The sequence below is a fragment of the Marmota monax genome, unplaced genomic scaffold, assembly GCF_021218885.2.
Source record: "Marmota monax isolate L192 unplaced genomic scaffold, Marmota_monax_Labrador192_F-V1.1 WCK01_AAM20220418_F8-fsc00008, whole genome shotgun sequence".
Taxonomy (NCBI): domain Eukaryota; kingdom Metazoa; phylum Chordata; class Mammalia; order Rodentia; family Sciuridae; genus Marmota; species Marmota monax.
Genome location: NW_026694432.1, coordinates 20,483,973 through 20,627,672, shown reverse-complemented (window position 1 = coordinate 20,627,672; position 143,700 = coordinate 20,483,973). Strand labels below are relative to the sequence as shown.

The following is a 143,700-nucleotide window of genomic DNA, read 5'->3' as shown; positions in this document are numbered from 1 at the left end:
GCATTCTCTGTCAAGGGAGGCCTTCTAACTTGTAGAATCTAAACCTGATATCTTTGGATTTCCTGTTCAATGTGAACAGGGATTGGTTCATTGCTGGATCTGTGAGTCTTAAGGATGTAAACTTCCTGTGTTTTCTAATTGCCAAACTGGAATGATAGTTGGACGAGAGAAGCTACTTTCCTTCCTCTGATCTATTGCCTCCTCTGTAGAACCTCTATTTAAATTTGGTTTTTGGTTTGTTAAGAGATGTTATTAAGTGGGTCTTATTTCAGTTCAGTGTAATTGATGATACCATAACAAAACAACAAATTCCCCAAAATGCAATATTTAATGAGATGGCATTACTGGGTTTTGTTTATTTGTTTTGAAATAGCATAAATTTAAGACCAAATTGTTTCAGGGAAAGCCCATCTTTAGTCATTTCACAAATCAATCCCCTCTCCTAATTTATCACTGAGTAAGAATTTATTGAACACCCTTTGTGATGGGAAATTGCAAATGCTGGAAATACAAAGGTAATAAGCTAAGGTCTTGCCCTGAAAGAGTTCACACACTGACCACTAGTGTTATTGTTATTTGGTGTGATAAAAACTACAAAGGAGGCACATAAATGTGTTAATACCATATGAAGAATGATTTGGGAAAGACCCCATTATATGTTTCAGGGATACAAAATGTTGGTAGCAAATTACTCTTAGATTTAGGATTCTTTGTTATTAGATATTTGCTGAAATATATTTGAATCCCTCCTGAATGCTGGGAGTTGTGCTTGACTAAGAATGAGATGTGGTCTTTGCTACAATGAAGGAGACAGACATTTAAGTAATATAGATTTTTTTTTGTGTGTGTCATTGGGGATTGAACTCAGGGGTGCTCTTCCACTGAACTATGTACCTAGCCTGTTGTGCCTCAAACTTGTGATCCTCCTGCCTCCCTCTCCTGAGTCACTGGGATTACAGGTGTGTGTCACTGTAATTGGCTAGATGTTTTTCTTTAATACTTATTTTTTTAGTTGTAGTTGTATACAATATCTTTTTATTTTGTTTTATTTATTTATTTTTATGTGGTGCTGAGGATCGAACCCAGGGCCTTGCACATACTAAGTGAGCACTCTACTGCTGAGCCCCAATCCCAGCACCCTGGCTAGATATTTTAAATGTTAAGAAAAGAATAAAGTATACTGAAAGACATCAGGGAATTTAAATGAAGGAAAGCCATTTAACATATTGTATTCTATAAAACAAATTCTTCCCAAAATTTTCCATCTTAAGATAATAATAAGCTTTTTATTATCTCACATAGCTTCTATGGATCAGTTCAGAAATGTCCAAGTAGTTTGGCTTTGAGACAACATCACTAAGTTATAGTGAAATGTCTGAAGCTGACTGAGGGAAAAGAACCAGTTCTAGGCTGACTCACTCTCAGGGATGGAGTAGGGGGCCTCGATTGTTCACCCTCTTCGTAGATTTGCCTGACACATGTTTTCAAGATGTAATAGCTAGTTTCCCCCAGCGGGTATGTGATCCAAGAAAGAACAAGGCAGAAACACTGATGTCTGTTATGATCAGTCTCAGATGTCATACACCTTTATTTCTACAACACCCTTTAAGTTACATAGCCTTATTTACTGAAGAAGGGGTAAGTGAGTACCAGGAGTGAAAATCATTGGGTGCCATCTTAGAAAATTATTCCATGAATCTTCAAAAGCAAGTTTGCTGCCAGGTGGTACATGCCTGTAATCCCCGCAGCTTAGAAAGCTGAGACAGGAGGATCCTGAGTTCAAAGCCAGCCTCAGCAACAGTGAGGCGCTAAGCAACTGAGACCCTGTCTCTAAATAAAAGACAAAATAGGGCTGGGGACGTGGCTCAGTGGCCGAGTGCCCTGAGTTCAATCCCTGGTACCCTTCCCCCTCAAAAAAAAAAAAAAAAGCAAGTTTGCTGAGGTCATGCCTTTTAGAAAAGCCCAACGTAGCCATGTTATAAACAGCATCTGATTGTGTTATAGGGGATGATCATATTTAATTGCATAGCAGTGGAGGATTTGCACAATCCTGTTTTCTGCTTAATCAGTATCTTACTCCTTCCTACCTTTCTTTTTTTCTTTTTCATTTTTTTAAATAATTTTTTTAGTTCTAGTTGGATACAATGCCTTTATTTATTTTTATGTGGTGCTGAGGATCGAACCCAGCGCCTCGCACGTGCTAGACGAGCACTCTAACCCCTGAGCCACAACCCCAGCCCCTCTTTTTCATTTTTTGAGACAGGGTCTTCCTGTATTAACAAAACTGGCCCAGAACTTAACAATTCTCCCACTTCAGCCTCCCGAGTCACTGGGATCACAGGCATATGCCACATCACCTGGTCACTTGCTATCTTTCTTTCCTGCTTACTTCCAGAAATGTTTATAGAATACCTATTAGGAGCTCAGATTTGTTTAGTTCAGAGACATGTAAGGACACCAACACCTATCCTCAAGGTGCTTATATTCTGGTGGAGGGAAACTTAACAGAAACAAATATGATAATGAAGACATGAATAATTAGACTAGAAAAGAAATATCTAAGTAGAACAAGAGTCAGCACACTGAGCCATAGGCAAAATTTAGCCTATGCCCTGTTCTTATAAATTATGTTCTATTGCAGCAGAGCCACTCCAGTGGTGTATGGCTGCTTGTGCACTACGTCAGCGGAGTTAAGTCTTTGGGACAGAGACCTTATGTAGCACTCTTATGTCTCTGGGTCTATAAAGCCTCCAGTATTTCCTATCTGGTTCTTCAGAACAGAAGATCTGCTGACCTCAAGTTTGGCAGAATTAGAGACTGCTTCCTAAAGAGGTGATATTGGAGATGAGATGTGGGGAGACAGAAGATCAGATCACCTGAGGTAGAAGCAACCTGAGAAGAGGTGTGAAGGGATGTGTCAGTAACATCCTGCAAAAGAAGCATTTATTGGAGCAGAAACTATGCCGGGTTAACCCCACTCAATCACTGCAGTTCAGGAACAAAAGCAGCAACACTAAGAGGAAACACAAGACTCCGTGTAGACACAGAGCTCATGGTCCACATCCCCATTCTCCCTCCTCCTCACACAAAGACCCAAAGCAAAACTTTAATTGGTGAGTTGTTGCCCTTTGTAAACTTTTAGTTAACTGAGTAGTGACCACAGCAGACTTTTGATAACAACTTTGATGGGGTGGCAGTTTTGAAGTAAGGAGAACCCCTCAAATCCAAAGTCTGTTTACCACAAGGAAGATGAGCTGTTTTATGTCTTCTGGGTAAAAAGGTAGTTGGGTACAGAAGGCCAACTATCAAAACACTACAAATCTGAAAATTTAGAAGAAGAAAAAATAAAAAGTATTAAAAAAATAAACAAACACTCAAAATTAAAATAGAAACAACAAAAAGAAGAATCAGGGAACTGTATAGAAGCATTTGGGGTAGTAGCTGAAGATATATACATGTAATTAATTAGAACATAGAACTAACCTAAGTCACAATCAGAAAATGAAAGGAAGAATATGAATTAATTGAGGCAAAGCCAAATTGGCATGTTTGTCACAATTAAAAAGGGAAGAAAAAACAAAAAATTAAAGACTTCAAAAAGCTGTGATAGCCGGGCGTGGTGGCACATGCCTGTAATCCTAGCTGCTTCAGAGGCTGAGACAGGAAGATGGAGAGTTCAAAGCCAGCCTCAGCAAAAGTGAGGCGCTAAGCAACTCAGTGAGACCCTTTTTCTAAATCAAATACAAAATAGGTCTGGGGATGTGGCTCAGTGGTTTAGTGCCCCTGAGTTTAATCCCTGGTACCCCCCAAAAAAACCCAAACCAAACCAAACCAACCAACCAACCAACAAACAAAAACTTCTGTAACCTGGGAGCGGTGGCACACACATGTAATCCCAGCAGCTCTGGCGGCTGAGGCAGGAGGATTGTGAGTTCAAAGTCAGCCCTAGCAATTTAATAAGATCCTGTCTTAAAATAAAAAATAAAAAAGGGCTGGGGATGTGATTCAGTAATTGAGCACCCCTGGATTAAATCGCCACTACCAGGAAAAAAAAAAAGCTGCTGTAGGAGTTGGGCATGGGGTGCATACTTGTAAACTCAGCAACTTGAAAGGTTGAGGCAAAAAGATCCCAAGTTTGAGGTCAGCCTGGGCAACTTAGCAAGACTCAAAATAAAAAGTAGAAGGGGCTGGGGATGTGGTTTGATGGTTAAGAGCCCCTGGGTTCAATCCCTGGTACAAAAAACCAAAAAAACAGAAAAAAAAAAAAACTGTTGTAAGTATTAATAAGAACTCAGGAAACTGCAGTTCTCACAGTCACTTATTCCTTAGGGGGATGTCTTCTCTGATCAAGTCATCTCATGCATCTTCCCAGAAGATCCTTGTCCCACTAAAGCCAAGTAGACCCATCTTCCTATCTTCCAATCACAGGTATTTGAGAAAACTACTAAGACTTTTTTTGTGTGTATGTGGTACTAGGGATGAAACCCAGGGATGCTCTGCCACTGAGCTATACCACCAGCCCTTTTTATTTTTATTTTAAGTCAGGTGCTCACTAAGTTGTCCAGGCTGTTCTCCAATTTGTGACCCTCCTGCCTCAGCCTCCTGAGTTACAGGAATTACAGGCATATACCACCATGCTGGTGTTCTGTTGTTGTTGTTGTTGGGGATGGGGAATCAAACTTACGGCCTTCCACAAGCTAGGCAAGCATTCTACCACAGGGCTACATCCCCAGTCCCCTAAGACTTCTGATTGAACTAATGTTTTTTTTTTTGTGTGTGTGTGTGTATGGAGGGAGACCAGGAATTGAACTCAGGAGCACTCAACCACTGAGCCATATCCCCAGCCCTATTTTATATTTTATTTAGAGACAGGGTCTCACTGAGTTGCTTAGCACCTTGCTTTTGCTGAGGCTGGCTTTGAACTCATGATCCTCCTAACTCAGCCTCCTGAGCTGCTGGGATTACAGGCGTGTGCCACCAGGCCTGGCTTGTATTTGTTCTTATTGAAGTCTCAACTCTATATTTCATCAAGTGGATATTTATTTGCCTTTATATTTTGAATGGAGCTGTTCATATACTTGCTGGTCTAATATTTGGTCATTTGGCTTTCATCAAGTGACTATAAAGCTCCTCTTATGGAACCTAACTAGGCTTTAAACTGCTTGGCCTTTGGGCCAGTTGACTATTGTAAGTCATTCCTACCTGCTTCCTCAGGGGGGAGATTCTAGCCCCTGAGAAAACCACTTCTACTTTATCTTCTAACAATAATTGCTGATTACAGATACAATTGGTTGACTACATTTATTACCAAAAGGTCCATGGTCAAGTTGGCCATAGTTGCTAGAAGACATGCTGAATAGCCTCTTATTATGGCTCAGCAATAGTATAATAAAGGTGCCATAAAGAAGAATGAAATTATGGCATTTGTCGACAAATGGATGGATCTGAAGATTATCATGCTAAGTGAAATAAGCCAATCCCTAAAAACCAAAGGCTGAATGAATGTTCTCTCTGATATGTGATGCTAACACACAATAAGGGGAGGGGATAGAAGTTCACTGGATTAGCCAAAGGGGGATAAAAGGAAGGGAGAAGGAATGGGAATAGGAAAGAATATAGAATGAATCAGATGTAACTTTCCTATGTTGATATATGAATACACAACCAGTGTAACTCCACATCATGCACACCACAAAAATGGGATCCTAATTAGAATAAGTTATACTTCATGTACGTATAATATGTCAAAATATATTATACTGGCTTGTATATCTAAAAAGAACAAGTAAAAAAAATATAGGGGCTGGAGTTGTAGCTCAGTGGTAGAGTACTTGCCTCTCAAGTGTGAGGCACTGGCTTCGAGCCTAGCACCATATAAAAATAAATAAAGGCATTGAGTCCATCCTATATATATATGGCAACCTGGCTTGATGACAAGAATGCAGACTTTGAGAGTAGCTCTGTCTGGGTATTAGAAGGAGGGAAATAGGGAGATGGGTACTCCCAGTCCTTCTATTCTTTTCATTTATCTAGGGGCAACTGGATCCTCTATTTCTCCTTCCTGTCAACATGCAAGCACCTATAAGTGCCTTGCCTACTCCCATCTGACTGCTGCTACTCCCTCTAACAAGGCAAAGCAACAATATGAAAGGAACTTCTTGCTTGAGTAGGTGGACATTCTCCAGAACTACTCCCTTCTAGATTGTTATATGAGATACAAACTTTTTTTTTTTTTTTTTACATTTGAAACAATAAAAAAGGGCTGGGGATGTAGCTCAGTTGGTAGAGTGCTGGCCTTGTAAGCACAAGGCCCTGGGTTCAATCCCCAGCTCCACTAAATAAATAAATAAACAAACAAACAAAAATCCAGATTTTGGATTTGAATCTCAGGTATTTGACTTAATGGTCTACTGACTGATTAAATTACTTAATGTCTATGAGTCTGAATTAGGGTTGTTATATACTTTGCGGTACTACTTTAAGTACAGGAAAGAAAATATGAACACCTAGCATACATTGGATACTTCTTTCTTTTCTTTTTCTTTTTTTTTTTTTTTAAGTACTGAGGATTGAACCCAGGAGAGCTCTACCACATCTACATCTCCAAACCCTTTTCATTTTATTTTGAGATAGGGTCTCACTAAGTTGCTCAGACTGGCCTTGAATTTAATGATCCTCCTGCCTCAGACCCTCAAGTATTGTATTTTATTTAGAGACAGGGTCTCGCTTAGTTGCTTCATGCTTCACTTTTTGCTGAGGCTGGCTTTGAAGTCCCGATCCTCCTACCTCAGCCTCTGGAGCCACTGGGATTATAGGCTTGTGCCATGGTGCTGGGTTTGAACCTCAATTTTAAATGGTGATTGTTATGACTTAGAAATTGAATACATTGGTTTTAGTTTAAAAACTCCAACTTGAAAGCCTTCTTTTCCTACAGAAAACAAAACAAAAACATTGCATTTGGAAGACTCCCTGCAATCTATAAGAAAATCTTTAAGTTTTACCAGGTTTCTAAGTTATTTAGATTTTTCTTTATGCCTTATTGGAAGGACTAGTGGTTTGAAATTTGGAATCAGGAGAAACTAAAAAGAATAGTTTAGAAATAAAGGAGAAATTTTGATGGAAACAATTACTTCTGACTGAATTGTGTTAGCAGAAAAGATAGAAAAACATCTTAGTTTTCTAGAGAAGGTAATTTATCCAAAAATCTAGGGCATCAGCAGTAGAATTGAAACTACTGGAGCAAGTGAAAGAGACCATTGAATTGCCTTTGAAAAGCTAATACTATTATTTCCTTCTAGGAAAGACCCTCAGATTCAAAATCTATTTGCTTTTACTTTACATACAATGCTACTACTTTGGTTATCTGACTTCCTCGGACACAGATTAGGAAGAGGACTGCTAAAACCAGACACCCAGGAAGTAGTGATTAATCTAATACTTAATAAAGGGAGGGGGAAAAGTTATTAGGATATAAAAGAACTCAAAACCTTACCAGCCTTGCATCCATGTTGTGTACAGCAAAAAAAATCTAGCATATATTAATATTTTTCAAAGATGCGTAAGTTTGTAATCTAGCTCTGAATGTAAGAGATTAAATTATTCTTGCTATACATTTCAAGAAGCCAAAGATCTATCTTATTTAAAGCAATATTTCATTAACGGCATATTTTTAAACTCTTGTACCTAAAGTGATTAATTTCAATTATTTAGAAAATAAATTCAGGCTTTTCACAATCTCCAAAGGTGTTAGACAAATGAAGCTTTACTAAATTGTAATAGCAAAGTCAAGAATAAATACACACCTGTTTACATTGACAGGTCTTCTAAATGTGTCTTTAGATCTGGTTTGTTGCTTTGACCCCCAAGCAAGAGATAATAAATAATGCATTCCTCTACAAAGTGACTAACAGTAAAAGTTTAACTAGCCTCTGTTGATATGCCCAGCCCTGTGGAAGACAAAAGGAGTAGAAAACAGGGAAGACCTGTCACACTTTGCTCTTGAGTTCCCAGGGATTAAGGAACAACCATGTAAATGTAAACTGTTCGTATTTCTAAATAACATAAAAATACACAAGTTAACAAAAATTCTATATAAAAAACATTTCATAGCAATGTTTAAGAATTCAGAGCTGGGTGTGCTGGTCTAGGCCTGTAATCCCAGTGACTTGGGAAGCTGAGGCAGGAGGATCACAAGTTCAAAGTCAGCCTCAGCAACTTAATGAGGCCTTAAACAATTTAGCAAGACCCTACCTCAAAATAAAACACAAAAGGGCTGGGGATGCAGCTCTGTGGTTAAGCACCCCTGAGATCAATCCCTGATACCCAAAACAAACAAATAAACAAAAAAGAATTCAGGTGGATTGCAGAGTTCAAGGCCAGCCTCAGCAATTTAGTGAGGCCATAAGCAAGTTAGCAAGACCCTGTCTCAAAATTAGAAATAAAAAGGACTGGGGATGATGTATTTAGCTCAATGGTAAAGCTCTCCTGAGTTCAATCCCCATTATTAAAAAAAAAAAAAAATGAAGGAAAAGAAAGAAAAAAAATAAATCAATGGATCAATGGTACCATGCATTAAATGCTATGTTTCTCAGGCTTCATAAGAATACTTCTGTGGCTCTCAGGAAGTTATTCAAAGGTTAAATAAGATAAAGGCAGAAGGCTACCATCCAGGATCATCTGAGTCTCTCTGATTTTCTTCCTTGGTGTTCAAGATAGGAAGGTCTTTCTTGCCTGTTTCACTCAGAAACAGCCATCAAGATACACTGAGGGAAATCAACCCAGCATCCCACAAGTCTATAAGAAATGCAATTTAGCAATATATTGCCTGCCCAGAAGCTAAATCCCATGGAAGCTAGAATCTTCTCTGCAGAGGACTGGCATGCAGTAGTAGTATTCAAACTTTACTTGAATGAATATGACAGAGGGACAGTGAGAGTTTAAGGCAGATAAGTACCTGGAGCCTTCATTTGGAAAGTCCCTCCCAGGAATAAGGAATAAAGGAGCTACTCAGGGAGTTCATGGTAGTGGATGATAATCCGTAATCTCTATGCCCCAAATTAATTGAGAAGTTCTCAAATCCCAGCATGAGCATTTAGGGACAGTGTATTTGTTATTATGCTAGTTTTTTTTGGGGGGGGGAGGGCACTCATAATTCAAATATGTTTCATAATAAAAATTTGGCTTTGAATAGCTTCCGAGACAAGGTCTCACTGAGTTGCTTAGCTCCTCGCCATTGCTGAGGCTGGCTTTGAACTTGGGATCCTCCTGGTGGGCCACAGCTCCCAGCAAGGAAGAACATCTTGATTTTGAATAACAGAAAAACTTTTTCTTATTTTGCTGTTCAGTATGGCAGAATATTTAGACAAACTGTGTGTGTGTGTGTGTGTGTGTGTGTGTTGTACTAGGGATTGAACAGAGGGGCATTTAACCACTGAGCCACATCTCCAGCCCTTTTTATATTTTATTTAGATTCATGGTCTTGCTATCTTGATGAGGCTGGCTTTGAATTCACGATCCTTGTGCCTCAGCCTCCCCAGTCTCTAGGATTACAGGGTGCACCACTGCGCCTGGCATGTGTGTATTTTAATAGAAGTAACTTAAGTGTACCTGGTGACCAAATACACTACTGCTGGGCTCCTGGAAGTGGCAAAAGAAGACAATCCAGGTGAATCGGAAATATGTTTAGGTTCCCTGTTCTGTGAAGAATAACAGGGAAATGAAAGTGAACTGAGGAGAGGAAGAGAAATGGGAGCTAAAGAAACAGCCCAGAGAATCAGAAAGAGAGATCATAAGATCCTGCTCCCCTCTACCACATGGGCATTCGCACTTGCTCCCTTTTCTGCCTCTTGGTTGTTTTGCAGGTACCAGAAGTGAATTCCCTCACAGTACTCCCTCGACCTCTCCTGGTCACACTGTGTCATGAGTCACAACCTTGATTGCTGTGAGAACAGCCAAGAGCAGGGCTCTCAGAGAGGAATAGAGTGCCGTATCCAGTGTCCACTACTTCAAGAAATGGGCATAAGGTGGCAGCACTAGTAGTGCCTGCAGGTGTCTTGGAAAGGAAGCTTGGCCAACGGCCAGCTACACTTGAGCTGCTAAGTCCCAGGGAGAAGATGGGAAAAGAGAACTCTACCAAAGATGTCCTTATAGGGTAATTAGTAATAGAAGGAGAAAGACTTCTCTTAGGTGAATGATGGCACTCAGGAGCCCCCTTGGGAAGAATAGGTGATGAGGTTACATTGCTCCTGACACCCAAACACCTATTGAGAGAATATTGCCATCTGTGACTGGTGAACAATATGGATAAACCTTGAAAACATTATGCTAAGGGAAAGCAGCCAAAAAAAAAAAAAAAAGAAAGAAAAAGAAAAAAAAAAGAACAGATATTGTGGTCTGGGGCTAGAGCTCAGTGGTACAGCACTTCCTAGCATGCTTGAGGCAGGCCTGGGTTCAATCCAAAGTACTATTAAAAAATAAAAGAAAGAATTAAACATTCAGTTATTTAGTTAAAAATCAATCAGAGAGGAAAGGTTATAAAGTGAGAGCATTCTTGCCATACCCTCCCTTCTTAGTTCTACAAATGTTCATGGCTTTAACAACGATGAGAGGCATCCTTCCCTGTTCCTGGAATCACCCTTCCCTAAGACAGTGTTTCTCAAATTTTAATTTGAATACAAATCACCTAAAGATCTTGTTAAAGTGCAAGGTGGGACCTGAGCTCCAGAAGTGCACTGAGAATAAAAAGAATACCAAGTTCTTTTTGTTTTGAGACAGGGTCTCACTAAGTTGCTTAGGTTCTGGTTAAGTTGCTGAGGCTGGTACCGATCTTGCAAACATCCTGCTCGGGCCTCCCAAGTTGCTAGGGAGCTTGTGCATTTCTAAGAAGCTCCAAGGAGATGCTTGTATTTCTAGGCTTGGATCATACTTTTTTTTTGTTGTAGGGGGTGGGGAGGATAACTGGGAATTGAACCCAGGGGCACTCTACCACTGAGCTACATCCCTACCCCTTTTATTTATTTATTTATTTATTTATTATTTATTTTTTAATTTTGAGGCAGGATCTCACTAAGTTGCTGAGGGTCTCACTGAATTTCTGAGGCTGGCCTTGAACTGGTGATTATCCTGCTTCACCCTATGAAGAAACTGGAATTATAAGGAATACCACTGTATCAGGAAGGATTTAGAATTTCTTAGAGAGTTGAGTTTAAATCCTGACTATCATTTAGCAGTGTATGACCTTGGAATACTTAATGTACCTGAGCCTTGGTTTCTTCGCTTATCGAATAGGGATGATAACACCTATTTTAGTGGATTTGTGCAACTTTTAGATACAATATGATATACCATAATGGTGACTTGTAAGATAGCTATTATTATTGTCATCAAATTTGTGTGAGTTGGGTGTGATAGTGCACTCCTGTAATCCCAGAAACTCAGGAAGCTGAGGTAGGAGGATCACAAGTTTGAGGCCAACCTGGGCAACTTAGTGAAGTCCTATCACAAAATAAAATAAAAATGTTTGGGATATGGCTTGGTGATAGAGACCTTCTGAGTTCAATATTCAGTACCAAAAAAACAAAAAACAAACAAACAAAAAAAACATTGTGTGAGATGGGGAATCTATCTTACTTTCCTTTTCATGTATACCTCTTTATTCTGTATTTTTTGCTAAATCTTCTGTAGCTTGAAATTTTGATGGTGTAGGAGATGTTTATTTGCCTAAGGTTTTTTGTTTGTTTGTGTTTTTGGTTTTTTTTTTGGACTGGGGTGTAGCTCAGTAGGATAAGGTTCATCTAACATGCACAGAGTCCTGGATTCAATCCCCAGCACTGGGGGAAAAAAAAGAAGAAAGATTTTTTTTTTCCCTCTATCAATTTAAAGTAGGCATTACTAGGCAGGCACTCTACCATTGAGCCACAACCCCAGCTCAGGGCCTGGGAGATACTTGGACTGCAACTCTAGGTGAGCACATCCATGCAACTTGCTCTCCCTGTTTAGAGCTCTAATAAAATCCATAGAGAATAAATAAAGATATAGATATATATGTATATTTTTGCGGGTACCAGGGATTGAACTCAGGGGTACTCAACCACTGAGCCACATCTCCAGCCCTATTTTACATTTTATTTAGAGACAGGGTCTCACTGAGTTGTTTAGCACCTCACTTTTGCTGAGGTTGATTTTGAACTCGAGATCCTCCTGCCTCAGCCTCAGCTGGGATTACAGGTGTGCACCACCATGCTCATCGAGAATGTAATTTTTGATACATAGATGTGTGCTTCCTTTTGTTTGGATTGGTTTTAATATTAAGGGATTCAAAATAAATCCCAGGATGTTCAATGAGAATTTTAGTCTCTCTGAAAACAACAACAACAACAAAAAACATTCCCGCCCCCCAAGAATCCCACTCATTCTAGACAGGTGCTGTACTACTGAGCCACATCCCCGGCCTGGTCTCTCTGATTTTTAAGTGTGAAGCTGAAGTAATTCAAAAAAAGTGATTTTAATTTTTGTTGTATATTCTTTCACACTGAGTTATTTCATTGTGTCTTAGGGCCTCTGGTGTTTTCTTTTTCCTATACAGGTATAGCAGACAAGTACCCTTAACGGCTGGCCCTTGGGGAAGTCTACAGAGTGAGGCAATTTGGAAAACCCTGTTTGGGAACTGAGCTGCTCCTCAATTGCTCCCCATAGAAGAGGAATTCCTCCTGCTGCTCTACAGCAAATGTGAGGACTGGGCTTCCTTTTTTTTTTTTTTTTTTCCTTTTGGTAAATATTTTAGATGTAGATAGACACAATACCTTTATTTTATTTAATTTATTTTTATATGGTGCTGAGGATCAAACCCAGTGCCTCAGACGTGCTAAGCATGTGCTCTACCACTGAGCCACAACTCAGCCCAAGCCATGGGAGATACCTGGACTGCAGCTCTAGGTAAGCATATCCATGCAACTTGCTCTCCCTGGAACACCTGGGTACTCTCTGAGTGTGACAGAGACAGAAGCAAGGGGCTGCCCGATTTGTTTGTTTTCTGTATTTATATTCTCAGTTTTCAAGCCAACTTTATTCTCTTTGGTTTTACTGATGTCTGGAAGAAAATGTGGCAAATACTAGTTGTCACAGACAAGTTTCTTCCTTTAAAAATATTTTTTTACACTTTTATAAATTTAACCTCTTGCCAACATCTTTCTATCACTGAGTACTCAACATTACCCATTGTAATGCTGTATGGAGAACAGCGTATGAAGGCTTAAGCAGTGTGGAGACTTCTCTATTTGTTTTTTAAATTATAGATGAATTGAATGCTGTTAACTGGTAAATGTTAAGAGTTTAAGGCAAATATCACTCCAATTTTTATAAATACTGAGATGGAAAATTGGCTTCAGAGATGCAATTAAAAAAACTTTTTTAAATAGAGAATTCTGTTGAATACATATTTTCAAAATTTAAAAAGAAAACCAGGGGTTCTACATATGTATTGCAGCTTCAAACATTTAGGATCTCCTGGGTCAACTGTTCTGCTTTGTGTTGCTGCTAGCTGAGGTGTTCAAAGAGGCTGAATGGGAGGAACCAACCGACTGAGAGGGACAGCCACCCATTCATGGAGTGAGGAAGTACTGGCTGCTGTCTGGGACTTCCCAGGTCACTAATTTTGAAACCAACCCAACACTAAACCCAATCTAAAGATCAAATTCTAGTCTTTCAATGGCAAGGGTAAAAAGGTTGGAAAATTATTTGTTTCTCCCTTTAGCACCAGAATTCTGTCAGAGGGTGACATTCGGATGGACTCCACGTCAGGCTTGCTCTTTGCTTTCTCATCTGTCCAATTAAGGACATTATTTGATTTGATGTGTCTTAGCCATTCATTTTGGTGGACAGTTGTTTTTCTTGTTACAAAGACCAAAGACCATTCTAAACTCAGAGTTAGCCAAAGAGGTAAAACAAATATCTCATAATTCCGCATAGTTGCGTTACGAGTCCTTGGTTCCAAGCCACGCAGGAATCTCTGGCATGAGCACTGTTACGTACAGGAGCCTGAGCTTTGAGAGCAGATGGTGTGGCATGAATTGTATATTATGGATAGTTTTGTGCCATTTAGTCTAAGTATAATCACCCAGTGTGAGAGCCTTTGTAACCCTGAGACAAAAAAGAGAGAGGAAGTCAGTAGTGGGAACCCCAGCTACTCAGGAGGCTGAGTGAGGCAGGAGGATCACAAGTTTGAGGCCAGCCTGGGCAAGTTAGTGACACTCTGCCTCAAAATTTAAAAAAATAAAGAGGACTGAATATGTAGCTCAGTGATAGAGCTCTTCTGATTTCAATCTCCAGTACTACAGAGCAAAACAAACAAAAAGAGGAGAAAGAAGGAAAAGAAGAAAGAATAGGAGAGGGTCCCATAATTCTATTCTCCTCCTGGATGGGGGAGACTAAACTATAAACTTGAGTATAAAAGCAGTAATAATACTAATAATAATACCTTCTGGGTGTGAGTATGTGTTCAGGGTGGTACTGGGGATTGAACCCCGGGATGCTCTACCACTGAGTACTTTTTATTTTTTTCTTTTGAGACAGGTTTTCACTAAGTTGCAGGCTGGCCTTGAACTTTCAATACTCAAGCCTCAGCATCCAGAGTTGCTAGGATTACAGGCATGTGCCAGTGAATAATAATCCCTTTGATAATTTTTCCAGTGATCTCAAGGTACTATCCTTGTACTCATCAAAATCTCTTTAAGGCCCTAAAGAATGGAAATTGCCATGTCTTCAGATTTTCCTGTTTTTTCTTTCTCTTTGTTCATCAGTTTTCTTGGAAAACAAGGTTTTTGTTTTGTTGTAGCCAGACTGAACCCAGAGGTGCTTAAATACAGAGCCACATCTGCAGCCCTTTTTATTTTTTATTTTAAGACAAGGTCTCACTAAGTTGTTTAGGGTCTTACTAAGTTGCTGAGTCTGGCTTTGAATTGGTGATCCTCCTTCCTCAGCTTTCTGAGTTGTTGGGACTACAGGTAAACACCACCACCCCTGGCCAGCAAAGCATCTCCATCAAGAGCTAGGTCCCCCACCCCCACGGGTGCTAGGGATCAGACCCAGGGCCTTGAGCATGGTGGGCGGGTATTCAAGTATTCTACCACTGTGCTATAACCCCAACCCTATAAGAAAATTTTGAATGAAAAGGGCCAATACTATTTTGGAAGTATGTTTTTCCTTTTAAGTATATATCTCCTTTGTAATAAACTTTTGAGGGGTCTGACATATCAAATCAAAAATGGAAATTCCTAGACTTATTTCAAACTATTACAGTAAAGAGATGGCCATTTGACTTGAAGAATCTACTCTGATGTTTCTGAACATACATAGTTTGTATGATTAGATTTTGCAGGTCTATTTGAAACGGTCATTCAGTTTATAAATGGATATAACCATTTGTAAACCTTAGAATGAAGGTCTAGACATTTGTCTCAAATGTTGAACAAGGCTCCTTGCTTTGAATAGTAAGAGGACAACCTTCCTTCAACTCTTGGTTTTTCCCTCCTCTTCAACCCCACTCACCTCCAAAGGCATCTTTATGGAGTTTTCAAGTCTTTACTCCATTCCTGTTAATTCCTTCTCCATGTTTTTGCTGTGTTTCATCTAGTTTTGGAAAATGGCAGTGTAGAATATGTTTGGTATAACCTTAACCCTGGCCAGCATCCATGATCCCTTTTAAAAAAAGTGTGTGTGTGTGTTTGTGTGCATATGCATCTGTGCATTTTCTTGGGTTAAGGTGTGGAAGTAAAAACCTTTAACAAAATAGAAAACAAATGTTTCCTTATTATCCAGTTTCTCTCTATATATATTTTAAAATATGTATTCTTCAGTTATTGATGGATCTTTATTTATTCATCTTTATTCATTTATTTATATGTGGTGCTGAGAATGGAACCCAGTGCCTCATACATGCCAGGCAAGTGCTCTACCACTGAGCCAAAACCCCAGCCCCCTCCCTATATTTTTAATTGTTTAGAAAATGGTTTTCCTGTTAAATTTTTCTCATATTTTGGCATCATACACCAAAACACGATGTCAGAGGTATGTTTGTATGCATGCACATGTACGTGGTAGAAGCAGGAAGGAAGCTCAGGCAGATAGCACAGTGTGTGCAGTGGTGAAGAACTTACTAAATTAATTAATCTTCAACTAGCAGATCACTGAGGATATGAATCACTCACAGGCAGTCAAAAGGTGATGTCAATGAATGGTGGCAGCTCAGCACAACCGCTCCTGTTGAGCACTGCACATCTTCCTAGCACTAATGCTGTTGCAGGGCTCTCCTGTGAATTTTATTGTGGAACTTCAGACTTTCAAGAAATAACAATTAAGTGCAATTCCCATAGTATTTGTAAGTATTCAAGGAGAAAAGGAAGAAACAAGGCACTCCTTCCCCATCCCAGTCATGGTAGCGAGGATTGAACCCAGAGGTGTTGTATCCCCATCTCCTTTTATTTTTTAAAATATTTTTTAGTTGTCAATGGACCTTTATTTTATTTATTGATATGTGGTACTGAGAATCATATCCAGTGCCTCACACATGTTAAGCAAGCACTCTGCCACTGAGCCACAACCCCAGCCCTCCTTTTATTTTTTTGAGAGAACATCTTGTCAAATTGCCCAGGCTGGACTTCGGCTTGCAATTCTCCTGCCTCAGCCTCCTGAAAAACTGGGATTATAGGTGTGTGCCATCTCGCTCAAAAGATTTCTGAACAATTTGGGTGGAAATTGGGTCAGGGCTACTCAAGAATTGCTAAAGATGAGTAAGATGCATAGGGTAAAGTCCTTTTTTTAATATTTATTTATTTTTTTAGTTGCACTTGGACACAATACCTTTATTTTATTTATTTATTTTTATGTGGTGCTGAGGATCCAACCCAGGGCCTTACACATGACCCAGGGTGCTGGCAGCTGCCAGCACCAGGGCCTTACACATGCGAGGTGAGCGCTCTACCGCTGAGCCACAACCCCAGCCCCTCTTTTATCATGAAAAAGGAGTTTTCAGGGTAAAAACTGCATGCCTTTAGTTATGCTTATAAAGTGGTTGTTGTGTAATCCTTCTATAATCAATGACAAATTATACTAAGAAAGGATTACTTTTTTTGGGGGGTGGGGGCGCTGGGGATTGAACTCAGGGGTGCTTTACCACTGAGCTACATCCCCAGGCCTTTTTATTTTGAGACAGAATCTGACTAAGTTGCTGAGACTGGCCATGAATGTGTGACCCTTCTATGGTTTGCCTCTTGAGTCACTAGGAATACAGATGTGTGCCACTGTGCCAGACACCTAAGCATGGATAACTAAAAATCCTGAATAGCCAATCAGGCTGCAATCTCCTTATCTCTAAGACTCCTTTTCTTTCTTTTTAAAAAAATATCTTTATTTATTTATTTATTTATTTTTTTGTGGTGCTGAGGATTGAACCCAGTGCCTCACACATGCGAGGCGGGTGCTCTACCAATGGGCTACAACCCCAGCACCCCCACCCCCAAGACTCTTTTTTAGAGAATATTTTCTTTTGGAAGGCCATATGGTACCTTGATTTCCCTACGATTCCATCTTGGAAATACTGTCTAATACTTCTTTAAGAACTAAAGTGTAGCCAGGTGCAGAGGAGGCTGAGGAGGAGGATCCCAAGTTCAAAGCCAGCTTCAGCAATTTAGCAACTTAATGACCCTGTCTCAAAGTTTAAAATATATATATATTGAAAAAAGGGCTAGGAGGCTGGGGTTGTAGTTCAGTGGTAGAGCACTTGCCTCGCATGTGTGAAGCACTGGGTTTGATCTCAGCACCACATAAAAATAAATAAATAAAATAAAGGTATTGTGTCCATCTACAACTAAAAATATTTTTTTTTACTTTTTTTGTGGTGCTGAGGATTGAACCCAGGACCTTGTGCATGTGAGATAAGTACTCTACCTACTGAGCTATATCCCCAGTCCCTAAAAATATTTTTTTTTAAAAAAAGGGCTGGGGATATGGTTTAGTACTTAAGCGCCCCTGGGTTCAATCCCTAGTACCAAAACAAAAAACATTAAGTGAAGGTATGGAATCAAAGAATCTCCCTTTTCTAGAACACTTTGGACTTCCTATTTTAACTGGACTAAAGGAGCAAACATATCAGCCATGCTCTCCAGTTTCTGCTAGACAGACCGTCCGTATTTTTAGGTAGTTGTGACTGACAGGAGGAAATACTTAAATGAGCTGTTGGACTTTGTTCTGAGGTCAAAAGGAATCATTAAAAATGTCTTGGTGTTTGGAACAAAAATAGTGCCTACTGTTATGGCATTGTGAACTCTTTTAAGAGAGTAGTTTGTGGATGGGCTCCGTTAGAAAACACATCATGATGAGAGTGTGTATGTGTGTTTGAATGCTCTTTCTTTTTTTCTCTTGCTTTTTTTTTTTTTTTAAAGAGAGAGAGAGAGAGAGAGAGAATTTTAATATTTATTTTTTAGTTATCGGAGGACACAACATCTTTGTTTGTATGTGGTGCTGAGGATCGAACCCGGGCCGCATGCATGCCAGGCGAGCACGCTACCTCTTGAGCCACATCCCCAGCCCCAAGTGCTCTTTCTTTTAAATACTTGTATTTTATTTACTTTTATGTGGTGCTGAGGATCGAGCCCAGTGACCCATACATGCTAGGCAAGTGCTCTACCACTGAGCCACAAACACAGCCCTTTGGTGCTCTTTTTAAATGGCCTGTTGGATAGGCTCAGTGAAATGTGTTGGGTTATTTCCTCCTTTGCCTTCTCTTCTTTCCCTCCCACAGCAAGACTGGAAGGGCAACAACACATTTCTACAGAGGCCTCCAGCAGTCTCTTTGCAGGGAAGGCCAATGAGAACCAACCTGCTGAGGGCTTCTGAATCCAGTTTCAATGTTGTTAAATTTCAGGGAAGAAAGTGAATAATGTGGAAAAGTGCCAAGCTTTGCTATTACTTTTCCTAGCAGTTTTCCCTTGGTGTCATTGGTAAGTTCTTCATTTCTAAGTGGAGAGCCACACCATTGCCCCTACTAGTGCTGTGATCAGTCTCATGACTGGCTTTTTTTTTTTTTTTTTTTTGGTTTGTTTATTTGGTTCACTTAATCTTTGGAAGAAGTCATTTTTTTGTGAGGATAGGTGGGTTAAAAACCTATTAAAGCTCATCAGAATGCTCTCCCTTTGGGGCCATTCACTTCCTGTCTTATGCCTAATAGGTTTCTTTGGATTTTCTTTGATTCTTATATAAAAAGCCTAGGACGATCATGCTGGAGCATTCTCTTGAGGTGGTTGTGATGCAGACATGTTTGCTTTTTAAACCACTGATCCTATGTCACAAAACTGCATGCCCACCTCTTTCCATTCTGTCTGTGACCACACTGTATTTCCTCCCCTTTCTAGCTTTCTTCTACAGAATTTGTGATGGAGCAAAAGACTCCATTCCAGATCCATTCCAGAATTGCTGTGAGAAAGTTCCCCACTCTCTTTCCTATCAGTAAAATGGCAGTGTAAGAAAGCTTTCTGCAAGGAAGGGCTGAGAGAAAGACCCACACAGAATATTTGATTTTCCTTTGAATTTCTTTTTCTATCCTCAAAATTTAAAAATTTTCCTTATTATCATTTTATATGTGTGAAATTTTCAGGGGTTGCTTTTAAAGGACAAAACAACCTACATTGGTTTAATATGGGAAGTCAAAGACAACAGGCCTTTTCTGTTCCTGGGCAATAGCCTTCTGTATTGATTGGTGACCTTACCTTTCCTGGGTAATATTGTTGGTGCTTAGCCCCCCAAATCTAAAAGCAGCTTAGTGTAATAAGTACCAAGTTCAAAATTGTTAAGTTTCTTCCTTCCTTCCTTCTTCTTTTTTTATTTTTTTGGTGATGGCATCTTGCTATGCTGCCCAGGCTGGCCTTGAACTTGCTATTCTCCTGCCTTAGGCTCTGGAGTAGTAGGGATTATAGACAGGCACCAACAAGTCTGGCTGCTTCTCATTTGATAGTCTATGAAATTGTGATCAAACTTCTTTGCAAGTAGGGTTTTCAGACACTATTTTGGTATAAATTAGTGAATATGCATATTCAATGAGACTCAGAAATGAGAAATCCAAATTCCCTATCTGTCCAGTGGTTTTATAGTAAAACTTCAGCCCCCCCTTTTTTTCTTTTTAAAAATATTAGTAGTAGTTTTACTGTCTTCTCAAAAAGAAAAAAAGGAAGAAAGCTCATTAATGAGATTGATGAATGAGAGGATGCACCTACAGTACTAGCATATGGGAGGATTGGAACATTCTTCCTTCTTTTCAAATTGCCTCTGAGTTAATGTTTTGTTTGAAACCTATCATAAATCAGACTAGTCTGGCCCTTTATTTATTTTATTTTTTATTTTAGTTTGTGTGGAGGTGGTGGTGAGGATAATTCTTAGCTTAATACTGATACACAATAAGCTGATTGACATACCTGAGGCTATTTTTAAAAATATTTTTTAGTTGTAGATGACAATACCTTTATATAATTTTTTATTTTATAGGTGCTGAGGATGGAACCCAGTGCCTCACACATGCTAGACAAGTGCTCTACCACTAAGCCACAATCCCAGCCATACATATGTATGTATGTATTCCCATCTCATTCAGAGATTAACATTTTTCAAAATGTGTTACTTATCATTATTCTGAAACGTACTTTCCCCCAAATTGTTTATTAAGATTTTCAGATGAATAGAAAAGGGATCTAGAAAAGCAGTTGTTAAGCTCTGACCAAGTTTGAGGCAACCGGTTCGCTCCTTTGGGATTCGAGGTCCTAGGCAGGCTCAGTTTTATCCGTGAAGAGCTGGAGACTCCATTCCATTTTCCTCCGCGTTAATCCAGTTCGTATTTTACCGCTCCCGCCTGGGAGCCGGGAACATAATGAATTGCCTTGACTCTAGCTTCAATCCACTTTCCTCGCTTAATATGCAGCCCAAAGTTTTGCAGCTCGCTGTCAGATGGTAGTGCTAGACTTTCACACTGATCCCAAAGCCTCCGCTGGGGCTGTTTCTTAACACGGAGTTACAAACTTTAAGAAACAGACAGCTCCAGACGGAAATCCACGCCAGGCTTTGAACTCTGCTTCTGGCTTCCGTCAACTGACACAGTTGCCCTTTTGCTCAAACTCGCAGCTCCAGTTCGCACTCCAGAGCGCTCGCCTGGGTGTCTGCTGCTTGCCCGCGGAGGGAATGTGTGGGGGCAAGCGCCCCGCGCTGCGCGGATTCTCCTCGCCTTACTTTGTACCCGGACCAAACCCTCACGGGGTTCCTGGGTTTAAAACGTCTCCTCCAAAAAGGAGTGGGGGAAAGAAGGAAGGAGCCCCGAGTAGGAGCGCTCGATCTTTTGTTTGTGGAGTTTTGTATTTCATACATTTAGGGGAAGCAAACTGCGAGAGAGGAAGGACTGTCCTCCCTGCAAACGTTTCCTTTTCCTAGCAAACCCTCCAGGCCCCGCTTCCACATTTTGCAGTTGACTGTGTGGGATTTTCATAGGTTGTTCCCTCATTCTCGGACCCAATCCATGTGCGCTGTGCAGCCGGATAAAATGAGAGCACATCCTCTGCCATTTTCAGTCGGTTTGTCCTGGCAGCCCTGCCCCCCTCCCTCGGCTGCCGCAGCCGCTGGGGTTCTGAGCCCAGAAACTCGGCCGGATCCGCGGGCCGGAGGTCCAGTCCGCGTTTGCCGAGTGCCGTCGGGTCGGGCACCGAGATAAGAACTCTCCAGTGAGGGAGCGCGAGCGAGACTTTAGTCCGGTTTCCATGTCAACGATTCAGTCCATATTTGCCATCAGGCTGTTGGTGGCAGAGGCGCTTTCGGGAGGGGAGCGCTGTCCTAGTCCTATAATCTGCGCCGGGATTCTTGAGCCGCCTGGGTGTGGGGTTAAAAGGCAGGGGCCGTGGGGGAGAACACTCCACCGAGGGGAGGACCCACGGCCCTGAGCCGGGGTCTCGCTGCTCGGGCCAGCCACGTGCCCGGCTCCCCCTCCCCCTTCCGCGTTTCCAGTGCCCCTAGGGAAAGCGGATGGGCCAGTTTCTAAGAAAGTTCCTCAGCCCAGCAGTCCCTAGATTAGTGGTGTGGGTATCTAAAGATAGGAGTGGAAGAGAACCCAAAAAAACGAGTTCTAGGGGGAAAAAATAAAGTAGGAAAGGAGAAATCCCACATCACTTATCCCGACCCAGGTGGGTAATTTTTGTGCACTTTACCTTATTGCTAGATTACAATGGTGATTGTTTTCAAAATAGCGTGCCCACGTGCAGGGAAAGGGATTTTGGCGCTTTCTGTATTTCACAGCCATTGAAGGACGGGGCTTTCTTTGGAGACAAATCCATTCTGGCTTCCAGATTTTCACTGGGTTCCAGGTTTCCCATTACACCCCAGCTCTGAGGAAAATGGCAGGGTAATTGCATGTAAAAAATTCCTCATTTGTGTGCAGGACTCAGGACTGTTTGCCAGCTCCAAGGCAGTTGATTAAATAGCCAAGCTCCATTTATGAGGCAGCCTGTAATTTGGTTTCTAGGACCTAATGCTCCAGGAGAGTTGTTGCCTCTGAGGATTGTTAGTGAAAAGAGGGCATTGGTACATGGTACATACCAGTCAATTGGATCTTCTTGGTAGGCTCCTTTGGTTCTTGGCTTGGGTGAGGTAGGCAGCAGAAGGTTGGGGGTTACCATTCTAGATGAACAGGAAGGTTTTGCCTTGTATTGTAGTTTGGTTATTGGTTTCTTGGGGGTAGAAAAGAATTCAGGATTTTGGAATTATTCAGTGGGACCAATGACACGTCAGAACTCCAGGGGCCTGCAGTATCTCTAAGTTCTAAGATAATGATTTAGTGGCCATAAAATCTCCATTTATAAAATCTGAGGAGGAAAGGGGCCCTGGTGCCTAGTGATGCTGCCCTGGGCCTTTCCCAGTGCACCCTTGGGCCTGGTAAGAAGTTAGAATCCCCTCTGGCTTCTCAAGCCTGTCATAGCATTCCAAGTCAGCCTGGGGACTAAAGGACTGCTGCTGGGATTTGGTGGTGTCTGCAGATCAGGAAAACACTGGGGTTTTCTATGAATGCCTTGATCTTTTCAGATAAACCTGGCCTTAGGGTCTCTTAGAATGTAATGTAAACTTTGAAGAATTTTTACACTGCAGGATAGAAAACAAATCTGAGTAGCCTCCGTTTCCTAAGTGACCTGTTTGTACCTTTTCTCTCTTCAAGGAGAAAATGGTTTCCATTCACTGCATCCCTCTTCTGCAGTAGTTTGTGTGGAACACTCTGGTTCTGACAGTCCCTGGAGACTCTTCTGTGGGCTGTTTAGTCCTAAAAGTCTTTGGAGACTGGGGCTATTGGTCATTATTGGCTAATTTCCCTTAAGAAGTAATAATGGAACTTGGGTTCTGCCAGAAGACTGTCCTAAGCCCCCAAAGTAGCTTTGGTGGTCACTATTTTAAGTCAGTGGTGAGTTGATCAGTTTTGATTTCAAACCCATTCTGACACTCTGATCCTATTGTTGGATTTGCACAACTTGAGACTTTTTCTTCTTCTTCTTTTTAGGCTAAATAAGAGGCAGCTTGGGGACTCCACTTCATTTTATAGCCGCTGTCCTCTGCCTGCTGACCTGGGCAGTCCCCTCCCCTTGTCTTTCAATTCTGTGAAATGGGGATAATCCTGGACCTCATGCCCCCAAGGCCTTGTCAGGACCCGCTAATGAGGGCAGGGCAGTGGAAAAACGGATAGTCTGAACAATGATCATCCTTCCTTTGGGCTTGCCAAAGCGGGTGAAAAGCAGGGCTCACTCAGCTGGGTCTTTAGGGCAGGTCTGTAAAAGGCTTTGAGGAAGAAAAGTGCTGTAGAGACCTGGTCCGCTGCAGGGGGCCAGGCCTGGGCTGAGGCGCCCCCCGGTCTCTGGCTCAGATCAATTTTGCAGGCGCGGGTAAAGTTCACGCTGCCCGCGCCCCTTGGTGCGGCCAGGAGAGAGTAACGCCAGGAGGGAGGCTGCGCAGGCTCCGGAGAGGCGCGAATTCCGGGCCGGGTTTTCTCCGAAGCCCTCGGCGGCGGCGCTGCCGAGCGAAAGCGGCTGAGGGCCTGCCGCCGCCTAGGCTCGTTCTCTCCCCTCCTCCTTTGTGAGGGGAAAGGAGCGAGTCCATTCCACTGCCTGCGCCCGCTCCGCGTTCCACTCCGGGTTTTCCAGGCGGCCGCGACGGCGCTGGGTAAAATGGCAGTGCTGAGCCTCGTGTCGGAGTGAGGGGGACTCGGAGGAGAGTGGGGCGCTCTAGCCGTTCAGTCCGGCCGCCCGCTAGCTCGCCCGCCCGCTGCTGCACAGCAGCCTCGGCCCAAGTCGCGGCCCGGGAGGGGAGGGAGGGCGCCCGGCCGGGCCCGCGCTCCGACTCTACCTCCCGGCGCCCCGGCTGCTGCCGCGCGCCCTCCAGCCCGCCCGTCCCGGGTCCCCCTCCCCCCGCTCCCTCCCCGCCCCCTCCCCCTCGCCTCCCTCCCTCCCTCCCTCCTCCTTTCTCCGGCAGCAGAAAGCGGAGAGTCACAGCGGGGCCAGGCCCTGGGGAGCGGAGCCTCCACCGCCCCCCTCATTCCCAGGCAAGGGCTTGGGGGGAATGAGCCGGGAGAGCCGGGTCCCGAGCCTACAGAGCCGGGAGCAGCTGAGCCGCCGGCGCCTCCTCCGCCGCCGCCTCCTCCTCCTCCGCCGCCGCCAGCCCGGAGCCTGAGCCGGCGGGGCGGGGGGGAGAGGAGCGAGCGCAGCGCAGCAGCGGAGCCCCGCGAGGCCCGCCCGGGCGGGTGGGGAGGGCAGCCCGGGGGACTCGGCCCCGGGGCGGGGTGGGAGGGGGGGAGAAGACGAAGACAGGGCCGGGTCTCTCCGCGGACGAGACAGCGGGGATCATGGCCGCGCAGGTCGCCCCCGCCGCCGCCAGCAGCCTGGGCAACCCGCCGCCGCCGCCCTCGGAGCTGAAGAAAGCCGAGCAGCAGCAGCGGGAGGAGGCGGGGGGCGAGGCGGCAGCGGCCGAGCGCGGGGAAATGAAGGCAGCCGCCGGGCAGGAAAGCGAGGGCCCCGCCGTGGGGCAGCCGCAGCCGCTGGGAAAGGAGCTGCAGGACGGGGCCGAGAGCAATGGGGGTGGCGGCGGCGGCGGAGCCGGCGGCGGCGGCGGGCCCGGCGCGGAGCCGGACCTGAAGAACTCGAACGGGAACGCGGGCCCTAGGCCCGCCCTGAACAATAACCTCACGGAGCCGCCCGGCGGCGGCGGCGGCGGCGGCAGCAGCGACGGGGTGGGGGCGCCTCCTCACTCAGCCGCGGCCGCCTTGCCGCCCCCAGCCTACGGCTTCGGGCAACCCTACGGCCGGAGCCCGTCTGCCGTCGCCGCGGCGGCGGCCGCCGTCTTCCACCAACAACATGGCGGACAACAAAGCCCTGGCCTGGCAGCGCTGCAGAGCGGCGGCGGCGGGGGCCTGGAGCCCTACGCGGGGCCCCAGCAGAACTCGCACGACCACGGCTTCCCCAACCACCAGTACAACTCCTACTACCCCAACCGCAGCGCCTACCCCCCGCCCCCCCAGGCCTACGCGCTGAGCTCCCCGAGAGGTGGCACTCCGGGCTCCGGCGCGGCGGCCGCCGGCTCCAAGCCGCCTCCCTCCTCCAGCGCCTCCGCCTCCTCGTCGTCTTCGTCCTTCGCTCAGCAGCGCTTCGGGGCCATGGGGGGAGGCGGCCCCTCAGCGGCCGGCGGGGGAACTCCCCAGCCCACCGCCACCCCCACTCTCAACCAACTGCTCACGTCGCCCAGCTCGGCCCGGGGCTACCAGGGCTACCCCGGGGGCGACTACGGCGGCGGGCCCCAGGATGGGGGCGCGGGCAAGGGCCCGGCGGACATGGCCTCGCAGTGCTGGGGGGCTGCTGCTGCTGCTGCGGTGGCGGCCGCCGCCTCGGGAGGGGCCCAACAAAGAAGCCACCACGCGCCCATGAGCCCCGGGAGCAGCGGCGGCGGGGGGCAGCCGCTCGCCCGGACCCCTCAGGTACACAGCTGAGTGGGGAGGGGGCTGGGGCGAGCGGGTCCGGGGGGTGGGTGGCGGCCATGGGGAGCAGGCCACAGTCGTGGGCTCCCCTCGGTCCTAGGCCCCCACTGCCGGGGAGCTGCCATTGTCTGGCTCTTCTCTCTTAAAATGGCTGCCTGTCTGCCTTCCTCTCCTTCCCTCCTTCAGCCTTTGTGTGGGGCTTTTCCAGAGGTGTCTACTGCGCTTCTCCCACTCCCCTGGTCCCTTCGAACTCCGGGGGGCCTTCAGGGGGGTGCAGGGCAGAGTGTGCCCGGAAGGGTCCAGCCAGGGTGAGGGGGTGCTGGGGGCTCAGGTTAGGGGAATAGGCAGCGGTAGGAGCCGGGGAGTTGAACGAACATTTCCTTGCTCACCTGCCGCTCCTCTCTGTCCCCCCTGCCTGCCTTGAGGCTGTTCCCCCGTGTGTGTATTCAAAGAGGGGCCCCTCGGGCTCAGGGGACCTCGAGGGAGGGCAGGGGCCTGTTTGGGGGCAGCTAGAGGCCGGCTGCGGTTCACCCAGGGCAGCCCGGTCCGTCTCCTGTCTTGGTCTCCGCTGGCCCAGTGGCCTGGGCTTCTCTCTGGAAGTGCTGGTAAACAGCTGAGTGATTGGAGTAGTAAGTGCAGATTGCTTTGGTTTGGGATTTGAATTATGGAGGTAAAATCCTTCTGTCAAAGCCAGGAGACAGTTGGTCTTAGGTTGACATCCTATCTGTGATCTGATTGGCTCCCCATCTCCTGCTCTTGGCCATTTATAATTGCCTCTGATGTAATGGTACAACAATCCTGATGAGCTCATAAACTTTTACACTCTGCTTTTCTGCCAGTGATAACCCAAACCATCGCTGCCACTATCTGCCTTTTATTCCAGAGCTGAAATTGGCTGTGACCTTGAGGAGGGAGGTTTAAGCAGCAATACTGTATCAGCAGGAGCAGAGCCCCAGACAGGCTGCCCTTGTTACATTGTGCCAGAAACAAAAGAGGAGGCAATGGCATTTTTCTTGTACCTTGGATTTATTTTGCTTGTTATGTTTTATGCAGCCTGAAATAGATTCTGTGTTGTCAGAACAGTAGCTGAGTTTTTCTCTACAATGGGTTTGCTGTTTGTTTTGGTTTTGTGACTTTCCTAATGGTATAAATGACTTCTTTGATGGCTCTGAAGATGCATTTGTCTTGAGTAATTTTGACGCTGTTCACTTAGAACTGGAATTATTTTACTGGGCTTTTTATTGAGTGGCAAATGTGTGTGTGTGTGTGGGGGGGGGCGTTTCTTGTTAATAATGATTTTTGTTTAGAACTGGAATCTCAGAGAATTTCACATTAGGTTAAAGTGTTGGGTTTTAAGCAAGGCTGGCCTCATTCTTTGTTTACATGTTGAATCTTGTTAACACTTTCTTTTGTTAATTGAACTTTAGGAGAGCAGCTCAGTTTGAAAAGTAGCCCGAGTCTTTCATGCTCTTGATGAATTTTTGCCCTTTTCCTCAAGGCTTGGTTTGGTAAAATTTATGGTTCATTAAAAAGACTAGTTTTTCTGTTTTGTCATCAGTGATTTTAGAGCTTTGATTAATTTTTTTCTTTGCATTTGTGTTTCAATTCTTTTCATCTTCCAAGGTATAAAGATGTGACCTACAGTGGCACTTAAGATTCACTTAGAAATTGCAACATTTAGGTACTTTTTAATACATCCTATTTTATTTGCATTTTGCTTTTCTTCTCTCTCCATCAGTGCTTGGTCAGGGAATATTGGGTAGTCATGTATCTTTTCAAAGAGGGAAAAACCTCCCTCATGCTCCAGTAGCCCAGCATTTGTTTTGGGGCCAAGAGGAGATTTTGTTTATATATAATTAATTAGCTGTATTCTCTCCCTATCCTAGAACTACTTTTCTACTCTTCTGTTGAGCTGGGAATTTTGAAAATAGATGTGTTAGGCTCTGGGCATAAAGCTTTGTGTCTTGAACTTCCCTGATGTTCTACATCTGGGTGAGAAATAAGAAAATGTTTGTTTTTCTACTACTTGGAGGATAGTTTTCTCTTAAAATGTACAATGTTCTCATTTCATTCTATAATCTACATGTTTCCCCCTACTAGAGGAAATAATTTGGGGTAAGTTAAAGTTCATTAAAAAGCAAAATTGTTTTGAATTCTCTTGGTTTGGGATTTTTTTTTTCTTTTTAAAATCAACTTTAGCTGTGTATTTTCTGTTTGTCAGTCATTAAATGAGTACTTTCTGTGTGCTTGGGTACTGTGCCCTTTTCTGTCCTGGATAAATGATAATAGATATGGACCTTGTTTAGAAGTCTGTCAATGCTGCTGGTGGTAATTTTCTGATTCTCTTTTAATATCATCTGACCCAGCACCCTACATAACAGATTCTTACTTAATTTCAGTTTAGTTACCTACTCCCCTGAGACCTAGGGAATGAGCTGATAACATTCACTTGTGGAAGAGAGTGCAGCTTCAGTTGGTGGGCTTCTTCAGCTGTGTGGCAGTAGTCTAGGTCAGGACTTTGTTCTGAGGTCTTTGCTGCTGGAGGTAAACTTCTTATCAAAACATGATGCCATACTCTTAAGTATTCTTAAATAACAGGATCTTTCTCCATTCTCTTTTCTCCCTAACTTGGTCTTATGGTAAGACTTCTTTTCCAACACAACGAGTAACATAGCTGAGGTGAAATGTTCTTATTTTACTGTGCCTTAATGAAATAAAGATTAGGTAAGAGTGTGTGTGTCTTATAGGAGCTAGCATAGTTTCAGCAGGCAGACTTTTCCTTTATTTCTTCATAAGTGGTATTGTGTCTCAAGGTGTCAAGTCCTGGTACTGATGAAATGGTTTTAGGTTACTTACGTACTTGAACTTGATGTAAGGCTTTTTACTTTTAGCAGTAACACCTTGCAAGTAGTTCCAGTTTATTTTGGTAAAAAAATGAAATATGATAAGTAGTTCAGATCAAGTTGGATATGATTATAGAAGTTTGGCTGTTAGTTTCTGCTGTGGAAATATCAAGAGATATTTCCAACTCCTGGGAAACAGAGGAATCCTGGATTTATTATGGGAATGCCTACTGGCAGAAATTCTGGGCTGGCTGAAATACAGGACTCTTGGAGCTCTCTCAAGTAGGAGGGACCAGGAAAACCACACTGAGATGGCACTTTAAATTGTGGGGGCCTCATGTTTCTCTACCAGTTTGTGAGACAACAGGGAGTGATGAGAGATGGGATGGTGGTGTGAGGAGAGAAAGTGGCCAGGTAGGCTTCTTGTGTATTGATTCCTGTGAGGACTTTTTTATATTCCTCCCTTTGTGTGGCACAAAGTAACCATGACAAGTGGCACGTGCTCTAACAAGAGGTCTCTCATTGCATTAAACATTCATATGTTGAATTGAGTTCTAAAAGGTGTGGTGTCCACTACGTTAGGCCATTCACGAAGAAGTTAATGAACTTTTTTAAAAAATGGGAATAGGCTAACAAAGTAATAGATTGTTCCCTTTGTTAGTCTTGTCCCCCAAAAGAGTATATTAATTGGCTTCAAATCTCAAAAATTCTAGAAGCAATTGAAGCATGTGAATATGGTTAAAATATGGTATTCAAAATAAATTGGCACCAAATAATTCTTTCCTGCCAGTAAGTTGTGATATGTGGGGCTCTGAAATGGAGTCTGGATACTCTTAATTTTTATCTGTGTTTTTCCTTGTTTAGATTGGTCGTTATCGTTACTGATACCCACTGAATTGTGTGCTGCTTGGTGGTTAAGGGTTAAAGAGTCCAGGTTTCAGAGGAGGAGGAGTGTGGGAGCATGGGTTCCATATGCAGCTCCAGATTAAGCTGTGTGAGATGGGGCAAGTCATTTGCCTTTTGTTTATTTTCTCCTCATCAGTAAGATGAAGTTTTACTGTGATGGTGCATATCTGTCTATGTTTACATAACCGGCTTATTGTAAGGGTGTTCTTACCTATCAGTAGGGGTCTTGAGACCATTTTTCGTCTCTTGGGTTTGAGGAACTCATTGTTATCTCCTGAGGATTCACAGGAAAAAGTTCTGTACAGTTGGGTGCTACAGTGGTCTGTGGACCTTTACAGGAAAAGACCTACCAGACTGTTTCCTTAAAACTATTTAATCTGTTTGTCATTGGTCATTTCACCTATCTGATTTTATTTATTTACCGTACTGGGGATTGAACACAGGGACACTCTATCACTGAGCTACATCCCAGCCCTTTTTAAAAATTTTTTTGAGACATGGTCTTGTTAAGTCATCCAGGTTGGCCTTGAACTTGTGATCCTCCTGCCTCAGCCTCATGAGTTGCTGTGATTACAGGCCTGTACTACTGCACATGATTGGCTGGTGGTTTTAAAACACTGAACAGCAACCGAAAAATTAGGCAGAGACCATTAAAGCAAAACTTAAAAACAGTTGCTTCACTGTCCCCAGAGGAGAATTTATATTTGGGGTGAATTTTTTGAGGGGTAAGGAGGTGTGGGGGGTGGTAGAGGTAGCATTTAGCTCTCAGACTCTAGTGTTTGGGCAGGTCTAGGTCTGGTTTGGGCAGTTGGTTGTAATCCAAGTGCCTGGACTTGTCCTGTAAGTTTTGCTGAGAGAAGACCAAAAGTTTCTGAGCCTGGAACAGGAAAAACTAAGTGTTTTCAGGGTCCATTCATAGGTATATTTGTCTTTTCTCATACCCGTGATTTAAAAAACTACATGGTATGGTTTGCATGTGGTCCTGGAAGTACTGTTCTTTCTTTTCTCTAGCACATCTGAATTTCCATTTTTTTCTCCTCATGGCTTAGTAGTTTAGAGGTGTAATTTAGGCTTATTAGAATTGTGCTAGAAGGAAGCTTCCCTTTATAAAGGAGGGGGGAAGGGAGAAGGAAAGGTGTTTGACAATTCTCTGCTTGACACAGCAGCTTCTTCCTCTCTAAAGGAACCAAATGTTTCAGAGCTTTGTGTAAATACTTGCTGAGCTGTCAATATGTACCCAGGAGGTTTCTGTAGTTAAGATGTAAAAGGCTCTATAGAATGTTTGACAGGAAAATTAATAAACAGTTTTCAAGCAAAGATAATACTAGTCACCTCATGTGGAAGAATAAAATAATATTGGCAAAAAAGACTTGGGGATAGAGAAGAGGGCAGTGCTGGGGGGCAGGGAGCATAGAGATAAGGAGAGGGGATCTAAAAGATATCTGAAGTAGAAAGATGTCTTGAAAGTGAAACCACTGTGACCCTGGCTGCATGTTAACTTGAAGGCACATTGTAATTGCTGGGTGGGGTGGTGCAAGCCTGTAATCCCAGTGATTCTCAAGGCTGAGGCAGGAGGTTCACAAGTTCAAAGCCAGCTGAAGCAACTTGGCCAGACTCCTAAGCAACTCGGTGAGACCCTGTCTCAATATGAAAAAAAAAAAAGGATGGGGATGTGACTTGGTGGTAAACACCCCTGGATTAAACCTCAGTACCCTGCCCCTGCTCTCCCCCAAATCAATTACAATTAAATAGTGAAAATAAACAGAAGTTTGGAAAAAGTTCCTGATTTTCCATCGTAAACTAAATATAAGCCAAAAGCTTGGTTTATTAGAGTTTAAGTTTTAAAACCTTGTTCCTTTAGGAAGGTGTTGTAGTTTGGTGAGATGTTTTTGGGGTTGGGTTTGCATTTTTGGAATATCAGAAAGGAGAAAAAAGATACTGCAACTTAAGTCTTTACTCTCTCCTCTGCAGACTGTAGTCCACTACCCAAATATAACTATTCATAGTTCTTAACTAGACTTCTCTGCATTACTTATACATGTTAACATTAATGCCCCCTGGCTTCTGAGTCAATACAAAGGCCCTATGTTGGGGACTTGCTAGATTCTTTTTGAAGAGTTATGTGGGTAGATTTAGTCTTTGAGTTTGAATTTCCATTTTAGGATTAAAATGTTTTGGGGCCCCTTCAGTGACACATTCTTTTTATGGAGAAAGAAGAATAATCTATGAATATTTTAGCTGTCTGCCTGTGGTACTCTGGTAGCTTTGTGAGATGACCAGTGAGCCTTCTCAGTTTCCTCTCTCTCTCTCTCTCTCTCTCTCTCTCTCTCTCTTGGTGGTGGTACTGGGAATTGAACCCAGGTCCTTATACATGTTAGACTGGGTGGTAGAGCACTTGCCTCTTTTTAAACTAAATCCACCTGGGCCTGGTGGGTGCACACTTGAAATCCCCATGACTTGGGAGGCTGAGGCAGAAGGATCACAAGGTTAAAGCTAGCCTCAGCAATTTAGGAAGATCCTTAGCAACTTGGTGAGATCTTGTCTTAAACAAAAAAGGTCTGGGGATGTGGCTTAGTGTTTAAAGCACCCCTGGTTCAATCTCTAATATAAATAAATAAATAGATATCCACTGACTTTGATACCACATTTCTTCACAAGAAGTGTCATTTTATTTATTTATTTATTTTTAAGCAGTGTTCTGGAAGTGCTTTTTTGGATTTAGCTACTTAGATAGTAGCAGGGGATAGAAACATAATTATGGCCCTGACCAAAATTTTTAGATTTAGCTATCTTGTAAGGACTATCAGCTTATTTTAAAACAAAATCCAAAAACTCAGGTCAACACATACATTGGTTGTCTAGTATTGCCAAGGCCTTTCTCAGTAAGATGATTGGTAAGGGTGTTAGAACTTCAGACTTATTGCTGAGAGCATTGTTTCAAGGTCAGGGAGCTCTGGAGATTCTAGTGGGGGTGGGAAATACTCCTATTTAATTCTGATTGGGTTCTAGAAAGGGGTTTAAAAGAAAGGAGATATCTGCTTTAGAGGAATTTGTTTTTCATGGAGAAGTGTGCTTATGTGCTCACACAAAACAAAGCAAGTTTTTATAAATGTATATAGACAAGCTGGGTGCTGTGGTGCACTCCTATAATCCCAGTGCCTCAGGAGGCTGAGGCAGGAAGATCCCAAGTTCAAGGCTAGTCTCAGAAAGTTAGTGAAATTCTGTCAAAAAAAATTAAAAGGGTTGGGGATGTAGCCTAGTGGTAAAGCACCCCTGGGTTCAATCCTTAGTACCTAAATAAATAAATGTCTATAGACCAAGCTAAATACATGGGCTGAAGAAATTCAGAGTAATCAGAATTGGGCAGAGTTAACCTGGGAGAGGTTTTCAAAAGTATTTGTGAACCTAAGCATTGAAGGAGGAGAAAATTACGATGTTAATTTTCCTTTTATCCCTAAAGCTACTCTAAGTCCAGTGAGCTTTACAAAATCCAGATTGCACAACCATCCTTATATCTGTAGTTGTCTCAATTGTCTGTTGACTTTGAGAATATAGACTCTAACCATGAAATTCTCTGAAAAAGTGGTTCTTGTGACCATTTAGGACCTTTGGTACAACTTGCTAAGTTCTTGGCCAGTGCTTGTTTGTAGTAATTGTGAGTTTGGAAGGTCCTGTCACCTTCAGAGTTCTGTGTTCTGGGCAGCTCTGCAGTGATGGTGTTTCAGCTTTTGTTGATGAGCCTGGACTTTTTTTTTCTCCTCAGAAACAATAGTCATGAAGTACCTATTGGGATTCTTATACTGCTGTTATTTCTAAAGAGCTTGGAGTTGTGCTCAAGCAGAGTTGCTTCGATTAGACCTTGTATTGAGGGTTGATGTGTTGGATAAGCCTGCAAATATGTGGTTTGCCCATCTGTTCATAGAAATGGCCTTTAATATTGTTTTTGATTAGGTTGGCTGTGGCCAAGAAGTTCATAAATGCTGCAAACACATGCTTATTCCTTATGGAGCCTGTGAAATGTGGTGGTTTTGGGTTCCCTTTACCTGCTGGTCTCTGTATAGTTGGGCCTGGCATTTGTCAAGGGCCAGTAGTGCATGCCTAACAACTGAGAGTTCATGGGGTATTCAGTTCCAGGCTATAACAGTACTTCCTCCTGGAAGAGAACAGTGAGTGACACTGCACCAGCGTGGAAGTATGGAGTCTTGAATACAACATTCTAGTGTAGAAATTTCTCTTTGAACTTCTTTTGACTTCCATTTTGGCATTTTGCAAAAGTGGGTCTTTAATAACTCAGAATTGGGCATGGATGCTGGTTCATCTGCCATGGACAGTAGATGTGTAGGGCCTCCAGATGAACTCTAGTTAATTGCAGATCTTTCAGGAATTCAAGTTAGAGTGAACATTGACTTAATGGCTTTGACTGGCTCTTCCCCGAAATTGCCTCTCCCCCCATTTAAGTAGAAGAAATTAGTTCTTCATTGAATGTGAAGAGACATCTGAGTGAATTTGTTTGTTTTTGTTACTTACTTGTGCGTAGCCAGAAGATTGTCTTGGGACAGGTTGAGTCTTTATTTCCCAGTGGCTTCTGCATTTTCTAAGGGTGGACTGGAATGGGAAGAAGCCTAATGCCAAGAACGCATTCCAGCATGCTGCAGAGAAGGAAATTTGATCTCTAAAATGTTGACTTAGTGTTGGTTATGGTACATATTAGAAATCACCCAGTAATCCAGGACAGATTTTTGTCGCCCTCCAGGAAGTTATATTGATATTAAATACTAAGGGCCTGGGTATAGGGCTGGGTGCTCTGCAGGCCCAGAGCACTGCTTGAATTGCCACCCATATGAAGAGGAAGTGTGCCATGTGCCTTTTTCTCTCGTTTGCATTTGAGCTTCTTTATGGCTTTGTTAATTCTGTGTTCCCAAGTCTGCAATGTTAGATATTAGACTTTCTCCTCCCTTGGCACTAGCACATTCATGATTTTCTGTGGCTCATCACCAGAAGCCAAGATTTTTGTATGCTTTTCACCCTTGTTAGCTTTCAGCTTGTTTGTTTATAGGCATCTCTATTAAAATTAACCCTCCCTTCCCCCTAAAATCTAGCTTCCAGTATGATGGCATTGGGGGAGCTTGGGGGTCAGTGTGATGTCTGTCATTTAAATAATCCATTTGCTGTGTGCTTGGTATTTTATTTTCCTTGAGCCCAGCTTGCTTGCTGTGCATGAGTGCATTTGGGCCCAGCTGTTTACTTTCAACTGATTCAAACCTTGTGTACTTTGACTTTAAGAAGACTGTAAATTCAGCCACGTGGTAGAGGATTAAAAGTGACATTCTGCTGGTTGCATCCTTTTGGAGGAAATAGTAATGTCTTTGGGTTCTTTTTTTTTTTTTTAAATGTTTTTACTAGTTGTTGATGGATATTTATTTATTTACATGCGGTGCTGTGAATCGAACCCAGTGAGTCACACATGCTATGCAAGTGCTCTACCACCGAGCCCCAATCCCAGCCCTTAAAAGCATGTTCTTAGTGATTTCCCCATTCTGGGATTGACATTAGAGTTTTCTGCTGTCCTCAGAGAACAAGTCACCAGGCCAGAAATGCTGGGAATTAGTTGTTGTTCATTATCATACCTTCTGAGGCAAATACAGGTGGCTTTCTCTCTTGCCCTTTCTGTTCTGTTCCTGAGGTGGTAGAATTCACAGGTTGGTGAATTAGTTCAGGAGTCTGAAACTCTTTATAATTCAGGTGTGGATATCTTGCCTTGTCCTTTTTAAACTTCTAACTTTTTACCTGTTTAGTAATTTGGGCTGCTAAAGAAAACTGTATTGTAAACAGTTTGGGGAACAATTATTTAGGTAGTTTGTGCACAATGTTGTCTTGAGATAAGATCCTCTCTTAGAAATAAGATCATGTTACGGGTAAGTATTCATGATAGCTGTCATGTATTGGAGTGCTTACTTGTGCTAACCACTGTTTGGTTCTGTTAGGAATTTCCTTATTTAATCTTCAAAACTCTAGAAGAGGTGGATTCTATTATTCCTCTTACTTCACATTTACAGAGAGTTTCAGATTCCTGAACTAATGCTGGATTAACCTGTGAATTTCACCATCTCAGAATAAGAAATGTGCTCTAGGGAAGAGTTGGGATATTTTTTATTTATTTTTGTGCTAGGTAAGTACTCTACCACAAAGCCACATCCCCAGGCCCTAGAGATTTAAAAAATATATATATTTAGTTGTAGATGGACATAAAACCTTTAATTTATTTATTTATTTATTTATTTATTTATTTATTTATGGTGCGAGGATCAAGCCCAGTGCCTCTCACATGCTAGGCAAGTTAGCTATAACCCCAACTCAGAGTTGGGATTTGAATCAAGGTTTGTCTGATTCTCCAGAGCTGTGACATTAATAAACAAAAACATATACACATAAATTTGTATATGTACACACATTTTGTAGTGCCAAGGATGGAATCTAGGGCTTTTTGTATGCTAGGCAAATACTCTTAACACTGAGCTATACCCGAAACTAAAATTTTGCTTCTCCAAAACAAATGATTCAAACACTAGGACTTATTGGGATGACATTTTCCCAATTGCCTGAAACTCTTAAAATGAGGTTAAAAACTGAAAAGGTTTGATTGTATTTTGTTATTTGTTTGTAGTACTGTGGATTGAACTCAGGGATGCCCTATCGCTAAGCCACATCTCCAACCCTTTTCATTTTTTATTTTGAGACGGATCTTGCTAAGTTGTTGAGGCTGGCCTCAAACTTGCAATCCTCCTGCCTAAGCCTCCCAATTAGCTGGGATTACAGAATGTGCACCACTGTACATTTTAGTTACAATTTGATATCATGCCTAGACCTTGGTTCTGTCTGCCTCTTACATTCAGGGTTTTGATTGTCTTGGTTTCTGATGATAGTCATGGCACTTGGTTTATAGCTGCCTTGTGATTCCAACAGTGAGAGCTGTCAACATTTAGTCCTCAGGTCTGCTTCTCAGGAGAGATCTTTGAAATTACAAATCAGGCTGTAAATAAAATTGGTCTAAGTGAATGACTTGCATTGTGGAAATGTTTGCAGAGTAATTTCACTTTCCAGAAACTTGGAGTATTCATTGGAAAGGAAGATATTATTGTCTTAATTTGCCACTTGGGGAAAGTGAACACATAAGGTTAAGTGTCATACGTAAAGTTTCATAAGAAAGTCAGCTCTAAAACCTAGTTTTAAATTTCCCTTAAGCTTTGTGACTTTAGGCAGGTCATTTAACTTACTGGAATCTATATTTTCTCAACTGTATGATGAGGAAAAATATCTACCTACAGGCTGTAGTAAGAATTAGATAATATATGTACAAGTGCCATTAGTTTGTCAAATAAAATTCTTACATGACTTCTGAGTGGTAGACTACTGCTTGAGAGAATTGAGTGGTAAAAGAAAATGTTGATCTTTACTGAATTAAAAATGATCTCATTGTTCCTAGCTTCATTTGAGTTGTATTAATGATAAAAACAAACAAACAAACAAAAACTTAGGACTGGGGTTTTAGCTCAGTGGTACAGTGCTCGACTAGCATGTCCAAGACCTTGGATTTGTAACCCCAGCATCATTTCTTCCCTCCCAAAGCCTCAAATTTTATTAAGACCATTTGTTTTAGTTTGAGAGATAATTAGCACAGTGGTTCCCAGATTACCTGGGTTGTATTAAAAAATGCGAATCTTCAGCCCAAACCTACTGAATCCAGAATTCTGGCAGTATTGTTTTAACAAGTCCTTCAGGCTGTTCTGATGCAGACTCATGTTTGAGAACTACTGGGTTTATTCATTTACTTGCTACTGGGCTGCAGGACATATCTGAATTACCTGAAGACTTCTTCTGGTTAACTATAGAGTGATGTCCACTTAAGGTGAAAGAAAATATAACTGGATGGAGAAAATGCTAAAAGTTCTTGGGGCTAGGGATTGTATTAGTCTGCTTGGGTGGCTACAACAAAATACCATAGACTGGGTAGCTTAAACAATAGTCATTTATTTCTCACAGTTCTTGAGGATAGAAGTTCAAGATTAAGGTGTTAGCAGATTTGCTTTTTGGTGAGAGCCCTCTTGACTTGTAGACAGTGGTCTTAGCATCTTCTCATTGTGTGCTCACATACCATCTCATTCTAGGAGAGGAAGCCCTCTGTGTCTTTGGTTCTTATAAGGGTGCTAATTGTGTTGGGAGCCCACAGTCATGACCTAATCTAAACCTAATGATATCCCAAAGGCTCCACTTCCAGATACCATTAGGTGTCTGGGTTGGGATTTCAACTTATGAATTTTAGGGATACACGTATGTTCAGATTGTAACAGGAGAGATTATTTTTGAGATGAATCTTTTACTATGCAATGATGGTAAATTTTAGTGAAAAAAATAGTTTATAGAATTTGGGGGTTCCCTGCCTCCCATTTTTCTTTCTCTTAGTTCTTTGATGAGATAGCATAAGAATAATCTGAATCTATGGTCCTTGGGTGTTTAATGAAATTGGAAAAGATTATATTTTAGACTGGTGGTCCTCAAGTGTGAGTGATTCAGTAAATTTTGCCTAAGAGGGTGATTCCCAAAAATGTCATCTAAAGACCGGTGTCGGAACGCTATTTGAATGGTATGATGTCCTTTCTGCCTGTGTTGGCCACCTCATCTGAGAACAGGGCCTTGGTGATCTGGTGATTTCTTAGTAACCTCTTTCCCTCATCCCCAACTCCCCAGTTGCCAGCCTGAGTTACTATGAATTCCTCTCCTTCTATTCCTTGTGAAATTCTAGTAAGTAAACCCTCTCAACAGAATCCTGACAAGTCACCCCATCTTTGAAGTAATGAGACCACTCTGAGGAATTGACATTAAAATCAAGGCTTGTCTTCTGTTGCATGACTTAATGAATAAGGGTTATGCTTGGCATAGAAATGGTCAGGTAATCATTAACAGTTGAAGACCAAAAGGCAAACCAGTGTTCTTGTTCACTTGGACTTCATGAAAATCTAATGTTTCTATATCCTTCCCATTAAAACCAAGTATCATGTTTTTCTCTCCTGCCTGAGAAATGTAGCGGTGATTACTGAAACCTGGCTGCAGTGAAGGCCATGGTTTTCAGGAGATAGAATGCAGACAGTTTTATCTGTGAATTGATGTTTGTGTATTCATATGTATACTTTAGTAGGAAGTCTTTTGTGTGTGCATGTTTTAACTCACATTATGATCCTTCTGCCTTTTAGCTTTATTTTCTCTTTTTTAAATTCCCTTTTTCATTCTCTCACTGGTATCTAACTCTTATAAGTAGTACGCAGAGTACACGGAAACGGTCAGTAAATTTACCACCCAGAGCTGGTAAAAGGCCTGGAGAAGCGATTTATACCACTTTTGGAACAATTTCATTTCTGAGAAGATTCCTACTATCTGCTTACCTCTGTTGGAAAGGCCTGGGTAACTGGAGGCTGAAAGTGCCTTCCTTTGTCCCACAAACAGGTTGGTTGGTTTGTTTATTTTTTGGTACTAAAAGTTGAACCCAGGAGCACTCAAGCACTGAGCCACCCCCCTCCCCAGTCTTTTAATTAATTATTTTTTTTGGTACCGGGGATTGAACTGGAGGTGCTTAATCACTGAGCCACATCAACAGTCCTTTTTTGAATTTTATTTAGAGACGGGGTCTTGCTAAGTTGTTTAAGGCCTTGCTAAGTTGCATAGGCTGTCTTTGATCCTCCTGTCTTAGCATCCCGGGCTGCTGGGATTATAGGCATGCACCACCATTCCTGCCCAAACAGAGGTTTTTAAATGGTCTCTCTCTACCTCTTCTCATTTTTCATTTTATTGCTTTTGGTCTGGAGACAGATTTTTAGTCCTCCTCAATCTGTTTTTGGGGTTCTATTGGCCCAGGACAGATTTGTAACATTCTTGTTTTTCTTTCCAGTTTGTGATTTGAATCCTCTGCTTTCCCAGATTAGCTTTGAACTGGCTTCTTTAAAACCCCAACTTAAAACCTCAAGTGACCAATACTGCTTTCATTATGGTATTTTGGGTTAAAGTAAAATGAGATTGAGATAGTTGGGCTCACTCACCAGACACATATACCAGTGGAAAATTCTGGTGCCTTGAATAAGAGAATCTCAAAAGAGTATATGAACCAAAGCAGAATGGGGGGGATGGGGGAGGGCAGAGGGTTAGATGTTGGCTACACTTCCATAGCTGAGTATACCAAGTATCCATCCCAATGTGATTATAGTAGTAAGAGTGCAAATAAAGAAGAGAGTCAATAAGCTGGTAACCTTGTCCCATGTATTTCTGGTTTAAATCACGAAGCCAGGTCTCCTATACACATTTGTCTGGACAATGGTATACAGGAGATTGTTAGCAACATATATTTACGGCTTTGAAAAGTGCTGGGGAATTTGCACACATCTATGGTTTTCCATTCAGTGAATTGCTGACCTTAAGTCCTAAAGATCTGGAGGCATGTTGATCTTAATAAGATTGGTTTATTAAGGTTGGGTCATTCCTTAACTTATATAATTGTGCCAGTTAAGAGTAGAATTGGGGGTCCTAGAGAAAGATATTTTGGGAAAGTGGTTCAAGGCCATGCTAGAAATTAATGAAAAAAGCGCATGGTATTATTGCTGCTACTTGGTGTCTTTATCAAAATACATCACTTGATTGGATTGATGTACAAACATGACTGCAAAGGAATCCCTGACTGCATGTAAATTAGGTCCCTTTATCACAGTGTTGTGTCACATACATTTTTTAGCATAGAAAGAAAAACTTCAGAAGGTAGAAGAATTATGTAGAGAACTTTAGTATCTTTTTGTATAATCTTGGAATAACCAGACCAAGTTTGGAGTTTTATAGATAAAATAAAAGTATGGGAGAAGGGGTTGGGGATTTAGCTCAGTGGCAGAGCACTTGCCTAGCATGCACAAGGCCTGAGTTTGAAAAGAGTAGGTGAGAAAGCAAATTCTCTTTTTAAAGAGAAAGCAAATGAGGTCTTACAGTTTTATGGCTAAGAGGCAGTTGTTGGCCTTTACTTATTTTGGAGCACTTACCTGCAAATCTGTTTGACATGGAAGAGGAAGGAATTTTAAGAGAAGCAAGTATGAATCAAAATAGTATTATCTGTGCTGAAAAACTGGAACATACACTCCTGAGTAAAGCTGTTTGTAAGGTAACACCTTTCCCCTCTACATATTCCTTAAATGTACTGTATCATTTAGTGATAGATGATGACAATTAACTTGGGTGTAAGGATACCAAAATACTGCCCCAAAATACTGTCCATCTACACTAAGGCCCTTTCCTTAGTAGATGAATCAGAGAATGGTTTGTGGTAGGAAGGTGCCTTATTTTGGTGTCACCCCTTACTACCTCCTATGGGTAATAAGGTTTGTACTTTAATTTTTGAGCATGTGCTGAGACATAGTGCACCCCAACCAGTCTTTTTTAGATACCATCAAGATATCTCAGACTTTGGTCATATTCCCCATTTCAGGATAAGAACTTTTTTTTTTCCCAGTAGAAAACAGGTTTTATTTTATAAACATTAATGTATTAAAATAATATATATAATATATATTATACATATATTATTTTTATTTGAATTGTATATATGAATTGGATGTTATAACTAGTTTTTTCTTTTTTTTATCGTGTTAGAGGTATTTTCACCGAACAAGGTTGACTGGTTACCCCAATATTATAGCAAATATAGTCCAAGAGAGCAATTAAAAAAAAATTCTTTATTCATTTGGGATATTTGTTCTCTGAAGAGTGGGTGGCAAAGATTTTCTCCCATTCTATAGGTTATCTCTTCATTCTACTAATTGTTTCCTTGGTTGTACAGAAGCCTTTAAATTTGATGCTATTTGATTTGTTGATTCTTTATCATATTTCCTGAGCTATAGGAATCCTATTCAGGAAATCTTTGCCTATGCCTATATGTTGAAGTGTTTCCCCAATTATTTCTTTGAATAGTTGCAAAGTTTGGATCTAACATTTTGGCCTTCAATCAATTTTGAGTGTATGTTTGTACAGGCTAAGAGATCTGGATCTAGTTTTCTTCTATGTATGGATATACAATGTTTCCAGGACCACTTGTTAAATAGACTTTCTATTCTCCGTTGTATATTTATGTTAGTTTTGTCAAGAGCATGATGTCTATAGCCATGTGGAATTACCTCTGTGTCTTCTACTCTGTTAGGATAAGAACTTTTTCAGTGTTCACCTAATTGTCTAATCTAGTTGCTGAAATGTTGTCTAAGGCATAAAATAGTTGCCAACATAAGAATCATATGGCATAATCTTTTTTGAATAACCTGTAAGCATCTACCATATGCTAGTTGCTTAAATTAATACAACAGGTGCTTATTGAGCTTCTGTAATGCTATCAGGCAGTGTGTTGTGAGCCTAAGAGTCATAATTCTTGCCACTGTGGATTACTTTCTAGTGGGGAAGAAATATGTAAGCAAATCACAAATAACTATATCATTATAATTATAATAAATGCCCTAGAGGAAAAGTATCACCTTTGGTAAATTGTCTTCTAACTTGTTTAAAATGAGTTTTTATGTTCATCTTGGCTAGTGGGTGGCTTTGCACTGTTAAGCTCACGGGGTGGGTACTGGTCAGTTCTGACTCCCTTTCCCTTGGCTGCTCCAGGGTCAAATGTTACAGGAAGTCACCCATCTGAGGTGTAAGGGGCTGGGTCACTGTTTCTCAGCAAGGCTTTTTGTGTGGAGCTGTATTGCAGGATGTTTGGCATTCTGCTCCCCAGGTAATAAATGCCAGAAGCATTATAGCATCACTGTGATAACCAAAAAAAAAAAAAAAAAGCACTTTAAAAAATACATTTATTTCCAAACACTTCTCAGTGGCTGGTATTGCCCCAGTTGAAAACTATTGGCTGTACTGTCAGAATTCTTGGAAGGAGTTATTGAACAAATTCCTCTGGGAGAACAGACTGAAAGTAGGTGGTGCTTGAGACTTGGACTGGCCAACCTTTTTGGTGTCTGACTTGAGTGTTCATGTTTTTTAAGTAGGTATTTTGAAACTGTGCTTTCAACCCCATTCTGCCTTTTCTCCTGTTGAGAGTGGAGTGGGAAGTAATGTCTGTTGTGTATTTTATGGACTGGCACTGTAACAAGCATTTTCACATAATGTATTTAAACTGTCTCCTTTTTTTTTTTTTTTTGCGGTGGGGGGTGGTTACCGGGGATTTAACTCAGGGGCACTTGACCACTGGGCCACATCCCCAGCCCTATTTTACATTTTATTTAGAGACAGGGTCTCATTCAGTTGCTTAGCACCTCTCCATTGCTGAGGCTGGCTTTGAACTGGCAATCCTCCTGCCTCAGCTTCCCTGGGATTACAGACATGTGCCACCATGCCTGGTTTCCTATCTTTGTTAAACACAATGTTTTCTGCCCCTTGCCCCCCACTGGGATCGAACACACCGACTCTACCACTTAGCTACATCCCAGTTCTTTTTTGGGGGGTGGGGGGATACTGGGGATTGAACCCCAGGCACTCAACCACTGAGCCACATTCTCAGCCTTATTTTGTATTTTATTTAGAGACAGGGTCTCACTGAGTTGCTTAGCACCTCACTGTTGATGAGTCTGGCTTTGAATTTGCGATCTTCCTGTCTCAGCCTCCCGAGCTGCTGGGATTACAGGCGTGAATTATCATGTTTGGCCCCAGTTCTCTTTTTAATTATTACTTTATTTGGAGACAGGGTCTTGCTAAGTTGCCCAGGCTGGTCTCCAACTTGCTATCCTCCTGCCTCAGCCTCCTCAGTTGCTGGGATTACAGGCCTCCTCCAGTGTACCTGGCTAAATGTAGATTTTTAATTCCTGTTTTACAGATGGTTCTAATGAAATGACTTGTTCAAAGTGGTGTCAAATCCTGTACTTTTCAAAAAGAGTCATCTTATTTGATTTCCTAGTTTCTAGTTGGCCACTTTGGGCTCTTGGTCTTGAGTGTATGGGATCAGATGTTAACTGTTTTGGTTTTTGCACTTTACTATCAGAAATCAGACTCATGTAGTATGGTAATTGCTAAAAGGTGCTGGAGGATACAGCAGTGAATTAAACACATGTAGAAGTATACCCCTTGGAGTTTATATTATAGTCCAGAACATGAACATTAAACAAAGTAAGGGAGCTGAGAGTGTAACTCAGTGGTACAGATTTTGCCTAGCATGTTCAAGGCCCCACTTAAAACACACACACACACACACACAAAAACAAAACCCACTTTGTGTGCTATGCTGTGTGTCAGGAGAAAATGTTAATCAGGACCAAGTATAGAGGTGTGCAGGGTTAAAATTTTTATTTGGGAGGGAAAAAAAAATAAGTTTTTCAGTTGGAGGAATCGGTGACTACAAAGTCTGATTCTGGAGACTGTCCAGCTGGATTCAGGCAGTTTCCCATGTCCTTCCCCGGTGCTGCCCGCCCCCCCCGCCATGGTTGTGGCTCAGCAGTAAAGTGCTCACCTAGCATGCAGGAGGCCCTGGGTTGGATCCTCAGCACCACACCAAATAAATAAATAAATAAGAACTATTGTGTCCAACTACAATTGAAAAAATAAGAAAAGTGTCCCCCCCTTGTTAACTCACTGCATTCAACACCCCACCCCCAATCTGTGGTTTTGCTTTCTGCAATTTCAGTTCCTACAGTCAACTGCTGTTTGGAAATATTAAAGGAATACTCTATATTTTTGAAAGACCATATATTAAATATATTTAATTTTTCTATTTTATTAGTTACTGTTGTTAATCCCTTACTGTGCTTAATATGTAAATTAAACTATCACAGGTGTGTATTATTGTATTTTTGTATAGGAAATAACATAGTATATATGGTGTTTGGTACCATCTGCACTTTTGGAGGAGGAGGGACTACTGTATTGTTATATTTATTCTCTTGATGAGCAAACTGAGGGACAGAGAAGTTGAAGGCAATGCAAGGCAGAGCTCTTAAACCATTGCCCCTGACTGGCAATGTAGGTCCCAAAGCATTTCCTCTCAGTAGGAACAGGGCTGAGAATTGCAAGATCCATAGAGTTTCATTTTCTCATTATCTTTCCTTTCCTACTTGAAAGTCTATTTTGTAAACTCTGTCTTTCTGGAATTTGTCTTGCAAAGTAAACCATATTGTGTGCTACGCTGTATGTCAGGAGAAAATGTTAATCAGGACCAAGTATAGAGGTAAGCAAGAGAATTAAAGTATATACTCTATATATGTACTCAAGGTGACCACATCAGGGACCAGGTATGGGAATTTGGGGAAGCTTGTCTTACTGAGAATGCTGCTTATTTGGAAATTTGGGAGTCTTAGGTGCATTCTTGATTTTTTTCTGTTAGCCAGTCACTGCTCTCTTCAGACCATTGCTTGGCAAAGGAATCAACATGTATCTGAATTACATATGCTCCCTTACTAGACAGGAGAATCTCCTGAGATTAAAAATCCAGATTCTTAGCCATCTTGGAGCTGTTGATTCAGAATCTGGAAAGTAGGATTGGATTGTGTAGTCTAAGAGGTTGGATTACAGGCTGGTTCACTGCACTGAATTGCACCTCACCAGTGAGGTCTTTTTTTGTTCCCCCCAGGAAACTGGTCTGAGAACTGAGATTGGAACCTTAAATGTTCTGCCTCTCAGTTTAGTATTCTTCCCACCATGTTGTACTGCTGCCTTACTCCTGAGAATTACAAAGAAGGGGATTTATCAGATGGCATTTTTGATTTCTGCTTAATCATTATCTTGGGGCTTTACTACTGTTTTTAGAGTCCTGAATTATAAGCAATATATACCCAAAGAGGAGTTTTTTCTAAACAAGTTGTTTGGTTTCCTTAGAGGCTTTTATAATTTGTTAGAAATAGGGAGGAACTGGTTACCTGAGTCTGGTCATTTAAAAAAAAAAAAAAGTGATCTTCATTATTTTAGGAAGAGCCTTCTTTTTGTAAAATGTGGCTAATGAAACTGTTATAGATGAAAAGAAGGATTCTACCATTTGTTGGGAAGTTCATTAGTTTCAAGCTCTAGCTGCTTTGTTTCAAGTGTTCTTTCTGATGCCAAATAAGAAATAAAGAAATACCAGCCACCTGGTTGTGGTTTTTCTGGCATGCCTCTTAGGTGGACAGCTGTGAGGTGGTTATTACAGTTGGCTCTCATAATCTGTTTGAGTTTTTGTTAGATGATTTGATGATTCTTCCCCTTTTAGTCTCCTTTTTCTAACCTTAGTGAGTTTTCTCTAATCTTCTAGTCAGGAAGGATAGAGCACAGGAGCCTAAATACTCACCAGTGAGGTCTTTTTTTGTCATTCTGTTTCACTTTTGCAGTAGTATGGGTTGGAAGGTCCTGAGGATGAGGTCAAACCCTTTTGGGGGTTTCCTCCGGTTGGTTCTTCAGGAGATATATTGGAAACGGGGAAATTTTTATTCTTAAGCTCGGAAACTTATGGAAGTTTCAACAGATTAAAAACAAGAAAACTCTTTTTGGGGTAGTAGTTGCAAACTAGTTGTTGGTTAGTTCTCTCACCAGAGACAGAAAAAGCTTGTTTAGAACTTGAATGAACCAGAACTAGAATGAAAGAACTGTTTTCCATTTTCTGAAGTAGAAAATTGGGGTGTGGTTCCCAGTTGATGTATGAGTGATGAGAATCTTAGGTCAAGTGTGTTTGATTTCCTAGGTCGGGTATTGATATATCTGATGAGATTATAATTCTGTTATCATTTTAGCTTCAAGAAATCTTTAATGATGTCTGGTGAGGCCAAATAAGAGGTTAGGGATCTCTTATTGTCCTGGGTCACAAACAGTCATGTTTCCCTACTGTTTAAAAATAAAACTAGATGAAGTTGGTCTCCTTATTATTAAGAGACAGGGTCTAGGAGTAGAACTAAAATGAGTAGGATTCTGAAGAGTTTCTCTTCAGTTGGGGTGTAGAGGTCTTTGACTAGTCTTCAAAGCCATGACTTGCTAGAAGAGGGGAAAAGGAAAGAAAGAAGAATGGATAGGATTAGGGGCTATTAGATACTGATGCCTGTGGCTGAGGAAGAGAGGGACAATGGGAATGCTTAATGCTGGTCAACTTATGTGTATGAGTGTACAGAGAGAGTTTTTTTGTGGAAGTCTACTTTTAAAAATCTTAGTCCTGAAATCTAAGTGAGCTCCTTGGAGCTGGCAGGAAAGTGAAAGCTTGTTGGTTGGGAGAGGCCTTAAGTTTTATACTTGTCCCTGCCTGCAGTGCCCCTTAACAGGAGAGGGTCCCTATGGGAACTGGATCAACAGCTGCCGCCTGTCCCTGGAATCACAGGAAGCGGAGGCTGGGTGCCTTTGTATAGGAGCTCCGCCGCCAGACAATAGTTTGTGCTGGCGGGGCCATGTGGCGAGCCACGTGACCTGGGGCTGTTTTCTGCTGGGGTCCTTACCCATCTGTTCTCTCGGCTCTTTCTGGGTTATCAGGCGCCAGTCCAAGTCCTCCCAGGCAGCCAGCTTCATGGCCAGAGATTACGAGCACTAACCTTCCTGGCAGGGGCGGTGTGGCTTCGAGTTTATGCAGATTAGCCATGTGTTTCTCACTTCAAGGCGTTCCACAGGAAAAGCCTTTTCCTGTGTTTGGCTCTCAGTGGGCGGTTCCCAGCTTACTGTACTGGGACTCGGCAAGCAGCAGGCATGCACGAGAGGGATCACAGTACACTGGCCCCCCTCTCCCATTCCACCTCCAGTGCTACGTCACCACAACACAACCACTCGCGCTCTCATACTGTTGGTGTCATTCATTCGGTGCCAAGATTGCTTTAAAAAATTCCCTTGGCCCCAGTTCAAACAGGAGTACAGCTGGGATGTGTTAGATTTTAGGCAGTCTGCCCTCAATTTGAGATGAGTTATAAATAGCAGTGCCGACTTCCTTAACTACCGCTCTCTGAGGTAAAATGCAGGTTAATTACTGTGGGAATCAATTAGGGGGTTCTTTCGGTTAAAGAGCCAGGGATGCATTTTTTTATTGTTATTATTAAAAGTCATACAATAAATCTGGCCAGGATTAAATTGAAAGTGCAAGAAGTAAGAAATAATATTTAACTGTCTAAAATCCAAGGTTATGGCTCTGGTTTATACTGGCCCCCAACTATTTGACATTTAGGGTGACAGAGCAAGTAAGTGGTGGTCAAGATTTCTCCTTTCTGATGGACACCTTTTTGGCAGTTCCTGGCTCCTTTCTCTTTACTCTTTATTTTTAGTCTTGGCCCTGTCAGGTACTGATTTGACCCTTAGAGTTGCTACTTTGGCCAAGTAACATTATGTTTGGATTGGGCCTAGGGTTTTTCTCTTGGACTTTTATATCAGAATTATAATTTTCTCTTCCCTGCTGCCACTACTACATGAAATGTTTCATTTTAGAGAATGATATATCTCACCTGTCTTCTGTTCTCTTCTCAGTCACCCATGGTCAGATGGAGAATTTTGCAAGTCTGTTTAATCTGAGTGTCCAGAAACTGGTTACTTTTGGCTCTATGACAGTTAGCCCAATTCTACTTTAATGTTCCAGTCTGTTAAATCTCAGCAGCTTCTGAGGGTCATTGTGGCTTTCCTTGGTACAATAAGGGATTACAATGGCTAGCTGGTCTGGAGGGGCTTGCAATTCTGTTTGCCTGGAGCAGGGGAACTCACTCTCTACAAGCTGTTTGTTTTGAATATATTCAGAAGGACAAGCCTGCTAGGCATTCTTGCCTTTGATGCCCTAAACTGCATCTTCTGATGCATTTCATTTGGCAGGCAGTTTATAACACGGCCAGTGATCTGGAAGAAGATAAATGGTAGATGGAGATGAGGAGTTTTCTTATGGCTCTTTTCCCCTTTTTTATTTTTATTTTTTTATGAATGCAGGAGGGTATATAGCAGGGGGCCTGACTTCCTCGATCAAGGGGCAGCATTTTCCTCTCAATTATGTGTCTCTGTGGCAGAGCCTTTGCTTTTGAAGTGTAATCACAGTAATCTACTCCTGTGGTTTCCCATTGAAAGGATTTCCTCTCTGTCTTTTCCCAGAGTGGAATCTCTGGCTCTTTGCAGCTATGATTTGGTGTTTCCCATCCCCTGCCTTGTGCCTGCAGACTGCTGATACTGACTTTTCTACCTTGCATGTAGTAGGGATTTTTCTGTTGTGAAATTGCTACTTTCTAATAAAACTGATTAGTGAAGATTTTAAGACCCTTTCTCTGTTATGAGAGATTGGGTGATGGCATTTCATCTATATACAAATCACATATCTTTCATAATGATTTTAAATGTTAGGTTAGGTCCCTTGCTCACCTCCCTTCTGATAAGAGTAAATATTTAACTTTGATGTGAGACCAGGGTAATCTCTTTGAACTGAATGAATATTTTAATTTGCTAAATAAGCTATATATACACTCTTGATTACAAGCGTTTGGTGAGGGGAATCTGATAAGCAGAAAAAGAAATATCTTAATTTTATTTTTAGAAAAAGAATTTCTGTGTCATTTTTTCTGGACTACAAAGATTTCCTAAAGTTGAGATGGGAGATTTCCTTGAGCCCTTTATAACCTTCATGTAAGTAGCTGTATTCCATTGGGTGCACAGGCCCCCTGATGTGAGACGGGGGGTGATGATTTGCCTTTAGCCTTTTGTTTTTAAGCAGTGTTTTGTTTTTTGTTTTTAAGATTTATTTTTTTTAGTTGTACACAATACCTTTATTTTGTTTGTTTATTTTTATGTGGTGCTGATGATCAAACCCAAGGCCTCGAATGTGCTAGGCAAATGCTCTACTGCTGAGCCACAATCCCAGCCCTAAGCAGTATGTTTGAGCATGCCTGTGCAGTTTTGAAATCCTCTCTGGTATAGGATGGTTATTCTCAAAATGTGATTGTTGTTCTTCCCTTTTTTTTTTTTTTTTTTAAGAGAGAGAGAGAATTTAATATTTATTTTTTAGTTATCAGCGAATACAACATCTTTGTTTGTATGTGGTGCTGAGGATCGAACCAGGGCCGCACGCATGCCAGGCGAGCGCGCTACTGCTTGAGCCACATCCCCAGCCCTGTTGTTCTTTCTTGACAATTTTAATCTCCCCTCTTCCATTCAGTCCAACCCAATTCAATTTTTTTCTGTGTAAAGTACTGTCTTAGGGTTGGACTTAGAATAAGCCTCTGGCCTTGTGTCTGAATAGTTTAATCTGAGCTTTCTCCTGCTGTCTTCTTGCACTCGAACAGTTCTTGAGCCCTAGATCTGTAATTGGATGTTTGGGGGAACTTAATACCTGAATTCTGGCTTCCCAGAACTTAAGTCTTAGCCAGGTGTGGCGGTTCATGCCTGTAGTCCCAGCTACTCTGGAGGCCAAGGCAGGAACTTTGAAACCAGCCTGGGGAACATAGGAAGACCCCCTCAAAAAAACAAAATAGTCTTAAGAAGTGAAGTAGTTAGCTCAACTAAATGTTAAATCTTGTGGTGCTGACTGAATTTACAATAGGATATTTAGATATGTAAGGGATCAAAGTGTGTTGAAAATGTGGGCAGTGGCTTCATGTTGAAAAGTTGAGTTTCTGCCACCAGAAGCCATTGTGTATAGGAGGGCAAGGCAAGGAATATTGTTATACAGCTGGGCAAATGAAAAAGTGTAGAACTGAACCACACTGTACAGCCAGGTGGAAGTACTATTTATCATTATTGATACCAAGCATTGAGCTGGGTGTGGTGGCATACGCCTGTAATCCTAGCAGCTCCAGAGGCTGAGACAGAAGGATAGTGAATTCAAAGCCAGCCTCAGCAACTTAGGTCCTAAGCAACTCATTGAGACCCTGTCTCTAAATAAAATACAAAACAGGGCTGGGGATGTGGATCAGTGATTCCGTGCCCCTGAGTTCAATCCCCCATACCAAAAAAAAAAAAAAAAAACAACACAAAAAACCAAGCACTGGGGCGGGGGTTATATAGCTCAGTGGTAGAGTGTTTGCCTAGCATGTGTGAGTCACTGGGTTCGATCCTCAGCACCACATAAAAATAAAATTAAAGTATTAATTAAAAAAAAAAACCCAAATACTGTATTGTTGTTTGGTATGTGCATTTTAGATGAAGAACTGATATGTTTGAGGTCAGATAGGATTTTAACTCAAATCTATCAAATTTTACTATATTCTGGTTTCTTTGTAGTACTGTTCAGGATGTTTTTAAAAATATATGTATTTTTAGTTGTCAGCGGACTTTATTTATTTGTATGCGATGCTGAGAACCGAACCCAGTGCCTCACACATGCTAGGCAAGCACTCTACCACTGAGCCGGAATCTTAACTCAAGTACTGCTCAGGATTTAATACGAAGTTTGGAGCTTTTATTGAGCAGGGAGTGATAAAAGTGATTTGGGAACATTGCCTTAGAACTGTACTGTCCAATATAGCCACTAGTCACATGGGGCTGCATGTGAATTTAAATTAATTAAAAGTAGATAGCCAGACACAGTGACCCATGCCTGTAATCCCAGTGGTTCAGGAGGCTGAGGGAGGGGTATGTGAGTTCAAAGCCAGCTTCAGCAAAATCGAGGCACCAAGCAACTCAGATCCTGGTTCTAAATAAAATATAAATAGGGCTGGGGATGTGGCCCAGTGATTGAGTGCCCCTGAGTTTAATCCCTGATACCAAAAAAGAAAAAAAAAAGGTAGATAAAATATTTCGGTTCATCAGTCATATTTTATATTCTAAATATTTAATAATTGCTACATGTCCATAAAATTCTATTAAACAGAGATTCACTAGATCCTTGGTTCTCAGCTAATAGTATACATCAGAATCATTCAGAGATCTTAAGGGGAGGTACAGGGAGGAGCCCTGGTCCTTCCAGTCCCACTAAATTGGAATCTCTAGGGAGAGGCCCAGGCATTTGTGAATCTTTACAGACTATTCTAATCTGCAGCCCCTGTTAATAGCTGCTGCTCTAGAAGCTCCATGGTAACCATGGTAATGACTGCCTCTCATGTTCAGAGAAGACCTAGACTGACAGAGATACCCATAGCAGGTTGGTCTCTGTTCAGCAAATGTCTCTTCATTTGGAGCCAGATAGAAACTACCTTCTGTGGGGCTGAGATGAAGACCTCGATATGATATGTGGCATGATGTGGCCAGGTAAACCCTTGAGCTCTTTACAAGAGAGAATGGTAATATTTTGGCTTCATTGCCAGGCGTATCGGGGAAGATCACATGCTATTTATTACTCAATAGCCCAATTGTTGCTAAATTTGAACTTCTTAAATAGTCCTGAGAGAATTCATATAGCTCCAGAATTATGGTTGGTAACATTATTGGAGCTTCTGAGCTTCTAATACTGATGCAGGACTTGAATAAAAGTTGTTAGGATTGCACAGCGCGGTGACACACACCTGTAATCCCAGTGACAATGGAGGCTGAGACAGGAAGATTGAAATTTTAAGGTCAGCTTCAACAATTTAGTCAGACCCTATTTCAAAATAAAAGAAAGCTTAGTGGCAACATGCCCCTGGATTAAGTCTCCAGTACCAGGGGCAGGGAAGGAGGGGAGTTGTTAGGATCATTAGAAACAGCCCTTTAATAACACTGACATGGAGTAGTGATTTGGGACACCGTTTCACTCTCTATAGTTTGGGAGAGGAGTGCTCCCATCATCACTATTACCTTTTTAGCTGAGATTTCAGCTCTAGTATAAGAGAAAACTCTGCTTCTGCTGTTTTCCTGTTGGTATTTAGAACAGCAGCTTTTGTGGATTATTGTCATACCATTTTTCTTCATGACAGCTCTTGTTTTGTGTTTCCTTTCAACCCAGCGGTTCTCTCTGATTGAGAGAACCCCCCCCCCCACACACACACACACAACCCATTTTATTTTTGAGATAGAGGCTTTCCAAGTTACCCAGGCTAGCCTCAGCTTGCAATCCTCCTTAGCCTTCTAAGCGGCTGGGATTACAGTTGTTTGCCACAATGCCTGCACTCTACTTCCTCTATTATAAAACATTTAGTAGGGTTTTCTTTTGTATTAGGGATTGAATTCAGGGGCACTTTACCCCTGAGTCACATCCCCAGTCCTTTTTATTTTTTATTTTGAGGCAGGGTCTTACTGAGTTGCCCAGGCCGGCCTCAAACTTGCGGTCCTCTTGCCTCAGCCTCTAATATTACAGGCATGCACCACCATGCCTTGCAGTTTAGTGTGGTCCCTGGACCAGGAGTGTCAGCCTCACCTCGGAATTTGTTATAAGTAGATAGCCTAGGTCCAACCCTGAAGCTACTGAACCAGAGACTCTGGGGATGGTGCCCAGTGTTTCTGTGGTTTAACAAACCTTCCAAGTGATTTTTGAGGCATGATAAACTTTGAGACCTACTGAATTTTATTTGAGAGTTAATGATACTTAGACCTAGAATATTAATATCTATCCTCCGCCCCCAATTTAAGATTCACTTTCAAGTTTCATATCAAGCCCAAACCTATCTTCCCACTGAGTGTATTTAAGGGGTAATAAATCCCTCCCTTCTATATCACAGTAGTTATAGGTAGGTATTTTTGGCAGAAGAAAGTATGAGAGCATTCTGTATTGTGCAGCTCCAATAGGATAAAGGCATGTCAAAAAGTCAATGAGTTGATTGAACCTGTTGTTCCCTAGAGAGCTGGAAAGAAAGCTGCTTATAGACAAATGCTTTTGATTTAAACTTTGAACTATTGTTGGTGCTGTGCTGTACCTCTCTATCTTGTTCTTTAAAGAGACAAAAATTCTATCATTATGTCCTCTAATTTGATTTTAGAGAAAATGAACTTTTCACTTCATATGCATAAGGCTCTAAATTAGAGTCACTGTTTCCTCAACAACTGTTACTTGGCCTCTTTGCTCATTTGAAGAAAGCATAATTTTTAAGTGCTTGGACCATAATGCAAATAGGCTGCAAATATGCAAAGGAAAAAAGTTTCCACTGTTGGAAGTATAGAAACATCTGGATGCAAAACAAAAACAAACCATCTGGATGCTTGTGTGTTTGAACTCCCAGCCATACTATGTTGATGCATTGGTTTTTATGTTGAACAAGGTCATAGTGCATAACAACAGCATCCTTTCTAATGGAAGGGCCTTAGTTCTGATTTCTGCACCACAGAATGCATATGTTAATTGCTCTATACCTGACCCATTCCTTGAATCTTCAGCCATACCAAACTTACAAAGTCGTTTTTAGCTTACAAGATGCTTTTCCAAACAATTTTGGTATTTTTATTTTACATATATGTGACTTACAAATGAAGTTTCTGAGGAGGGTTAAATGACCCACTCAAGAGTTACTGAGTCTATTCCATTACTTTTCATAGGAACTGGTTTTCTGTGTGGCATACAGACTTCAAAAGACCCATACATTTGAGTTGTATGTTCTTATTGGCCAGAGGCCATCAAAGCTTCAGGTTAATGAAATGCTCTTTATTTTGTAGCCATCCAGTCCAATGGATCAGATGGGCAAGATGAGACCTCAGCCATATGGCGGGACTAACCCATACTCGCAACAACAGGGACCTCCTTCAGGACCGCAGCAAGGACATGGGTACCCAGGGCAGCCATATGGGTCCCAGACTCCGCAGCGGTACCCGATGACCATGCAGGGCCGGGCGCAGAGTGCCATGGGCAGCCTCTCTTATGCACAGCAGGTAGATGGTGACTCTGATTACTTTGACTCTTGTTGCTATTCAGGATCTACTCTCTGAGCTGTAGAATAAAAATATATCCTTAGCTTTCAAGCCTCTTAATAGGGGCAAAGGCCAGCTGGTTCAGTTAATTATGTTGTGCTGTTAATAAGACCAAAGTTGTGGGCACCATCCCATGAGAGCTCCAGGGAAAACTTCTCCCTGGCCACAAGCTATATACCTCCTTTTTTTTTTTTTTTGTTTTTTTTTAAATAAGTTCTGGGGTTTGAATCCAGGGCCTTGTGCATGCTAAGCACACATTCTATCACTGAGCTGCACCGCAGCCCCTGTTTTTTTCTCATGACCTATTTGGCCTGCTTTTACTCACTGAGTGGTGATCGTTGAAGGAGGTGGGATAGAAGAAAGGCAATGACTGAGCACCTGTTTACTGCTGCTACAAAGAAAACCATTCATAATGTGTGCCCTGGGAATGGAAGAGGCCCTACATGTTTCTCAAGGCCTTCAGCGTATCAACTGTCTCGCTCAAAATGAACGCTTACCAGGGACTGGAAGTGGAAGGAAAAGGGTAGATTATATAATAAAGATACTAATACTATTACAAATGTTAAGATGTTAAGATTTCCTCTCATCTTTTGTCTGGCCTCCCATTTCATTATCTACCTCCTTCCCCTTCCCCTTCCCTTTGATGGAACCCAGGATCTTGTGCATGCTAGGCGATTGTTGTACCACTGAGTTACATCCCCAGCCCCATATCATTATCTTTTTGTTGTAATTTTTTTTTTGTATTGACGGAATTTTCTATAATTTATATACGAGTGATACTTCTACTGAAAATGGCAAGGGATAGAATATAAAACTTAAATTACTTCTAAGATGCTAAAAGAATATCCTTAAATATAGAAAATGATACATCGAAGGCTGGGAGTATAGTTCAGTAGTAGAGTACTAGTTTAGCATGCGCAAGGCCTAAATAAGAGATACTGTCATTTTCCCTCCCTTCCTCCCTCCTTCCCTCCCCCATTGAGATTATTGAGGGGAGATGGGGTGGAATTTGGGGGGAGTATGTGGCTACATACATAGATATATCCCTGGACCCTAAAATAGTGCCTGAGGTATAAGTAAGTACTAGTAGGCCCTCAAATTTTTTTTTTCAAATGAAGATTAATGAAATATAGAACTAAAGCAGCTTAATGAGCCAGGAGTGGTGGCGAATACCTGTAATTCCAGCAACTTGGGAGGCTGAGGCGGGAGAATCACAAGTTTGAGGCTAGCCTCAGCAACTTGTTGAGGTCCTAAGCAACTTAGTGAGACCCTGTCTCAAAAAATTAAAAAAAAAAAAAAAAAAAAAAAGGTGTGGGCTTGTTGCTCAGTAGTGGGTTAAATCCCCAGTACCAAAAAATAAAGTAGCTTAATGATTTGTACATTTCTGGATTACAGAACCCTAGGTTTTCAGTTGGCTGAACCAAGCTAGTATTGATTTTTCATTGTGACTGGTTTATAAATTCCCAATGTTTATAAAAACAACCTAGGCCATGATGAAAAGAGTAGGCTCATTGGTAAAAATATTGTTCTTAAACTCACATAAATTGCCCACAAATGAAATAGTATACATTTTCATTGGATGAATGTAGTCCACACCTAACCAAACCACCTAATAAGTTTGGTCATTCTTCCCAGCTCAGTTTAGACAGGGATGGTAAGAAAATATTGGGCCGCCTTAGTATGAGGCTTGACTTGCTTGCTTTTTATATCCTCAGGGCATAGCTTCTGATAGAGTACTTCATATTTCTTCATCTAGAAGACTCATTGCTAAAAGTATCTTTTCCTTTTCTACAGATTCCTCCTTATGGACAACAAGGCCCCAGTGGATATGGTCAACAGGGCCAGACTCCATATTACAACCAGCAAAGTCCTCACCCTCAGCAGCAGCAGCCACCCTACTCCCAGCAACCATCATCCCAGACCCCTCACGCTCAACCTTCATATCAGCAGCAGCCACAGTCTCAGCCACCACAGCTCCAGTCCTCTCAGCCTCCATATTCCCAGCAGCCATCTCAGCCTCCACATCAGCAATCCCCAACTCCGTACCCTTCCCAGCAGTCCACGACACAGCAGCATCCCCAGAGCCAACCCCCTTATTCGCAGCCGCAGGCACAGTCTCCCTACCAGCAGCAGCAACCTCAGCAGCCAGCATCCTCGACGCTCTCCCAGCAGGCTGCATATCCTCAGCCCCAGTCTCAGCAGTCCCAGCAAACTGCCTACTCCCAGCAGCGCTTCCCTCCACCACAGGTAAGATGCCCCTGCCTCTTGCCCTTCTCTGTGTGTGGCCACAGATAGGTTGGGGTCTGGTATCCTGAGAACTTTGTCATGCAAATTGGTTCTCTAATGTGTACTTAAAAACTGATTAAACTCTGGGTAAACATGCTAACTGGATTGATTGAACTAATAAAGGTATAACCTTCTTAACTACATAAAGACTTGTAGCTCTCCTTACTGATGAAGAAATAGGGCAATGGAAAATTGCATAGACAGATAAGAAATTAAAGATAATGAGGCTGATTTTTTTTTTTTTTTTTAACCAACATATCAGAATTTTACCCCCAAATGATTTTGGTCTTTTTTTCCAAAATAGTCTCTTTGAGAAGCTGTGTTATAATTCATTTCAGCTGCCATTTCATTCTTACTTTACTCAAAAGTATTTTGAACCCCTTCCTTTGAAATTTCCATCAGAGAGAGCTGCTGTCACATTCTTTAGAATACTCTCACTGGTGGCAGATCTTTTTCTTTGTTTTTGATGATACTGGGAATTGAACTTGGGAGCATTCTACTTCTGAGTCACATCCCCAGACCACCCTCCCCACCTTTTTTAATTGAGACAAGGTCTTGCTAAGTTGCTAAGGCTGGCTTCAAACTTGCAGTCCTCCTTACTCAGCCTCCTGTGTCACTGGGATTATAGGCTTGTGTTGTCATGGCTGGCTACAAATCTTATTTTTTGAGGGTAGACTAGATTTAAGGAAATAGCAAATACTGAGTTCAAGCTGTGTCTGGTGAACAAGATATAGATAATGAAGCCTAAAAATAGTTTTATAAAGCCAAAAGAGAAGGAATGACTGATGACAGCTTCATTAAAGATCTTGTGCATTGGTGGCATCATTGGAATAAATCTCTTACTCCAAGGCGGTTACTTTCAAGGAAGCAGTACTTATTTAATGCAGAGGTTGTGGCATGAGTTTTTGTTCATTTTAAAATTAACAGCTCTCATTGCTTAACAGGTATAACTTAGATTTAGCCAGACTTTATCATTTAACTCCAAGAAGCAGTTCCTATGGGTAGGAATAAATGGGTGACAGTTCCATCAGAAAGAGTTCACTGTTGACATAAAACTTAAGCACCAAGTCTTGGATTTTTTTTCTGCCTTTAAGTAACATTGTTTACAATTGTGCCTTATCTCCCACCCAGTTCCCCTGTGTTAAAGTCCCATCCGCCTTTCACCATGAAGTAAGCTTGCCTGGTTTATCAATACCAGGCCTTCACATCTTGTTGTTCTTCTTTTAGGAGCTTTCTCAAGATTCTTTTGGGTCTCAGGCATCCTCAGCCCCCTCAATGACCTCCAGTAAGGGAGGGCAAGAAGATATGAACCTGAGTCTTCAGTCAAGACCCTCCAGCTTGCCTGTGAGTATTTCTGCCACCTTAGAAAGAGGAAACCAATGAAAACCAGTTTCTGGTTGGATGTTTTGGTGATAAATGTCTAAACAAATGATAAGCCATTTTTTGAATTCAGGTTCAAAATTCTATAGACTGATTTTATAGAATGTCTGTCCTATCTGCTGCTCAGGGAATAGGTTTGCAATCTGTTTTTGTTTTTGGTTTTTTAAGATTTGGGGCTTTTAGAGATAAACATGAATGGTAGAGAAGATGGAGATGTTAGAAGCACTTTCTGCTCTCCATCAAAGTTGGAAAAAAAAAAATCTCCATTTTTTGATCTTACTGTTGAGCACACACTTTTTATGTTTTTGGCTTAGTATTGCCAAGATGGGATCCTGGGGTACATTCAAGCTTGCATTATCACATTGAGCATGGGTGAAATGAAAGTAGTTTATGATGGAGGTTTTATGTGAATGGGTGCTTTTTGCCTAGTACAGTGCTTGGTGCCCTGGTGTTTGATTATGGAATCAGGAGCTTAATTATGGAATAGATTGATCATATCCTGAGAAAGCAGTGTAGTTTGTTGATGGAGAGCTTGGGCTCTGAGCCAGAGTACTTAAGTCTGCATCTTGATTTACCACTAACTCTGTAGCGTGTAGCTTAGGGCAAGTCACCTTTCTGTGTCTTAGTTTTCACATCTGTAAAATGAACCTAAAGTACCCACTTTGTGGGGGTGCTAATTAACATTAAGTAGGCTAATAGAAGAGAGCTTTGTGTGGTAGACACTCATAAATGCCAGCCATTATAATCATCTCAGAGGGCACAGCAACTGCTTGATACCCAAAAGGCAGTTAGCACCAACTAAAATACATCGAGACTAGTTGTGGGAACATATTACCTCTGCCACTGCACAGGGACAAAAAAGTCTCATCCTCTGGAAGTTAATTGTAGGGCACAGAAATAAAGTGGGCTACTCCAAAATCTAGTAAGTGGGTAGATAGCACACCTTCCATTATAAGCTCAGCTTCAACTAAGCAATGACATTTAGCCACACAGGCCCAGATAAAAGTCTTTTGAAATTTTGATTTTACTTAGATTTACAACCTGACTCTAGACCTGACTTGGGAAAAGATGGTTTCTGTATCTTTAAGAAATAGATACAAGGAAGGAACTCTCTTCATAATGAAGCCTCCCATGGCTTCCCCTGAAGACCTTTGAGATACAACTTTAGTAGGGCAAGGTTTGCAGAGCTTCTCAGTACAAGCTTCCAAGGCCAGGATGGAGAGACATTGTCAGGATGGGACTTCTACTGATGACTTTCTCAACTGAGAAACTGGGGGAGGAAGTGTCTGAATAAAGTGATCACTCTTTGTTCCCTTCTCATTAGTGTCTGTTGCAATCCTTTTCTGCATCCTGAACTTCACTGGAATGTGCTTTTTAACCTGATTCAGTCAGAAATGTGTAACTACTCCCTCATCATCTGTGGTCTGTGGCTAAATCTGGGTGGTGTGCTATTGTGGCAAGATCCCAAATCAGTGGATTTCTTTCAGTGCTGTAAGTTGCTCCCCTTTAAAAAGCTGCTTCTTACTTCCAATGACCTTTTGATAAAAATGTATTTAGCATTATTTAGTTTTTTTTTTTTAAAGTATTATTTAGTTCTGAGAAAGTTCATATACAGACATGCTCTGTGTTTGTGTGTGCGCGCGCGTGCATGCGTGTGTGTGTGTGTACTGGGAATTGAACCTAGGGGCTCTTTAGCATTAAGCCACATTCCAAGCCCTCCCTCCCTCCCTCCCTCCCTCCCTCCCTCTCTCCCTCTCTCTCTCTCTCTCTCTCTCTCTCTTTATTTATGTTGTAGATGGACAATAATACCTTTGTTTTATGTATGTATGTATGTATGTATGTAAAGTGTTGAGTATCGAACCCAATGCCTCACACATGCTAGGCAAAGGGCTCCACTGCCAACTCAGCCCACTATTTTTTGAGACAGTGTCTTGCTAAGATACTGAGGCTCTTGCTAAGTTGCTGAGGCTGTCCTAGAACTTGGAATCCTGCCTTAGCTGCAGAGTCCCTGGGATTATAGGTGTGTATCACCAGGCCTCATGCTATGCATGTGTTCTAAGGGTTGGGAATTCAAGAGTTTCTGATTTGACCTCTGAATACTGAAGTGAAGATGTTGGCAGCCTTTTAAGCTCAGGGGAGGATTGTTCTTGGAAAGCCCCAAAAGAGGTAATATTACCAAGTTTAGGCTCTATGGTTGACCATGTGCAAAGTGAGCTGCCTGGGTTATTGGCATCTTTCTTGTTTGTTTCCGTGCTAAGGATCAAACCCAGTGCCTCACACATGATAGGCAACTGCTCTGCCATTGAGCTACAGCCCTAGTCCTGGCATCTTGTATTTTTAATTGCTTTTTATCCTTCTGCTACTTGGACCAGAAAACAAGAGGTGGTTATTCTTTGAAATTTTGGTTTGGTGGCAGATTTGTCTAGTCAGGCTAGGAAGCAATCACATCTGAAGAAATGAGAAGTCAGATTTCTCACAAGGCCCTTTTCTTTCTTAACCAGTTGTTTTAAAGGATTCCCAGGCTTGGCAGTACATTCCTTCACTAAGTAAGGCCTTAGGAGGCACCTCTTTGAATTTGGCTGCCATGCAGATGCTAGTCTGACTATATAACCCCTTTAGTTGCTGTGGTCCTTAATATTTTATCTTTGTAGTACTGGGGATTGAAAAAAGGGGTACACTCTACCACTGATCTATATCCCCAGCCCTTTGTAATTTTTATTTTGAGACAGAGTCTCACTAAGTTGCCCAGATTGGCTTTGAACTTGCAGTTCTGCCTTTGCCCCTTGAGTAGCTGGGATTGCAAGCGCACGTCTGGCTCATGTTTGTCACCACCCTTACTCTTTTCAGCATACTTGCTTGGCTCTAAAGGCATTAAAACCCATAAGTAACTGTGTCTGATTACCTAGGCAACTGTGTCTGATTACCTAGGCATCAGAAGCAAAGATTTCTCCCACCATTTTCTGGTTTAGTAGGTCTAGAATAGTCTGAAAATGTGCATTTCTATCAAGTACTTCCATTCCAATGGCAGAACCAGGGAAGGCACTGTGAGAATCTCTATACTTTGTCCTTTTTTTCCACTTTGCTTGCAGCTTTCTCTGTCAGGCCTCGTGTTTTCTCCACTTTCAGACCTTTGCATATACTCTTCTATTTGCCTCATACTTTCTCTTACCTTTCCCCCCACCTCTTCCTGTTCATCTCTCAATCTATATCTCTCTTTTTATTTATTTTTTTTGCACAAGAGATTGAACCCAGGGTTGCTTAACCACTGGTCACATTTCCAACCCTTTTTATTTCTTACTTTGAGACAAGGTCTTGCTAATTGCTGGGACTGGCCTTGAACTTGGTGATCCTCCTGCCTTAGCCTCCTGTAATCCTAGTGATTATAGATATGTGCCACTGTGCCCAGCCTCAGTCTATATCCTAAAGATAATTTCCTCTGAACATTCTTCTAATCAAACTTCAAGATTCAACGTAAGGGCTGGGGCTGGGGCTCAATGGTAGAGTACTTCCCTCGAATGGGTGAGGCATTGGGTCAGATCCTCAGCACCACATAAAAATAAATAAAGATATTGTGTCCATCTACAACTAAAGACAAAATTAAAAAAGATTCAGCTTAAGTAACTTTTATGTTGATTTCACTGAGTAAGTCTGTTTTAACTTTGAAAGCTCTGCAATATTTAAGAGAAGCAGGTATAAAGAACAATTCGATGTCTGAATATTTATCTTTAGAAACCAAATTACACTAACACATGTAGGCAAAAACTTATATACCCCTCTGGGATCACTTCTCTTTTCCTTTACCCAGGGAAGTACTATCCAACTTTTAAATTTTTTAAAATTTCATGTTGACAGAGCATTTTACTAAAACCCCTATTTACTTAAATGGCAAGCTTCTGGAGGGCAGACACTGTGTTGTTCTTGCTGTCCCCAACATCCATTACAGGACCAGTGGTTGTATACCATGGCTGCATGTTAGGATTACTTTAGGTAATTATCTTCAAAAATGAATGCCAGCCAGGCACAGTGGCGCACACCTATGATCCCAGTGATTCGGGAGGCTGAAGCAGGAAAATTGCAAGTTCGAAGCCAGCCTCAGGAATTTGGTGAGGCCTTACTTAGCAAGACCCTGTCTTAAAAAATAAAAAGAGTTGGGGGGCTGGGGTTGTGGCTCAGAGGTAGAGCGCTCGCCTAGCACATATGAGGCCCTGGGTTCGATCCTCAGCACCACATAAAAATAGAATAAAAATATTGTGTCCATCTACAACTAAAAAATAAATATTTAAAAAATAAAAAGAGTTGGGGTTGTAACTTGGTGGTAAAGTACCCCTGGGTTTAATCCTTAGTACCAAAACAAACAAAAACTAATGCCAGCTAGGTATGGTGGCCCATACTTGTAATCTCGGCTACTGAGGAGACTAAAGCAGGAGGATTCCAAGTTTGAGATAGCCTAAGCAACTTAGCAATACCCTGTCCTAAAATTAAAAGGGCTGAGGACATAGCTCGGTGGTAGAGTGCTTGCCTAGCATTTATAATGGGTCCAATCCCCAGTACTGCCCAAACAAGCTACAGCAGAAAGAAAAATGGCTAGGGTTCACAGAGTTCTGATTTGCTTTGATGTAGGGTGGGGCATAGTTAGAAGCTATCTCTGATTTGCAGCCCAGGTGTAGAGGTCCACTACTCCAGATTGTGTCTGGTTCTTTTTAGACTCTTAGCACCCATACTTTTTGTGATTGCCTATCTCAAATATATTTTAAGTTACTTATTTAAATGAAAGCTCAGTGTGGGCTAACGTGTTCTGTCTTACTCGTTGCCATCGCAGTGCCTGGCATATAGTAGGCTCCCACTCATTGGACAAGTGAATCTGAGCAGTGTCCATAACATTGCTTATCTGGCAAGAGTGTGTTTGACGGGGCTTGATCATGTAGTACCAGGTTGTTGTTTCCACTGCTAAGGCAAGATAGGCATCACAGATTCTTATGGGAAGACCCAAAGCCTATCTCAGAGGATAGATTATTTGTACTGACTGACAGTGGCCTTAGGAGATGAGTTTGGGGTTTGTCATCCATCTTATAAAATGTATACAACCTCACTTTATATTAAGAAGGTTTTTGTAAGGTATGAGTGACCAAATCTCTGGATTTTTCATTAAGATCTTTAATTTTCTTCATTTGGAAGCCATATCTTTGAGGAACTCATTCTGAAAATTGGTATCTGACTTTGGATTATAATCGTTTTTGAGAATTTAGATTTATATCTTTAAAAGCTCTTGTTTGTTTGTTCATTTGTTTGTTTACTTATGGTATCAGGGATTGAATCCAGGGGTGCTTAATCCAGTGGTAGAGTACTTCCCTCTACCACATCCACATCCCCAGCCCTTTTTTTGTGTATGTGCTGTGGATTGAACCCAGAGCCTTGTACATGTGAGGCAAGCACTCTACCAACAACTGACCTATATCCCCAGCCCCTTTTTTTATGTTTTATTAGAAATAGGGGCTAAGTGAGTTGCTTAGAGGCTCCCTGAGTTGCTGAGGCTGGGTTTGAACTCACAATCCTCCTGCCTCAGCCTCCCAAGTTTCTGGGATTATAGGCAGGAGCCACTGCACCCTGCTTAAAAATTTCTGTTTAAATAATTCGTCCAAGTGTATGTGGTTCCCTGGAATAATGCATGCCTAATGCATCCCTAATTTTCCTTACTGAGACAGTTTTCTAAGTTTTACATTTAGCTTTGTAAGTATACCTGAGATAACCCCCCACCTTTTTATTTTTTATGGTGCTGGGGATCAAATCCCGGGCCCTGCATGTGGTAGACAAGGGTTCCACCATTGAGCTACACCCTCTAATCATGCACTTGGGATTGACTGATAGAACATGGATACAGGATTTAAAACCCACATCTGAAGACTGCTTTTCAGATTTTAGCATGCATTAAGCATGACCTGGAAAGTATTTAAAACACAGATTACTGAGATCTGCCTGAGACATTCTGGTTTAGTAGACGTGAAGTAGACCCCAAGAATTTCCATTTCTCCAGTGGACTTATACTGCTAGTTCAAAAGATCCCAGTTGGAATAACACTAAGGTAGGAATCCTTGGAAAGGGAAGGAAAAAATTTATTAGCCTAGAAGGCACAGTACTAATCTAAATAATAGTGGTCACAGACACTATACTACTGTTTGACTCTAGGGAGATCGGGAAGGGCAGGCTTGTGAGTTGAAAATGATGGGGGAAAAAAGAGACTTGGAAGAAATGAGACTGCTTTCTAGCTGTAGCCTCAAAGCTGTTTGTTCCTGGGGTAAGACAGCCCTTGCACTGCCAATGCCACCCTGGAAGTACTCCTCAGCTTGTGGTGCTCATCACTGGATTCTAGTAGTGGGGCCACACACAGATACAAAATCATAGTCTACCTCAGAAATTGTTTTGAATCTGGTTTTCCCTGTCCTTCCCCACTGCTTGCTACCTCTCACCTGGTAGCTTATCATAGGCTCCTGGCTATTCTTTTTCTCTCCCTTTTTACTTTCAAGTCTGTGGTCAACATAATCATCCGGGGGGTGGGGGGTGGGGGGAAAACCATGACTGACCAAGTTTTCTGACTGCTTTGAAACCTCTGGATACCAGTTGTCTATAGGCTTAGGTTCAGACATGATAATATACAATTTCCTTTGTGATCTGGAAGATGAGAATATTAAAGAAAAAAAATGTAGGTAAGTTCCCCATCCCTGGAGTAAAACCTACCACTCTGGCAAATAGACATTAGAGACAGAGCCTGGACATGGTTGATTTCTTAAATCATTTGTACTCTTAGGTCTATAAGTATGAATATGACATGTATTCTATCTTCAAGGGTCCTTCTCTGTTTCATTAGTGTAGTGCTATCAAGAGTTTTGTGATGTCAGTGATCCATTCATATCTAAATAGTTGAGGAAAAACATCATGAATATGATCTAGATGGTTGTATTGAGTAGTTAGAAAGGAAAAATCCAGTTTGATCAGAGGAAAGGCAGGGATGGGGATGGGGTGCAGTGCAGATATTTGGGGGCTGGTCAGTGACAGAAGGAAAGCTAGATTACAGTGGTTCAGACCTTGGTGGACTAAGTAAGCTATTTAGAGCTGACATTACAGGCCTGTAGAGGATATTTTGCAAAAATGATCCATTGGCATATATTACGATTTGAAAAGGGGAGAGTATGAAAGCAAGGGAATAAGTTAAAGTGTTAAACTAATTCTAGCAAAAGATGTAGAATTCTAGCTGAGTGCAGTGGCACACAACTGTAATCTCAGCATCTTGGGAGGCTGAGACAGGAGAATGGCAGGTTTGAGGCCAGCCACAGCAAGTTAGCAAGGCCCTAAGCAACTTAGGGAGAACCTGTCTCAAAATAAAAGGACTGGGTATGTGGCTCAGTGGTAAAACACGTCTGGGTTCAATCCCCAGTTCCAAAGGGAAAAAAAAGTATGGAGTTCTGATTATCTCATTTGCATAGCCATTTAGTTCCACATGTAAGACATGTAGGAAAGAATCTGTAGAACTGAGAATAAGTGAATTCTACTGGGTGAATGGTTTAATGATTTTGATTGACTGGTTTAGGGTGGATAATAGAAAAAAAAAATCTCATTGACAGAAATAGATTAATAAGGAAAACTCATTTTTGAGCAGACTTTAATATTTATTTTTTAATTATAGGTGGACACAGTAATTTTTATTTTATTTTATGTGGTGCTGAGGATCAAACCCAGAGGGCCTCACGCATGCTAGGCGAGCACTCTACCTCTGAGCCACAACCCCAACGCAGAAGTTCCTATTTTTTGTTGTGAAACATGGTATAATTAGATGTCTAAAAATAAACTGCTTAGTTACTAGTAAGAAATGAAAGAGTTAAAACTTAGGGAATAGCTGAGTCTGGATAGAGTTGCAGGGTTGTCTGTGTGTGTGGTAGTTAATAGTTAAACCATGGACTGAAGTAGACCTCAGAGGCTGCAATTGGAGTATGGAGAGAGGAGCCAGATGGAGCCCTGCACAATGCCTGCAGTCACCAGGTGGAAGCAGCCAACAGAGTTAGAGAGATCGGCAGAAGACCAGGATTGTGTGATATTTCTGGAAGAAGGGGAAGAGGAAAATGGTTCATATCAATTTTATATTTCAAGTATTATATTTTGTGGCACAGCCTGTTAATTCCAGCTGCTGGGGAAGCTGAGGCAGGAGGATCACAAGTTTAAGACCAACCTTGGCTACTTAAAGCCTGTCTCATAATTTAAAAAATTAAATTATTAAGGGCTAGGGATGCATCTTGGTGATACAGTGCTTGCTAGCATGCACAAAGGCCCTGGGTTCTATCCCCAGTGTTCCCCCCCCGCCCCCCCCCCCCCAAAAAAAAATCAAGGAAAACAGACAGTGAATTTGTCATGAAGCATTTTTTATTGGGATCCTTTTTACATAGGGAAATGGCCTGGTTTCTAAGGGCAAAAGAAAAGGAAATATAAGTTTGGTTTAGAGACAGGGTTTTGTTGAGCAGCTTAGGGCCTCACCTCCTGAGCCACTGGGGTTACAGGCATGTGCCACCACACTTGGCTTATTTTTCTTATTTTGAGATAGGATCTCAGTAGGTTGCTTACAGCCTTCTAAGTTGTTAGGGATTTTCTTATTTTTCCTATAAATTTTTGGTTCTTTTCCCTTCGTTTTTAAGAGTCCCATATGTTAAGTTGTTGGGGCTGTCTTTAAACTCATGATCCTCCTGCCTCAGCCTCCTGAGCTGCTGGGATTATAGGCATGTGCCACTGCACCCAGCTTCCAAGCCATTCTTTAGCTATCACTTAAAGTAGTAACTATTAATACTCATGTTTTACTTCTATGATGGATTGCAGTGGTCTGGAAAGAGGAAGTGGGTGGGAGCTATGCTGTTCCTGTAAAATCTAATAGGAGTAAAGCCAGGAAAGGAGCTGTAGACACCAGTGATCCTGGAAGGACAGGAATTAAAATGTACTGAGCAACCACTCCTATTTTACTATGAGAAAACCAAGGCTCAAAATCAGGATTTGAATCTAGCTCTTATATATCAAGTGAAATATTTCCTCTTGGATGCCACCAAGTAAAGCCATGGACAATCTGATCTTCTGTACATTTTTAGACTAAAGCCTCAACTCTTTGCCATTTAACATTTACTAAACTTAACCTAAAGTAAGGAATGTGAATGGATTTCCATTTCACTTTTGTTTTCCCAGACCCCTTGGTGATGAAGACACAGGTGAGACGTGTATGAGAGGGGCATGGGTATTGGCTAAACCTGCAGAAAGGAGGGTTTGACCAGACCTGTAGGATCTTCTTGAAAGATTGTGAGGGAATTGCCTCAAACAGTGGAATGTTGAATAGAGTGGTTCTTTGGCTCTCCCATGTTGGATGGGACCAAGCCCTATTCTGTAGGCCATTCTTCTAGTTAGCCTATTGTGGTTAATTAAAATAATGCTTATTTTAATTAGATCACATTTTGAACAGCAAGGATCTATCTTGTCAGTTTTATAAGTGACAAATGTTATTTCAGTATAATTTTTGGTTTGCATTTGTATGATTATAAGTGAGGTAGAAAATGTACTTACAGGGGCTGGGGATGTGGCTCAAGCGGTAGCGCGCTCGCATGCATGCGGCCCGGGTTCGATCCTCAGCACCACATACAAAGATGTTGTGTCCGCCGAAAAACTAAAAAATAAATATTAAAAAATTCTCAAAAAAAAAAAAAAAAAAAGAAAATGTACTTACATATTTAGAAGCAATTATCTAATGTTTGGTGAATGGTCTGTTATGGATTTTCTTATTTTTCTATAAATTTTTGGTTCTTTTCCCTTTGTTTTTAAGAGTCCCGTATATTAAGAAAATATCAGTGAACTTTATGATATGTTTAAATGTTTTCTCCCAGCTTCCCAGTGGTCTTTTCATTTTGTTGGTGGTGCTTTCCCATGCTTTTTTACAATTGTTTTATGTCATCAGATTTATCATCTTTCCATTTATTATCTATGAATTTTATGTCATATTTAGAAAATCTTCTCCTTCATTAAAGTTAAAGAGAAATAAGTCTGTGTTTTCCTTTAATACTTGTGTGGTCTTGTCATTTTACATTTAAAACTCTGAACCATTTAAAATGTGTTCTTGGGTATGAACCCAGTTTTATCTTTTTCCAAATGACTACTTAGCTGTCAAAGAACTGTTTATTAAAACCTTGATTCCCCTCCCTGCCCCCAAATGTGATCTATCATCCAGCAGCACTAACATCACCTGGTATCTTGCTAGAAATGCAGATTCTCAGGCCCCACTCTACCTCTTTTGGCTCTAACTCTGTAAACACTATCTCTGAGTGATTTATTATAATGGTTTAGAAGCTAAGAGTAAGGGGCTGGGGATGTGGCTCAAGCAGTGGCGCGCTCGCCTGGCATGCGTGTGGCCCGGGTTCGATCCTCAGCACCACATACAAACAAAGATGTTGTGTCCGCCGAGAACTAAAAAATAAATATTAAAAAAAAAAATTCTCATATTCTCTCTCTCTCTCTCTCTCTCTCTTAAAAAAAAAAAAAGAAGCTAAGAGTAAGATTTTCAAAGGAAGTACCAAGATGGGAACTTTTTTTTTTTTTTTTTCATTGTTTGTTTGTTTGTTTGTTTTTCTTTGTTTGTGATACTGGGAACTGGACCCAGGGGCCCTGTAGCACCTACGTTCTCAGCCCCTTTTATTTATTTATTTATTTTGAAACAAGATCTCACTAATTTTCCCAGGCTTAGCCTCAAATTTGCAGGCTTTCTGCCTCAGCTTCCCAAGTCACTGGAAATACAGGCATATGCCATCGATCCTAGCTCGTCATCAGTTTTTTTGTGGGTACCTCTGGGACCCTGGCTTCCTGTGTCTACAGTCAGTCCAGAGTCCACAGTGAAGCCATCCACAGCTCCCAATGCACCTCTGCAGCCTCATCTCTGGCCACTCGGTTATACTTCAGCCTTTTCCTTTCTGCTATTGTCCTTTTGCTTAAGATATTTGTCTGTGTGTATCTGTTTTTAATGTCCTGTATACTTCTACTTTGGCTTCAAAACCCATCTGAAATATCTTTTCTGGGGCTCCGGCCTCATTTTCTTCCTATGGACCCAAATTATGCTGGTACCTCTGCTTGAGCACTCAAAATTGTATCTGACACCTGTGTTGAATGGCCTCTAGATTCTTGCCTCCTGACTGACTTTGAGGGGCAGCTTTTTGTTGTGTGGGTTCACTGGGGAGGAGTGACAAATCCTGTGAATGCTTAAAAAATTGGAACATTCAAAAGATTATAATCTTTTACTATTTCCATTCCCTTTTGTCCATTTCATGATAGGAGAGAGGGCCAATAGTTCTTGCCTAGGGATTTGATGGTGTGTTTTCTAAGAGATGACAGAAATGCCACTAGCAATTATGGTAACCAGAGAAGCTAAGTGTTCAGAGGTTGGTAACCTATTTTCTTTTCATCTGACCATGTGTCTGTACTTGTTCCCCTTGAATTGTAGCCCAGGTGCTCTCACAGTCTTGAAAAGGAAATCCCCACCCTCTCTGTCACATCTGCACAGAATGCTCAGAGCAGCGTGTACCCTGTGCATGTAGCTATCCTTCTTTAGAACCCTCGTTCTCCAGCAGGGCTGGCCAATCCGCTTCTCCATCTTAGTCACGCTGTTCCAGCCCTGATACTGCCTGGTGCCTGCTGGAGCCTCTGCTGCTTGCAGCAGATTATTGTATGCTTGTTCCTGGGCCCATTTCCTGTTTCTATTCTAGTCACTGGTGGCTCAGCTCTGCTTCCTGCTTGTGTGTCTCACACAGATTCCTCTTGCTGGAACCTTTTGTTTTATTTGCAACAACCACCGTTTGAAAAGCAGCTGAGCCTTACCTCTAATATGATGGTTCCTATACTCCATCATTCCTACAGAAGAGTGGGGGAAAATACCCCATCACACCAAACATACCACTTGAATTTGACCTTGTTTTTAATTTTGTCCCTAGACTGCTACAGGAAGCTGTAGACCAGAGATTGGTATAAGAAGTCAAGCCAAACATATCTTCACTCATTAGCCACACACTATTGTCAGTAGTGGGGCTCCCTAGTTTTTTGGCACCTGGAGTTGATGAGCATGTTTGCTACTGCTAAGGAAGACACGTAGTCTCCTATGTAGCCCAAGCCTCCCTGAAGTCCAGATGATACTTATTTTGTGTTGGGCAGGTAATGCCACCTTCAGCAGAATAACATTCTATAGAAGAACATGGGGATGGAAAAGAAAGCATATGCTGACTCAACCTTCCGTCCTGTATGAGAACTCAACTTCTGTGCCTCCTCCTGTTAGCTTAAAGTGGGAGGGAGAAAGTGCAGGGAACTTATAAAAAGGGAAGAAGTGAAGGAGGTTGTCCTGGAAAAATGTATTTAAAAGCCTAAAGTTTACTCTCCCCTTGCCCATTTCCCCAAGGAAAGCATTGCTTTGTGAACCAATCTGTTCTCTTTCCTTCCAGGAACCCAAATCTGATGTAGATTTGACCCACAGAGGTATTCCTACCTCTCTGAGCTATCAGATTGAGTGTTCTCAAGTCATACCCCTAAATCAGTGATCCTGGGGAAAGACCTTTCTTTAGGGGAAAAAAGAGAAGAGAGAGAGAGTTGTCATGGTGGCACATACCTATAATCCCAGAGATTCAGGAAGCTGAAGCAGGAGAGTTACAATTTTTTGAGACTAGCCTGGGCAACTTAGACGCTGGCTCAAAACAAAGTAGAAAGAACTGGGGATGTAGCTCAGTGCTTGCCCTGGGTTCGATCCTCAATGTGGAGAGAGATAGACTTTGCCTATTCTCTTTTCTTTAGAGAAAGTGAAGAAGGAGTTGTGGAGGGATGTATGATTGTGATTTCTGGTTGGGGTTGTGGCTCAGTGTTAGAGCACTTGCCTAACATGTATGAGGAACTGGCTTTGTTCCTCAGCACCACATAAAAAATAAATAAAATAAAGGTATTGTGTCCATTGACTATTTAAAAAAATATATATATATATAATTTTTTTTTTTTTTAATTGTGATTTCTGGGCTAAGTAAATAGTGCTATAGCTTCTGGGTTTAGGTATATTCTCCAGGAGAATACAAGAAGCATTTACTCTAGAAAGAAGAATTCTTCAAAAAGTAGGATTTCTGAAGTTAGTCAACATATGGGTAAACTCAGTTGCCTTAGTGACAATGGCTTACCTGTACCCATTTTCTCCTTCTCTTTTTCTCTCCTGTTGGTGGTGCTTTTATAACTTTCTGAGAGCCAATTAGGTGACACCAGAGATGAACATTCCCTGGTTTCTGTTGTCCTGCTTCAAAAAGACTAACCAGAATCAGGGTTGGGGCTGAGGCTCAGGGGCAGAGCACTTGCCTAACATGTATGGGGCACTGGGTTTGATCCTCAGCACCTCATAAAAATAAAATAAGACTAACCAGAATCAGAAAACCAGCCCCAGATGTGTGCTTACAAAGCTGTTTTTTGGTTCATCCTTGGAAGATTAGGGCTCCTAAACCAAGCTGGTAATCCATTCCAATCTACCAGAGGAGGAGGACAACTTAATATTGTGGAGCTATGTTAGCATAACTAGTAAATCAACTATAGGATTAATTCTGTTTCTAAGACTTTGGTGTTCTGCCTGAGAGCTATGTTGAATTTGGACGTGTTTTGGTGCCATTACTTTGGGAACTAATGCTTGGTCTCTTGAAACATCTACTTTTGTGGCCTGAAGCTGTTCTGACTTTCCCTCCTGGTATCAGCATGGAATTGGCTAGTATTATGACCTAATCACTGATTGCCTTGAAGTGGAGCCCTGCTCCAAGCCAGTAGCTTCCTTCCCATTTGACTTTCCCAAGGAAGCTGAGAAGCCTTGTTGACGATGGTAACTAGGGGTTGAAAACTCAAGCTTGAGAATCAACAAACCTGTCCCTTAAGGCCAGCCTTGATGTGGGAGAAATACTGAATATTGTTTACTGTGATGAGTGGAAGTAATTTCCTGACATTTGGGGGAAGGTAAGAGTAAAAACAAGTTTCAAATAAAAAGAATCAGTATTCAGGGGAAGCATTATCAAGAACATTTGGATTTCCCCCCCCAGTGTCTTCTACTTTTATTTCATACACACACACACACACACACACACACACACACACAACTTTTTATAACAGGTCTCCTATGTTCAAAGATTTTGTTTCATTTTGTTTTAAAGGCCTTTTGGGGGTTGGTAGCTATCTTTCTGGTTTCTAGTTCTGTCAGTTTCCCACTCTTCAGATCTATTTATTCTACCCAAATATTTGGATTTTAATCTAGACCAGTAAGTTGTGATAGGAAAGACGGTTGGCTAATATTAATTAATTAATTAATTAATTAATTTTGGTACCAGGGACTGTTAACCACTGAGCCACATCCCCATATTCACTCACTTATTTGCTTAGGGGCTGCTGAGTTGCTACGACTGGCTTTGAACTCGAGATCTTCTGCCCCAGTTCATGGAATTACAGGCATGCACTACCACACTCGTCTTTAAATTATGAATAACAGAGCCTAGAGACCATTAGCCACCTCGTTCTAAGTTATGTTCAGCACATAACTTGCCTTCCCCAATTACTCTTGCTTGCTTTCTGGTTTTTCCTTTTCCAAGTTTCAGGGATTGAATCCAGGTTCTCAAACATACTAGGCAAACACTCTACCACCGAGCTACACCCCCTTTTTATTGCTCATTTGCCCAGGTTGGCCTTGAACTTTCAATCTTCCTGCCCCAGCCTCCCAAGTAGCTGGGACTGTGGAACTACAGTTCTGAGGCAGCCAGGCTTGCCACAGAGAGCAGAGCCAGATGATGTGGAAGTCTAAGGCAATACCTGCTCCCTATTACACTTCTTATACCTAGAACTCTGCTGGCTTTTCTGTGTTCCTTTCCTTGCACTCCACCTTTTCCTGTCCTGCTTGTGCAAGTTCTAACATTACAGCTGATGATCTTTATCATGGCACAAGCTCTGTGTGGATGGCCTTCCTAACAGAGGATGCTTGACTTTAAGAAAGTAGGGGTTTCTTACTTCCTTGCTTTCTCTAGCTTTACAGTGTTCTTATTTCCTGCTGGGATTAGAACAACCCTATTCCATAAATACGCACTGCTCTAACTCAGGCCCAGCTCTGACCCAGTTTCATTTTTTTCCCCCTGATTTGAGTCTGTTAACTAGTGACCCTCAAAACACTCTGGACATTTTTGGGGTGTGTGTGTGTGTTGTTTTGGCTAATTTTGTTTTTGTGATGTTGGGGCTTGAATTCGAGGTTTAAGCACTCTGAGCAAGCCCTCTGCCTCTGGGCAACATCCCTAGCCCTAATGTATGTATATATTTTTTTAAATATATATTTTCTAGTTGTGTATGGACTCAATGCCTTTATTTGTTTTCATGTGGTGCTAGGATCAAACCCAGTGCCTCACACTTGAAAGGCAAGTACTCTGCCACTGAGCCACAACCCCAGCCCCACTAAGGTATATTTTTGACTTAAGGGATGGTTAGAGACAAGATATTCCCCTCTCACTAAAGTAAGAAGCCTTTGAGGCAGTGTGCTTGTATAGGAGAGATGGTCAGTTAGCATGGTATACAAGCCTCATGGAGACTGACAAACCAGAGAAGCAGGGTTTCAATCAATTAGTGCCCCATGGGAATTCCAGGAACTTCTAAATTTTTTTAGACGTTGAAAGCCTAGATTTTTTTAAACATAAAATCTCTCAATTTAGCTAGAAATGGTGACACACACTTATAATCACTGTGACTCCAAAGGCTGAGGTAGGAGGTTCGCAAGCTCAAGGCCAGCCTGGGCAAATTTATTGAGACCCTGTCTCAAAATAAAAACTAGCCAGGCATGATGGTGCATGCCTGTAATCCCAGCAGCTCGGGAAACTGAGGCAAGAGGATCACAAGTTCAAAGCCAGCCTCAGCAACTTGGTGAGGCCCTAAGCAATTTGGCGAGACTCTGTCTAAAAACATAAAAAAGGCTAAGGATATGGCTCGGTGAAGTGTCCTGGCTTTAATTCCTGGTAACCAAAACAAAACAAAAAGGCCTGGGGGTGTAGTTGTGTAGTTCAGTTGTAGAGCACCCCTGTGTTCAATCCCCAGTACCAACCCCAATATAAATAAATAAATAAGGTTATAAATAAAATCTCAGTTTTTTTATGGGTCTATATGGGGGGTGTTGGAGAGTAAATTAAAAGATTTCTCTGGGGCTTGCGGGGGGATCTGTCTCTACAGCTTCTTGTGGACTGCCCCGTGTAATTTTGGCTCATTCTGTTATGCATAACTCCCTTTGAGACAGTGCCTAGAATTTCTCCGAGGGTAGGGACAGCTGTGGGGAGCACCACCTCATCTCTATTGCCAGCTCTCATTGTTTAGTGTTTGTTTTATTGGTCGGGGAGCCGTGGGGGGATAGGGGAGATGTTGAGCAGAAGCATTCGATGTGATTAAACCTCCAACTGAGCAGATCTGTGGGAGTAGAATATCGACCCTTGGAAAAATCAATCGCTGCTGCAGTGGCCAAATTGCTGTTTGCAGGGCTCCCACCACAGGAATGTAAGCAGCCCAGCAGTCTTTCTTCTCCCCTTTCTTACCTCAGCAACGCCCTCAGCCTCCACCCCAAGAGTCAAACCTACCTCAAGAGATTTGCTAAGGTGGGTTTGAACAGCAGGTTCTTGTTTTCTGACATTTATATTGAAATTTCTTCAGTGACACAGAACCCTGCCTCCCAGTAGCCTTCTTTGGTACTGGGGATTGAACCCAGAGTCACTTAACTACTTAGTCACATCCTCAGTTCTTTTTTTTTTCCCAAATTTTGAGACAGGGTCTTGGATAAGTTGCTGAGGCTGACTTTGACTTTTGCCTCGGCCTCCCAAGTCCCTGGGATTACTGGTGTGTGCCATTGTACCTGACTGCACTGCTGTAGTTCCAGCAACAGCCTTACCCCACTTGCCAAGGCCCATTTGGGATGTACTTGATGGCAGTGCCTAGAGTCTCTCCTTCAGTGTGGAGGTCTAGAGCGTGGACACCAGGATAGGATGGGAATGGAGATGCAGGGAAAGAGAAATGAAAGAGATTGGATCTAAGGATGATGTTTTGAGATTATTCATTGAGCAACAGTTATCAAACATCTTGTCTTTTGTATGACTGGCATTTTTCTCTTCACTAATACCATGATCTTTCCGTAGTTCTGGAGGCTAGTAGGGAAAGGGGACAAATATAGCACAATTCCATTTGTTTTTTAACACCTATTCTAGGGCCAGGGGAGGTGGTACAGGCCTATAATCTCAGCAGCTCAGGAGGCTGAGGCAAGAGGATCACAAGTTCAAAGCCAGCCTCAGCAACTCAGTGAGACCCTGTTTCTAAATAAAATATGTGGTGACTCAGTGATGAAGTGCCCCTAGGTTCCATCCTAGTACCAACAAAACAAAACACCTTGTCTAGCAAAGCCTCAAAGGAACTCTGGGCTCTGCTGAGGGGTATGAGTTGGTGTGGTGAGCCAGAGAAGTTGTCCTGTAGCCTCTGCTTAAAGCACATGCTTTAACAGAATGAAAATAACCAATTTTCTGTGAGTGTGAAGGTTTCTGATTCCCCTGTTGCCCCCACAAAGCTTATCTATTTTTTTGAAACAAGGTTTTACTATGTTGTCCAGGCTGACCTCAAACTTCTTGTGTCAAGCCACCCTTCTGCCTCAGCCTCCTGACTAACTGGGACAAGAGGTGCATGCCACTAACTGCACCCAACTTAGTTCTTATCTTTGAAGTTCCCAAGACTAAAATATATATATATAAAATATGTATAGTTGTCACACCTATAGTGTATCATTAAGCCTTTGGCCCTCCCCTCCTGTTCTATCCCTTGGTGACTGGGAAATCAGCCAACCTGATATGTTCAGTTAAAGGAGAGCTCTGTTACCCTGTTGTTGGAGCATGTCTATGACCTGGGGACTGAAGCTTGCTTAGCTTTTGCCTCCAGAAAGGAGCCTTTACATTCCCCACCTTAGGGAATGGGGTCTAATTGTCTAATTGTCCAGCAGTTTGGAAGGGTTGCTGAGGAAGAAAGTATGAGAGTTTGAAATCACCTGAAGTAAGGCCAGGAATCTGTCTATTTATTTTGTGTGGATTGAACTAGAGCATGCTAAGTAAGTACTCTACAACTGAGCTAGCCAGAAGCCAGGAATATCTTGACTTCTATCTGAGCCACACCCTTATGCTTAACAATAGGAATAGAATACATTCAGTTCTTTTTTGTTTGTTTGTTTGTTTGTTTTGGTGCTGAGATTGAACCCAGGGGCATTTCCACTGAGCTTTATCTGCAGCCCTTTTTATTTGGGACTGGGGCTCCCTAAGTTGCCTTGGGCCTTGCTAAATTGCTGAAACTGTCCTCAACTTGTTATTCTCCACACATTTGGTTTGAATCTCCAATAGAGACCAGACTTCTACCTTCATAGAAACGAATTTCCTGGTTCTAAGCCATCTTCTCCCTTCCCCTTCTTACATTAAGTACCTTTTTGAAAACCTGGGGTGGGGGCAGGATGTGCAAGGCCCTGATTTGAATCCCATTACAGCAAAAGAATGAATGAAAGAAAACCCTTCACTGTACATTTAAGTTGAGAGGGTGATAAGTAAAATGGCTGATTTGAAATAAACCAGGAAAGTTCTAAGAGTGGCTAGGAAAAAGGAAAACAAATAGCATTGTTGACTTGTAAAGAGTTGGGTTCTCTGGTTTAGGAACGTCACCTAATCTCTGAGCCTGCTTGGTTAAAATGGGGGTAATACCCACATCAGAAGATAACTGTGCGAATTAAAGGTGAGTCAAACACTTACCTTATAGTTAAACATTTGATAGGCACATTCTTATCAATTCTGCTTCCTTGTAAAAGGGAAATGTAAAGGGACTTGCTTTTTTAACTTCTTTACAACATCATTTAAATTTGGAGATTTGGTCTCTCAGAGCTTTCTTTATGAATTCTGACACATATAGGGAATTTCCTCTTAGAGGTGGGCCCCCTAAAAGCATTCTAGAGACAAAAAGTATCTGACCCTTCTCTGCTATACATTCCCCACCAGGCAGCCAGAAGGTACCAGGAAGAATGAACCATTATCCTCAGAACAATAGCCCATTGTAGAAAAAGAGAAGAGGGAGTTTGGGGGGGGGGGTCTCATCCTATGTGGTGGTTTCTAGGATACAAACCCAAGTTTTTGGAAACATGGTGGGACCAGTAGCAGTTTCTGCTATTCCCAACAGTGGTGTCATTCAGGCAGGAGGTGGTGCTTGGTCCTAAATGAAAAGGATAGGTGCCAGCCTCTGTTATCTTTTCCCCTTTCTTACCATGTGCTTCACTCCTGACCTAAAAGTATACCATCAGGAGTATGAGGCAGCCTGTTCTGTGTTTTGGTTCATTCTTGGTGTTTCAGCCAACACCAGCTAGCCTGCTTTCTAGGTATAGTGGCAGTTAATCTTTTGGACCAAGACCACTCCTTGGACAGCAGTTCAGGAGATGTGTCACTCTGAGTCCTCCAGCATGGGGTGTGTCAGATTGCCCTTCCTTACATTTATAGCAAAGATAAAAAGAGAACCCACAGGGCTGTGGTTGTAGCTCGGTGGTAGAGTGCCTGCCTAGCAAGTGTGAGGCACTGGGTTTGATCCTCAGCGCCACATAAAATAAATAGACATAATACCTTTGTACTTTGTCTTAGCTTTAAAAAAAAAACTATAACTGAAAATTTTTTTAGAAGTGTTGGGGTTGTTGCTCCCTGGTCGAGCGGTTGCCTGGCATGCGTGAGGCACTGGGTTCGATCCTTAGCACCACATGAAAACAAAATAAAGGTATTGTGTCCACCTACAACTAAAAATAAAATATTAAAAAAAAACAAACCCAAAACTTAAAAGAAGTATTTGATACAGGTTGTCTCTTCTCCTCTTGATATATTGCTTAAGGAAGGTTTTAAGAAAAACCAGGCATCCCCAAAACTTGCCTGAGTAATTAATTGTCTTAGTCCATTTTCCTTGGAGTTTGTTGTAGCTATTGCCTTCTTTTTTTATATTCTGCTTTCTTCAAGGGCTATGTTTCCCAGTGTCTTCTGTGTTCTTGAGGATTTCTTCTCACTCTCCAGTATGGGAGCAACCACCTGCCATGTCTCTGGATCTGTGAGACTAAGCTGAGGGTAGCGGGTTCTGGCAAATTGCTAATATTGATTTGGTCATTTTAGGCTATGCTTTTGGAATTTTTTCATTTAAGGGTTGTTACTTAAGTGGCTATAGCTGAGTTGCAAAATTCCCACCATATATCCTTACCTACACACTTGTAGGATTTACCTGTTGTTTTTTTTGTTGTTGTTGTTTGTTTTTAAATGCCAGGTTGCTTAACCACTGAGCCACATCCCCAGCCCTTTTTATATTTTTATTTGGAGACAGGGTCTTGCTGAGTTGCTCAGGGCCTCAGCCTCCCAAACTGCTGGGATTATAGGTACATGCCACCGGTATACCTGATTTTCTTTTTCTTTTTTCTTTTTTTCTTTTTGGTACTAGAGGTTGAACTCAGTGATTGTGCTCAATCACTGAGTCATATCCCCAACCCTATTTTATATATTTTGTTTAGAGACAGGGACTCAATGAATTGCTTAGTGCCTCACTTTTGCTGAGGCTAGCTTTGAACTCGATCCTCCCGTCTCAGCCTCCCAAGCCTCTGGGATTATAGCCTGTGCCACTGTACTCAGTTTACCTGATGGTAATTTAGCTGCTGTCAATGAGCACAACTAGGCAAAAGTTCTTCATAACTAACTGGGTATAAGAACTCCATCCAGGAGTTCCTCAAGGATTCAGCCAAATTTATGGGGAAATTGGATATCAGCTTGCTGTGAGCCTATTCTTTCGATTTGCCTGACATTGTTTACTGTGCTCAGCAAAATGAACTGATGTCATCCCCATGTGGCTCTATTGGGATATCATTTAAGCCCCCCTTCCTCTAACCCTGATCTAGTATCTTCCTGTTTGAAAATATGCTTTACCAGGCAGCCGTTCATGTTAGAGCTTGTGATTCTTCCTGTGAGAGCAATAGCACACACCCTCCCCCACCCCCCAAATGAGGTATGGACTGTGATTTCAGGCACGGTTTTGTTGTGGTGTGAAGAGAAGGTGTTAGCTGTTGAGTTCTGTTTGTCAGCAGAGCCTGACAAACCCATGCTGGCATTCGCTGGGGCTGGGCAACCAATCACAGCTGGAACAGTTATCGTCATGGAGTCCCTATGGGCTTCCTCTATCAGGTCACATCCCAAAATAACATTGGGCAGTATTTCAAGTGAAGAAATGAAGGCTTTCGGGTCTGTAGCCAGCCTGGAGTGTGAGATTCTGTGTGAAATAGTTGGACCTGCTCCAGCGCTTTTGATCTGCATGGTAGATGAGCAGTAAAATGCATGAAACACGTTGGAAACACGTGAGGAAATTCTCCTGGCCCTCCTGCTTCCTTGGAACTGGCAGGGCACTGAGTGGGCTGATCCCCACCTCCTGTCTCTCAGCAGGATCATACTTGAAGAAGAGCAAACCCTGGAAAAGAGGGCTTTCCACTAAAGGGGTATTGCTACAGTTCTCTTGGTGATTTAGGTGAACCCTTTTCACAGAGAGCTAAGAACCTGGAGTCCTGAAATGCTAAAGGCAGCACCTGCCAGGGAGAATAGGGGCTTGGATTGATTAAGCTTGTTCTGTAAAAGTATGTTGTAGAAAATTGAACTTGTTAGGCACAGTGAGGTCTGACTCAACAACCAGACATCCGGCTTTTTGTGGAACAAAAGACCTGAAAAACTGGCTTTTTGTAGGGTAGAAAACAGAGGTGTGTCCTGTGCAATTAAAGGATATGGAGTTCAGAGCATATCTGTTCGTGTGGAAGAGAGAGGATGAGACATCTTTTGGAGTTTCTGCCTTTACCACTTCTCTCATGGTCCAACAAAAATATTTACTGGGATTAGCCCCTGGGACTGATAGGTTCTTATACTGCTTGTATGTTAAATCTCTTATTCCAGAGTATTGGTGCTGGTCGCTTGGCCCTGACCATATGGTACTAGTGCATTTGCACATGTCCCAGAGTGTTACAGACTAGATTTGTCCAGCCCTCTCCCTCTCTTTGTATCATGAGAAAACCAAAGTCCCAGCTTATTGCTAGCCAGCCCAAGGTTACAACTAAAATGTGTCATAGGTGGGCTTAGTCTCCTAACTTAAGGGTGTGGTGCTTTTTCCTTAGTTCATATAGTATCCGAGCAAATGGAGGGGGAGAGAGGGAAAACGAGTCCAGGCTTTGGGTCCAACAGACTTGGATTTGCACTGCCACTTACTTTTTGGATGATTTGGGTTACAACCCAATCTTTTGTCAAGTCTTCCTCATCTTCAAAATGGTGATGGTAGTAGTATCTATAAGCAAAAATTGTAGGAAATTAAGTAATTCCACAAAAGGCCTGGCACATAGTAGATGGTCCAGTAGTGTGTGCCTATGGATAATAGTTTGAGTTGCCTCTTCCTATAACAACATTCTATTCTTAAATTATTTCAAACCACAGTCCTCATGCTGACCATTTGTTATCTGATGAAAATATATGACAGTTTGAGAGATGGGCCCAAAACCAAATTGGAGAGAGAAGATTAATGTTGTTCTCTTCCTGAGTAGTGGTCTGTGCCCAGACAGCCCACTTGGGGCTATTGTTGGCAGTGGTTTATTTAGCATTTTTTTCTCCAAGGAGTTCAAGCACTTTACCAAAACTGATACCTTTCTTCAGAGGGCGTCTGTATGACAGTCACTTTCTTTGCCAGCCACAGGTCCTGGGACCCAGCCCCATGGGCTACAAAGGATTTTCTTTAGGCTCTTAGAATCCCTCAGCTTAATGAGGCATTCCTTGCAGATGTGGTGACCCTGGCTTTTTCACAAAAGTGCGACTAAAGCAATCTTCTTAGTCCTTGCCCTGACTGTGTAGCATGGCTGATGAGTTTTTGGTGTGGGTTTTTCTTTTTTTCTCTGTTTGCTTTGTTTTCTCAGTTCAAGGTCTCTGAGAACATATACCAAATTGCACAGGGGTTCATCCTCAGAGGATAGCAAAAAAGACAGTTAAGTGAGACTTTGACTTTATGTTTTACTTGTACACAGACAAAAATGTTCAGAACAAAACACTTAATTTTCAGAGCCAGGTTCTTGCTTGTCTTATGGATGGACTCTGAATTCCCATTCTGTTCCAAAATACACCAATTTCTTTTTCCTGTAAGCCTGTAGCTCTTTTTGCTACAAGCTGGCAACTTACTAAGGAACAGAGACTAGAAGAGAGTACATGAGAAAATCTAATGCTCCCTAAAAGAGGGCATTGGGCCATGGATTTTATTAGACATTAGGGTCTAACGAGTGCCTTTGAGGCCATTTCTGGCCTATACAACTGGCTTCTCTTATCTTCTTGCATTTATTCTCCTTGTCTCAGAAGCCAGGTGTCTCTCGTATAACTTAGCTCTCAAAATGAGGATGGAATGAACCATTTTCTCTTGGGATGAATTCAGAGATGTTTATCACTGCCCATGCTTTAGTCCTTTGAGAGGGAAGAGGTCTTTGGTGTTGCCTGGAGATTGGCCTCTTAAGTTCCCTTCTACACTGGAATTCTTTTTTGTTTGTTTGTTTGTTTGGGGTGGGGGGTGTTACTAGGGATTGAACCCAGCTCCTCAAGCATACTAGGAAAGTGCTCTACCACTAGTGACATCCCATCCCTTTTCTATTTGTCATTTTGAGACAGGAAATCACTAAATTGCTCAGTCTGACCTTGAATTGGACTCCTCCTACCTGAGCTTCCCGAGTAGCTGGTATTACAGGCCTGTACCACTGCACCCAGGTTAATCACATTTTTAAAGTATTCTATGGTACAGCAGGTCTACTGCTTATCAACAAAAATACTAGCATTTTCTGACTCCTTAGCTAACAATGAAAGCTGGACACAGAAGTGTACATCCAGTTACCTACCTTGCCTTCAGAGCAAGCTTTCTTTGCATAGAACTCAATCGAGATGTTCCCAGCCTAGCTAAGTAGTCAAATGATTTGTGGAAGGTCAGAATATCTTGAAAGCTTGAAGGAAAGCCTAAGAAAGGTCCTCTAAAATCCAGTGATAGGTCGATTCACTTCAAATGATATTTCCAAGACAAGCTCATTTGTGTAGGTAGGAATAGACTCAAATTAGGCCAACTTGGATCTCTTTCAGATGTGTCTCTTTAACTCTTTTCTTAAATGTACAGGGTTTTCATCCTTTTCTTCAGTGTACACTTTGTCCTACACCTTAGGTGGTGTTGCTTGGGAATGAACAGAGGGCAGGGGGTGTAGAGAAGTACATTCCTTGGCCGAATATTTTCATATTGAGCTTTTGATTGCTAATCTTGGATTCTTGACCCAGAATGAACTCTTTACTGATTAATGCAAGATAAGCAAACCCCTCAAATAAACACCAACTTCTTCATTGAAAAACTTAAGCTGGAAGAAAATCTGAGTTAGTTGACATTTTTTTCATCCCAGGTGTTAGGCATATAGTCCCAACCTTGGCAGTTAAGAAATTGTCTTTTGCGTGCAAATGTATCCCTTTCTCACCTCTTACCCCTTATGTTGCAAAGTATGGTGAGTTGAAGGGAGTTTCTTTGTAAATGGAGGTTAGTGCAATCTTGAGAGAGAGGGGATCTGTAAATGTTGCCCAGACTTGTTAAAATTCTCTCTCTTAGCTCCTTGTGCCATCCTGGCAGCGTTTTGTAGTTTCCCCATTGGAGGGGAGCTAACATCACACTGAAGTAGCTGCTTTCTTCTTTTATTTTTGGTACTAGATATTGAACTCAGGGGCACTTTACCACTATCCTTTTTTATTTTTTTATTTTGAGACAGGGTCTCACTAAGTTGCTGAGGCTGCCCTTGAACTTGCGATTCTCCTGCCTTACCCTCCCATTGTGTGCAGCACATAGCTGCTTTCTTTCCTTTTTCTGGGGGTGGGGAGCAGAGGGTTTACCAGGGATTAAACTGAGGGCACTCAACCACTGAGCCACATCCTCAGCCTTTTTTAAATTTTTTTATTTAGAGACTGCGTCTTGCTAAGTTGCTTAGGCCCTCGCTAATTTGCTGAAGCTGACTTTGAACTCTCAATCCTCTTGCCTCAGCCTCCCTAGCCACCAGGATTACAGGCATGTGCCACCATGCTCAGACTTGTTAAAATTCTTAGCTGCTTTCTTGTGACCATAGAAGTTAAGGACTCAGAATGAAGATGAAAGTACTAAGTCTCCACTAACTCTAGGGAAGGTGGAACAGGGGTCAACAAACTACCATTTGTGAGCCAGCTGGTTTTTAAAAAATGTTTTACTGTAACACAGCCACATCCATTTTTTAACATATTGTTCATGGCTACTTTTCCAATGCAGTGGCAGAATTGATTAGTTTTGACAGACAGTATGGCCCACAGAATCTAAAATATTTTGTACCTGGTTCTCAACAAAGTTTGCCGCATATAAGCTATAGTATCATAACTGAATAATGTATGTTTGCTCTTGGTTATTTAAGGAAAATTCTCAGCATGTAATAGAATTGTTAAAAGAGTGATCTGTGTTCTTATGTATGTTTCAGGATCTGTCTGGTTCAATAGATGATCTCCCCATGGGGACAGAAGGAGCTCTGAGTCCTGGAGTGAGCACATCAGGGATTTCCAGCAGCCAAGGAGAGCAGAGTAATCCAGCTCAGTCTCCTTTCTCTCCTCATACCTCCCCTCACCTACCTGGCATCCGAGGCCCCTCCCCGTCCCCTGTTGGCTCTCCTGCCAGTGTTGCTCAGTCTCGCTCAGGACCACTCTCGCCTGCTGCAGTGCCAGGTACCCTCAAGTACTGACCTTTGTGAAGAGGGAAAGGTGACTGGTCCCGGTGGTATTAGGGAGCCCTGGTTTATGTCTGCATAGTTTGGAGAAGGGAAGTGGAAACCCCTTGGCTGGATATCTCTGTATATATAATACTGGGAGGTGCTTGGCTGTCCAGGAGTTGTTTCCAGCTCTAATAAATTGACCCCCTAGCTAGAATTCTCAGGCTTAGCCATGATTTGCTTACTTCTTTCTTTTTCTGGAGCAGGCAACCAGATGCCACCTCGGCCACCCAGTGGCCAGTCAGACAGCATCATACATCCTTCCATGAACCAATCAAGCATTGCCCAAGATCGAGGTGAGAGTCTGGGACTTTGGTGTAGGGATGGAGGGCTAAAGCAGACATTTGAATACTATGCAGTAGCTTTTGGAGAACTATATGTCCATGAAGCTTAGGTTAAATCCATCAACAGATTTGAAGTTATCATCGGTTTGGCTATACTGATGGCTGTAGAGTTGCATTTCCCAGTAGTCTTTTTTTTTTAATTATAGGAGGATACAATGCGTTTATTTTTATTTATTTATTTTATGTGGTACTGAGGATCGAATCCAGTACCTCACCTGTGCTAGGCGAGTGCTCTTCCACTGAGCCACAACCCCAGTCCCATTATCTGTGTTTTTTGATACATTTTCCCTACACTGTCTAATTTGGTCAGCAGTTGCTGAAGACTCAGCATTAAGTCTTCACCCATTAAACCATTTGCCATTTTGTTTTTTGTCACTGTGTGTCTTTTCAAGCATCCATTTAGTTCGAACATTTGGCATGCCTTCTGTTAATGGTGTGCTACTTCGTAGAGACTCTGTGCAAATAGGTGCAAACGGAAATGTAGATGATAAAATCCCAGGATCAGAAGAGAGCATTTGTTCCCACTGTACTGAGCAAATAATTCTATGGACTCTACTCACAATTAGGTTATATGCAGAGGAACCCCCAGATGCCCCAGTACAGTTCCCCCCAGCCCGGCTCGGCCTTATCTCCGCGTCAGCCTTCTGGAGGACAGATGCACACAGGCATGGGTTCCTACCAGCAAAATTCCATGGGGAGCTATGGTCCCCAAGGGGGTCAGTATGGCCCACAAGGTGAGTATACTACCCAGTTAGGAGTAGGTAGAGATGAGAGGAGAAAAGAGTTTCTTCTCTGATATATAAGAGTAGAACTGTCCTTTGCCCTAAATCTACCCATCTTAATCAGAGTTCTTAGTAAGACAGAGTTCTCTCTTTACTTAACTCAAGTCTTTGAATTTCTCTGAGCCTGTTTTATCTATAAATTGTAGTTCAAAGTGTTTAGCCGAGAGCTGAGCACAGATACTTAAAGAGGGTAGCTATTGGTTAATATAGTGTGGGGTTTTTTGGGTTGTTTTTGATTTTTAGTGAATAAATCTTAGTTGATTTTTCCTTTACATCAGACCTAGGTAGATCTAAAGCTGAGTATCTCACACATAACATGGGATAGGAAGTCAGATGAGTGTGTAGAAAGGAAAGAACTTCTCCTGAGAGTTGAAGGGCCCCAGATAGTACGGTAGCAAAGTCATTTTTGCTTCCCCAATCCTCCTCCCCTCAGTACTAGGATTGAACCCAAGAGAGTTCTACCACTGAGCTATGCCCCAGCCCTTTTATTTTAAATTTTGAGGCACTGTCTGTCTTTAAGATGAAGAGATGAACTGGGAGTGTGGCTCAGAGGTAGAGCTCTTTCCTAGCATGTATAGGGGTCATGGCTTCAAACCTCAGCTTTGTGGATGAGCAAGGAGAGGGATGTGGAACAACTGAGGCCTGCCTTTACATGCATCTAGCTTTCCCTTTACTTTTTTTCCATGGGGGTTAAGGCTACCATGAAGTTGATCTCATTCCTGACCAAAATATTGAATGATTCTCATAGTTTATAATATAGAGTTTGGGAGTTGAGATTAGTGAGTTTCTGATGAGTCACTAACCAAGTCTTGTGTCTTCTCTCCCTTCCCTCCCAGGAGGCTACCCCAGGCAGCCAAACTACAATGCCTTGCCCAATGCCAACTATCCCAGTGCAGGCATGGCTGGAAGCATGAACCCCATGGGTGCTGGAGGTCAGATGCATGGGCAACCAGGCATCCCACCTTATGGCACACTTCCTCCAGGGAGAATGAGTCATGCCTCCATGGGCAACAGGCCTTATGGCCCAAATATGGCCAATATGCCACCTCAGGTTGGGTCAGGTATGTGTCCCCCACCAGGGGGCATGAACCGGAAAACTCAAGAATCTGCTGTCGCCATGCATGTTGCTGCCAACTCTATCCAAAACAGGTAAGGCCTGGGAAGTAAAGGGGGTGCAAGTGCAAGGAAATATGTTGCAAAGCCATTTGGGTCATTGAGATGCTCTGGGCCTAAAAAAGAATGTTGTATAATACATATTATAGATATGTATTTACATATATAATTTTCTTGAGCTTTTTAGAAAGCTGCTTATTTACAAAGTATTGATTATTAAGCATCATAGGTTGATATCAAGTTTCATATGACCAAGTATCCTATGTAAATAACTTACAAAAGCTGGGCAGGGTGGCACATACCTATAATCACAGCTACTCAGGAGACTGAGGTAGAGGGATTACAAGTTCAGAGCTATCCTGGGTACCTTAGTGAGACCTTTTCTCAAAATAAAAATGGGGGCAGGGACTGGGGGTGTGATTCAGTGGTAGAGTGCTTACCTGGCATGCATGAGACCTGAATTCAATCGCCATCACCACAAAATAAATAAGGAATGTAGCTGGGTATGGTGCTGCACACCTGTAATTCCAGTGACTTAGGAGGTTATATCATAAGTTCAAAGCCAGCCTCAGCAATTTAGCAAGGTCCTAAGCAACTGCGTGAGACCCTGTCTCAAGATAAATCATAAAAAGGGCCAGAATGGGGCTGGGGATGTGGCTCAAGCGGTAGCGTGCTCGCCTGGCATGCGTGCGGCCCGGGTTCGATCCTCAGCTACCACATACAAACAAAGATGTTGTGTCCGCCGAAAACTAAAAAATAAACATTGAAATTCTCTCTCTCTTAAAAAAAAAAAAAGGGCCAGAATGACTCAGTGGTTAAGCTACTCAGGAAGCTGAGGCAGGAGGATCATTTGAACCTATATTTTTTTTAAACCAACCTGGGCAACATAGCGGGAACCCATCTCGAAGAAAGATTGCAAGTCCACTTCCAAGTGCTATGCTGAGGAGTACTTCTGATTGGGGTTCGGTATGAGAACAAGTAGTGGAATTAAGCGTTTAATCTGGGCCTTTTGCCATAGAGAGGGCCCTGAAATAGAAATATAGCTTAACTTTGGAGGTGACTTAGAGGAAGGCAATTCTTTCAAGACACAGTAGAACACTACTATTCAAGGAGTGTACCACTTAAAATTGAGCTAGTTTTTTTTTTAAATATTTTTTTTTAGTTGTAGATGGACACAGTACCTTTATTTATTTTTTTAATTAATTAATTTATTTATTTGTGTGGTGCCTGAGGATCAAACCTAGTGCCTAGTGCTTTGTACCACTGAGCCACAACCCCAGCCCCAGAATTGAGCTAGTTTGTGTTATATAGAGTTCAGACCCTCTTAGAACACTCTTAGAACCTTTTGAAAGAGCTAGAAGATGAGGGTATCTAGATGTTTCCTGTTTCTGGTTTGAGGGAACCATAAACTTTTTGCTTTTCATTTTCTTTCTCAGGCCACCAGGCTATCCCAATATGAGTCAAGGGGGCATGATGGGAACTGGACCTCCCTATGGACAAGGAATTAATAGTATGGCTGGCATGATCAACCCTCAGGGACCACCATATCCCATGGGTGGAACCATGGCCAACAATTCAGCAGGTAAGTTCATTGGCTTTCTATAATACTGTGTATCCCTTGCGGTCATATACTATTGTCAGACCAGGATCCTTGCTCACCTCAAGGATTTGTTCAAGAATGATCTGCAAGTTACTGCTAAACCTGTTGACTTAGGGGCTGGGGATGTGGCTCAAGTGGTAGTGCGCTCGCCTGGCATGCGTGCGGCCCAGGTTCGATCCTCAGCACCACATACAAACAATGATGTTGTGTCTGCCGATAACTAAAAAATAAATATTAAAAAAAAAAAAAAAAGAACTTAAAAACCTGTTGACTTAAATTTTGTTCTCTTTTACAGGGATGGCAGCCAGCCCAGAGATGATGGGTCTTGGGGACGTCAAGTTAACTCCAGCTACCAAAATGAACAATAAGGCAGATGGGACACCCAAGACAGAATCTAAATCCAAGGTAATGATTTTGTCTTGACTCCTCTCAACTTTGGATCCTAACCTTTTCAGTGATAGGAAGAAGATAGTAACATGATTTTAACCTTTTATAATTCCATCAAGTCTGAAAATGCTTATCCTCCTCTTATCATAAAGGGTTTCAGAATAATAGTTCATTTGAATTAGGTTTGAGTTATCCTAAGGAATCCGAATGTAAACAACATATTCTCACAACTGCATGTCATGGAGAAAATGCTACACCCTACAGCATAGCATTCTCTGTGCCGTTTGGTGCTTCTGTGAAACTGCTTCCTGTATTCTAAGCACTGGTAGATGATGTGTGCTCTGGGTAACTAGTTGCCCTTCTCTTCCTGGACCTTACTCGTAGCAGAAAGAATGGTTGGTGCCTGTGTTATATAAAGGGGGAAATGGCAAGGGTATTGAGTCCTTGGGCTTCCATAGGTTGGTCCTGTGTATGCTCTCTGTTAGGCTATATGGCAACCCTGGTATCTTCTTATCCGTATAAATAGGGAAAATAAAAATCATGTCTGCAGTGTCCTGTGATTTTTCACCTCTGGCTTCCAGTCCTTTGGGCCACTATCTTGTCTTAGATAGGCAAAACTATTTTCAATCAGGTGGGAGATCCATCCTTTTTTGAGAGGAGGAAGAGATTGTTTTCATCTTAGTCTACCCCATTGTTTCAAAATCATGTTTTGAGTTTCTCAAGTAAAACAATATTAAGTATGTCCTGACTTCTGGGAAGTAGTGTGGGGATAGTAGTGACTTCAGTGTCAGGTTACAGTGTCAAGGGTTTGAAACTTCACTGCCAATTAAAAATTGTAAGATCCTAGGTGTTGCCTCCTGGGGTCTGGTTCTTTATCTTTAAAAATGGAGGGAAGTGCCAGATGTGGTGGTCATTTTATATAATCCCAGTGACTCAGGAGGCTGAGGCAGGAGGATTATAACTTAGTGAGACTCTGTATCCAAATTTTTTAAAAAGGAAAGAGCTGGGAGCTTGAGATGTGGCTTAGTGGTTAAGTACCTTAAGTACCTTTGGATTCAATCCCTGATACCACCCCCCTTCCAAAAATAAAAAGGAGAGAAGTTATAATACCAGATAAGTAAAGGCAGCTCTCAGTATGTACCATATAGTTAGTATTATAGCTTCTTTCTTTTATGGTAAGAAACTCTGGCTTCCTTTTGACCCTTCAATCTTGCTTCCTTTTGATCCTGCAATCTTATAAAGGCAGGACCTGGGTTAGTGACCACCTAAAGCAAGAAGCTTTACCCATTTCCCTTATAAAAGACTTCTCAGACCTTTAACACAGGCTTTGGATTTGACTCATTCTATGAATTTTGACCTGCTTCTTCCAGAAGTCCAGTTCTTCTACTACAACTAATGAGAAGATCACCAAGTTGTATGAGCTTGGTGGTGAGCCTGAGAGGAAGATGTGGGTGGACCGTTATCTGGCCTTCACAGAGGAGAAGGCCATGGGCATGACAAATCTGCCAGCTGTGGGTAGGAAACCGCTGGACCTCTATCGCCTCTATGTGTCTGTGAAGGAGATTGGTGGATTGACTCAGGTGAGTGCCTAAGAGTTGACTTCCCCTTGTTCCCCCAAGCCCCTATCAGGTTACTCATTGGCTTTCTATAATACTATGTATCCCTTGGGGACAGCACTCTCTTACTCTAGGTCATATACTATTGTCAGACCAGGAAGACAGGCTACCGGAGATAAGGCAAATGCAGTAGACTGAGACCTTCCTGGTAGTATGAGTTATTAGTCTGGGGCCGCACTAAAGTACAAAAATAAAGAAAGCTCTTAGATATTCTGATTCCATGGAGACAGTTTGGCATAGTAACAAGTATAGGGTTTGGAGAGATAGGCCTAGTTTTGAGTCCTGTCTTAACTCCTCAGAACAAATGTGACCATTTCAAGGTCTGTAAACCACTCTGAAGGGTATAATGTCAAACAAAAGTTAGAAATAATAAAGCTTTCAGCAAAGTTTTTGCCACATGAATTGATTGGCAAGATACTACAAGAGCAGCCAGAGAATTTGTTAACCCTCTCAATCCAGGAAACTTCCTAATGGAGATGTGATTTCAGGAGCTTCTTCATAGAAATAATTGATAAAGGGAAGAAGTAAAGTGAAGTGTTGGAAAATATGTTACTCTGTATGGGAGACTTAAGTGAATGGGTTTAATCCTTGCTGAAAACCTCTGAACAGATGCCACCCAGAGTCTAAGAGGCAAACAAGTGAGGCCACACTAACAGATAGCACACAGTGTTTGCAGACTGCTTCTCTGTGTGGTCTGTAGTCTCTAGACCAGAAACCTGCTCTTGGATCAGAGTTTGTGACTACGCTTAGAGGGAAGGTGTGGCAGGGAGGGACTTATTCCAAACCTTCTAAACCAGAAGAGGAAAACAGCTGTCACTAGCAGAAAAGAAAGTGATTGGAAAGAAGCCAACCAACAGTCAGTTATGAATTCCTTCACCCTTCAGGCTATATTTCCCTCCCCCACAAAGGAAAACAAAACAAAACAAGACACACGCATACTGCCCCATAGTGCCTACTGCCCCATAATTGTCATGGGAAGCAAAGCCACAGAAGGCTTTGAGGTGACCCTGGGTATATTCATGCTCATTTCTTTGATACTGAGTTCTCACAGTTAGGCTTCTCCTGCCTGTAGCGAAAGGGGGCATATTGGGTTAGGTTTGGCATACTTCTGATTGATGGGCATCTGAATTCATTGAACCTACAATGAACTATGGAGAGAATCCCTAAGCCTAGGCCTGTCTTCCAGTTTGCAAAAGGATGAAAACCTTTCAGTTGCTGTGATGTAACTGAATTTGAAAAACAATAAGAATTCACGGGAATGTTAGTTTGTGGAAGGCAAATTATAAGAGTCCTGCACTTTTCTAAAGATTAGCAGAGTTTATGTGGAGGGGAGGAGCTGTTCTAATAGATTGGGCCAGAGATGGCATGGATATGGGAGAAAATCTGAAGTATCACCCACCAACGCCATCAACTTTAAAGACAGCTTATGTGTTACAGCACCACTATGGGAAGTATTTCTTCACCTCCCTTTGTCCCTGTGTGTGCTTCCTTAAATTCTGTCATTTGGTATCATAGACACCAGATCAAAAGGCATCACAACAAATTAAATTTTCCTTATAAATCAGAACTGGAAAGCCAGTGTTCCCAACACTTTGGGTTCAGGCTTCCTAAGTGGTGGATACATGAAAAAGGAGACCTGCCTAACTAATGAAGAAAATCTTAATTGTGGGGAGCATTTGGTTCAGTGTGCCCTGAGACTGAAAAAAAGTAGAAAGAACTATAGGCTGGCCACTGAGAGGGTACAAAGAAGTCACACAAACACACAAAAGTCACAAAGGCCTTGAACATCTGGACAATCATGGCAGTGGCTGGTGGGGGAAAGGGGTTTATAGGGAGCAGCAGCATAAGAATGTTAAATTTGCAGGGACCCCACACTGAGAAAAAAAAAATCAGATGTGAAAACCCCCAGTTTGACAAAATGAGTTAAATAAGGTAGTCATTGACAAAAGGGTCTCCATTCTATAAAATGTTTTTCTTGTATATTTGAAATAGAATTTGGGGCTTGGGGATATAGGTAGTAGTGGAGCACTTGCCTAGCTTGTGCAAGGCCCTGGTTACAATTCTCAGCATCACCAATCAAGTAAGTAAGTAATTAGGTGGGTAGGGTAAATATGTAAGTAAATTAATTGATTTTAAAAGTAGGATTTGGATCTAAAGAAGCTTTGCACACTATTTTCACAGTACACTTGTATATAGCAAACATCAGACTTTCTGAGTTCTGTTGTAGTGGAGCTTGCTGAGGATAAAGTAAACACATGATTCCAGAAGAAAGGAATACCTTGCAGGAATCCATTTGGGTTTAGGGCATGTAGGCAGGATGACCAGATGGAAAGTGTACCCCAACTTTTCTAATTGGTTGTACAGGTCAACAAGAACAAAAAATGGCGGGAACTTGCAACCAACCTCAATGTGGGCACATCAAGCAGTGCTGCCAGCTCCTTGAAAAAGCAGTATATCCAGTGTCTCTATGCCTTTGAATGCAAGATTGAGCGGGGAGAAGATCCTCCCCCAGACATCTTTGCAGCTGCTGATTCCAAGAAGTCCCAGCCCAAGATTCAACCCCCCTCTCCTGGTAAGGATGGTCTGAGCAGCTCCACCGAGGCCCAGGACCTGTTGCCCTGGCTCAGTGGTACCTATGCCCTGGCTCAGTGGTACCTATCACCTGGCTCAGTGGTACCTACCTCCAGCGTAGCAGGGCAGGTACCAGGGATGTGTGCTATACTTTGCTCTGCCCTATCACAGGTCTTAACAGGTTGGCAGATTAAAGAGCGGACAACAGCAATTCCCTTGGGAGATATACTGCAACAGCCATTAAGTTTTAATTTTCATTGTTAACCTGGCATCTTGCCAAATGTTTGTAAACTAGTAAGTAGGAGGGACACGAGAAGAGTGGGGGAACTGACAAATAATAGTGAGGCTGGGCCATCTGGGAGCTTTGGCCCACTGATGTCAGTGCCTTAGAATGTAACTCAACTGAATTCCCCAGGGAGCTGAGATGGTAATGAATGGGAAGGAGGGGCCTGGGGAGGGATATGAATGGAATTTTCTGATGGGAGTGCCTCTGCCCACCCTCCTTTCTGAGAGGGGGCTGGGGCCTAACTAGCACAGGGCTAGGGCCCTAGAAGGTAGGTGTAAACATATGTGCCCTGGTGTTGACCTCTGAGGGTGTAATGAGCGCCTGAGATGACTCATCATCCAGGGAGGCCTCAGCAGTGGGATATCTGCTGCTGGGAATGGTAACTAATGGAAACATTAATTACTGGTAGTTATGTGCTCATCAACTTAGAGGAACATTTGAACCTGAGGATGACATTGTGCTTGGTGCTAAAAAATAGAAATCCCTTAGCTCCTCTTGCACCGCAGGTTGGGTGCAAGGTGGTCCCTCCCAACCCTGGATTTTGGGGACCCTGACTGGGACCCTCTTGTGCACCAGCATTAGTATTTTGTTTAATAGGTTCCCTTGGGGGGTGTAAAGAGAAGTAGTTGGGGAAGCTAGCAGTGACTCAAGAAATGATCAGCATGGTGATGTCATAGCCACATCACTGTAAATGTTAAAAGCAAGCAGTACAAAATCCATTCCCCTCTTTTATGAACTAGCCTTGCATATTATCTCCTGTGAGAGGGGTTATCCAGGCTTTAAAGGCCTTAGGGAAATCCTTTACAAAAAGAGACCCTTGAGCTAGGGGGCGTGACACACACCTATAATTTACCTAGCTACTCTAGAGACTCAGGCAGGAGGATTACAAGTTTTGAGGCCAGCCTGGGTTATTTAGCAAGACCATGTCTCAAAATACTTAAGGTGGGAATGTAGCTCAATGGTAGAGTGCTGGGTTCAATCCTAGCACTGGTAGAGTGAGGATACTGGGTTCAATCTCCAATACCACAAAAAAAAAAAAAAAAAAAAGAGACCGACTGACTGCTGGGGCATTTATGTGTTTCTATGAGAAACATTCCTGGCAAGCAAGCTTCTCAGCCTGAATCTCTGTTCACAGCGGGATCAGGGTCTATGCAGGGGCCACAGACTCCTCAGTCAACCAGCAGTTCCATGGCAGAAGGAGGAGACCTGAAGCCACCAACTCCAGCATCCACACCACACAGTCAGATCCCCCCCTTGCCAGGCATGAGGTAAGGCCAGGAGCAGGGGCAAGACATTTAGGGGGCCCCAGAAACATGGCAACTCCTGTACAGCCCAAGGCCAGCCTTTCCCTGACCAGCCAATAACTTCTGTATGTCTTGTTTTATGGAGGATTTGGCCTATTTGTGTTTTAATTGTTTTTGTTTTGTTTTTCTCACTTTGGAGTAGGAGCAATTCAGTCGGGATCCAGGATGCCTTTCCTGATGGAAGTGACCCCACATTCCAGAAACGGAATTCCATGACTCCAAACCCTGGGTATCAGCCCAGTATGAATACCTCTGACATGATGGGGCGCATGTCCTATGAGCCAAATAAGGATCCTTATGGCAGCATGAGGAAAGGTGACCAATTGCTGTTGACCATGTACTCATGAAGATAGGGCCAGGGAAATGGGATGTCTTGAGTGGCTGGGGGTTGTTGTCAAGCCATCCTCATTTCCTTACTTCATCTCCAGATATACCACCTAACCTAAATACCTCTGTCATTCCTACTTCCTTTCTTACCTCCTGGTCTTACCTTGTCACCTTTAAACAAGTATTTGCTTTTGCTGATTGGGTCCTCTTTAGGTCTGTTTTGAACCTGTCAGGAATAACAAAACAGACCCAACCTCTGAAGAGGGCCTGAGCAGGCAACATGTAAATTGCTAGGCCTGCTGACTTACCAGTTTGCTCACTGCCTGCCTTTCTCCTTTCAGCTCCAGGGAGTGATCCCTTCATGTCCTCAGGGCAGGGCCCCAATGGCGGTATGGGTGACCCCTACAGCCGAGCTGCAGGCCCTGGGCTCGGAAATGTGGCTATGGGACCACGGCAGCATTACCCCTATGGAGGTCCTTATGACAGAGTGAGGTAAGTACAGCCCCTGCTCTTGTCCCACCTCTTGGAACCCACAGCTCTAGTGAACTCAATTTGGTACTTCAATTTTGTTTAGGACGGAGCCTGGAATAGGGCCCGAGGGAAATATGGGCACTGGGGCCCCCCAGCCCAATCTCATGCCTTCTACCCCAGACTCGGGGATGTATTCTCCTAGCCGCTACCCCCCGCAGCAGCAGCAGCAGCAGCAGCAACGGTGAGTTAAACTTGGTCTCGGTGCCACTGCTGTTTAGGTTTTGCCATTCTCCATCCTAATCTTCTGTTTCTCTCCCTCCTGTAGACATGATTCCTATGGCAATCAGTTCTCCACCCAAGGCACCCCTTCCGGTAGCCCCTTTCCCAGCCAGCAGACCACAATGTATCAGCAGCAACAGCAGGTAAGGAGGGAGTGACTAGGATTGTACTGATCCCCACCCCCTTAAAGCAGTGAGTAACCTAATCAAGTCTGTGATAGTCTTAAGAAGCTTATTTTGGGTACTCTGGCATTCCTCTCACCCAGCTTGCCAATTCTATCAGAAGAGCCAAGTCCTTGGGCTCCTGTTCAGAGTCCAGTCCAGACTCCCTAGTTCTCCAAAAGGGCTAGAAACAGACCTTAATTTGAATTTTGAGGTCTTACATTTTTCTCCTTGGAGTAAGGGAGAGCCACAGAGGAATAGAAAATAAGGATTGTTCTCAGAAAAAAAATTGAAAAGATAATTTATAAAGGTGATTCCTTTGTTCTCTTAGTGTCTGTGTTCTCTCTTCCAGAGAAGTAGAAGAAGCAAGTGTCTGGTTGTAACCATCTTGGCATCTGTAGATTGGGGTCCATAAATGCAGATTATTTACTTCCTCTGTTCTTTTCTCTGTTTTAGAATTATAAGCGGCCAATGGATGGCACATACGGCCCTCCTGCCAAACGGCATGAAGGAGAGATGTACAGCGTGCCATACAGCACTGGGCAGGGGCAGCCTCAACAGCAGCAGTTGCCCCCCGCCCAGTCTCAGTCTGCCAGCCAGCAACAAGCTGCCCAGCCTTCCCCTCAGCAAGATGTGTACAACCAGTACGGCAATGCCTATCCTGCTACTGCCACTGCTGCTACTGAGCGCCGACCAGCAGGCGGCCCCCAGAACCAATTTCCATTCCAGTTTGGCCGAGACCGAGTCTCTGCACCCCCTGGCTCCAATGCCCAGCAGAACATGCCACCGCAAATGATGGGCGGCCCCATACAGGCATCAGCTGAAGTTGCTCAGCAAGGCACCATGTGGCAGGGGCGTAATGACATGACCTATAATTATGCCAACAGGCAGAGCACAGGCTCTGCCCCCCAGGGTCCTGCTTATCATGGTGTGAACCGAACAGATGAAATGCTGCACACGGATCAGAGGGCCAACCATGAAGGCCCTTGGCCTTCCCATGGCACACGCCAGCCTCCGTATGGTCCCTCTGCCCCTGTGCCCACCATGACAAGGCCCCCTCCATCTAACTACCAGCCCCCACCAAGCATGCAGAATCACATTCCTCAGGTATCCAGCCCCGCTCCCCTGCCCCGGCCAATGGAGAACCGTACCTCTCCTAGCAAGTCTCCATTCCTGCACTCTGGGATGAAAATGCAGAAGGCAGGCCCTCCAGTACCTGCCTCCCACATAGCACCTGCCCCTGTGCAACCCCCCATGATTCGGCGGGATATCACCTTCCCACCTGGCTCTGTTGAAGCTACACAGCCTGTGTTGAAGCAGAGAAGGCGGCTCACAATGAAAGACATTGGTAAGGAGACCTCCTTGATTGAGTTGTTTAATCTACCCCTTTTCATCCTGTTCATTGTTCCCTCTATCCTGATACACTGAATATGATTAAATCTGGTCCGGTATTGCCTGAAATAGAGCCCAAAAGCTTTGGAGAATGAGAAATAACTTGATTTCAGGTTTTCTTTTAAGGCACTGACATGCAGTGATGTCCTAGAGAGCTTAAAAGCCTTGAGGGGCAGGTGTGTGTCATCTCCCAGAGAGAGCTACATTTTTCAGAGTACCCTAACTGATGGAGCATTCCTTGTGCTACCTCCAGCCAACCTGGGCTTGGTGGTTGGACTACACAAAGGTTTATTTCAGGAACCCCGGAGGCATGGCGGGTAATGATGTCCCTCAAGTCTGGGCTTCTGGCAGAGAGCACGTGGGCATTAGACACCATTAACATCCTGCTATATGATGACAACAGCATTATGACCTTCAACCTCAGTCAGGTGAGTACAGATTCTGGGGTGGATTGCAAGGGCCTGGAATCTTCTTGACATAGATAATACTAAGTGACACTGGAAATGAAGCCATCCTCAACCAAAATGGTCTTCTTTGTTTCTCTGATAATTTCCATATCTGTACTTTGCTTCTTTTGGAACTGGGCATGAGCCCAGGACATTGAGGACAGTAGCAACTTGTGAAAGGTATCATGTTGATGCCATCATTTAGAGTTGACTTCAAAGGGAATTTTATTGGGGAGAAAGTTTTTGGTATTGGTAAGAATTACAGATTCTGTGCCACTCATTGGCATATGCCTATAAATCCCAGGGACTAAGGAAGGAGGCTGAGGCAGAAGGATCGATCACAAGTTCAAGGCCAGCCTCAGCAATTTAGCAAATGCCCTATCTCAAAATTTTATAAAAGGGCTAGGGATATGTAGCTTAGTGGTAAAGCATCCCTAAACACCCGCCTCCAAGAAAAACAACAACAACAACCATGTAAATGTGAAGAATTTTCATCATTTCATACAGCTAGTTTAGTTCCTGGAAAAGCCAGACCTCATGCCTAGATCTTTCTAATTCTAAAACTCCAGTTTTCCATTCTGCTATACCAGTGAGCTAAAAATTAATCTGATTGGAGATTAGTGTATTCTTCTCAAGGTACATGGCCAATATGGGATCTAAGTTGGAGTTTCTGTCTCTTTAGCACCATCTTGAACTAGTGTTTCGAGATCTGAAGCTTTGTCCTACTGGTGCTACAAGACTCGTGGAGGTTGAGTCTCCTATAATGTTGGGAAGCTTGGAAACGAGCAAGTGAACATCTTTCACACAGCCTTCCCTTCTCCTAGCTCATTTTGGAAGGAGTCATCCCACCACTATTAGACTTAGGTTCCACTTGGTGGTGGGATGTAGAGAGTGTTCCAGAGGGATAAAGGCAAATGACCAGGAGGTTTGAAACTGGCCTGTTGAAGAGAAAAGCAGATTGATTGAGAATGAGGAGGCTGAGAGTTGGGTGGCCCTGATGGGTGAGGGGTGGCATGACAGTAGAATGCAGTTTGACACATTATACATATACTTCTCATTCTTCTGGTTGTACGTGTTCCTGGGGCATATTTATGCAACATTTGGGCAGAAGGAAGAACTTTGCTCCGGGTATTTAAAAAAGAGAGAGAGCGATGAGTGATTTGCTTGCAGAAGCCTTTGGGAAAAGGAGTGACTGCCTCTCCAAGTGATGCAAGTATCTGACTAGAGGGAAAGGAGAGATTGGTTAGAGCTTGGGAGATTTCTTATGTCAGGAATTTTCTTAGGCCACTTTTCTCCCTTAATATATTTCTCTTTCTTGTCCAGCTCCCAGGGTTGCTGGAGCTCCTTGTGGAATATTTCCGACGATGCCTGATTGAGATCTTTGGCATTTTAAAGGAGTATGAGGTGGGTGACCCAGGACAGAGAACACTTCTGGATCCTGGGAGATTCAGCAAGGTGTCTAGTCCAGCCCCCATGGAGGGGGAAGAAGAAGAAGAACTTCTAGGTCCTAAACTAGAGGAAGAAGAAGAAGAGGAGACAGTTGAAAATGATGAGGAGATGGCCTTTTTAGGCAAGGACAAGCCAGCTCCAGAGAATTGTGAGGAGAAGCTAATCAGTAAGTTTGACAAGCTTCCAGTAAAGATCGTACAGAAGAATGACCCGTTTGTGGTGGACTGCTCAGATAAGCTTGGGCGTGTACAGGAGTTTGACAGTGGCCTGCTGCACTGGCGGATTGGTGGGGGGGACACCACTGAGCATATCCAGACCCACTTTGAGAGCAAGACAGAGCTGCTGCCTTCCCGGCCTCCTGTGCCCTGTCCTGCAGCCCCCCGGAAACATGTCATAACAGTAGAGGGTGTGCCAGGGACGACAGAACAAGAGGGACCCCCACCTGATGGCCCTCCAGAAAAACGGATCACAGCCACTATGGATGACATGTTGTCTACTCGATCTAGCACGTTGACAGAGGAGGGAGCTAAAAGTGCAGAAGCCACCAAGGAAAGCAGCAAATTTCCATTTGGCATTAACCCAGCACAGAGCCACCGGAACATCAAGATCCTAGAGGATGAACCCCACAGTAAGGATGAGACCCCACTGTGTACCCTTCTGGATTGGCAGGATTCCCTTGCCAAGCGCTGTGTCTGTGTATCCAATACCATCCGAAGCCTGTCATTTGTGCCAGGCAATGATTTTGAGATGTCTAAACACCCAGGGCTGCTGCTTATCCTGGGCAAGCTGATCCTGCTGCACCACAAGCACCCAGAACGAAAGCAGGCACCACTAACTTATGAGAAGGAGGAGGAACAGGACCAAGGGGTGAGCTGCAACAAAGTGGAGTGGTGGTGGGACTGCTTGGAGATGCTCCGGGAAAATACCTTGGTCACGCTCGCCAACATCTCGGGGCAATTGGACCTCTCCCCATACCCTGAGAGCATTTGCCTGCCTGTCCTGGACGGACTCCTACACTGGGCAGTTTGCCCTTCAGCTGAAGCCCAGGACCCTTTCTCCACCCTGGGCCCCAATGCCGTCCTCTCCCCCCAGAGACTGGTCTTGGAAACCCTCAGCAAACTCAGCATCCAGGACAACAATGTGGACCTGATTCTGGCCACACCCCCCTTCAGCCGCCTGGAGAAGTTGTATAGCACCATGGTGCGCTTCCTCAGTGACCGAAAGAACCCAGTGTGCCGGGAGATGGCCGTGGTACTGCTGGCCAACCTGGCGCAGGGGGACAGCCTGGCAGCCCGTGCCATTGCAGTGCAGAAGGGCAGCATCGGCAACCTCCTGGGCTTCCTCGAGGACAGCCTTGCTGCCACGCAATTCCAACAGAGCCAGGCCAGCCTCCTCCACATGCAGAACCCACCCTTTGAGCCAACTAGTGTGGACATGATGCGGCGGGCTGCTCGCGCGCTGCTTGCCCTGGCCAAGGTGGACGAGAACCACTCCGAGTTCACTCTGTATGAGTCACGGCTGTTGGACATCTCAGTGTCACCATTGATGAACTCATTGGTTTCACAAGTCATTTGTGATGTACTGTTTTTGATTGGCCAGTCATGACAGCCGTGGGACACCTCCCCCCCACCCCCCACCCCCGTGTGTGTGTGCGTGTGTGGAGAACTTAGAAACTGACTGTTGCCCTTTATTTATGCAAAACCACCTCAGAATCCAGTTTACCCTGTGCTGTCCAGCTTCTCCCTTGGGAAAAAAGTCTCTCCTGTTTTCTCTTTCCTCCCCCACACCCCACTCCTCACGCCCTTCTGTTCCTGTCCTTACCTTACTCCCCCTCAGGACCCCACCCTATTTGAAAAGACAAAGCTCTGCCTACATAGAAGACTTTTTTATTTTAACCAAAGTTACTGTTGTTTACAGTGAGTTTGGGGAAAAAAAAAAAAAAAAACTAAAAATGGCTTCCCCGGTCCTTGCATCAACGGGATGCCACATTTCATAACTGTTTTTAATGGTAAAAAAAAAAAAAGAAAGAAAGAAAAAAATACAAAAAAAAAAAACTCTGAAGGACAAAAAGGTGACTGCTGAACTGTGTGTGGTTTATTGTTGTACATTCACAATCTCGAAGGAGCCGAGAAGTTCGCAGTTGTGAGCAGACCCTGTTCACTGGAGAGGCCTGTGCAGTAGAGTGTAGACCCTTTCATGTACTGTACTGTACACCTGATACTGTAAACATACTGTAATAATAATGTCTCACATGGAAACGAGAGAAGACGCTGGGTCAGCAGCAAGCTGTAGTTTTTAAAAATGTTTTTAGTTAAACGTTGAGGAGAAAAAAAAAAAAGGCTTTTCCCCCAAAGTATCATGTGTGAACCTACAACACCCTGACCTCTTTCTCTCCTCCTTGATTGTATGAATAACCCTGAGATCACCTCTTAGAACTGGTTTTAACCTTTAGCTGCAGCGACTGCGCTGCCACGTGTGTATATATATGACGTTGTACATTGCACATACCCTTGGATCCCCACAGTTTGGTCCCTCTCCCAGCTACCCCTTTATAGTATGACGAGTTAACAAGTTGGTGACCTGCACAAAGCGAGACACAGCTATTTAATCTCTTGCCAGACATCGCCCCTCTTGGTGTGATGCTGTACAGGTCTCTGTAAAAAGTCCTTGCTGTCTCAGCAGCCAATCAACTTATAGTTTATTTTTTTCTGGGTTTTTGTTTTGTTTTCTTTCTAATCGAGGTGTGAAAAAGTTCTAGGTTCAGTTGAAATTCCTGATGAAGAAACACAATTGAGATTTTTTCAGTGATAAAATCTGCATATTTGTATTTCAACAATGTAGCTAAAACTTGATGTAAATTCCTCCTTTTTTTCCTTTTTTGGCTTAATGAATATCATTTATTCAGTATGAAATCTTTATACTATATGTTCCACGTGTTAAGAATAAATGTACATTAAATCTTGGTAAGACTTTTGTGAGGCTTTTTATTGTTTACATACTATTTAAAATCTTAATCTTTGTGTGTTGGAAGTACAAGTTAGTCCTGTGTTCACAAACCTCCCTTAGTGTGCTCTCTTCTGAAATGGTGATATCCTGGACCCTGTTGTTTTTTTTTCCCCACAGGCAACTCTGAGATGATTAGGCCTGCAGATATTTGGGCATGAAAAGTATGCTGGCCTCTTTGATTTAAATAACAAAGGAAAGAAATTTTAGGAAATAATTGGCAGAGAATCTATTTATTGGGGGTTTTTTCAGTTTGGGGTTTTTGGTACTGAGAATTTAACCCAGGGGCACTTTACCAATAAGTTATATCCCCATCCTTTCTGAGACAGGGTCACAGGGTCTCACTGTTTCTGAGGGTCTGGCTAAATTGCTGAGGCTGTCCTCGAACTTGATCCTCCTGCCTTGGCCTTCCTAGTCACTGAGATTAGAGGTGTGCACCACCACTCCTAGCTAATAACTATTACCTGAAGGTAGCCTCCATGTTTTTCCCCCCATATTTTCATAGTTTTAAATAGGTAGCCTCACTTGTATCTGCAGACTGACTCATTCCTCTGACTCCAGGCTAAAGTATTCAGCTGCTCTGGTATCTCTTGGAAATTTAATTTGAACATCTGCATGCTAAAATGCCATCCTCCCCCTAGTAGCCCAGTTTTTCCAGTAAATGGCAAGTCCAACAACTTTACATTGCTTGGCCAAAAAAAAAAAAAAAAGAATCCTCAACTCTTCATTTCCACATCTAGTCTGTTAGCACTAATTCAGAAAATAATCCTCAATCCAGTCACTACTACTATAGTTCAAGACACTGTCATATCTTTTCTGGATTAAAGTCAGAACAGACTCATTCAGTTGCTTCTCTAGTCCAGATTCTAGTAGCGGCATATAAGGCCCTCAGTTATCTAGCTGGCCACTACCTTTCCAACACTATCTTCTCTTCCCCATTAACAGGGCTGTTTCCACCTTGAGGTCTTTGTACTTTATGTTCCTTCTGTGAGGAGCACTGTTTTACCAGATAACTGCATGGTTCAAGTCTTCTTCCAGGTATTTGTTTAAATATTAGGAGACTAGGAGTACAGTTCAGCGTTAGATCATGTGCTTAGCACATGCAAGGTCCTGGGTCCAATCTCTAGTACTGTGCATCCTCCTGCTCCAGAGGGGGGAAAAAAAAAGTGTCATGAGGTTTTCCCTGTCCGTCTTATTTAAAATAGCAATCTCATATTAATAGCAGGGGGGTTGGTAGAGTATTTTCCTTGCATACATGAGGCCCAGGGTTCAATCCCCAGCACCAAAAAATGAAAAATTAATAGCAGTCTTTGCTTCCTTACCCTGTTTTCTTTTTCTGCCCTACTTTTCTTAACAGCACTTTTAACCATCTTATTGTGTGTTATACCCACCTGTTCCCTTCTCCCTTTCCCTAACCCAAACTGTAGGCAGGGGCTTTTTTTTTTTTTTTTTAAGTTTTAGGTGGATGGGCTGGGGATGTGGCTCAAGCTGTAGCGCGCTTGCCTGGCATGCGTGCAGCCCAGGTTCGATCCTCAGCAACACATACAAACAAAGATGTTGTGTCTGCCGAGAACTAAAAAATAAATATTTAAAATTCTCTCTCTCTCTCTTTAAAAAAAAAAAATTATAAAAAAAAAAGTTTTAGGTGGACACAATATATTTTATCTTTATGTGGTGCTGAGAATTGAACCCAGTGGCTCACGCATGCTAGGGGACCCCGATACTACTTGAGCCACATCCCCAGCCCAGGGGCATTTTTTTGTTCATTGCTACATCCTTGTTTTGAAGCACAACCTGGCCCACAGTATCTACTAGTTAGAAATCAGATGTCGGCTAGATGCAGTTGCTTCTATGAGGTTAATGTCACAACATACAGTTTTTCTAATCATCCCCTTCTTTAGGGAAGCAAGGGAGAAAAAGTTGAGGTTTCTCAGGAGAAATCAGGTCAGTATTCTGGCTCCCATTTTATAGTTGGAGGGGAAAGACTGAGGAAAGAGGCTTTTCTAAGTCACATACTAAGCAAGGTCCACTGGATCTAGGCCCATGTGCTTCCTGGTATACCATACACATCCTCTCTAGCTGGGAAAAACACCAGGAGTAACAACCTAGCTGTCTAACACTACATGCAAGTTTTTTGTTGTTTTTAAATATTTTTTTTAGTTGTAGATGGACACGATATTTTTATTTTAAAATTTATTTTTATATGGTGCTAAGGATCGAACCCCGTGTGCAAGGCAAGTACTCTACCACTGATCTACAGCCCTAGTCCCGCAAGGTTGGATTTTATTGTATTTTGCATAAGATAGAATTGTTCCAAGAATTTCAATCAAGTGTTCATCAAAATAAGTACAACTGGGGGTGGGGCTAGTGCTGTGGCTCAGTGGTAGAGCACTTGCCTAGCATGTGTGAGGTACTGGGTTTGATTCTCAGCACCACATAAAAGTAAATAAGATTGTACCAACTACAACTAAAAATTTTCTTTTAAAGTGCAGCTGTTAATATTTGGGTCAGGGACTGAAATGAATATTTCGTATCAAGAAGAGAAAAATATTTGTCAACCAAGATGCCTTCTTAGGACTCTTCTGGAAAAAAGTTAATGGGAACGTTTTTCATGTCTACATTTTGGTAAGCAATATTGCTAATGGCTATTTTTGCTCTGGGCCTCTTGCTCCATTTTCTAATCTGGAAAGTGCATTTCTGGGCTGGTGTGGAGCATTACCTAGGAGTTGGGTTTCCTGGGTTCCTTTCATCTGTTCTCCTGCAATGCAGGGGGAGCCTAGCCTGGTCTCCAGTTTCTGACTGGAGTTACCACAGGCCAAGAGAACTGCTAACCACTGAGCTGTGAGTAATTTGCTTTTGAGAAGTAAATAGAACCTTGCCAGTAGAAAACCCAGGGGTGTGGCCAGTAGTTCTTTTCCCAGGCTCCTCCCTCCCCACCCCCCAAATGACCTTAACCTTTTTTCATAGCTGGACAGCAGCCAAGTCCAGCCTAAACAATACTCTCAATCTCATTGGTTCTTTTGCCTTTGCAGACACTGCCACCCCCAAGTGGTTAAGGCCTTCCCACCAAGCCTCTCAGTGGAATCAGGGTTTTCTAACTACTGAAAGGCAAACAGGGAAGGGTGAAAAGTGTCCCCAGGGCTTTGAAGCATCAGTGTTTGGCTCCTATGATTAGAGGCAGGGCAGGTTCTTTGACCTAGGGGGGATGGGCATCTTCAAGTGATCCAGCAGAAATCAAAAAGGATGTTTTTGGTAAATGTTCAAGTCCCGATTTATGTCACCGCAGTTGTGAGGATGGATGTAAACGTCACCCAGCATCCTTTGAAACTGCCATTGAACACCCTTTTATCTACAGTGAAAAGAAATAGCATAAAGTTCTGGTAAAGCACCATTGCCAGGAATCAGGCTGGTGTGGTCACTTTTGCCCCACAAGGGCATGGCCTTAGAGCCAATATCCCAAATGAGGGTCGGTTACTCCAATTCCATTCAACAGGGACTGTAGCAAGTTTAGTGTTTGGAAACAGCAATTGGGAGTAGATAGATACATACACTGGGCTGTCCCTCTGCTTGGCCTGGGGCCAAGGTCTTCTCCAGATGTGGAGGCAGGAGCAAGGTAAGACTGGTACAGGATGAGTTGTCAGAATGCTCCTGGAAGGTGAGTGCTCCATGAGAACTATCTATATACCTTCAGTGGGAAAAATTACTCCTCATCATTTGCTTTTTTTTGGGGGGGGTATTTTTATTATTTATTTTTTTAGTGCTGGGGATTGAATATAGGGCCTCACATATGCTAGTCAAACACTCTACCACTGAACCACAACCTGAGTCCTTTTTAATTTTTTGAGACAGGGTCTTCCTAAATTGCCCAGGCTGGCCTCCAATTTATGATCCTCCTGCCTCAGCCACCTTCCTGAGAAGTTGGGATTACAGACATGTACCGCTACACCTGGCTATAACAGCATCTTTATTAAACACTTTATGCCAAGTACCATAAATCCTCTGAGGTAGATATTATCATCCCCAGCAGGGAAAGGACTGTGTCTGTTTTGCTTAGTATTACATCCTTATCCCATCACATGGTGTGTACTCCTATATTGTTGAATAAATCAAACAGGTAAGAGAAGAATTTGGCAGAGGCAGGAGATATTTAGACTTGGTGTGCCCTATATAGAATTCTTAGCATAGCCCATAAAGATGCTGAGCTGTGTGGAACAAAGAGAAGTAAAGAAATAAACCTAGGAAAGACTAACAGCACAGAGTGATAGGATTAATCTTGGAAAGCTCAAACCACCTGAGTTCAAGTCCCATCTTTACCATTCACTGAGTGAATTCAGGTCAGTCACTTCCCCTTTGGTGATCTTAGTTCCCTTGTCCATAAAATATAGATACCAGGTTTAACAAATTGACTCATGCACCAGAACTTAATTGGAGACACAGTCCTGAGCACTGGGAATACATTGGTGAATGAGACCTCTGCTTTTCTATTACATTCATCTAACATTCCAGAAGAGAGAAACAGATAATGAGAAACAAGAAAAATTGACAGACAGGATAGGCAGGTGGTGTTAGGGTGCTATGAAGAAAATGGTGATGAGATAATACAGGGTAGTGGTGGTGGCTGAATAGTCAGAGAAAAACCCCTCTGAGGAGCTGACATTTCCACTGATACCCAAATAAGGTGGACTGACCAAAAGATAGTATGGAGGTAGAATGTTTCAAGCAGAGGAAAAGAGCAGAGAGCCAGGCAAGTTCAAGGAACAGAAATGATGTAACCCTCTTGAATTCTAGGATTCTAGAAATGAGAGTGCATTGCTTGTATTGTTTGGGATAGAGATTTGTATTATGAAAATGTTTCTTGGTGGTATGGGATATTTGTTTCTTAATGGAAGTGGCTCGGGGATGGCTGTCTCACTTGCTTTCCACAGTTCTGGTAGCTCAGCTGTCTCCTGTGTTGATGCAGGCTCCATTTTAGCTGCATACTCTAAAAGCAGCCTGAAAAGAGCTGCCTCCTTCACCACTCTCATTCAACACACAGTCTTGGAGCCCCAGAACCCCCTCCCATTCCACCTAGCCGCCTTACAATCTGAAGAGCCAGGGAGCCAGGCTTTGAGAGCACAAGATTCAGCTTCCTTGTTTTCCTGTCGGAGCAGGAGCCAGAAAATAAAACAGGAAACAGAGCGGAAGAGGAGGGGGTTGGGCAGCAGAGAAGGTAGGGCAAGAGAAATTGCAGGAAAGTATAGGTAAAGGTCTGGACAAAGTTCTACCTCTAAAGGGTGACAGTTGAGCTTTTAGAAAACACTCTGACTTGTCACAAGAGAGCCCTTGCCTTTTTACAAATAGATTCTGGAGGAAAATTTTATGTGGACAGAGGGAACACTGAGAATGCATGTCTTTTTTCCCTTGTGAATTCACAGAGCAAGGGCAGTTCATTTCTCAGTTTTGTCCTTTCAAACAAGTGTGCTGCTTGGAGCCTCACTGGGCTTCTAGAGATTCAAGTCACAACCTTGGGCCTCAGTCACAAGAGTGCCCCGAGGCTTTGCCATTTTACTCACAAGCCTCTGGAGTGAGAACAAATGAGTGCCACTGAAAAACCTGGGGGAAGGGCCTTCTAAACTCCATTTTTCCCCTTCTTCACCACACAACCACTGAAATGTGCCCTGGACTTTATCCACCTTACGCACAACAAATATCAGGGGCAGTTTAGGTCTTAGGGCCTGAAATGAGTTGTAAAATAATCAAAAGATAGTCCTTGGTCTCCACAACACTGATGTGGGCCAGTTTTCTTTGCCTGAAGAGATAGCAACCATCTCTTTGTTCCCACCCACACCAGTGGCTGTTGTAGAAGATAAACCCCTCCCTCAGCCCGGCTGTGGCCAGAGGCTAACCCGGACCTTGGCTACGTTTGGAGGGCAGATAACCGAAACCACAGAAGGCTTTGGAAGCCCAAGAAACAAGAAATCCGCCAACGGAGAAGGATTTATTATCTGTTTCCTTTTAGGAGGGAGCAAAGTTGTTCTAACAGTTTCCGTTACAGGGGAACCAACTGGTCGCCCCTCCCTAACAGACGGTTTATTAGAGTTAGCTTCCTCCTTTTCTTTTTTGGCCCCACTTCCCAGTAGAGAAACGGAGTGAGGGAGGAGAAAGGAGTCCTGGGGGTGCTCTCTGCGGCTTCCTTTACCATGCTCATTGGCCACCTCAGGTGGGGCTTGGGTCTGAAACAGGACAGAGGTCGCTGGAAGGCAGGAGGGGAAAGTGAGGGGGATCCCCCACTTTCTTCACACCCAGGACGCAGGGTGCCGCTGCTAGCCACAGAAACCCCAAGAAGGCTTTTCTTTGCCTTTTCAGAGAATGTATATTTTGTGCCAGGTCCCGTGCTGAGTCGTCGTTGCCCGACACCAGGGAAAGCACGGCCCAGGCTTCTGCGAAGAGGTCGTGGGGCAGTCCCCAACTACTAGAGCCTCCCCCCACATGGGGAACTCAAGTGAGCGCTCACGGGGTGGAACAGGGACTAGAGCGCAGACGCTGACACTGCAGCCCCGGCACAATGACTGAAGTCGAGGTTTAGGGGGTGGGGAAGAGGCACAGTGCGAGAGAAAACTCCTCAGGTGTCACACCAAGGTGGGAAGGTGCTACGCCAAGCCGCGCCGGGCTTCGGTCCCCGCCCCGCTCGCCCGGAATCAACATGGCTGCCACGGAGGGAGGCGGAGCCACTCTGAGTCTGGGCAGGAGCGGGGCGGGGCCGCCGTCGGCGAAGCCAGCGCGCAGGCGCGGGCTGCGCAGGCCCCGGATGGAGGTGCTGTAGATCGTCCCGGAGGGGGAGGACCGGACGGGCGGGCGCGGAGGGTTGGGACGCCATCTCCGGAGCCTTGGAGTTCTGGGGGGAGGGAAGCTGTCAAACCGAGGCCGAGAGAAATGAGGCGGAGGCTGCAGAGAACCGTGGAGCCCCGCCTCTCTGCCATGGCGGCCTCCGGCGCCGCCTCTTCCTTTACGGCCTCCCGCCCTCGCCTGCTTCCGGCCCTGTAACCAGTCCCGACTCCGGCTCCCTCGGGAGTGTCCCCGGGGCCGAGGCTCGTTTGGGGTGAGGGTCGACGCCCCGACCCCAGTAGGGCCTGTGTCCAAAAGCAGCAGGCTCCGGACATGGCAAGGCTGGCAAAAGGCGGCTCCTGGCTCGGGACGGCCCGCGAGGCCTTAGGCCTTGAGGATCCTGGTTCTGAGCGACTTTACCCCACCGAGGATGTTAATTCGAGGGCCTCCAGTTAACAGGCTTCCTCAAATTCCCAGATAGGGCCCACCTACCGTAAGCGTACCAGCAAGAGCTCTTATCATTGGAGGAAGTACTGGACTAGGCTTTGGAGACCTGGGTTATGGTCCTGTGTGGGAAAGAGAGTGTACCCTTTGACTGGGGGTGAGGTTTAAAAAGCAGAGAACACGAGACTCTTTTTAAAGTCGTCTCGGTTGCGTCGCGTGGCCTCGGTGAGCCTCAGTTTCCACATCCATAAAATGGCGATGGTAATTATACGGGCCTTACAGTGTCTAATGAGATCTCTGAAGCCTGTTTATCTCACGGGAAAATAAAAGACTAAAACTATTTGATCCGTAAGTGCCCTGCCAGTCAAGAAAGTCAGTGATTTGGCAAGGGCCTTGTTTGTTGGAAAGTGAGATTGGGAAATAGCTGAGAGGGAGAATTGACTGGCTTTCTTTTGCTTGTTGTATCTGTGAACTAATTGTGGGCTACAAATTTCCTGTGGTCGCAGAGGCCAGAGCTTGACTCTGAAAAGAGGAAAGGAAGAATCAAGTCTGGTCAAGAGGCAGAGGTGGGTTAAGTGCTTTTTTGTTTGCAACTTCTCTTCTGCGTGTGGGTGGGAAGCCAAGGATGATAAAGTGAACTCGCCCTGGGATAGAGAGGAGCATCAGTGTGAGGTTGGGTTGTGCCTGTGATTTCTCTTGATTCATCGAGTGAGATGTTGAGGATATTGGGCAGATTCACAAAGTATCGCCGCTCTCTGAGGATTTCAGAAGCTTACCTTTAAAACTGAATTTTCCTGAGAAAACCGATAGAGTTAGGGGCCCCTCCCTTCCTCCTGGCATGTTGATGGAGTAAGCAGCAAGCGCCCCCTTGTGCCAAGAAAAGAGTACTGTTGCTTTCGGCCAACTTGACTCCCTTTCTGGAGAAATTTTATTTTCCTCTGGCTTCTGTGACTTTGTCATATTACTCTTAACGTGAAAGGAGAAATACCTGGAGCAGTGATTTTATATCTCGAGTTAGCGAACTAGTGATACTGTGCCCTGTCCCTACTACTGCTCGTTCAGAATACGGGCTTGTATCCTGCTTGTATACTAGTTCCTGGGAATACAGTTGTGCTATGAAGCCCTGTCCTCACAAACAGCCTAAACAAGCAGTGTCAGAGGGCAGTGAAGCATGGCACGTCTAGTTGGAATTCCAGAAATAATTGAAACTTACAGGTTTGGTAGGTATTTGCCAGCTAAGAGAAAAAAGAGCCTTCCAGTCTTCCTTGTTAAAATATGTCTGCTTCAACATTTTTTTTTCCTTTTAGCTAGACATAGTTATTCATCCCAAATCAACAAACTGTTTCTGATGTTCTTGCCCTCTTTTCTGATTTCCCAGGCTAGTGTTTGAAAGTTCTGAAGGAGCTGTTACTACTTTGCCCAAGAAATTGTAAAAAATGTCTTAAAATGCATTCTGTGCCTCACAAAGGGTTTGAATTATTTATACATTGCTACCATTCCAAAAAAGAGATGGGAAATAACAGTTTTCTTCATCTCTAGTAGTAGACTTTGTCTTCGCCCTAAGTTTGTTTTAGCAATGGGAGCTGGCTGAAGTCCTGCTGAGTAGTGGTTTTCTTTTCCTTCTCCACTTAATTTAACAGACCAGCTGAACACACATCAGAGAGCTAAGCTGGCATGTGTAGTAATTATGGCCTTCTAGTATGGTTCTGTGCCCCACTTTTGGGACTCTGGTTTGGGAGCTAGTTTATTATTCTGGGCAAGAGGGAAAGGTCACACATCAAATAATAGCAACCACAACATAGATGTGTGTAGTACTTCACATGGTAGCCCATTACACCATCATGACAGTTTTGTGACAGACAAAAGAGATAGTCAGATCCCATTTTATACATAAAAGAACTGAGGCTTGGTGAATAAATGAGAACTTGCAAGTAACAGGACTTAAACTCAGATCTTTAGTTCCTACATAGGAACACTGAATAGACTACACACACACAAACCCCTGCCACCAGCACTGGGATTTATACTCAGGACCTTGTACATGGTGGCCAAGTGCTCTACTACTGTGCTACATACATCCCCAGACCTTTTTAAAATTTTATTTCTAGACAAGGTCTTGCTAAATGTCCCAGGGTAACCTCAACTGGTGATCCTCTTGCCTCAGACTCCTGAGCCACTGGGATTACAGGTATTTGACACTGTGCCCAGCTTCAACAGGCTTTGAAAGGTTTTCTATGAGCTTACTTTTACAGCTTCATATTTATCTGTGAGGAAGTTGTCTGACAAAAATACACTGCTTCAGAGTGATACCCAGTGGTCCTATCTGTCTTTAAGATACTCCTCTCTGGGAAGTTAGGTGGTCACATGTGTCATAGTAATGTTAAAGGGGGAGAGTCCTATGAAGAATGTTTTAAACATTTGCTTTTGGTCCATGTATGATATTTTCTTCCTTGGATTTTGGAGTTTAGAAACCCGAGGAAACTCAGTTCTGGTAGCAACACTCCTGGATTCCTGGTGGTGTGGTGGTGAGATTATGTGGCCCCTGGATCCATCACGGAAAGAGGTGCTTAGGTTTGCGGTCAGCTGCCGTGTCCTGACTCTGATGCTGCAGGTCAGTCTCTGATTCTTAGTCCTGATCATGCTGTTGTTACATAACTGGACGATGCACAAAGAATAGACCCCTTCTCTTTTCTTTTTTTTTTTTTTTTGATAGAATTTGGGTTCAATCTATCGCTTGGATATACTACTTATTTCTCTATATTGCACTGTATCAAGCCCCAATTTCCCTCCCGTTATCTCATTTATACAAATAGTAGTTTCTTTTTTTTTTTTAAGGGGGGGGGAGAGAGAGAATTTTTTAATATTTATTTTTTAGTTATTGGCGGACACAACATCTTTGTTTGTATGTGGTCGCACTACCGCTTGAGCCACATCCCCAGCCCCGACCCCTTCTCTTTTCTACCTGCCTGTTGTGCCCCTCCACGTGGTTAGAACCATAGAAACCTAGACTTCATAGCTGAAAAGTCAGCAGGAATCTTATAAATTACTCTAATCCCCTTTTACTCATGAAGTAACAGAAGTCCAGAAAGGTTAAATGACTTCCCTAGAATTATAGAGAAGGGCCAGAGTTAGACCTCAGGTTTCCTACCTCTGAAGGTAGTAGTCTGCAATAACCATAATCTTATGATCTTTCTCGACAAAGATACTTTTAGGATTTGAAGCTCAAAGTATTGGACTACCAGAAGACTGAACAGTATATCAGTCAGTTGAGTGGGAGGGAGGTGGCACTGTGTAAGTCCTGAGACCATCTGTGTATATTCATTTGTCAGTAATGGCTCCTTCTCTCCCCTTAAGAGTCTTCCCTTGCTACCTCACCCACATATATGTGTCTTTGCCCCTTTTCAACTCCCATTTCCCCCAAAGCTGCCCTTGATATACATTTTAATCAAATTTTACATATATATTAACTATTCAGTGCCTAGCACAGTGCCTGGTGCCAGTAGGTCCTTAATATTATGTTTACAAATGAGTGAATCATGTTGAATGTTTCAACTCCTTAGAGATGTAACATTAAATAATTATATATGCCTTTTTATTACCAGCACCATTCTCTGTGAGGCTCCTAGCTGGTTCCTTTGTGGAAACCACCTTCCCTATCTCTTCCTCCATTATATCAGGCATAGCAGGCTCCGTTGTATTCCAGGTTTAGTTAAAGTATCTTCAACTTGGAGGCTAGGGCTATTATCTGTGACTGTCATTCCTGTCCCATTTGTTATACTGTTTGAAGTGACCTGATAAAGAATCTAATCAGAAAGAGAAATGGGTTAAAGATGAGGTTATGTTCCTACTCCCAGGCTGGGGAGACTGACTCAATGATGTCCCTGAACCAGCCTTGGTTGAGTTATTGGCAGAACCAAAGGAACAGTACTGCAAATCAGCATCTGGGATAGGGAACCAAGACAACTGCATTCTAATTCAGATGGTGATTTTTGTAAACAGTATGTTTTCTCAAGTTCCTGAAGTTCATTCAACCACCAAAATATTATTAAGTACATATTGTATTTCAAGATCTGTGCTAAGATGTGAGTGTAAAAGTTTTTTTCTTAAATAGCTGACAATCTATTGGGGCAAAAAGACCTTCAGCAATAAATGCTATTTCATTGTTTCTTCCTCTTCCCCCTTATTTCCAGATCTAAAACCCATGCCATCAGATTATATTCCTAGTCACTTCATTGTTGCTATCATCTCTGTCAATGACAGTTACTCCTTGAAAGTTTTAGCTCCTGATTCCCTGTCACTCTCTCTGGCATTACTTCTGTTGATGTCTTTGTGGTTTCAATATTAATGAAGATAATATATCCAGTGCTATGGTCCCTTACTTCATTGTCCTGCTACCTTCTAGTGATCTTGTCCTCACCACTCTCACAGTAATACCCTCTACACCCAACCACTTGCTACCAAATTTCAGTTTTAAGCAGCCTATTCTGTCATCACTATCTCCTATCTTTCCTATTATCCCAACTCTTGTAATACTTCTCCTCTGAGGATTTTTTTTTTTTTTTTTGATGGGGGGCAGTACTGGGGATTGAACTCAGGGATACTTGGACACTGAACAACATCTCAGCCCTATTTTGTATTTTATTTAGAGTCACGGTCTCACTGAGTTGCTTAGCGCCTTGCTGTTGCTGAAGCTGGTTTTGAACTCGCAATCCTCCTGCCTCAGCCTCCTGAGCTGCTGGGATTACAGGCGTGCGCCACCATGCCCAGTGAATTAGTCTTTTTTTAATATAAGGTTACTAACTCCAGGGAGTCATCAGTGCCATGTAACAATCTTGGTGTATTCCTTCATAAATTTCTGCACATCAGAAACACAAACAAAAAAATCTAATGCTGTTTAAATCAAATCTGGAGGTGGGACCCCAAGCATCAACATTTTTTTTTTAAAGATAGAGAAAATTTTTTAATATTTATTTTTTAGTTTTCGGCAGACACAACATCTTTATTTGTATGTGGTGCTGAGGATTGAACCCAGCGCGGCATGCATGATGCCAGGCAAGCGTGCTACCACTTGAGCCATATCCCTAGCCCAAGCATCAATATTTTATGGAACTCCCTGGATGATTCCAGTGCTACAGCCTATCTTTGAGAGCCAGGGTCATAGGCAACTTGTCTTCCTTTTTTCTCAAATCTCTAACAACTTCTCCCCATTACTTTCAAATGATAACTTGCCTTCCTGAATGAAAATTCAGAAAAATTGAAGAGACCTTCCACATGTTTCCACCACTTCCATCAGCCTGCCTAAATCTTCACCTTTGTGCCTTCAGTACTGAAGGTTGGATGAATGGTCTATCCTCTTTTTTAGGGCTAGCTCTTCTACCTGTCTAGCAGATTCCATCCCCTATTGTCTGCCTAGCCATTCTTCCCTCTCTTCTACATATTCAATGGTTTTATTTTCACTGGATTATTCCCAATAGCATGCAAATATTTATTTCCAAATCTAAATTCAGCCACCAAAAAATTTTTCTCTTGATCCCACATTGCCATACACCTATTACCCCCTTTCTCTCTTCCCCATCATAGCAAAACACCTTAAAATCATTGACTATGTTCACTGATTCCAATTTCCCTTTTCCTGGTCTCTATTGAGTTCAGTCGAGACAATTCTCTCTTCAATTCCATTGAAATAGTTCTAGTCAAAATCACCAGTGACCTTCACATTGCTAAACCCAGCTCACCCATATCTGTACCTTCACTACTGAAGGTCAGTTTTCAGTCTCCATCTAATTTTGACCTATCGGTAGTGTTTGAGAGTTATTTAACAGAGCTTTTCACTCTCATTCATTCTTCGTGTTTTTTGTTTTTTTTTTTTTTTGGTACTGGAGATTGAACCCAGGGGTGCTTTACCATGAGCTATATCCCCAGCCATTTTTTGTTTTTTACTTTGAGACAAGATCTTGCTCAGTTGCTTAGGACCTCATTAAGATGTGAGGCTGGGGGCTGGGGCTGTAGCTCAGTGGCAGTGCACTTGCCTAGCATGTGTGAGACACTGGGTTCGATCCTTAGCACCACATAAAAAAAAATGAAATATATAAAGGCATGCTGTCCATCTACAACTACAAAAAAAAAAAATTAAAAAAAGATGCTGAGGCTGGCTTCAAACTTGTAGTCCTCCTGCCTCCACCTCCTGAGCCACGGGGATTATAGGCTTATATCACCATCCCTGGCCATCCCCAGTCCTTTTTTTTTAAGTTGTCAAAAAATACTTCTGTACTTGTTCTTCCCCTCTAGGTGATCTCCTTTAGTCTATAAACAACCATACATGCATTTCTGTTGCCAGTTTATCTCTTCAGACCTGATCTCTGTTCTCACCTACAGATTCATATATCTCATAACTGATTGACATTTGTACCACAGAGTCCAACTTAGATATGACTAGTTCAAAACCAAGCTCCTGATTCCCTCCCCGCAAGGTTTTTTATTTAGTGGTAATACTTTTTTTTCATTTATTCAACTGAAATCTTGGTTCTCCTTCACCCCACAGGCCCTCTTCAATGCCATCATCCCAGATCACCATGCAGAAGCCTTTTCTCCTCCCCGCCTAGCTCCCTCAGGCTCTTTGGACCAGCTTGTGGAAGGTCTTCTGGGTGGCCTCTCTCGCTGGGATGCTGAACACTTCTTGTTCATTGCTGAGCATGGATACCTCTATGAGCACAACTTTGCCTTCTTCCCCGGCTTCCCCCTGGTCCTGTTGGTGGGAACTGAACTATTGAGACCCCTAAGGGGGCTCCTGAGCCAGCGGAGTTGCCTGCTTATTTCAGTAGCATCACTCAACTCCTTGCTCTCTGTGCTGGCCACGGTCGCACTTCATGACCTGAGCTGTGTGGTTTTGCGCTGTCCCCGCCAGGCCTTTTATGCAGCATTGCTCTTCTGCCTCAGCCCTGCCAATGTTTTCCTGGTAGCTGGTTACTCGGAAGCTTTGTTTGCCTTCCTGACATTCAGCGCCATGGGGCAGCTAGAGCGGGGACGAAGCTGGACTAGTGGGCTCCTCTTTGCTCTTGCTACTGGAGTGCGCTCCAATGGACTGGTCAGTGTTGGCTTCCTCCTGCATAATCAATGCCGAGGCTTTTTCTCTTCTCTTGTGGTGCTGAACCCCCTGAAACAACTCTTAAAGCTGATGGCTTCTGGGTGCCTGTCAGTTCTCACACTCAGCCTTCCCTTTGCCCTCTTTCAGTATTATGCCTACACCCAGTTCTGTCTGCCAGGCTCAGCCCATTCCATTCCTGAACCCTTGGTGCAGTTAGCTGTGGACAAGGGCTACCGGATTGCAGAGGGAAATAAGCCACCGTGGTGCTCCTGGAAACTTCCTCTAATATATAACTATATCCAGGATGTATACTGGAATGTTGGCTTTCTGAGATACTATGAACTTAGGCAGGTACCCAATTTTCTACTGGCTGCACCAGTGGCTATATTAGTTGCCTGGGCAACTTGGACATATGTGACCACCCACCCTTGGCTCTGCCTCACACTTGGGCTTCAAAGGAACAAGAACAATAAGGCCCTAGAGAAGCCTGATCCTGGCTTCCTCAGTCCACGGGTGTTTGTGTACCTGGTTCATGCTACAGTGCTGCTGCTGTTTGGAGGTCTGTGCATGCATGTTCAGGTGAGGTGGATTCCTATCTGGGATGAGGATGTGAATACAGGCAAAACCCCAAGGACAGGAGAAACAAGTCCCATTTCAGTGACCAGTACTTAATTTATTCAGATAACCACTATTTGAGAGTTTTGTTTGTACAAGAAAGACCCTGGGTCAGACCTCTGAGGATGAAACATGAGTACAATAAAATTGCTGCCTTAGTGACTCCCATGGTACAAACAGGGAGACAGATAAAATTATAGTACAGTGGGATGGAAGTGGGCTTGCTGTTTTGAGATTTAAAAAAAAAAACAAAAAAAAACAGATAAATTATTGTGGAACCAAAAAAAAGAAGTCGCTAACTCACCAAAGGAGTTGAGAAAGATATCATATTTGAGCAGGGTCCTCAAGAGCAAGAAGGAATTTTTTTTACATAAGAAGCAGAGGAGGAATACTCTATGCACAGGGGAGAGCATGAGAGTTTTGAAAGGATGTGAATTAAGCCGAAATTTAGGAATAAGCACCAAAGATATCCTGGGGACCTTTCCCTCATACCCACGTTGGCTTCTGAAGGCACTCTGAGCTCAGACAGGTGCTGTTTTCAGGGGAGATATCTTGTCCAGTGTTGGGGATGATGGCAATACAGAGGATATGGAGAGGTTTGATCTCACATCTAATTTTTTGCTCTTGACTATGGCCCCAGTTTCAACATCCCTTGAGGAAGTCTTTTGTCCCAGTGCTGACCTCTCCTTAGCAGCATCTATCTCTTGAAGACAAGCGTTGGTGTTTGTGAAGTTCTCTGAGCTGTGTGGATAAGAGGGGAAATTAGGAAGTAGCATTCTGTGTTTGTGATTGAATTAACTCATAGAGTGAGTGCCAGCCACACTTAGAATTTCCAGGTTGGTTGGGAGTCCATTTGGAAATGTGGCTCTGAACTTCTGTAAGGGGGAAGTTCAAATCATAGGACCCCTTGCTCCGCCTTTCCCTCAACTTTGCCACCCCTGTAGGATAAGTGACCAGTACCTAATAAGGGAGCCTCCTCAGATTTTCAAGTCCCAAGTTGCTGCCCAAAATATAGATCCACTCCATGGGCTAAAATTAGACTTCATAGAGTGTTTAATGTTGACTGGCCCATTATTGTGGTAATTAATCTAAAGGTGTGGTTATTTATAACATGGAGGTTGCCACGCATGTATCACATCTTTTTTTTTTTAATTTTTTTTTTTTTTTAAAGAGAGAGAATTTTTTAATATTTATTTTTTAGTTTTCGGCGGATACAACATCTTTGTTTGTATGTGGTGCTGAGGATCGAACCCGGGCCGCACGCATGCCAGGCGAGCACGCTACCGCTTGAGCCACATCCCCAGCCCTGTATCACATCTTTTTATAAGGCAGTTTCTTAGCTCTTACTGCATTTCCAGTGTAATTCATTTCCAGTCACTGGGCCGTAGTTTTCCCAGCCTCAGAGAAGCCCCCCAGACTGACCCAGCTATCATCAGTGACATTCCAATAAATGTGTGGGTTTTCTTATTATTATGATTTCTAGGTTCTCACCAGATTTTTGGGCTCCTCCACTCCTATTGTGTACTGGTTTCCAGCTCACTTGCTTCAGAATCAAGAGCCACTGTTGAGATCCTTAGAGACAGAGTCTTGGACTCCTCTTGCGGAAGACTTCCCACCAAGACAAAAAATACCCAGAAATTCTATCATGGAACTTTTGTACAACTGGAAAACCTGCTCTTCAGTCACTCGATATATCCTAGGTTACTTCCTGACTTACTGGCTCCTGGGACTACTCTTACATTGCAACTTCCTGCCTTGGACATGACCTGGAGTCTCAAAGGACAGACTAGAAGCCAACTTAATTCATCTTCTTCAAAGTTAAAAGACAGACCAGGACCAAGCATGGTGGCACACCCCTGTAATCCCAGCAACTCAGGAGACAGAGGCAGGAGGATCATAAATTTAAGTCCATCCAGATAACTTGTTGAGACCCTGTTTTAAAAAATAAAAATGGCTGGGGATATAGCTCAGAAGCAGAGCACCACTGGGTTCAATCCTCATTACCAGAAGAAGATAACACACAGGGACTGCCTGCACTGCCCTGGGATCGTCCTTGTGGGCATTAGAACCCCTTTGTTTTTGGAGACTGGTGAGCCATCAAAGAGCCTTTCTGGTCCTGGCTGGAGCAAATTGTAAGAGTAGTAACTATTTTCACTGTAAGTGATGATACCTTACTCAAGTCTAAAGTACACCTGCATCTGTCTAGTCAACCAACATAGCAGGAGACATTCTTAAACCTGCCACTTTAAATACAGATTATTTAAATGTGCATTTCATCAAAGGCTCTAGCTGACAGTCTGGTGATAGTCCACACAAGATGGTGCAGACTGGACAGTGTGGTAGTAATAGGAAAATGAGACCTTTTTCTCTAAATGGGAAGTTTCTGAAGGTGTTTTTTTTTTTTTTTTTTAAATGCAATTTTATTTAGTTAGTTTTAAGACTTATTCAAAAGGCCACTGGGGTTGTTATTTCAAAGGATGTTCTTCCCCTCATGACACACATTAGTAAATTTCTTTGTAGGAAGAGCTCAGCTTTCCAGTGATATGGAAGAATCTGATTCAGAAGAGCCTGTCTCCGACTGATTCCTCCAGCTTGGGTGTGGTCAGTTTCTCTGTCTTCAGCCTATGAGGCTTTGGGATATTCTCACATGCACCAAGTCTCACCTCACCTTTCTTTCTAGCATAGAAGAAAGACTGATAGAAGGAGAGGGATAGGACCCTCAGACTTCAAGGGTTTTACTCTCCTAGTCTCTTGATAAATTCTGCCCTTGTGAAGAATCAGATGGTCCTGCCCATGAGCTTGAAAAAGGCCTTCTACCTCATATCTTTGCTGTCTTCTAAATCTTCAAGTAAGATGTTATACCCAGGGTCTCTCTTCAACAGATTGTCCTTCAATTTGGAGAGAGAGCAATGACTTCTGCCTCCCTGCTTTTCACACTCTTCTTAATCTTTGGGCTGCTTGATCATTGGCCTCCTCAATGTCATCTTTCAGGACCATTTTGAAGTTGTTTTTTCATTTGTGCATCTGTTTATATGAAAAATCTTACACGCTGGGTGTGGTGGTTCATACCTGTAATCCCAACTCACTTGGAAGGCTGAGGCAGGAGAATCCAAATTTGAGGCCAATCTTAGCTACCTGGAGAGACTGTTTCAAATTTTTATTTTTATTTTATTTTTTAATATTTATTGTTTAGTTTTTTAGGTGGACACAATATCTTTATTTATTTTTTATGTGGTGTTGAGGATTGAACCCAGTGCACCGCGCATGCCAGGCAAGCGCGCTACTGCTTGATCCACATCCCCAACCCCTGTTTCAAATTTTTAAAAATAAAAGGGCTGTGGTTGTATCCCAGTGTTAGCGCATTTACCTCACATGCATGAGGCCCTGAATTTAATCCCCAGAATGGGGTTTGTGTCGGGTGGCTTGCAAAGATAAACAACTTTCTAATTTATACATGAATAGAATTAACTTTTTACAACCAAGAGGGGTTGGGGAGTATAGCTTAGTGGAAGAGCACATGAGGCCCTTAGGTTTGATCCCCTTACAAATTAAATAACATTAGTAATAATGATAATAAAAATCACTTGGAAAAAAAAAGTCAAGGTTAAGAATATGGCCAGAGGGCTGGAGTTGTGGCTCAGTGTTAGAGCGCTTGCCTGGCATGTGTGAGGCCCTGGGTTTGATCCTCAGCACCACAAATAAATAAAAAGAAACAAAAGATCCATTGACAACTAAAAAATATTTTTTAAAAAAGAATATTTGCAGGAGTTTGGGTGATGCTTGTCCTCAGAACAAACCTGTGTATCAGCCATATGACCTTGAGCGTGTTTTCAGGAACTAAGGGAGTTGCTGTTATCACTGGGGCGGGGGGCAGGCGGTTGTAGGTCCTTTTTTCCTGTAAGATCTTGAGGGCTACTTAAACAGAATTACCCCAATCTAAGCACTTATGCACTGACACAAATGTGATTTTAGCCAGGTGCAGTGGTGCACACCTGTAATCCCAGCTACTTAGGAGGCTGAGGCAGGAGGATTTCAATCTAAGGCCAGCCTCAGCAATTTGTGAGAACCCGCCTCAAAAAACAGGCGCCATGGCTCACGCGCTGGGAGCCTGAGGCAGGGAGAATTGCAAGTTCAAAGATAGCCTCAGCAATAGTGAGGTACTTAGCAAATCAGTGAGACCCTGTCTCTAAATAAAAAATACAAAATAGAGCTGGGATGTGACTCAGTGGGCATATGCCCCTGAATTCAATCCCTGGTACCAAAACAAAACAACAAAGGACAAGGGATGTAATTTAGTGGTAGAGCATCCGTGGGTTTAATCCCTACGAGTTACTTGTAGCGGAAAGTATTTCAATTTCTCCTGCTTTTCAACAAGTAGAAGAAACCTCCATCCTCAGGGTGCAATTCTGGAGGAGTAACCAAAGTGATCTTTCCTTTGAACAAGGGAGAACAGTGACACCTGGTGAATAAAGCTGCTTCTCTGCAAGGTAACTGGTGACTGGTTTTCCATCCTCAAGTGCCCTTTCTTGCTTGACTGGTAGGCATGGTAAGAGGAGCCACAGCAGCATGAATGGGTAAATTGTAAATCCAAGGTTGACTGAAATGGCATTTATCCTGCTTCCTGGCACCATTCGATTGGTTACGAGCTATCACAAATGATAGGCGGATCACTGACCCCACTGAGCAATTTCTGCCTATTCCTTGAGCCAGGAAAGAGTTTGATTCTGTGTCATCATCACATCATCATCATCTCTTTTTTTTTTTTCCTTTCATTATCCCTCTTATGCCCCCTTTGAGCCAAAAATTCCAATAAGCAGAAACTTCAAAACAGATGGGTAATCATCAACAGCTTCTGGAAAGCCCTGAGAGTTGGAATTTGGACACACTCCCTCTGACCGTGACAGAAAGCTAAACTTGCCAGCTGAAGGGAAGCTCCTGGCTGAAGCCCAGCACCCTCTGTGGGAGCCTCCGGCCAGCCAGGCCAATAAGCATTCCTACCCATGGCCGCAGCTCTAGCATAGCTGAGCATTTGGTCCAGTGTCAAATGCTTCTGAAAATGTACACACAGATCGGGGCAGCCCTCTGCCTTCTGCCAAGACACTGAGTGCCCTTCTTGGCAAAAGATGATCACCCTTGCCCTAGTGTCCCTCTAGCTGGCAGAAACCATTCCCTCTCTCCTCACCAACAGCTGCAAATCCAGGGACTTCCACCCTGTGTGTGGGGGGGTAGGAGTGGGGAATTGAGGTCCATTTAAGTTCTTTATTGCCGAGCCAGGAGCACTAGGTCCTTTGCTCTTGGCTTCTATTTGCCTCTTTGGGGGGATAATCATGACTGATTGTTTCCTTACTGAAAGAGGTGACTCAAACCCCACAGGGTGTGATTTCACTGCTCTGGCAGTCTCAGCATAGCTATCAACAGGATCTCATCACCCCCAGAAACACTACACCTGAGGACCCCAGCTAGGTGGATGCTTCTGGAGCAACATGGTTTTCTCTCTGACCTTGGAGGTCTAGTTGTTGTTCTCTAAGCATCTAAGGAATTAGTTGATTTTATGGCCAGCAGCTGTCCTTTTACCATCCTATTAACAGTTTTAATGGTCTGGAAGAGGGACATGAAGGGCCCAAGGCAGGAAGCTTCCTGTTTACCCTGAGGTCTAACAATGCCGCAGCTGGGTTGGGTCTACAATTTCAGAGAAGTCATTTCCTTCTGAGACCCTGCTAAAACAGAAACCAGACACTTCGCTTAACTAAAAGTAGAGGGTAATTTTTTTAGTTTTTCTTTTTTTTTTTTTCTTTTATGAAGGTGAGAGGAGAGGGAGTGTTTGACACGTCTTTACCATTCCCCCTGGGGAAGGGGGTGGGGAAGGTCACTCCTTTCCTTGAACAGACCCTCTCATCTTCATCTAAAAATATAATAATGTGCAGCCTCGAGAAATTTGAAATTGATTCTTTCAGCAGTTGTTTATCACTGCCTACTTTAGGCATTGACCAAAGGAGACTCAGCTATCCCTCCTGTCCTCAACTGTCTAATGAATTGCTAGCAGATTCACAGAAACAATAATTAAGGTAGAAAGTAATAAATTCTGGGGAGTAGGATGACACCTATACTTCTTGCTCTCTGTCTCTACTTCAACTATTTTTTTTTGTGTGTGGTAGTGGTGATTGAATCCAGGGCCTTGTATTCGCTAGGTCAGTGCTATACCACTGAGCAACATCTTCAGCCTTTCTCTTATTTTAATTTTGAGATAGCAATTTGCTAAGTTGCTGAGGCTGACTTTGAACTTGCAATCTTCCTGCCTCAGCCTCCCGAATTGCTGGAATTACAGGTGTATGCCACCATACCTGGATGAATTCTTTACTTTCATTTATATTCCATTGGCTACGAGTCCACTGGCCAGATCCACTATAAGGGAGGGGGAGGTAGGGTGCCAGAAATAATTTTTCTGTATGACTATTCTGAATATTGCACAAGACATACTTACTTCATTGTTTGGCTGGACACAGTGGTGCATGCCTGTAATCTCAGGGACACAGGAGGCTGAAGCAGAAGGATTGCAAATTCAAAACCAGCCTGGGCAACTTAGCAAGATCCCATCTCAAAAAATAAAAAGGCTGGCAGTGTAACTCAGTGGTGGTGGTGGGGAGAATCTTGGTTGTTTTGAAATTCGAATGTAACTGGCATCTTGTGTTTTTATTTGCTAAAATCTGGCAACCCTACTGGGAAATGAAGTCTAGTATAGGTTCAGTAAGATAAGAACACAGATATGTGCATGTCACAGTGTACCTTACTGAGCCAAATACCTGTTTTTCCTCAGAATAAACTCACCCCTTCCCTAGGGAAATAACCCCCAATGTCATCTAATCATTATCATATTTAGCCCAAAGTCTCTCAGTCAGTTTCAGATAAGGTTCCTTATGGTGATTTATGCACAGAAAGAATATATTATCTGTATTTCATAAACACACCCCAAATACATTGGTAGATCAGGAGATAGATAACCAGTTGAGCCTTCCATTTATAAAAGGAAAGCAGTGAGCAGCACAGTAGTCTCTGGTCCAAAGCTCCTTTGAACTCCCATTGGTCAGAATTCTCCCACTGGACAGAGAAAACCCCTTCCCTGGCTTTTTGTTGTTTTTATACTTGGAATTAAACCAGGGATGCTTTATCTCTGAGCTACATCCTCATCCCTTTTTATTTTGAGGCAAATTCTTACTAAATTGCTGAGATTGACCTCAAACTTGGTATCCTCCTGCCTCATTCTCTTCAGTTGCTGGGATTACAGACACTTGCCTGGGGTCTTGTTTTTAAAAAAATATTTTTTAGTTAACACAATATCTTTATTTTATTTATTTATTTTTATGTGCTTGCATGTGGTAGGCAAGTACTCTACTGCTGAGCCACAACCCCAGCCCTTCCCTGGGGTCTTAATTAGAACCTGATCTTATTATAAGAAGGACTCCTTTGTTGTTTTCCATGTACCCTCTGGGAAGTCCTGAGGCCACATCTGAGATAGCCTTTAAAGAGTATGACCTTTTTGAAGAATGCTCATCTTTGGGTTGTTTGTGGTGGTACACACACACACACACACACTTGTAATCCCAGCAATTTGGAATTGTGATACTCTGAGACAGGAGGATCACAAGTTCAAATGTGATGGCACATGCATGTAATCCTAGTAATTTGGGAGGCTGAGACAGGAGAACTGCAAGTTTGAGACCAGCCTCAGCAATTTAGTGAGGCCCTAAACAATTTAGCAAGACCCTGTCTCAAAATAAAAATATAAAAAGGGCTGGCAATGTGGCTTAGTGATTAAGCACTCTTGGGTTCAATCCCCAGTATCAAAAAGATAAAAAAAAAAAAAAAAAACTGCTCACATATATGTATAAAAGGGTGGGTACTGGAGATTGAACCATGGGATGCTTTACCATAAAACTATATTCCCAACCCTTTTTAATTTTTCTTTTCTTTTTTTCATTTTTATTTTTGAAACAAGGTCTTCCTACACTGCTGAGGTTTTTGCTAAATTGCTGAAGCTAGCCTTGAACTTGTGATCCTTCTTGCCTCAGCCTCCTGAGTGGCTGGGATTACAAACATGCACCACCATGCAGGCAAAATTTGCCATTTTAACTGATTTTTAAGCGTAGTTCTGTGGCATGAAATACATTTACATTGTTGTACAACCAACTCAACAGTTTGTCTCCCAAACTTTTCATCTTCCCAAGCTAAAACTCTATACCCAATTAAAGAATAACTTCTCACTCCCCCTCTTTGGTCTGGCAATCATCATTTCTGCTTTCTGTCTTTATAAATTTGACTGCTTTGGATATAAGTGGACCTCATCTATAAATGGAATCATAAGATTTTTTTTTAACTTATTTTATTTAGCATAATGTCCTCAAGTTTCATCCATATGATAGCTGGTATCAGAATTTCTTTATTTTCTTCCCTCTCCCCCACCAGTGTGATCCAGAATTTCTCTTTAATGCTGAATAAAATTCCATTGTATCATTTTTTGTCTACCCTTTCATCTGTCAGTGGACACTTTGGTAGCTTCCACCTTGTGGCTATTATGAGTAATGCTGTTATAAACATAGGAATACAAATATTCAAGTTCCTGTTTTCAGTTCTTTTGAGTATACACCCATAAGTAGAATCACCGGATCATATGGTAATTCTGTTTAATTTTCCTTTTTTAAGATATTTATTTTTTAGTTGTAATTGGACACAATACCTTTATTTCACGTATTTATTTTATGTGGTGCTGAAGATTGAACCCAGAGTCTCACAAGTGGCGAGCGCCCTACCGCTGAGCCACAACCCTAGCACCTTTCTTTTTCTTTTTTGGGCAGGGTTTCACGTGTTGCCCAGGCTGGTCTCAAACTCTTGAACTCAAGTGAGTCTCCCATCTCAGCCTTCCAAATTCTGGGATTACAAGCCTGTGCCACCACACCTGGTTTAGGCTTTCATCTTTTACTTTTTGTGTGTGGTGTTGTGGATCAGACCCAGGACCTAGTGAAAGCTAAGCAAGCATGCTACCACTGAGCTACCCGAGACCTAATTTTTTGAGAAATTGCTTGTTTTAGTTAGCTTTTTCGCTGCTGTTGATTAAAAGATCCGACCAGAACAATTGTAGAGGAGGAAAGGTTTATTTAGGGGGTCACTGTTCATGGTTTCAGAAGTCTCAATCCATAAGAGGCAAGCTCCAGTCCTCGGGGCTGGAGGTGAGGCAGGACATCATGGCAGACAAGTGTGACAGAGCGAAACAGAAAGCAGAGAGAGACTCTACTCTCCAGATATAAAATATATCTACCCCCAAGTCATGCCCCCCAGTTCCCACCTCCAGCCATACCCTACCACTTCAGTTACCAATCAATTAATCCCTATCAGGGGATTAATTAACTGATTGGGTTAAGACTCTACAACCCAATCATTTCTCCTCTGAACCTTCTTGCATCGACTCACACGTGAGCTTTTGGGGGACACCTTACATTCAACCATAATACTGCTGTAAAATTTTTCATAGAAATTTTATTATTTTATATTCCAGACAATGTACAAGGGTTCCAGTTTCTCCATATCCTTGCCAACACTTTCTATTTTCTGTTTTTTTTTTTTTTTTTTTTTTTTAATAACCACTCTAGCCAGGTGTGGTGGCACATGCCTGTAATTCCAACGACTTGAGAGGCTGAGGCAGGAGGATTTTAAGTTCAAAGCCAGCCTCAGCAACTTAGGCCATAAACAATTTACCTGTATTTTTTTTTATTTTAAGAGAGAATTTTTTAATATTTATTTTTTAGTTTTCGGCGGACACAACATCTTTGTTTGTATGTGGTGCTGAGGATCGAACCAGGGCCGCACGCATGCCAGGCGAGCGCGCTACCACTTGAGCCACATCCCCAGCCCCAACAATTTACCTGTTTCAAACTGAAAAAATAAAAATGACTGGGAATGCCAGGCATGGTGGTGCATGCAGGCTGAGGCAGGAGGATCGCGAGTTCAAAGCCAGCTAACTAAGCAACTCAGTGAGACCCTGTCTCTAAATAAAATACAAAATAGGGCTGGGGATATGGTTCAGTGGTCGAGTGCCCCTGAGTTCAATCCCTATACATACCCACCTCAAAAAAAAAAAAAGACTGGGATGTAACTAACTCAGAGATAAAGTACCCCTGGGTTCTATTCCCAGTAACACATACACACACACACACACACACAGCTGCTCCAGTGGCTATGAATTGTTATCACATTTTGCTTTTCATTTGCATATTCCTAATGATTAGTCGTGTTGAGCATCTTTTCATGTGCTCATTGGCCATTCATATATCTTCAAAGAAATATTATTTAGATCTTGTGCTCATTTTTTTTTTTAGTTTTCTTTATTGTTTTTTGAGTTGAGGTTCTTTATGTATTTTAGATATATCATATTCTGTCCCATTCTGTGGGTTGCCTTTTCACTCTGTTGATAGTATTTGATACACAAAACTTTTTTTATTTTGTTTTGTTTTGTTTTTGGTACTGGGGATTTAAATTCAGGGACACTAGGCCACATCCCCATCTTTATTTTGTATTTTGTTTAGAGATAGTATCCAGCATCATACCCCAAATTTTTTAGTTTTGATAAAGATCAATTTACATACTCTCCTTGTTTAATTTATTAATTTTTTTTTTTACTTTTTTTTTGAGAGCGAGAGAGAATTTTTAACATTTTTTTTTTAGTTTTTCGGTGGACACAACATCTTTATTTGTATGTGGTGCTGAGGATCGAACCCAGGCCGCATGCATGCCAGGCGAGCGCACTACCGCTTGAGCCATATCCCCAGCCCCTAATTTATTAATTTTTGCCGTAAATAATATTGAACCCAGGCCTCCCATGTGCTAGAGAGTGCTCTACCACTAAGTTCTACCCCCAGCCCTTATTTATTTACTTACCAATAGTAGGATTGAAACCAAGGGTGTTTTACCACTGTGCCATACCCCCAGCCCTTTTTAAATCTTTTTTTATTTTGAGACAGGGTCTTACCATGTTTCCCAGGTTGTCCTCAAACTTGCAATCCAATCCTCCTGTTTGCAGCCTCTGAGCATCAGGGGATTACAGGCATGTGTCACTGGGCCCGGCTTACTTACTTTTCTTTTATTTTGGGGGGTGGGTACCAGGGATTGAACTCAGGGGTACTCAACCAATGAGCCATGTCCCCAGCCCAATTTTGTGTTTTACTAGAGTTGTTTTACTGAGTTGTTCAGTGCCCTGCCATTGCTGAGGCTGGCTTTGAACTTGTGATCCTCCTGCCTCAGCCTCCAGAGCCGCTGGGATTGCAGGTGCACACCACCACGCCTGTCTTCGACTTTTCTTTGGTTGTCTGTGTTTTCAGTGTCATATCCAAGAATCTTTGCCAAATACAATGTCATAAAGTTTTTCCCATTTTCATCTAAGAGTTTTAAAGCTTTAGCTCTTATACTTCAGACTTTGGTCCATTTTGTGTTAATTTTTTTATTTAGTAAAGATTCAGTTTCATTCTTTTACAGCTATTACCCAGTTTTTCCAGCTGGATTTGTTGATAAGATTAAACTTTCCCAATGAACAATCTTGGCATCCTTATTGAAAATAACTGAACCACATATAAAGGTTTATTTCTAGGCTCTATATTTTATTCCTTGGTTTATATTATCTGTCTTTCTTTTTAATTTATTTTAAACTGATATATAAAAAACATAATAGGAACCAGTCAAGATGACTCATGCCTGTAATTCCAGTGGCTGGGGGAGGTTGAGGTAGGAGGATTGTAAGTTTGAGGCCAGCCTCAGCAACTTAGCCAGACCCTAACCAACTCAGTGAGACTATCTCAAAATAAAAAGTAAAAAAGCTGGGGATATAGCTCAGTGGTAGGATACCCATGATGTTCTACCAGTATTGCCAATAGTAGTAGTAGCATTAGTAATAATAATAATAATAATGATAACAATAATAAACATCTGTCTTTATGGTATTACCACAGCATTTTGATTCCTGGAGTTTTGTAGTAAGTTTTTTGTTTGTTGTTTAGAAACAAAATTTAATGTATATATTAAGTTTTTATTTTATTTATTTATTTATTTATTTTTGTGGTACTGGAGGGATGAACCCAGGGGCACTCCACTACTGAGCCACACCCCAGACCTTTTTATTTTTATTTTGAGGCAGTGTGTTGCTAAGTTGCTGAGGCTGGCCTCAGACTTGTTATCTTCCTGCCTCCGCCTCCTGAATCACTGGGATTACAGACATGTGATATTCACACAGCTGTTAGTAAATTTTGAAATTAGAAATTGATACATCTCCAACTTTGTTCTTTTTATTTAAAATAAATTGTTTTCACTTGAGATTTCATATGAATAGACAGAGAGAGACAAAGACAGAAAAAGATTGATTTTAAGGACTCTTGTTCACATGATTATAGAAGCTGGCAAGTCCAAAATCTATAGGATAGGCTGGCCTCGGAAGATCTATGGAAGAACTGATGTTGTAGTTGGAGTGCAAAGGCCTCTGCTGGCAGAATTCCCTCCTTCTTGGGGGAAGTAGGTCATTTTTCTATTAAGGCCTTCAACTGATTGAATGAGGCCACATTATGAAGGGTAATTTGCTTTACTCAGTCTACTGATTTAAATGTTTATCTCATCTAAAAAATATTTTTACAGGAGCTGGGATGTATCTAAGTAATAGAGTACATGCTTAGCATGCACAAAGTCCTGGGTTAAATCCCCAGCACCCCCCCCCCAAAAAAAAAAATGTTCACAGAAACATTTTGAATAACATTTGACCAAATATCTATGTATTGTGGTCTAGCCAAGTTGACATATAAAACTGATCATCACAGCAAGTTTCTGTTCTATTTGCTTCTAGTTAGATTCATGTGACACACAAAGTTCTTTCCTAGATTCTCAAGCTGATGTACTTATGTGCACCATTATCCCCTTGCCTTACTCTCAACGCAATGGTGGCCACATTGAAGCCATGTGAAATAATAAGTAAGAAGGCCACACTCTTAACCTGATATTTGCCTTAGATGTGATCATATCTTTCAGCTCATGTTTTTCAAAGCCTTTTCAATCTTACCTTGTACTACTGTTGTCTAGAGGCAGTAACTTTTCCAATCCTGAAAGGCCCATGATCTCCAAACTTTCTCTATTCTCCTTACCTATGCTTGAAAACCAGCTAATTATCACCTAAGCTCACCTCCTTTTTTATACTACTTTATGAAGACATCTGTACTACTTATTACATGTTTGTCTCCATATCCACTTTTCTGCTCTCCTGTATGAGATACTGGAGCTGGGACTCTGCAAATCACATTTGGGCTGTCAGCCAAATGTGACTTCATTTGGCTATGCCAATAAAGGCCACTAGAGGGAGATACCCCAGAGGAAGAAGAAGGGGCTTGCTCTTTAAATTTGCTTCTTGTTCCTCTGAAGACCACTCTGGTGACACTCCTTCACCCTGGTGGCAGCAGGCCCTTCCTGTATTAGCAAGTGAGTCCACCTTTGAAGTTTTTTTTCCCCTAGCAATTGTAGAACCAGCTCCATGGCACCCCACTCAGAAACACCAGCATGAACTAGATAGTGTCAGGTTCTTCCAAGCTGAGATCCTAGATGTCGGTCCTAGACTTTGAAGTTTGAGTGTCAGCTCTGTAGAGCCCTCCTAAGTTTCGCAGTATTAGTAATTTCATAACCTTCCCTTTGTTCTCCTAGCCCTAGGAGTTACAGATGCTTCCTGCTGTCTGTTACTGCCCCCATGATATTAAAAGGGTTTGTGTTTTATTTATTTATTTACAATTAATCACTTTATACTTAGTGAATCATTCTTTCCCTACTCCCACTGCTCCCAACCCTTGGTACTGGGTATTTAACCCAGGGACCCTCTACCACTGAGCCACCTCCCCAACCCCTTTTATTTTGAGACAGATCTTGCTAAATTACTGAGGCTGGCCCCAACTTGCAATCATCCTGCTTCAGCCCCCTGAGTGGCTAGGATTACAGATTTGGGTCACTGCACCCAGCAGAGTTAACCATTCTTTACATTAAATTTTTAAAATATCTATTTTTAGAACTTTATTTATTTACTTTTTATGTGGTGCTGAGGATTGAAACCAGGGCCTCACCTGTGCTAGGCAAGTGCTCTCCTACTGAGCTACAGCCCCAGCCCCCTAGATTATTTTTGTCAATAATTGGTATGATTTCTGTGGCATTGACTAGACTTTGATTGATACAGAAATTAGTACTAGGATTGGCCCCAGGAAATAAATCCCAAAAGATGAGATTAGAAAACTGGCTTGGTTGGGTCATCAGATTTGAATGTGCTAAGCTCCTTGTCAATGAAAAAATGTGATTCTATCAATTCATGGCATGCCATGGCATTGTAATTAATCAAATTAACACCTGTGGTTATTTGTAATGAAGTGCCAACTAAACCAAGTGCCTTGGGGACCCATGTAGTTGTACTTGACAATTATGACAGTGATCATGACTATAAGGACTATGGTGTGGGACAGATTCTTCTGACTACATCAGGGTTCTTGCAAAAAGAAAATGACAAACTTAGGTCTTGAAACTTTCAGCTCAAGTCACGATCAGAGAACTGTAGGGATTCCAAGTGTTAGGAGTTCAGGGATACCAAGATGGCAGAGGCAGGGTACAAGAAAAATGCTGATGAAGGATAAGACAAGGAGATGAGTCATCAAGTCCCTGTTACAGTAAGTCCCATTAACATGACAACTCCTGCCACTGAGGACTTATCACCTGTGATAACTCCCACAACAATTTTGGTATTCTAAAATAACCAATAGGGGGCTGGGGATGTGGCTCAAGCGGTAGCGCGCTCGCCTGGCATGCGTGTGGCCCGGGTTCGATCCTCAGCACCACATACAAAGATGTTGTGTCCGCAGAGAACTAAAATAAAATAAATATTAAAATTCTCTCTCTCTCTCTCTCTCATTTCTCTCTTAAAATAAATAAATAAATAAAATAACCAATAGGGGAAAATTGGACAGTATTCTAATTAGGTACCATAAAGTGACCAATGGGAGCAAATGGGGTGAGGGCTTCAATCAGGTCCACATAGGGAAGAGATGTAAGACACACAGCTCAGCATGTTAGACACTAACTTCCAAACAATGGGCCCTTGAGCCTCTCTCTTGCTCAGCCTACTCTGCTCTACCTTGAGGAGTGCTACTTTCACCTTCACCTTCACTAAATCTGTACATTGCCTGTTACTTCTGTGTGTTTTGCTCAGTTCTTTGTTTAGGACACCAAGGACCTGGACCCCAACTGAACACCCCAGTAATAATATCTTGGCTAGTCAGCCAAGAGGTAAACCCCTTTTCAGGGACCCCCACATTGCAATCACCTAATAAGTCGACTTTTTTTTTCTATCAGGCTCTCCAATAGTACCATGTGCAGCCTCAGGAGCAACTAATGATCTCCCAGGCCTTCCTCAGGGTAATCAGAACATTGGGACTTCTATAGCTTGGGAGGGTGGTGACTCTAGGTACCTCTCAGTCTCCCCACCAGGTGCTTGACCTGGTTTGTGGGGGGGGTTCAGTTTCATTGTTTGTGTTTTTAAATCTCCTGGTGAGCCTGTGTGCGCTTCTTCCCCTTCTCAACTATTTCACTTGCTCATCATGTCATGTCAGGGCTCTTGATTCTTTGCCACACTCTCAGCAGGCACAGGTCGGACAGATAAAAATGCCACTAGGAAACTCACCCCTTGAAAACTGCTGTGACAGGATGATCTGGTAGTGAGCCACAGTAAGACTTAGTCTGTTTTGGACACAAGACAAAGCTCACCAATGCTGGCACATTGTACAATCAGCCAGTTACCCCAATCCTGTGGCTTCTCCAGAAGGAAATTATCTGAATAAGAACTCAACATGGTGCTCACAGTCTCTGTTTCTTCTTTATTCCCAGTCTTCTTCCACCTCCTATGGGCTTTTACTCCTTCTCTGTTAATCAATCTTCCTTGCTTATAGGTATCACCTCCTCCAAAATATCTATGGCTCTTTTTTGAAAGGTTTTAAAAATTCCCTCCCTATGAGGGATGGGACCTATTGGTTGCAGATGTTACCCATATCATTTGCCATCAACCAAAAGAAAACAGGCCAAGATTAAACTGGTCTTTTCTTTTTCTAGGTTTAAGGAGACAGGAAAGGTTGGATAGGGATAACTGGGATGCCACTGAGTGGACCTTCACAAATAGAGTTTCATGGTTCTTTTTAGCCTTTGAGTAGGAAGGCTAAATACCACTGGGAAAGAAAGAATAATTACCAAGATGCTAGGAGCAGAGGAAAACTTGCAGGTATTACACAGCCCATGGAAAAGAGCCAAACCAAAAAGAGAGAGCCTAGATTCCAAAGGGAATGGGGCAAATTATGTCCCCAAATTGGTAGACATAATTTGGCAGCTTGTGGTTCTGGTCATAGGAACTCAAAGGAAGTAGTGTGCACCCACCATAGGGGTCATAGACATTTGTCTACAAAATTGTGGGATTTCTATGAGGATGCCTGGGAAATACCCAACCCCTAAGTTCCCAATTCCTCACAGTTATGCCTCAGGCAGAATTCAGGGCCCTAGTTACAGAACCTAAAAACTCTTTCTTCCAGAATAGCCAACATGGGAGGAACTACCTCTATTGTACATAACTCCCCATTTGGATATATTCTCCATTACTGAAAATGCTTCCACCCTGACAATTTGAGGTGGAGAAAAGGACTTTTTAAAAATTGTAATAATACTTGCTCCAATATGAGCTAGGGGTTGAAATCAATGGCCTCTGAATGGAAGCCAAAATTATAATACCATCATGTAACTAGACATCTTTTGCAGGAGAGAAAGCAAGTGGTCATAAGTCCCCTACACCCAAGCCTTCATGTACTGTACAAAACCCACTCCTATGCTGTGACAAGATCCCACAAGGGGCTCCTAAGGCAACTGCCCCAAATCACGATATCCTGAATGACCCATTAGTAAATAACCCTCCTGTTTCTCAGGGGAACAGCTATGACAACCTCCTTCAGCTCTTTGGGTCAGATTGCCCTAGTTAATGCTCTTTGCCTCTCATGCTCAAAATGACAAATTTCCTTTCTCCTTAGCTTTCTGCCAGTTATCTATCTCTCTGAGGCTTGCATCTGGAATGTAATTAAGCTGCACAGGCAATTGTCCAATCCAGTTTAAGAGTGTCACTTTCAGGCTGAGGATATATTGCAATTCGTAAAGAGCTTGTCTCACATGCACACTGCCCTGGGTTCAATCCCCGACACCCCCCCCCAAAAAAAAAATAGAGTGTCACTTTTAAATTCAAGCTGCAATGGGACATAAATGACTATTTTCTCTGTCCTTGTACTCTGGAATTCTGCTCTCTCATTAAGTTCCTCCCTAGATGCTAAAACACAGGGAGGGAAAATGGAAAGATCCTAGATATATAAATCTTTTTTTCCTTGAGAACTTTTTCCTGAGAAACTCATGGGCTCCTACATTCTTTAAATATCTGGACTGACTCTAATCTGATCCAAAAGTGCACTCTAGTCTATATACAAGAGTAATTACAGTTGCAACATTTAAAAAAAAAAAACAAAAAAAAAACTCTATCTTAGTTTCTGAGTTCATGTTTTTTTGGGTGAACTCACTTTTCTTCCTGAATTCCTAAAGTAACATATTTTGTTTGGATTAGTCTTATTTTGTCTGACTGGAGTTTTTCCCCCCCCTCTATCTGTTTTTCCTGTTGTCTTTATTCAGTGATCAATAATTCAAGGGTTAACTCTCAAGTGTACTGGAAAAGGAAAGAGATCTTCTCCTTTGGAGAGTCCTAAGGAAGGAGATTAACAGTGGTGATGGTGGAAGGAAATCTGCCCCCATGGAGGATGAATGGTCCCCTTGAACCTTTGATTTCAGCATCCACCATGGCTGACAGACTCTATTGCTCACATTCCCCAAAGCACAGGCCCTTCCTATATCTGAGTCATAGTGAAAAATCTGTGACAGGCTCTATTTTAATTTCTAAATTAAAATTTATATCTGATAGTAGTTCTTTTGACTCCTACCTGTAGGGATTTCATTCCTGGTAAAAATCTACAAAATCCTTGTTTCTTGTCTGCTTTATGTATATTTGTGCACATCTGTGTACTATATGTTATATCTACTTATGTACTTGTGTTTTATATCATTTACATGGTACCAAAATTAGTATAAAGATAAATGAACACTCATAAATTAATAAAAAGAAAGAAAGAAATGGATACAAATGCCTTTTGGTTCACATGTCTTAAATTGGTTTAAATAAGAGTAAAGATGTCTTTAAGATTAACACATGGGCTGGGGACATAGCTCAGTTGGTAGAGTGCTTGCCTCACATGCACAAGGTCCTGGGTTCAATCCCCAGCACCACCAAAAAACAAAACAAGATTAACCCACAGGTTTTCTTGGTGGTCAACTAATCAAGAGAGCACTGGTTTCTATTAAGAATTTAAAGTGTAACATTCATTGCTTCTAGAATTTTTCTTCAGCAGAAAAAGATAGTTTAAAATGTTAACTAGGCTTGATTTCCATGGGTAACCTAAGTTAAAAATGGGTAAATTAGACTTAACATAACTGGGTTTAATCTTCATACATATGTTTGTTACAAGAGATATTTGAGGGGCTGGGGTTATGGCTCAGTGGTAGAGCACTTGCGTAGCATGTATGAGGAATTGGCTCAAGCCTCAGAGCCACATGAAAATAAATAAACAAAATAAAGATATTGTGTCCTTCTACAACTAAGAATATGTTAAAAAAAGAGAGACATTTGATAAATTTGCAAAGTGAAAATACTAAAACATCGACTGATAAATATAAATTCAAGTACTCTTGGCTTCTTATATTCCATAAAACAGCATATATTTGGGTCTACCAAATGTGCTTTTGTATAAATTCTTGATAAATTAACAGTTTAAGACTGCTTTGTGTTGGGGTATTCAAAAGCAAGGTTATGAAGAGTTAAAATTCTAACAGGTGTAATTCTATATACAGAGTATGAAAGTTCCAGTTGTGCTTTGACTAATGTACTATAAAAACATAAATATTTCATTTTATTAAAAAGTTATAACTTGTCTAAATTCAGAAACTTCATAAGGATTGTTTCATAATGTAAATTTAAGAAAAAATTAGCAACTGGGAAAAAGAAAATATAAGAATGTTAAGCTTGTAAATTGGAAGCTATGTAGGTTTAATACAAGCAAGGTAACCAATAATTGCTCTCTTTTATAAATTGTATCTGATATAAAAGGGCCACACAGCCATTTCAAATTTGGCTTACATCTCTTTGCTTTGAGAAAGTCTATTTTTAATCATTAACACTGTTTCCTAAACTTAAGATTGATTTAATGTTATCTTTTGATTTTTGTCAGTGTTATTAACCTATGCAGACTTATGATTATAGTTATCCTACACTATTGATTCTAAATTTTTCTTTGAAAGTTAAACTTGGTTAATATAAGTACATCTGAGTAAATGTGACACTGTTGTTACTAGCTTCTTTGTGTATTAGATGTATTTATGTCCTCCAAGAATACAAGTCTTAAAATATAAAGCTTAGGAGACCACTTTACCAAGCTATTCTTCTCCAAACTAAGGTTGTCTGTAGCAATAGTTTATTTTCTTTCTTTCTTTTTTTTTTATATAATGTTAGGCAGAAATATGGCTTTATTTTAATTTTTTATACCTTTATTTTATTTATTTAACTTCATGTGGTGGTTAGGATGGAACCCAGGGCCTCGCACGTGCTAGATGAGCACTGTACCACTGAGCCACAACCCCAGCCCTGTAATAGTTTCTTTCAGACATATAAAAATAACAAATTTAGCTGGGCACAGCGGCCCACCCCTGATATCTCAGCAGCTCGGGAGGCTGAGAGAGGAAGATCGTGAGTTCAAAGCCAGCCTCAGCAATAGCCAGGTGCTTAGCAACTCAGAAAAACCCTGTCTCTATTTTTTTTTTTAATATTTATTTTTTAGTTTTCGGCGGATACAAGATCTTTGTTTGTATGTGGTGCTGAGGATCGAACCCGGGCCGCACGCATGCCAGGCGAGCGCGCTACCGCTTGAGCCACATCCCCAGCCCAAAAACCCTGTCTCTAAATAAAACATAGAAAAGGGCTGGGGATGTGGCTCAGTGGTTAAGCATTCCTGGGTTCAATCCCCCCCAAAATTAGTTAGAAATATCATTTTGATGTTTAGTAACTGGATAAAAATAACCTATCTTCACCAGGAGCAAAGGCATATGCCTATAATCTCAGCAACTCAAGAGACTAAAGCAGGAAAATCACAAGTTTAAAGCCAGCCTCAGCAACTTAGTGAGGCCCTAAGCAACTTAGTAAGAGTCTGTCTCAAAATAAAAGACAAAAAAGGCCAGGGCTGGGAGTAGTAGTGCACACCTGTAATCCCAGCAGCTTGGGAAACTGAGGCAGAAGGATCGGGAGTTCAAAGCCAGCCTCAGCAATAGGGAGGCTGCTTAGCAATTCATTGAGACCTTGTCTCTAAATAAAATACAAAATAGGGCTGTGGATGTGGCTCATGGTAAAGTGTCCCTGGGCTCAATCTCTGGTACCCCGCCCCTCAAAAAAAGCAGTGAGGGTTTTGTTTTGTTTTTGTTTTGTCTTTATTTTGAGACAGGGACCCACTAAGTTGCTGAGAGCCTTGTTAAGTTGCTGAGTCTGGCCTCAAACTTGAGATCCTCCTGTCTCAGCCTCTTGAGCCACTTGAGTTATAGGCATGAGCCACCACACTGGCTCAATGGTTCTTTTAATGTAACTTAAGATGCACCCTTGAATCAGCCCTACCAAAAGTAAATACAGCTGGAGGCTGTAAAGGAAAAGGTTATTAGATAGGAGTGCTTGATAACTATCACAAAAGACTGTCAGAGTCACAGATTTTTATTTTGTTGTTGTTTTTGAGTCAATTTGAGACCTATGAACCTTTTTAACCTCCTACATAGGCAGACTTGATCTATGTTTCTGTGTTTTGCTGTTATGATTATGTAGCCCAGATATTTATCCCTCTGATTGGTCTAAAAGATGCAATATAGCACATAAAAGCCCTAACTAACTACCAAGAGAGCCCTAAATGACACAGTTTAAGGAATTCCTCTATTAACCCAGAAGTAATACCGAGAAAGCTAGTTTACAAAAATAAGATAGCATTAGATATCTTAACTACAGCTCAAGGGGATACCTGTGACATTATAAAAACAAAATGTTGTGTACACACTTCTAACAACTCTGCTGATGTTTCTAAAGCCTCAAATGGCTTCCATTCACAAACCAATACCACATTGGATTTGCCTTAAGCTTTAATGAGTTGCTGTCTTCATGTTTTTCAGAAACTGACCGATAATACTAATTGCTTTTGTGCTAATTGTTTGCAAGGAAACAATGCTTTGCTGTCTTGTTTGTTGTTGTCCTACCCATGATCTCTGCTTTATGTCCACCTCACTCAGTTGCCCACCAGCTGCCTCTATGGACCTCTGTACTCCCCTGATGCTGAATCCTTAACTTCCCATGTTTACCTGGTAGAAAATCATAAAAAAAATCTAGGCTATCAAACTCCAACTGGTACAAACTGGCAAGGCTACAAACTGATCCCACAAATTGACCCCAACACTCCGCTTTTTGATCTTTACCAGACAGGGCAAAAGTTCTGTGAATCCCAAATAGGCAAGGACAATAGTCCATTGTCAGCCTGAAGCAGCTATAAGAAGATGAGATCTCCAGCCCCTCAACCTCCCAAAAAGAATTTGGGGATCATGTCTCTCAGGGGGAAATGTTAGGTAGGAGTTCAGGGACCACCAAGATGGCAGAAGCAAGGTTTAAGAAAAGGAAATGCCACTGAAAGACAAAACAGGGAGATGAGTCATCATGCCCCTGTTACAGTAAGTTCCATTACCAAGACAATCCTGACAGTAAGGACGCATCGCCTGTGATAACTCTGACCATGGGTTTGGTATTTTAAAGTAACTAATGAGGGAAAATTGGACAGTACTCTAATCAGGTATCATACGGGAGCCATTGGGAGCAAATGGGGTGAGGCTTCAATCAGGTCCACATGGGGAAGAGAACACCTCACAGCTCAGCATGTAAGACACTGTATGCTGGCATCAAGGCCTTGAGCCTCTCTCTTGCTTGGCCTACTCTGCTCTACCTTGTGGAGAGCTTCACCTTCAATAAATTTGTTCTTTGCCTTTTACTTCTGTGTGTCTTACTCAATTCTTTGTTTGGGATACCGAGGACCTGGACCCCAACTGGATATCCCAATGATAACACACGCTAGACATAAAAGAATCTTTTATTGCTTATAACTGACACTTATTTACTATGAAAAAAACACAAAATTTTGCATATTGAAGAATTACATCAGTTAAATTCATAGCTGAAGTTTTTCCTGTGAATGAGAAGGAATGGATCCTGAAACTTGGAATGGGAATGTCTGATTTGACTTGGACAATTCCATTTATGTCTGTGCTTCCCTTGCTGGAGGAAGCATCTTGTCTGCTTGTGTCTAAGTAGACCAGCCTACCCTTGCTTGAAAACTGTAATCTCCTTTTCTGGGGCAGAAAATATGCCTTGCAAATATCTCCTTAAGATCTACCTGGGTCATCCTTTGTTGCCACTAGACCTATATATAAGTAGGGTCAAATCTCAGCATTCTCCAAGGGGGCAAATACAAAATTTGACTCATAAGGAAGTAACTTACACACTAACATAGTTAGAAGTTTTCACTGACTTCATAGCCATTATAGTGTTGCAGCACATAGCATTACTGTATGTGCTTGTAGTGATGTTGGTGTAAACAAAGCTACTGCATTTCCAATTGTATAAAGTACAGTGCAAGCTGGGTGTGGGGTCGCATGTCTCTAATCCCAGCGACTCAGGAGGCTGAGGTAGGAGGATTTTAAGTTCAAAGCCATTCTCAGCAATTTAGCAAGACCCTGTCTCAAAATAAAAACTAAGAAGGGGGCTGGAGCGGGAGCTCAGTGCCAGTCTTGAAAGAGGAGCTGGGTCTTCCATGACTTTTTGTTGCTCCTGTAGTACACTGGCAGTTTGTGTTTATTGATAGGCTTGAAAGCCCTGGGGCTCTCACTTGCCAAACAGTTTCAATGTTGCAATGACTGAAACATTTCCCTCAAACAAGACTACTATCCTGTCCTTGAAATCCTTGAAACTGGGCTTAACCACTGGGCTACATCCCTAGCCCTTCTTTGTGTGTGTGTGTGTGTGTGTGTGTGTGTGTGTGTGTATGCTTTTTTTAATTGTAGATGGACAGCATGCCTTTATTTCTTTAGTTTTTTATGTGGTGCTAAGGATCAAACCCAGTGCCTCACACATGCCAGGCGAGTGGTCTACCACTGAGCTACAGCCCCAGCCCAAACAATACCTCTTTGATTCACCAAATGGGTCAAGGTGTTATAGCAACTTTTAAGGCCTATAACCCAAAGAGGATCTTTGCCCAGGCTACTGCTGCAACTGAAGAAGACATTGAGCAGATACTGATGCAATTCTGGAAGGATTACAACATCTATGACTGAATCAAGAAAGTTTCTTATTTTGGGGGTGGTGTTACCAAGGACTGGCATCTGGAAGAAGACACTCAAGAGACTCATCTGTGATCTCAAAGGATTTTCCAAGAATGGGGAGGCTGTAAAAATCAACAAGGCTGTGGTTGAGATGACAAATAACACTCTCTCTCTCTCTCTCTCTCTCTCTCTCTCTCTCTCTCTCTGTGTATGTATTAGTTGTCAATGGATCTTTATTTATTTATTTATTTATATGAGAATTGAACCCAGTGCCTCAAACATGCTAGGCAAGTGGCTCTACCACTGAGCCACAACTCCAGCTCTGATGACAAACAACTTTAACCTAGGTGTGAATGAAAATGAAGATGACATTGAGGATCTCCTAGAGTTTTTTTTTTTTTTTTTGTACCAGAGATTGAACCCAGGGGTGCTTAGCTGAGCAACATCTCCAGCCATATATATATATATATATATATATATATATATATATATATATATATATATATATATATATATATATTATATATTAGAGACAGGGTCTTGTTAAGTTGCTTAGGTCCTGGCTAAATTAGTGAAGCTGACTTATGAACTCGTAATCCTCCTGCCTCAGCCTCCAGAGCTGCTGGGATTACTGGCGCGCACCACTGTGCCAGTGTAGAGGTGGTTCTTGAGGAATTGATTAAGGAGGCATTTTTGCAACTGCACACTTAGCATAGCTGATGAAGAGTCAAGGGAAAAGAAAACTGTAGGAGATGATAAAGACCAAGAACCTGGGCTGGAGATGTAGCTCAGTGGAAGAACACTTGCCTAGCATGTGTGAGACCCTGGGTTTGATTCCCAGTCACTGCAAAAAACAAATACCCAATAACAAAATAACTACTTAAGAAGACCCCTGTCAAGAGTATTCACAGTGAAGGACTTAGTTGAGGTATTTTAATCCTTCCTTCCTTCCTTCCTTCCTTCCTTCCTTCCTTATCTTTCTTTCTTGCTAGGCGTTAAACTCAAGACCTGGAGTGGACTAGGCAAATGGTCTGCCACTGATCTATACTCCCATCTCCCTTGTGGAAGCTTTTGCAGATTTCATCAAGCTCCTTAAAAAGTTTAAAAACATGACTGGGCACGGTGGTGCTTACCTGTAATCCTAGTGATTTGGGAGGCGAGGCAAGAAGATCAAAGGTTCAAAGCCAGCCTCAGCAACTTAGTGAGATCTTGTCTCAAAATAAAAAGGGCTGGGGATGTCACTCAATGGAAGAGTGTCCCTGGGTTCCATCTCCAATATGGGGTCATGGCCAGGGGATGAGAAATGTTCATGGTATTATCTGTTTATATCAAATTTATGATCAAGGAAAGAAGCAACCATCTGGACATATTTATGAAGAGCAATACCTCTTCAAGAAGAGCCTTAGGTCCTTCTGGAGATATTCCAGAATCATAGTAGATGACAATTCCATGCAAGTTATTGCCCCTGAATACCTTCCAGTGGGACAAGAGGTGGAGATTGAAGGCAGGAATATTAATTATTCTCACCCTGAATAGACCTAGGCTAATGAATATGTTAGTGTCCTGATTTTTAATGGAAAAATTTAAAAAGTAAAGAAATGAAAAATTGAAAAAAACTTATAGAATAAGGACATAAAGAAAACTTTTTGTACAACTGCCTCATATGTATATTTGTTTGGTTCTGGGAATTGAAGTGAGGGGCACTTAGCCACTGAGCCACATCCCCACCACCCCGCTTTTTTTTAAACTTTATTTATTTTTATGTGGTACTGAGGATTGAACCCAGAGCCTCACCTGTGCAAGGCAAGCTCTCTGAGCCACATCCCCAACTCCTTTTATTTTATTTAGAGACAGGATTTTGCTAAATTGCTTAGGACCTCATAAGTTGCTGAGGCTGGCTTTGACCTTGTGATCCTTTTGCCTCCCAAACCATTGGGATTACAGGTATGTGCCACCGCACCTGGCTATGTATTTGTTTTAAATGAAGTGTTATTGCTAAAGAGTCAAAAAAGTTAAAGAAAAATTAAAAGTATGTAAAGTTTTAAAAAGCTAAGATTAATTTACTATTGAATAAAGAAAATGTTTTTAATAAATTTAGTGTAGACTGCCAGGCGATCACTCAGTCAGTGACTCACCCACAACCCACAACTTCCAGGCCTCCATACTCCACTGATGATAAGTACCCTGTATAAGTGTACCACTTTTTATCTTTTATGCAGAATTTTTCTATGTTTAGACACACAAGTACTTAACACTTACCTACAGCCTTCAGTACAGTAACATGCTATACAGGTTTGTGGCCTAGAAGTGATAAGTTAATAACCTAGATATGTAGTAGGCTAATCCATTTGTTTGTATGAGTGCAGGTACCCTATGATGTTCACACAATGGCAAAATCACTCAAAGATAAATTTCTCAGAATGTGTCCCCAACATTAAGCAATGCATGACTGAATTTAGCAACTAATGTGGTTAACTGATCTGTTGAGTAAGGACCATTATGATAGGAAGGGCCAAGTGGATTCCCCTCTCTATGAGGACAGCAAACCAGAAGTAAACTGCATACTAATGTGTTATGGGTTGAATTGTGCCCCCTACCCAAAATTCATATGTTGAAGCTCCAACATATGAAGCACCTTCAATAGGCCTTAAAGGAGATAGTCAAGGTTAAATGAGATAATAAGCATGGGACCCTAATTCAATAGGCCTGATACTTTTATAAGAAGAGGAAGAAACATCTGGAGTGTGTGTATAGAAGACAAGGCCATGTGAGGACACAGTGAGAAGTGTGCAAGCCAGACAGATACCTCTTCAGAAACCAAACCTGCTGGCACCTTGACCTTGGACTTCTGGTCTCCAAAACTGAGAAGCTGACTCATACATTAGGGAAGTTGCAGATAGTAGTGTCAGATCAGAAATGAAATAGCCAGGTACAGTGGTGCACGCGTGTTATCCCCGCTGCTCAAGAGGCTGAGCAAGAGGAGTGCAATTTTAGTCAGCTTTAGCAAATTAGTGAGACCCTGTCTCAAAATAAAAAATATTGGAATTGTAGCTCAGTGATAAAACATCTCTAGGTTCCCTGCATGGATGGTCTGTAGACAAGGCAACTGGATTATGGAGAATGACTATGAATTATCATAAATTTAATCAGATAATGCCTCCAATTACGGCTGCTGTTTCAGGTGCAGTAGTTCTCCTGGCATCTGGATTCAGCTATTGACCTGGCAATTGATGTTTTCCTCTGTATAATTTGTAAGAAACACAAGAAGTTTGCTTTTACCTAGCAGGGCCTGAAGTACACTTCACAGTGTATCAAGACTATATAAAGTCTTCTGTTCCCTGTCATAAAGTAGGAGAGAGAGAGAGAGAGAGAGAGAGAGAGAGGGAGAGAACACACTGGGGGTCAAACCCAATAACACAGACTAGTCAATCCTTGTACATGCTAGACAAGTGCTCTAACACTGAGCTACACTCCCAGCCTCTAGTCCACAGAGATCTTGATCATTTTGGTCTTGTACATAATATCACTCCATTGAGGACATTTTGCTGCTTGGGTATGACAAACTGGAATTAGCAATGACTTAAAGACACTTT

The 143,700-nt window shown here is 42.4% G+C and overlaps 2 protein-coding genes and 1 non-coding gene across 10 annotated transcripts; all 3 read left to right on the top strand.

The window, feature by feature from the left end:
• The first annotated feature begins 6,264 nt into the window (after positions 1-6,264).
• Trnat-ugu (transfer RNA threonine (anticodon UGU)) lies at positions 6,265-6,337 on the top strand. Its single transcript has one exon. It is a non-coding gene; the product is annotated as a tRNA-Thr (tRNA).
• An 18,526-nt stretch (positions 6,338-24,863) lies between these two features.
• Arid1a (AT-rich interaction domain 1A) lies at positions 24,864-101,571 on the top strand. Of its 2 annotated transcripts, none has more exons than XM_046469233.2 (20): positions 24,864-26,026; positions 54,235-54,447; positions 56,281-56,733; positions 58,000-58,116; positions 83,786-84,026; positions 84,277-84,366; positions 84,981-85,148; positions 86,033-86,345; positions 87,746-87,891; positions 88,205-88,314; positions 89,667-89,876; positions 92,277-92,484; positions 93,905-94,037; positions 94,216-94,388; positions 94,742-94,892; positions 94,975-95,112; positions 95,197-95,293; positions 95,768-96,659; positions 97,001-97,131; positions 98,473-101,571. In XM_046469233.2, the coding sequence occupies exons 1-20, from the start codon at positions 24,902-24,904 to the stop codon at positions 100,201-100,203; spliced, it is 6,840 nt and encodes a 2,279-aa protein (XP_046325189.1). In that variant the 5' UTR covers positions 24,864-24,901; the 3' UTR covers positions 100,204-101,571. The 2 variants fall into 2 exon arrangements, with proteins under 2 accessions (XP_046325189.1, XP_046325188.1); XM_046469232.2 differs by having other exon boundaries at positions 94,213-94,388.
• Positions 101,572-108,272: 6,701 nt separating this feature from the next.
• On the top strand, positions 108,273-121,039 carry Pigv (phosphatidylinositol glycan anchor biosynthesis class V). 7 transcript variants are annotated; one of them, XM_046469228.2, is made up of 5 exons: positions 108,273-108,394; positions 109,356-109,415; positions 111,318-111,460; positions 115,391-116,512; positions 118,032-121,039. In XM_046469228.2, exons 3-5 carry the CDS (start codon positions 111,383-111,385, stop codon positions 118,311-118,313), a joined length of 1,482 nt encoding a protein of 493 aa, XP_046325184.1. In that variant the 5' UTR covers positions 108,273-108,394; positions 109,356-109,415; positions 111,318-111,382; the 3' UTR covers positions 118,314-121,039. The 7 variants fall into 7 exon arrangements, with proteins under 7 accessions (XP_046325184.1, XP_046325181.1, XP_046325183.1 ...); XM_046469225.2 differs by lacking the exon at positions 108,273-108,394 and adding an exon at positions 108,475-108,679; XM_046469227.2 differs by lacking the exon at positions 108,273-108,394 and adding an exon at positions 108,475-108,898.
• The last annotated feature ends 22,661 nt before the right edge of the window (positions 121,040-143,700 follow it).

Excerpts from the sequence above, each read along its gene's own strand:
- Pigv (XM_046469228.2), top strand. The coding sequence starts at position 111,383 with ATGTGGCCCCTGGATCCATCACGGAAAGAGGTGCTTAGGTTTGCGGTC. Across the intron at positions 111,461-115,390 it reads TCCTGACTCTGATGCTGCAG|GCCCTCTTCAATGCCATCAT; the intron begins GTCAGTCTCTGA and ends TTCACCCCACAG. Across the intron at positions 116,513-118,031 it reads GTCTGTGCATGCATGTTCAG|GTTCTCACCAGATTTTTGGG; the intron begins GTGAGGTGGATT and ends TATGATTTCTAG.
- Arid1a (XM_046469232.2), top strand. The coding sequence starts at position 24,902 with ATGGCCGCGCAGGTCGCCCCCGCCGCCGCCAGCAGCCTGGGCAACCCG. Across the intron at positions 84,367-84,980 it reads AAGCATTGCCCAAGATCGAG|GTTATATGCAGAGGAACCCC; the intron begins GTGAGAGTCTGG and ends ACTCACAATTAG. Across the intron at positions 94,038-94,212 it reads CCCCCCTTGCCAGGCATGAG|TAGGAGCAATTCAGTCGGGA; the intron begins GTAAGGCCAGGA and ends CTCACTTTGGAG.